Below are 140,178 nucleotides of genomic sequence, written 5' to 3'. Positions count from 1 at the left end.
CTGGATTTGCAGACGGTGCTGTGCCGTCTATATTGGATCTGACAGGAATGGTGCAACACACGGACTCTGGGTCGAACATGTATGGGCGAATCAATTCCGGTTGCCATTTTACAACATTGGACGTTTTCAAAGCAATTTCCCCCACGTGCACCGGCGACGAGTGAGTTGACTCATTACTCATTATAATATGCAAAACTGTTATCCACTCACAGCAGTGGGCGTTTACATTTACGCCCATAAAAACCGTACGTTTTTTCAGCAAAACTAGGGTAGAAAATAGCCTATTACTTATTAATTTTGATGTTTTTTAATGTAAAAACCAAGCGAACGTCGTAAGTTGACCGCAGACAACAATATAATAAAATTTAAAAAGCCAGTTCATGGCCCCTTTAAGTATATTGTCAGGAGACTGGGCTGCTCTTACCATAACCTTTAGTGAAATCATGGAACAGTGGCGTGATTTCTCGGTCTCCAAATTCATCTGCATGATTAACAAGAGCTTGCTTCACTGTTTTGTAGCCGGCTAGCACAACCACTTTTTTTGGACCAAAGTAGACTGTGAAAACTGGTCCGAACTGCTTTGCCATCTGTTGAAAGAGATGTTACATTTAAAAGGAGAAATAAATCTGTTCCAAACATTATTTGACTTTATTCTGTGGAACAAGAGAAGATATGTTGGTTACACTTTAGAATACGGTTCCTTCGTTAATGAATAACTACACAAGAACTAATGAGTAACACAATATTAACAATCTAGTAACTATTATTAACTAACAAGAAACTCTGATTAACGAACTAGTAAGTAATAGCCAACGCATTCTCATCCTTTAACGTCATATAGAGCGCTATATGACAAAACGGCGCTATACTACGCTAAAGGCACCCGTTATCGTTAATATAACACGTGCTGTGAGGGCTAAGTTTAGGTGTGGGGTAGGGTGTACGTGTCATATTCACGCTAAAGGATTTATAACGTCTTGGGTTCGCGTGTTATATTAACGATAACGGGTGCCATGTGCGTAGTATAGCGCCGTTTTGTCATATAGCGCTCTATATGACGTTAAAGGATGAGAACGGGCTGGTAATAGCACACAGACGGAAGTGGTAGTTCACTATTAAGTAATCAATAACTACAATTTTTTAATACTTCCCAGAGAATTACTGAAAAAGTTTATTAATAATCTAGTAACTACTATTAACTAAAAGAAACTCTTATTAACGAATTAGAAAGTAATAGCTCACAGATGAAAGTGTTACTAGATACTTCTGTGGGAATTACTAATTATTTGGATCCGTATTATAAAGTGAAGATCATTGGAACTAACTAGTAATGACTCAAGTGTTACTACATGATCTAGTCATGATTTGTGCAAATGTTTGAGATTTTTTGGTGAACTTTAGTAACTTTTAGAAAATGTCTTTAGTAACACTTGAGTAATTACTAGTTAGTTCCAATGATCTTCACTTTATAATACGAATCCAAATAATTAGTAATTCCCGCAGAAGTATCTAGTAACACTTTCATCTGTGAGCTATTACTTACTAATTCGTTAATAAGAATTTCTTTTAGTTAATAGTAGTTACTAGATTGTTAATAAACTTTTTAAGTAGTTCTCTGGGAAGTATTAAAAAATAGTAGTTATTGATTACTTAATAGTGAACTACCACTTTCGTCTGTGCGCTATTACTTACTAGTTCGTTAATCAGAGTTTCTTGTTAGTTAATAATAGTTACTAGATTGTTAATATTGTGTTACTCATTAGTTCTTGTGTAGTTATTCATTAACGAAGGAACCGTATTCTAAAGTGTTACCGATATGTTTTGTCCATACAGTGGGAGTTAATAGGCTCATCATAATATGTTTTTTTGTGTTTCACAGAAGAAAAGAAAAGTCATAAGTGTTTAAATTCTTTGCATTGTAATTTAATTATGTTTTCATGAATGTTTGCATTTTTTTTTTACCTTTTCTATTAAGTTAAGCGAAATAAACTAACTAACTAACTATTGATTTTTTACTCTGTGGAAACAACCAGAATTGTTCTCTGTAAAAACTCACCAGGCCAGTTTATCAACACTTCGAGGCTCTCTACTGATTATACATTGGAAACAAAGCTGAAGCAGTTGCCCAATAGGACTGATGTCAATCATACTTACCTCAAATAGGCTCAAGTGTGGTTTGTTGATATCCAACATTGGCAGATTTCCCAAAAGTGGCAACGGTTTTGGCCCCGGAGGTTCATTTTCATCTCTCTGAGACCTGAAGAATAGGAGATAAACAACCAAGAGCAGAAGCAAGCAACATATTAATGTTCCTGTGCTGGAAACCTGAAGAAATGCTTCCATGAAAGCCATTTTCTCAGGGCAATACCCATAAAACCAGTTCAACAGAGATAAAGTAGGAGTGGCTTCTTCTGGTCTTGGAGTGGAGACTGTCAAAAACCAGGAAACAATCCAGTGTTGTTGGTGTAAATCATGCTGTAAATGCACAGTAGATTACAGTTAAAGCAACAGTTATATATTTTTTAAGAATACTATTTTTTTATTATTGAACTAAAAGGTAGTGTCACGGTTTCTATGTGTTTGAGTTCTGTTTTGTAATCTTGTTTTCCCCTATCTTTGTGATTTTGGTTCAGTCCTGTTAGTTTCTCGCTCATGCAGTCTCATTAGTAATTCCTGTCACCTAGTTAATTTTCCCATCAGTCCCCGTTCATTTAAGCCCTGTGTTTCCCCTCAGTGTTTGTGGGTTGATCATTGTTGGTGTATGGTTGTGTGTCCTGATATCCTGGAGTTTTCATTTATTCCTGTTTAAGTTTAGTTTGAAAATAAATCAACTATACTGCAGTTCTGTGTCCTCGTCAACAACCTGACAGGTAGCCTACAGAAAAAAAAAACAAGAATCAATGACAAAGCTTTTGTACATCAAATATGTTGTCATTTATGTGGAATAATTGCTTCAGATTAGGCAAATTGCAAAGATTACAATGGAAGACCAACAAAATTAAGTGTTAACAAATATTAGAATAAAGGGAACACGTCATGAATGAAAACTCAATGCAACCATGAACAACATACACTTTTCTTTAGATATTTTACAACAAAATTTTAACATAAAAATTAACCAACATTACACATGAACCTGCTTCTCAAGGAGTTTCATGCAATGCAAAAGTCAGAAGTGATTATACACATTTCTCATCAGGTGTGTCGAGTTATTCGCATACTTCAATTTTTGAATTTACTCATAACAAGTGAAATCAGTTTTTATTTAAAATGATGTAAAATATATTGTTTCTGTTTGGACTGTCCAGTATCAGGAGTGTCTGATCGCACACAGCTTGTGTGGGGACGGATTCAATGTGATTCCGACTATTCCCTTGAGATCCAGATCATCTCCAGACACTCCAGGAGGAGTTGTGAAGCGGTAGCTCTGAAGGAGGGAAGTGAAGAACAGGAAGAGCTCCATCCTGGCCAAACTCTCTCCCAAACAAACCCTTCGGCCTGAGAGAGAGAAAGAAAGTAAGTAAGAGAGAAAGTAAAAGACTGTTTTTAATTCCAAATCAAATGTTTATTTCTTCAAAACACTGGGTGTTTAGAGTTGATCATATACCTGCAGAAAAGGCCATGAAAGCATCTCTCTTGACAAACTGGCCCTTCTCATCTAGGAAGTGTTCTGGGTAAAAGCTGTTCGGTTTCTCCCATTCGCTCGCATCCTTCAAAACAGACGTCAGCAGAGGAATTACAGTGGTACCCTAGAAAATGGAGAAAAGAAAATGTTCAAGATGCACATGGTCTCGTTTCTATAGGACTAAATATTTATTCTTCTGCCTGACCTTCTTGATGAAGTATCCATTGAAGTGAACATCACAGCTGGTCTTATGAGGGAGATTCATGGGCACTATGTTAGCCAGTCTCTGGGTTTCATGAATCACAGCGTCTGTATACGGTAATTTCTTTCTATCTTCCACCGCTGGCTGACGTCCACCGATCACTCGGTCAATCTCCTCATGAACTCGATCTGCGTTATGGCATATTTTTGTGTTTTACAAATCAAACGCATTCAGCTGATGTGGAAAAAAAAACTTAACAAGTAAAAATCTGCATGGGAACAAACACTTTAAACTACTGTTTTTACCCTGTATATGAGGGTATTTGGCCATGAGCATCAAACCCCAGCGCAGAGTCGTTCCTGTCGTGTCAGTGCCAGCAGCAAACAGATTTCCCACCGTCAAAAGAAGATTCTCCTGGTGAAAGTATGAGTCCTTCTTGCAGGATTGCTGACAAGTACAAATCCACAAAGATTTGTTTATACTTTACTTTGTTTATCCCAGATTCATACTTTCTATAAAATACTAATGAAAAAAAGTTCTTCATTGATTATAATACATTAATAATACATTAAAAAATAAATACATTTGAAGATATTGAAAATCATTCAGGTGTAGTTTAAGAACAAAAGGCGAAAAATAATAAGATATCTCGTGAAAACTTTGAAGAACCGTTAGTTCTCATGTTAATCTTTGAAGAACCGTTGGTTCATGTTAAAGGGTTAGTTCACCCAAAAATGAAAATTAAGTCATTAATTACTCACCCCCATGCTATTCCAACCCCGTAAGACCTTCGTTCATCTTCGGAACACAAATAAAGATATTTTTGATTGAATCTGAGAGCTAGATCAGTCCTACATAGACTGCCTAAGGGACTGGCTCTTGACGGCCCATAAAGTCATTAAAGAAAAGGTTTAAATATTCCATGTGCCTACAGCGGCTCAATTATAAGTTTATCAAGCGACGAGACTACTTTTTGTGCGAAAAAAACATAAATAACGTCTTTATTCCACTATTCCATTACTTCCTTATGGGCGCATGCGCGAGAACTGAGACGCGGACGTTCTCATTCGTCTACTTCTTGTTACCGGCTGCTCCGCTTAGGAGTTTTACCGCCCCCTACCGTATAAGATGATGTGCTGATATAGCTGGAAGTGCAAAACTTTCTGTTTACAAGCAGAGGAAGATGCGCGCTGTACATACGCTTTTCAATTAGCGTATTTTCCGCACTACAAGGTGCACTTAAAAGCCTTTAATCTTCTCAAAAAACGACAGCGTGCCTTATTATCATCTTATACGGTAGGGGGCGGTAAAACTCGTAAGCGGTGAGCAGCCGGTAACAAGAAGTAGACGAATGAGATCGTCCTCGTCTCAGTTCTCGCGCATGCGCCAATAAGAAAGTAATGGAATAGTCGAATAAAGCCGTTATTTATGGTTTTTTTCGCACAAAAAGTAGTCTCGTTGCTTGATAAACTTATAATTGAGCCGCTGTAGGCACATGGATTATTTAAACCTTTTCTTTAATGACTTTATGGGCCGTCAAGAGCCAGTCCCTTAGGCAGTCTATGTAGGACTGATCCAGCTCTCAGATTCAATCAAAAATATCTTTATTTGTGTTCCGAAGATGAACGAAGGTCTTACGGGGTTGGAACAGCATGGGGGTGAGTAATTAATGACTTAATTTTCATTTTTGGGTGAACTAACCCTTTAACTTGGGTCTATTAAAGGGGGTGGGGGGGGGGCGGCTCAGTATCAGTCAATCTCATGTTAATCTTGAGTTTTTTAAAAGTAGAAATGATTTGAACATGAGCACAGTGTTTTTAGACCACCGTGTCATGCGCAAGTTATAACTTACAACATATTTTGTGTTTACTCGTGGTTTATGAGGACATGATTTGGTTTTAAACAAACAGACACCTACAGCGGCCAGCTAAACAAATGTATTTAAAGACATTCTTGAACAAATTCTAAGCAGCGCTGCAGATGATTTCCTGTTGAAGAGTGTTTATGCGCTCTGTCTTGTCTCTCCTGACGTCGACGCGTGCACGCTTTTCGGAGAGAAATACTCATATAAGGAGTTCCTCACGTCATTAGATCCACGATCGAAAAAAAAAATTTTAAAACTAATTAAATTAATTAATTAATTAATTAAAACTAAGTTCAATAATAATAAAAAAGGTTTATAAATAGTTTAAATAGTCTATTGTTTTATAAGCAAGCTGATGATTACTTTTTATTTTCTCCTGTATTTCTATGGAACAAGGTGATTTCAGTACCTCGTCGCTCTGTTTGCGGATGAGAAAGGAGTCGACAAACCCTCTGCGCTCGTGTGGATTCAGAGTCTCCAGCAGTTCAGTGATCAACCTCGTCATTTCTGCTTTATTTTTCAACAGATTTCTTACAATAATCCTTTTATTGTTGAGGAACGGAGCCAACCACGGAAATATATTATAAAGCTGCAAGTACACACAGAGAAAAAAAAATGCATGTATTAATGATTCTAAAAAATAATAAATAAATAAAGTCACCAAAACCATACAGTAAAACATTTCCATACCATCATAGAAGGCGATCCACTAACTCGAACATTTTCATTTGCCCTGTCGACCATTTCCGTGAATCGAGGGTCTGTGTATTCAAATCTGCTGCCGTACACAATAGATGAGATGATGTTTGACACAGCGTAGTTCACAGGCTGTGTTGTGTCGAAGGGTTTCCCTGTGAAGAGAAAACGTCTCGGTTGCATATGGTAACCCATACCCATTTGGTAACATATAATGTTCCCTGAGGGAGGGAATGGAGACATAGGTCAGTCTGGGGTGGATAAGACACATGCCTTTGGTGTGAGAGTCCTAGGGTTTGAATCCACTGTGAGACACCAACGTGTCCCTGAGCAAGACACTTAACCCCTAGTTGCTCCAGAGGCGTGTAACCTCTGACATATATAGCAATTGTAAGTCGCTTTGGATAAAAGCGTCAGCTAAATGAATAAATAGACTGACCAATAGGAATCTCGCAAGAGCGGCAATCTACTTCAAGTGAAACTAAAACAAGCCAATACACAGGGGAATAGCCACCCCGATCACAGACAGGAAAGTGCACCCGTCTGTGTGCGCTCTCTCTCTCTCGCTGGTTACCAGCTCCGAAAACAGCTTTTGTGCACTCCGTATCTTACCAGCACATTACCAGAACAGCTTTTACTTGCTCGGTAAGAGAGAGAGAAAAAGGCTGCAACACCATGGAGAGAAGTCCTCGTAGAAGGCTTGTAGTTTAATTTAAACAGCATCAAAGTGTTGGCTTCGAAGCAAAAAACTGAAGTGCAATCCCAAGCTGCTAACGAGGTCGCACAGCTTATGCAAATGATTACATGCAAATGTGTATTGGATAGCAAGATAACTGTAGTAAGTAGTAACTGACCAATCGGGAACAAACATCTCTCAACGGGTCCTTTAAACTAAGAGCATGACTGCAGATGTCCATAAATGTGTTTTAGCTTGTACCTTCAAACTTATCAAACTCTCCTTTCAGATAGTGAATTTCCTCTATGATTTTCTCTTCACTTCCTCTCTTGCCCATCCCGAAGTCCCGCAGGTTGCTGAGAGCGAAGCGTCGCATCTCTCTCCAGTTCTCTCCATTGGAAAAGAGGATTCCTGATCAACACAGAAAGAACCAACTGTTCACATGTCTAGAAATTAGAAAGTCTGGGAAATTCCCAATTATACATTTTTCTTTCCGAGCATTTGGCTGCACTAAACTTCAATGGCAGTAGAGCAACAATAGGCAGAATATAGCTACAAAGAGGCAATTATCAGGACCAAGAGCAATGATCACGATAAGTCATGCCAACATGGCTGGGAGCATCAGACCAACTGCAACACTGAGCAATTAAAGACTAACACAATTGTTATGGCACAAAAGCCAAAAGAAGATTTTGTTTTGATGATGATTCATGATCATTTAGTGTTTTGATTGTCTGATATTTTCTAGAGAATAATCTGATGTATAACTTGTATTATTCATTATAAACGAAGTTTGATTCTGCTGCAAGGCCCGTAGTCGTTTCAATCAGATTTTAAAAACCTCTATGGTATCATACGGACTTACACAGACATCAAGAATCGGTATATGCATCTCAACAATGGTGACCATTAAAAAACGAGTCATGCTGCAATGCATGCATTGCAGTATGAACCATTTTTTAATGGTCACCTCTAGGGTTGGGTATCGAGAATCGAGTATCGATTGGAATCGGGACTAACTTTTCGTTTTTCCCGGAATCGTTCAAAAATTTCGATTCCTAGTTTCAATATTCACAGTCCGACGAGCGGAAGAAGAAACCGCTGAACAACACCAACGAAGAAGCATCTACCGGAAGTGTTGGCATAACCGCGCGAGTCGAACATGAGTAGCATACGTCGGCGGTCCAAAGTGTGGCTTCACTTTTCTAAAAATAACGAAATCTCGGCAAAATGCAAAATTTGTGACAAAAGGAGTATTTGTGACAGAAGGAGTATTTCCTTCAGAAAGGATTATTTCCTTCCGAAAGGCCGTTGGTTAGCAAGGTTAGCTAAACTTTTTTGACCCTGCCTCTTAAAAGAATCGGAATCGAGAAACGTTAGGAACCGGAATCGAAACAAGGAATCGGAATCGGAATCAGAATCGTTCAAATTCAAACGATACCCAACCCTAGTCGCCTCACCACTGATGAGATTCATATGCTGAATCTTGATATCTGTGTTAGTTTTGCTAATCAATTAAATTTCTGTAAAATCCTCCATACTATCTGATCATAACATTGTTAGTTCTTATGTTGTAGAATCTCTTTTTGAATACAACTAATAATATAATCAGAGATTAGACTCTAAATTAGATCAGTGAATCAAGTCATTAAGTGATGACTGTCATCATCAAACCTTGACCATCATCACCAGCTCATTCTTTTCCTTGACTTTTGTGCCATAACAAATGTTTCATAAACACTCAATTACACCAGCCAAAGAAAAACTTGTACTGAACCATCAAGGGTAGTCCAACTAAAGCAAACGCTGATCTCCATCAACCTTGTATTTCTTGTGTTTCTCTTTCCTTCAGTAATTCTGGTTGTCGTTAACACCAGGTGTCCATCACTAATGAGCAATCACCATTAATTGATGATTAATTAACTTAACTATTCAATTATTATTCATTTATCATTCTGGGATCTAGGAATGTTCTGTAACTCATTCAGTTTGAGTTCTGTTTCAGTCATTCAAGCCACGTCAATTTAAGTATTATTTGAGTGCAGTGAACTCAATTTAATTGAGTAAATATTGCTGTTAGGTTTTAATGCCAAAAAAGGGGATTGCGCTGCCACACGCTGTTAGTAAATCTGACCCTTGGCTAGTAAATTAAGAACTGATTTAAATGCAAACACAGCATTAAGTTATTTTTACCGTGACCATCGGTAATAATCCGGAAAGAAGGTGAAATATCTCGCTCCCCAAACTCATCGGCGAAGTTCACGAGAGCTTCTTTGACGGTCTTATGTCCAGCTAGTACCACAACTTTTTTAGGACCCAAAAACACTTGGAAAACATTCCCGTAGTTTCTGGACAGCTGAAGGACACAGAAAAAAAAATCATCTGTTAAAATGTTGCTATAATTTTTGGAATGTGTCTATTTCAAGTTCTCACCTCACAAAGGGTGTCAAAGGGTCTCTTGAGGTCAAGGGTCAGCAAGTTCCCCAGCAGCGGCAGAGGTTTGGGTCCCGGTGGCTCTTTCCCCTCTTTCTGAGATTTGGAGTCACAGGAAAGTCGATATAAAACCAATAACAAAAGAAAAGCACCCAGTAATGTAACTGTGGTGGAGAGATTCAGCATAGATTCAACAACAACCATGTTTCAAGGCTGCACAAACGTTCTGCTGCATTCAAACCCGTGTGATGCATACAAATGGGAGGAACCTCCCAACCAATGAATCCATGGAGAATTTGTCATTCAAAACAAGGTAGCCATGGGAGTTCCGAGCTGTTATGGTTGCTATAGCAAACAGACACATGATACCCTTCAATGAGTAAATGAACAATACATTCAATTACTAAAGAATGTAGGCTAGGCAACTTTCTTCCACCACATGCATTCTAGAAAACCTGACTCATGTTTCGCGCTGTATGGGGATTTTAAAAAAAAGTGACATGAGTGGAAGGGTGGCACCAGGGCAGTGTGTGTGTGTGTCTGTGGGAGGCACAGCGGCAGAGAGATGCAATAGAGTTGTGAAATTGCAGGAGCGGCTCAAAATGGCTGTTTTTTCAATTAGCGTAGCATATTTTAAACCAATCGGTTGACCGGATTCAACCGGCTAATGAGGCCTGGTGGTCGGTCAAGAAAATTTTTAGTTTTTGCCATTCCTAAAAGAGACAGCAAATAATTTTCAACCTCAATTCTTCTTAGGCTGTGCTCGTGACTAACTTTAAAGGGGCCATCGGATGCCCATTTTTCACAAGTTGGTATGATTCTTTAGGGTCTCCATGTAAAGTTAGTAAGATACTTTGGTTAAAATTCATCAATGGTTGTGTAAAACAACACCCTTTTTTACCTCCTCAAAAACAGCTCTGTTCACAGCGACCCGTTTTGGTGAAGGTCCCTTTAAATAATAATGAGCAACTTCTCACCCCACCCTTCTCTTCCATTGCACGTGCCGACACAAGCATAGATATCTATATAAAGGCTAGATATCTCGTCCACGCTGCTGGCCAGTGGAGGTCGACGTCTGCACCTGGCGGCCATCTTGTCACAGGCAGCTCGCTCACTCGTAACATTGTGTTAATGGTGCATGTACTATTTAAATGACCATAACTTCCTCAATTTTCTACCGAATTTCAAACGGTTTGGTTTGTTATAAACGTCAGAGATGTAGTTATGACACAGCATACATATGAATAATAAGTGTATAAATAAATAATCATCCAGAATGATAGCCACGTTAATGTTTGTAAGAAACCAAACCGTTTGTAAATCCGTCAAGATTTCAATGAGATAAAAGTATTTGTGTTTGTGCTGACCACTCATCTTGCATCAGCTTGCCTGTGACAAGATGGCCGCCGGTGATGACGATAGAAACTCTGCCTTAATACATCTAGCCTTTATATAGATATCTATGTGGTAGACAGTATACAAATGGCTGAGGGGGGAAATATGCTAATATGGGACAGTCCTAAGTGGTCGTGGGCGGAGGAGCATGAGCAATATGATATCATATTGCTCAGAAAATCCAAACTATTTGATTATTGAGAGTGTTTAGACTTTTTTTAGTATAAAAAAGGAGTGAAAAAAAAGAGAATGGATTTATTTCATTGTATGGTGGTTGTGTCCACACACTGCAAAGACACATTTATATGCAAACACCATCTAAAAGTGAATTTGTCCTCCGTTGACCAATTGAAAATAAAAATGTAGTAAAAACTTGTATACTGTATAAAAATATTTTCAAGATTTGTTATCACAACATTTTTCTTTTGTCAAATCAACTTAAATAATTTATTTAGTTGAGATAACTTATTATTTTGAGTTTCTGATGATTAAATCAATCTCCTTCATTGTATTAACTCACTTTTTCTAGTTCAATCAACTTACAATTTTAAGGCAACCAGGTTACTTACTTTTTTAAGGTAAACCAACAATATGTTTTACAGTGTAGCTCTCATTTCTTATTGTTTAATTACTACATGTGCCAAGTTTACTGTGTTAAAAAAATGACAACATGTAGGTCACCTAGTTCTCATAGGGTAAGAGTCAGTGGTAATGTTTGACCAGGAAACAGCCGTCATGCCAAACGGAATTAATGCATAAAAAAAGAGCTGATGCCAATAGATAGATAAACAGTGAGAAACAGATAAACAGATTCTGTGTTCATTCAAAGGTCACTGTTACCACTAGGCTAATCATTATGGGTAACGTGAGACCAGTGAGGGCTGATGCCAGTGGATGGATGAATGGATGGAGTCGACAATCGTTCATGACTTTTCTTAATATTTTCTCTCTTGCAGCTGTCAAAACAATATTTTACACTGTGCACTTGGGTGCACATAGTGTGATTTTCCTGAAACATTCTTTCAAACATCTTTCGAAAGAGTATAAGAACACAAACTACAGCTTTGTCCAGACACAGCCTTAGATAAACGGAATATAAAACATATTAACTCTATCAAGATCTCATTAAACCACTCCACAAACAGCATCACCAGCTTCACTTATTACAAACCAGACTGACATGTGTACAGAAGTTCTTATTGAGAATTAACAGAGATTTAGATGTTGATGTCATTTTGAAAATGTTTCATTTGAGGTCACCATCATGGAGATCAGTGTTTACTTTAGTTGGGCTCTTGACCCTTGCCTATCTTTGAGTTTGTGATTTATTAGCAATGAACATTTCTGCTTTGATTAAGCAGTTCACCTTGTCTGTCTTTATTATAGGCAGATGACTGTTTTTCTGTAATTGATGACATAATGAATTACAACAATATTGAAAAAAATGATTTTTTAAATTATTGCTTCAGGTAGTGAATGTTGAGTTCTGTGAAATTAAATATAAAACGCTAAATTTGTTACAGTTCGGTTGCAATGAATTTAGTATACACTTACAGACATCAACATTTGGTATATGAAACTCAACAATGGTAACAATCTTCATGGCAGCATACAAAACACATGCATGGCTCCTAGGATGTTTTGCGGCATTACTAAATCATGCATTTTTTATTGTCACCATTGTAGAGGTTTGTATGACAAGTACTGAGGTCTAAGGGTGTCATTTTTAACTGTTGAAAAATCTCACACAAATGTCTACAGTTACAAAGCGATTTTTTATCACATCAGTGACTCTAATACCTTAATCTCCAATTAATGTAATGTTCCAAAAGTAAATCACACATTGCAGTGAATACAATTGTTTAACTGCAGTGTTTTGTCTGTTATTTAAATAGGCAAGTTGATCTGCTATATCAATGCAGAAATGTTATCCACGAACACCTAAGGGCTGATAATGCACAATCCTAAACAAGCGTCAACGGTCAAGAGTCCAACCAAAGCAAACACTGATCTCCATAATGGTGACCTCAAACGAAACATTTCAATAAGACATCAACATCTAAACCTCTGTTAATTCTCAATAAGAACTTCTCTAGATGTGTGACAGAAAAAAAGTCAGGTTACTAATAAAGGAAGCTGGTGATGCTGATCTTGATAGTTCATGTATTTTATCTTCAGTTTATCTAAGGCTGGAAAGAGAAAGACATCAACGTTTTGATTATGATTTTATGATTTCTAGGCAAATATATTGAAAAGTCATTCTATGTAGGCCTATGCCCACAAGATGGCGCCCTTCAAGCATTACTGTTAAAGGAGTAGTTCACTTTAAAAAAAAAAAAAAAAACTTTTGCTGATAATTTACTCACCCCCATGTCATCCAAGATGTCCATGTCTTTCTTTCTTCAGTCGAAAAGAAACTAAGGTTTTTGATGAAAACATTCCAGGATTTTCTCCATATAATGGACTTCAATGGGAACCAAATGGTTCAAGGTCCAAAAGACAGTTTCAGAGCAAACTGCAAACTGTTCAAAGGGCTTTAAACGATTCCAGACGATGAATAAGGGTCTTATCAAGCGAAACGATCACTCATTTAAAAAAAAATAATAATAATAATAACAAAGTTAAATGACATGGATATCTTGGATGATATGGGGGTGAGTAAATTATCAGCTTAAGTTTTTTTTTTTCTTTTTAAAGTGAACTACTCCTTTAACTGAACACATTTGATATTGTGTGATTATGCTGTTCATCTTAGCTATAACAAGCTAAACATTGATATTTCATGGTAAAATTGTATTACTTGCAGTAGCTATAGTGAAAATTAAAAGAAAGCTTAAAAGTGAAGCAGAATCAAATAATGCAGCGAACACACATTTGAATGGCTAATGGTGATATGTGCATCTTAATCACAGTACAAAACTATCAAAATAAGTAAGGACTGACAATATATAATTTGCATGTAAGCACAGCTATCCCAGCTAACAAGGGTATATACGTTAACTTTGGCTAACGTTCTGACAAGGAGTTATAGGCCAACAGTATGTCTTTAAGATTTTTCTCAAAACATTCTTTGAACAACTTTCTTCGAATATCCTATCACATTCAAATCACTGAATTTACTGAATGAGCACTGTGCCACTGTTCGTCCGACTGTTTGTACTGTGTTTAACCCCTTAATTGTCACCGTCCCGGTACCTGGACGCCTAACTTTACTTCACTATATTTCTATTAAATCTTAATCTAATTATGACAAATTATATATTGTTGGAAAGGTCTGAGACTTCTAAATAAATATTCTACCCCTGTTTTGCGTTACAAATTATGTAGGAAGAGTAATTGATGAATTTATGACAAGAGTGCACCTTAAAAAATCTGCATCATAACAGGAGGTATGTACTTTGTCACACCCACTTTTGACCTTTGTCACATGCACCCACTTTTAATCATTGAAACTTCTGTTTTTATGCTAAAAGTTCATAATAAAACATAATCTAGTATTTTTCAATAAAAATACAAATATATAATATAATATTATCCTCTAAAAATTATAATATATTATCCTCTAAAATAAAATAGATTTTTTATCGCCTTTTTTATTATATCGCATATTTTAGTAGTTATAATAAATTAGGTATCATTTGAAATCTTATAAACTCAGAATTCATCGTGTGAACACCGTTTTATAGTTGAACATTGCGTTACTATAGAAACCGTACCTATTTTATCAGGCTCCTCCCCTTTTGGGCATCATTATATTTCATAATTTATTATCAAAACCTTTTCTAATCTTGACAAAACACATATTGTCAGAAAGGTCTGAGTCTCAAAGTTCCACATTTTGTGACAAAATTGATATTTGGACAGAAATGTATTAATTTGTTAAGGCAGAATATATACAACTAAATTCAAAGGAATTCAATGGCACCCAGTGGCTATTTTTGGTACTACGCCTAAACAACATCTCATGGGAGCTTCAATTTTTGTGATATCAACTTCAAATTTGGAACATAAATTGGTTAGATTTATGGCTTTGATTTTATAGTAATTTTAGAGTAAAACATATTTTGTAAAATATATATTTTATATAAAATAAAAAATATATATTACAGTATATTTGATTTACTGTGAATTTAAACTTCCATAACCTTTTCATACTTTCATTTTTTAAAGTGTTTTCACTTCAGCAATAATCTGCTGAGTGTTTTCTTTAAAACAAGACCAAACTTGGGTATATATATTCCAAAGCATTCTTGAATTACAACCATTTAAGTGTGAATAGTGCATTTTAACCCCCATTCTCAAAAAGGGGGGGGTGACAGTTAAGGGGTTAATTTTCTCTTTTTTTATTCTAAACTGTTTTAATTATTCTTATTTCTTTTGATTATTGTAATTTCTTCTATGTAAAGCACTTTGAATTACCATTGTGTTTGAAATGTGCTATAAACTTGCCTTGCCTTGACTAAAATGCAACGTAGACAAGCATTTTATGTAAAGCTGCTTTGAAACGACGACATCTATTGTGAAAACTAAGCGCTGTACAAAGAAAAGTGAATTGAATTGAATGAAGTGATTTTTGAGCGTTAGTGATGAAACACTAAAAGAAAGGGGAACAAACATTTAAAGTCATCATTGCTTAGACAGTGCTTCCTTTTAGTTTTTCTATTCATGTTCAGAAAACACTTTTACTGTGTCAGAAGTCGAGATGCAATAACATCAGGTGATGTTGACAGTTAAATAATGTCACTACAAACGGGTTTGATTCACTGATCAGAGTTGTGTTTACTGTTATTTGTCAATCAAATATTCCGAAACATTGTGAGTAAAAAGTTATTAACCGTATTTAGACACAGACATCAACAATCACCATTTGAAACTCAAAAATGGAGACATGCTTCATTGCCAGCACACAAAACACATTCATGGCTCCCAGCATTCATTGCAGCATGAATACGTTTTGCAGCTGGAGTCTTTTACTATTAATATTTGAATATGTTTTCTTTTTCACAATTGCTGAGGTTTGTATGATGAGTGTTGACGCATTTACACAGTTTGTGTTGTGGTTACAAGTGACCTTTCTATCACAATGGCTACATTTCTTGCTTTTATATTCAATAATGTTTTGATTTAATAATCAAATGAAACTAAAATATGTTTAATACACACATGTTGATCTGATTTCAGTGTTTTTTCTTAATTAATGTGCAAATGCTCTCTGGAAACGCTATGGACCTTATCACAGTGACACCATCTTTGACGAGAATGAAAGCGAAGCTGTGAGGCATAGATATGCATCTCTTATGTGGATTGTACTGTTATTAATGTGTTTTTGGATTGTTCTGTTGACAAAACAGAAAAGTGATCTAGAAGTTTTATAGTTGTTGTTTTTTTAACAGCAAAACAATCTATTCTATTCCTCACAACCTCACTTTAATACATACCTGTCATGGCACTGCTCTGAATTAAGTCTATTTGAGGTGCTGAAAGAGAAATAAGTTAACAAAAGTTAAGGGTCAAGAGCCCATTAAAGCAAACACTGATCACCATCACGATGAATTCAAATTAAACACCAACAACAACAAGAAAACATCTAAATCCCACTGTAAAAAAATATTGATGGTTTAACTTAAAAAAGGAAGTAACCTTGTTTCCTTAAAATTTTCAGTTCATTGAACTGGAAAAAGTGAGTTAATACAATGAAGGAGATTAATTTAACCATCAGAAACTCAAAATGATATATTATCTGAACTAAATAAATTATTTAAGTTGATTTGACAAAAGAAAAAATGTTGTGATTACTAGTTCAGGGGCATAGCTATGAGTGATGAATTCGCTATGATTAATAATGTTGTTTAGACTGCAGCGTCAATAGAATTTAAGACTAGATGTGGCCAGTTGTCTTCACAAAGAATTTTTTTTTTTTAATTTAATATTTGCAACGGACACCAGCAACTAATTGCACCTGTTTCCGAATATAGATAAAGAATTAACAAAACACAAACAAAAAATAAATACATTTCTAAATAAAACAATTTATTTATTTAATAAAAATTTACCCACATCAGGCACATAAAAAACAAAGTCTCCAAAAGCCTTGCGATAATAAATAAAGCCAAACAGGTACTTGATGAGAATGCACTACGTATCTTGTATTGTTCCTTAATTTTACCGTACTTAACTTACTGTGTGGAAATATGGGGAAATAACTATAACAACTTAATACAATCACTATTTATTTTACAAAAAAGGGCTATACGTATTATACACAAGGCTGATTATCTTGAACACACAAATCCACTTTTTCTTAAATCTATTATTATTTAAAATACAGGACCTAGTTAAAGTTAATATAGCAAAATTTTGATTTAAAGCATTTCACAACCTTTTACCTGCTAACATACACAAGTTATTTACACAGAGTGAGCAGTCGTATAGTTTGAGGAGTTATGGGAACTTTGTAATACCAGTGGTCAGAACAACTAGGAGAAGTTTTTGTGTGTCTGTATGTGGGGTTAAACTTTGGAATAGTTTGGGGCTTGAACTTAAACAAAGCCAAAATATTCATCAATTTAAAGTACATTATAAACAGAAGGTCTTATCGCAATACATGTCGGCAATGGTTTAATTTTGTGAGTTGTATTCATGTATTTTTGTTAATATTACCCCGTAGGTATTCTGATTACCATTGTTCAGTCCCTCCAGAAAAACGCGATTATGCGATCGCTGAATTCAATGCAAAATCAGCCAAAGTCCGCATATTCATGCGGGGGCCGCATTTTTTCAAATAAGCCGCACTTTCGCCGCATAAATTGCCGATTTCCGTGCAAAATATGCGGGGTTTGCATAATTTCATAATCCTCGCATTTTCGTTGCAAAAAGAGTCACATGTATCTTAGCAGAAAGTTGAAAAATGTTGCGTTTGCTTCACACAAGAGCAGCCATTTCCCCCTGTTTCCATGGGAACGTTATGAAGTGACACAATTACGCGACGCCAGACAGACTCACGGAGGCGATTGACATCTCACAAATCGAACTCGTATAACTGTCTGTCACACGTTCTACCGTCACATCGTTACTTAATAAACATCACAAGATAAAAGAAGTAGCATCAAACAGAAAATACCAGCACACATGGGGTGTTTGAGGCGCACATAGAACACTGCAGAGAGTTCAACAGGGAGCGCGCAGCTCTTAAAGGGGCCACACCTTATTTACACTCGTTACAGTCTGAAATAAAACAAGATGAGAAATTAAATATTCCCAGCACTTTCTATGATGTAGTATGCTTGCTTATCAAAGGAAGTAATAAGAAATGACTCTTACATTAGCCTAGTGAGAACAGGATGTTGGGGGAATCACTTTTTTTCTCTTTTTCATCAAACCGCAATTTTTGCAAATTCCGGCAATTTCATCGCATAAAATTGCATAAATTTACGGTATGATGCTGGCAACCACAGCTGCCAGTAGTTTACCGCGTAATCAATCAATTTTTGCCCGCAACAATCACAAAAAAAACTCAGCGTTTTTCTGGAAGGACTGAATACTATTATGGTAAATGTTATATATAAATAGCAAATTTTTTCACAAATTTTTGGAAATTACCACCACAAAATCAGTCATTTTGATCGCAAAAATCACAAAAAAAAAATCGTGAAATCCTGGAGGGACTGATTGTTGGTACTTTCATAGATGTATCCATGTGTTTATAATCTGTTTTATTTTACCTTGTAGGTAATTGATTACCATTGTTGGTATTATTATAATTGTTACCTGAGATCACAATCATGGTGTGTATTTAGGATATGTTTTGTTTTGTTTTGGTATTGTTTTGCTTTTGATGAGGGAGAAGGGGTTTCCCTTCTTTCCTTTCCCATGTTTTCATATATGTACTTATATCCAAAATTGTTATTGAGTGTTATCAAATAAGTTTGACTTCTATCCACTCCGTTTCGAGCACTAGATTTAGGTTTTGCTAAAGTTGATGTAAATATGATGAATTTAAAGGCTTGTACAGACTAACCAAAATGCTTCGTATTGCCTTGTCATGTGTAACTACATATTGCTCGAAATAAACAAATAAATAAATAAATTTATAAACTTTTATAACCTTAAACGTATTATTGGTTTATGTCAAGTTGTCATGACAAAGACACTGACAGGTTATGATGTATTGGTTTATGTCAAGTTGTCATAACGAAGACATCTCAAACAATGTCATATTTGCATTTAAAATGTCATAATTAAGCGAATGACGGGTCAAGGATCAAGAGCCCAGCTAAAACAAACACCGATCACCATAACGGTGACTTCAAATTAATGTTTAGGTGTTGAACAAAAGAGGTAATTCAAGAGATTCAACAGAAAGAATCAATTAATCTGTTCAGAAACAAAGTTCCAATGACATAAATATATATATTTTTAATTTATATGGCTATTTTCGTCCTTTTTGTCGTTATTTGACAGGACAGTTTAAAGGGTTAGTTCACCCAAAAATGAAAATTCTGTCAGTATTTACTCACCCTCATGTTGTTCCAACCCCGTAAGACCTTCGTTCATCTTCGGAACACAAATTAAGATATTTAAGATATTAAAATCGCTCCTGCATACAGTCCATAGGCTTCTTGAGGGACTGGCTCTTGCTGTCCTCGAAAAGTCATTAAAGACATCGTTAAAATAGTCCAAGTGACTACAGGGGCTCAATCTTAAGTTTATCAAACGACGAGAACACTTTTGTGCGCAAAAAAAACAACAAAAATAACGACTTTATTTCAACTATTCGTTTATTTCTCCATGAGCCTGTAAGTCAGTTAACGTAGTGTGATTGCGTATAGAGCTACGTCACACGTAGGCTCACTATTGGTCGACGCTGGTCATGTGTGTGTGATGCTGTGTGACGTACAATAACAGAAGCTTACGCTATTAAACTAGTAACCTGACTCGCGCAGAGGGAGAAATAAACGAATAGTTGAAATAAAGTCGTTATTTTTGTTGTTGTTTTTTGCGCACAAAAGTGTTCTCGTCGTTTGATAAACTTAAGATTGAGCCCCTGTAGTCACTTGGACTATTTTAACGATGTCTTTAATGACTTTTCGAGGACAGCAAGAGCCAGTCCCTCAAGAAGCCTATGGACTGTATGCAGGAGCGATCTTAATATCTTAAATATCTTAATTTGTGTTCCGAAGATGAACGAAGGTCTTACGGGGTTGGAACAACATGAGGGTGAGTAAATACTGACAGAATTTTCATTTTTGGGTGAACTAACCCTTTAAAGCACAGCGAATCATCTGGGGAAAAAAAACAAACATCGAGAAAGGAACAGAACATGCACATCATGAGTAAAGAGCCTGAAGGGAACCAAAGCTTATTGCCTATTTAAGAATTTGCTTTAGTGCAGTTTCACATCCTGATGCAAGATTTTCTGAAAACCTTAATAGTTTACTTAGGATGACTCTATGTCCTATTTTTCCTGGACATGTCCTCTTTTTGAACCTAAAAATAAATCAACGCATCCAGCCGGGATTTCTAGATTGCACAAAATGTCTGAGATTCGGCTTTTGCTTTCTACAGTTTCTACACTGTAAAAAAATATTGATGGTTTAACTTAAAAAAGTAAGTAACCTGGGTTGCTTTAAAATTTGAACTGGAAAAAGTGAGTTAATACAACGAAGGAGATTAATTTAACCATCAGAAAGTCAAAATAATAAGTTATCTCAACTAAATAAATTATTATAAAGTTGATTTGACAAAAGAAAATATGTTGTGATAACAAATGTGTTTCCTTATGTTTGCATGCACAGTTTTTGTTTCTGAATTCATTCCGATTGATAAATCTGAATGTAGTGTTTACATGAACACTTGAGAATAGATTGATGTGTGTTTTTGGATTTTTTTTAGGTCCAGCCTTCTCGCACGCCACCATTGGTTGGTCGGTCATGTACGTAACATAAACATTGGTCAACCTGCATGTTGAAACAAATAATGAAAGTTCCCTATTTTATGGTTTAAATACAGCTGTTGTCGACTAACGGGATGACTTTTCTCATCTTCTCTCATCAGTGTTCCTGAGCAAGTGAAGAACCTTCCAAAAAAATATTCCAGGTAATTTACATTTTACATGTAATCATTTAGCAGACACTTTTATCCAAATCGACTTACACATGAGGAGAGCAATAGAAGCAATAAAACATGTAGCAATGTTTTTATTTTATTTTTATTCTATTATTTTATATAGTAAGTGTTAAAGGGATACTCCACTTTTTTTGGAAATAGCCTCATTTTACAACTCCCCCACAGTTAAACAGTCGAGTTTTACCGTTTTTGAATCCATTCAGCCGATTTTCTGATATTTAGAAGAATATCAGTAACCAGACAGTTTCTGGTCTCATTGACTGGAAGAAACTGTCTGGTTACTGATATTCTTCTAAATATCAGAAAATCGGCTGAATGCATTTGAAAACTGTGAAACTCAACAATTTCACTCTGGGGGAGTTATAAAATGAGCCTATTTCCAAAAAAAAAAAAAAGGGGGAGAGTATCCCTTTAATGGGTCAAGTGTTGACAAAAGAGATTCGTCTTCAGCTGTTTTTGGCTTGGGTTGAGTTAGGCAGGTCATTCCACCAGCTTGGAACAGTCAAGTTAAAGGTCCATGCTAGTGATATTGTGTCTTTTTGGGATGGCACCAAAAGGTTCACTTGCAGAACGCAAGCCTCTGGATGGCAAGAAGGTATTTTAAAAAAGATTTAAAGGGGTTAAATGTATTATTCTTGTTTTATAAATTCACTGATTAGCTATCTAGTAGAACAGTCCAGGTACACCATGCAGGGTAAAACTTTGTTGTGTAACATTTTTAGTGTGTAAATCTGTACATGTTCCTCTTGCAATAAGAGATTTAGTAAAGAAGTGTAGATTTAGTTTTAAAAAAAACTGTTTTAATTGTCTTTCATCATCTTCACTAGATCATCTGAGGGATTTGACTGAATCAAGATGCTGCTGATCATTGAAGCTCTTCTTCTCATTTTAGCTGCTCTAGGACAGGTAAGCTTGCATTCTAGTATGAAAATTACAGATGTGAATATACAGATGATGTGATCATTATGATTTCTGTTGCTGCAGGATCACAGCGCTGCTGCTGCTGAAGGACAGATATATCCATTGGATATGGCACCGGATTCTGTTGATGATCAATATTTGGCTTGTGGAAAGAAAATGGCATATCTGGTGAGGAATAAATATCTAAAGAAGGAAAGCAATACCTCAACTGAATTTAAAAAGGCATGGCAAGAAGGTAAAGAGAATGCCAGTGCGCCAGAAGATAAATTGACAAAGAATCATTCTATTGCCTTGTATGTGTACACTAACCTTAATTCTAGCATACAGAGCAATTTTGATATGGCTGTTTATAATGGTAAACAAAACTACAGAAACCAGACATTCAAATGGTATTCACTTCATTTTTTGTTAACAGATGCAATAAGGATATTGATTAGAAAACAAAAGCAATGCAAGTCAACATATCGTGGTACAAACGTTGAATTTTATAAGAATGTTACAGGCACGGAGGTTCGCTTCGGCTCATTTGCTTCATCCTCTCTTGATCGTAAAGTAGCGCAGGGTTTTGGAACGAAATCTTGTTTTGAAATCAAAACTTGCAAAGGCGTTAACGTGATCAAATATTCGAAGTATCCTGAACAGAAAGAGGTGCTGATTCCTCCAAACGAGACGTTTAAAGTCACTGCTGTCAAGACTAGAAAAGACCAGAAAAATCTCTGGTGTGAGACAGTGTACAAGTTGGAAAGCTCTGGAAAAAGAAGTGACCTGAATTGTTCAGTGGCTTTCGAGAAATCAGTTCGGCTTAAATGCATATGCTCAAGGGCAAAGGGCTATTGTGCAATGTATGGAATATCACGGTGAAGCTTCTTTGAAACAACAATCTGTATTGTATAGATACATATATAAAAGTCCTATATACATAAAGGTGACAATAATATCCAAGCATTCAGTGTGAGGGCTTTTTCTTGGGCGGAACGAAACTGAAAGGATAACAATTGAGCGAACTCAATCCCACTGATGGAGAAATTTCCATTGGGCAGAAAATTGGCCAGAACAGCATTGCCACCAGTTTTTGTATTCCCTGTTATTTGATCCCATGATCCTGGCATTACCAGCCTTGCTGTACAGCTTGAACGAAAGTAATGGTTCAAAATGTATGTTGAGTGCTTTGAATTTACATCCTTTTGTTTTGGTTCTACACACATTTGTTTGTTCTTCAAAATTAAGTTGATCATACAATTGTGATGTAAATGATTTAAACATCTGTATTGATTTACTTTTTGTCTACTACTGTAATTTGTGTAGCAGTTCCCATTGTTTTTGCTTCGCTTGAATAAAAGCTGTTGTGCTATTCAGATGAAGATTATTCAACAAACCCAATAAATGATCGTTTTTATTATAACTTGGTCTCCTGAATCATGCTCTGTCTGCATCATGGCCAGTTAGTTGGAAAGAGTTAAGCCTGGTTCACACTGTATGGTTTTGGCCAATATTTGGAATCCTAAACGATTCTTTTTATTGGCAAAAATCTCTCAAGTCTTTGATCACTGTTCGCCGAAAGCTGATTAAAGGGAAACTTCACCTCTGGAAAGATGAATATGTGTTTAAAATGGGTCATTTATGTAGAAGAAATGCAAAATTATTTTTGAATTTGGAGCTATCTAGACTGAGAAAAGATGTATGTATTTGTAATGTATTTTTTGGCTTATGTGGATGAAAGACAACAACTCCAAGAATGCACTTGATTCGCTGCCCTTTGCACACCTACTAGTAACAGAGCACAGTAGTTAAACAAAAAGTCTAGGTATCTAAGATAGGGATTTCAAGATCGCCCAAAATGTCCGGGATACAGTCGCTGTGGCGAGCAGGATGAGTGAGGGTCACTGGAGAACGGCGCGATTTTGTACGATCTCGACGGCCGGACATGTCCAGGAAAAAGAGGATGGTAACCCCTACTACTCTGCTTTCTCCTAATAAGTTACTCAGCATTCTCCACAGAACAAGAGCTTGCTAGCTTAGCTTTCAAAAAAGATGGCTGACATAATGTGTACATTCTGTGAAGGAGATCCCACCCTCTGTGGGTGGGTTGAGAACATGCGGGACAGCCCCTACTACTGGCTGTAGTCTTTAGCCTCTGGCCAAAAAATCCTCTGGTGATGCAAAATGATGAACTGTTATTTCCTCTCGACATTTTATCTTTAGTTTTACTCTAGCAGCTGAAACTGTTCATAAAGAGTTTATCTGTTTATCTGAATCTGTTGTTCATTGTCACCATTGTTGAGATTCATTTGCTGATTCTTGATTTCTTTGTATGGCTGAATGATAAAGTATTTCAAAATATTTTAAAATTAGTATGACTGTCACAACACTACTGGAAGTGTTACATTGTTTAAATAAACGGTCTAACCATGTTTAAAGGGTGTTGTGTTGAACATACTTGTTCAAACTAGTCCTAGAGCTTTCAACAGATCAACTCAAATTTGGAAGAGCTGTTCTTCAGACAATAAAATTCAAAAATATCTTTGTGATATTGTCAACCGTTACCATGTGACACAATGAATGAATGATGGTGTAGACACCAAACCAGTTTGGCTTTGTATGGTGTAAAGAAAGTGAGGATAGATGTTTGATGTATGAAAATGGCGATTTCATACAAAAAATTGCAGATGGAATTTAACTCACTTTTTTGTTAACAGAAGTGATACAGATTCAGATGAAAACACAAAATAAATGCTGTTTCACACTTTCACATGGGTTTGCTATCTTGCTGACTTCCAGGCAGAGACTTCTAAGTAATGTTAAGAAATAGCTTGAATGTTTTTTTGTTTTTTTGTTGCAGAATGAATTTATTATTTTGTGTAAACTGAAAAAGAATAATCTAAACATGTTGCTAACAAGGACAAAACAAAGACCATTGTGTTGACTTGACTGAAATCAAGTCAAATGTTGTCCCAACTTTCCAAAATAGAGTCATCTGGACAAACAGTTTTACACTAATATACGCTGCAACGAGATAGCATGGTACCAATATATTTTCTTTATATTAAAGTAATAAATTTACACTTGGTTGACAGAGGGAAATAATTATGACAGTTTTTGAAAAACATATCTGTTTTACAGTGTACTGTAAATGCATCATATCTCACACAGACACACACACACACACACATGGACATGGATGATTTGCAATTTACAAAAGCCAGATTCCTTTTTTCTTATTTGAAGAGTTGTTTTTTTTCTGGCTGTTAGCGACAGACATTTCTCGTCATTTCTCCTGAAAAAAAATAGCGAAACGGTATCTGACAACAAGAATCAACAGCATGCTCAGGTATGGTATGTTTGTGGTTAAAGTCGATACCATGGCCGTTAAAGTTTTATATGGGACAATTGCAAAACACTGATCCAGCAGTTTGTATTGTTTAATGGTATGTGGTCTGTCATCTGTATGTTTACCTGGCTGCAAGACAAGTTTCTTTCAGTGGACAATACATTGACACTGAACTGAAATTAATTGAACTTTCTGCCCATTTTGTGATTTTTTGACTACCACAAATACTAAAAAAATAAGGATTTGTGGACTTTTTACTGTACCGTTTTTTTTAATTGGCCTTTGAATTTAGCATTATTGTGTGGTTAAAAAAATTGTGTTACCTTGCCAAAGCATAGCCCAAGCTCTTTGATCTAATGGTGTTGTTGATCGCTCCAAAATCAAACTTTACATGCAACAGTCAGACAGTAATTGACAGTTCTCTGATCCAGTGGCATATCGTCAGATTGAAACCCTTTACAAACTTTACTAAAGTGCCAAACATGCGCTCATTGGCGCCCTTCCTGCTGATGCGACCGTAACCGCCTAGTTTTCCTATGCCTAAAAACAGCCCTGTTTATAGACAGAGCTGCAAGTCCTTTCTCATCCTTCACTGTCATTGCTTCTCCTTTTATCCTTCCGGACCTTCTCTGTAGGTCTCGAGACCAGTATGGTGCACAGATGACGCTCATTAACACTCGCGCCATGGCCTCGCTCTGTTCCCAAAGCTTTCGGCATCGCACTGCTTGCCGTTATCCCCTAACATTCTTATAACGTTCATAGAATTAAATTTCCCAGTGGGCAATCAATGTGGAAAACTCAACAAACAGTATCACCAGCTTCACTTTCTCTCGTCTACAAAAGTAACAGAGGTTAAGATGTTGATGTTTAATGTTTGACTTGAAATCACCATTATGGCAATCAGTGTGTGCTTTAGTTGGACTCTTGACTCTTAAAGGATTAGTTCACTTTTGAAAAAAAAAAAACTTTTGCTGATAATTTACTCACCCCCATGTCATCCAAGATGTCCATGTCTTTCTTTCTTAAGTTGAAAAGAAATTAAGGTTTTTAATGAAAACGTTCCAGGATTTTTCTACATATAATGGACTTCAGTGGGAACCAGATGGTTCAAGTTCCAAAAGAAACTTTCAGTACAAACTGCAAACTTGTTCAAAGGGCTTTAAACGATTCCAGACGATGAATAGGGGTCTTATCAAGCGAAACGATCAATTGTTTTATAAATAAATAACAAAGTTTAAGTTTTATAAGCTCAAACGTTCGCCTTGCTCTTTTCTGTGGTGCACGTTCGTGACTCTCCTGTTCGAACTCGTTTTACAAAATGAACAAATCTTTTTTCCGAATCAATTCGCTCGTTTCTTTCGCCGAATGAACCAAATGACTCGGAAAAATATTTGTTCATTTTGATGAACGAGTTCGAACAGGAGTGCGTTACAGAACAGAGCAAGGCGAGCGTTTGAGCTTATAAAACTTAAACTTTGTTATTTATTTATAAAACGAGCGATCGTTTCGCTTGATAAGATCCTTATTTATTGTCTGGAATCGTTTAAAGCCCTTTGAACAAGTTTGCAGTTTGTACTTAAAGTTTCTTTTGGAACTTGAACTGTCTGGTTCCCACTGAAGTCCATTATATGGAGAAAAATCCTGGAATGTTTTCATCAAAAACCTTAATTTCTTTTCGACTGAAGAAAGAAAGACATGGACATCTTGGATGACATGGGGGTGAGTAAATTATCAGCAAAAGTTTTTTTTTTTCAAAAGTGAACAACTCCTTTAACTTTTTGACATCAGTTTTTCTTCTGTGACGTTCTGTTATGTTGAAAAAGCCAAGCAAAAATAGAATCAGGAAGCAGTCTGATCTAATCTTATTTTTAATGATTTATTTTTTTATTATTATTATTTTGATTTGTGTCTCTGTAGCAGAAGGTTCTGTAGTATTCAGATAATATCAAGTATTTTGACACCAAATTGTACAGTAAACACTTATTAAACTCACTTAGACATCAATAATCAGTATATGAATCTCAACAATGGTGACATGCTTTATGCTGCAGTGTATTCTGGGAGCCATGGATGAGTTGTGAATCGTGATGCACCTAGAATTTCTCAAAATTTATTTAATCTTTTTTTATACTATAGCTTAAAAAGTAATGATTAATTTATCAGTTTTTCACTTTTAATTAGTTTGTCGAATCTTTGGTTCAAATCATTGGTGTCTCAAGCTTCATAACTTCTGATTGCAGATATATTTACAATTTAGATGTGTCCAAAGGTTTGAGCAGTATCATTCTGTCCATCTACTGACTCATTTACTGCCACCCTTAAACTGGTGGATGTGTTTTTGTTTCCTAAAGGAATCTGGAGTGAAAGATTAACTATTCCATGATCACAATCTGCTCAACACAATATCTCTATTGTTTTCTGCCGGTACCGACACGACAGGCACGACTCTGCGCTGAGGTCTCTATGAATGGAGTGAGTATTTTCCATGATTCTCCCTCATACGACCAGCTGTGATGTTCACTTCCAAGAATACTATTTCAAGAAGGTTGGTCCTGCTTGGTATATAATATATTTTGTTGTTTTTAAGAGCTGTTCACCAATTACTCCGATACCTATTAGCTTGCCATATAAAAGTAATTTTTACTGCTATATGCTTATGGTTTGTTCTCAATTTTGAGGGACCCAGTTGACAGGGAACACTCTCATAACTTTGGCTAGCATTCTGGCAAGGTTCTCTCAAAGTTATGAAGATACAACATTGTTTGTAGAAGGTTTTTTTTAAATATTCCTCGTAATGTTTGGAAAAAACGTTCTTAGAACAACATTCTAAACATCCCCAACATTTAGAATGACAACTGACGAATAAGACTCTGTGTGCTATTTTTCTGAATTTCAAATGGTTGCCTATTCACTTTCTGTTAACAGCTGCAATACGGAATATGAATGTAAACCAAACAGTGTGCTATGATGGAATATATCGAGGTACAAAAGTTAAGGCATTTGATAAGAATGTTCTGAATACAGAGATTCATTTTGGCCAGTTTGCATCTTCCTTCTTTGATCGTAATCCAACAAAGAATTTTGGAAATGTATTTTGTTTTGAAATCTACACTTGTGAAGTATCCTGATGCGAAAGTGCTGATTCCTATGAGATGTTCCCTGCTGAAAAATCACGTATAAACCAGGTCTTGCCATAAGATCAGGTCAAATCACAACCTCGTTTGAGAGTGAGTAGACCAGCTGTCTGTATGCAAGCAGTGTTTTGGGGGCAAGCATTGTTTTTGCTTGCATATTTCTATAAGTAACACATTAAATAACTAAATGAAAAACTTTTAAATGTAAGGTTAAAACATGTGGTTATTAAATTGAATGATTAAAACTTCTTAATTTGTTTTGCCCCCACTTCAGAAACTAGAAAATGTTAATTGTGTTAGTTATGATTACATTCAGTCATCCTCTGGTGAGATCATTGATTTTATTTGCAGAGGATTTCACCGGCTGTCTGGCTGTGAGTCAATTGTTGTGTTTCTGCTCATCTCTTCTCCTTTTTCTGTTCTTGTTGTTCCTCTTATCTTCAGTGATTCTGCTTTTAACAGCAGGTGTCTATTGCTCAATCATCACTTGCAGAGTGAATTTACTTTATTTCACTAACAGCAACATTGCTTTCACTCTTACTTTTACTCTCTAGATTGGGACCATTTATGAAAACTAAGCAGTGTAACCAGCAACATGTTTTTTTATATTTTTTTTTATTTTTATTAAAATTAAAAAATTAAAATTTATTAAAATAAACGTGGAAAATTGTCTTTGTCTTTATTTAACCACAAACACACACTAAGAAACGGGATATGTAACACATACGCACGTTTTGTTGTGGACTTGCATACTAGCACTCAAAAGATAACACATCCCAAGCTAGTCTCAGCATGCAAAACATACTTTACACTGTTGTAAGTACAACCCATCAGGCCAAAAAAGCAGTTGTTTAAAATAAACCACTTTAATGCAGTAATTTGTCTCCCAATACAGGCGTCACGTGCAATTGCTGAAAAAAGCAACTTAAAAAAGGATAAGGGTCAAGAGCCAAACTAAAGCAAACACTGATCACCATAATGGTGACATAATGTTAATTCTCAAAAAATAACTGCTGTAGATGTCTGACAGAAATAAAGAATAAAGTCTGGTTAGTAATAAGTGAAGCTGGTAATTCTGTTTGTGGGGTTGATTAATCCTCCTCTGCAGAGATCTTCAGAGATTTAATGTCTTTTAATTTTCAGTTAATTTCATCTAAGGCTGTGGCTGAAGAAAGTTGTAGTTCTTGTGTTTCTGCTCGTCTCTTTTTCTCTTCTCTTCTTTCCTTCAATGATTCTGCTTGTTAAAAGGCTAAGTAAGGCTGAGATGACTCCATATTTAATATACACAGATTTTGTGGCTCAGATAAGGTCCAGTTCTGGTTTATTTCTTTGCTCTTGGCTGACTGTGGCCCAGATCTGGCAAAAAGAAATGAGCCACCCAAGGGCCGTCATTCATTGCTGCATGTGGGCCAGATAAGCTTTACACATGTGGCAGATCTGGGACATCAAAATGTTGCTATGCGGGTTCTGACCTATAAAAAAAATCATAATCATTCATGTTGGCCATAAGAGAACTGGCCCCCGACTGAGCCTGGTTTCTCTAAGAATTTTTTCTCCATTGTGTCTCCTGACGGAGTTTTAATATGGTGACGCAAAAGTGTGCAAAATTCAATGTAGTATGCACTCCAGGTGGCTAGGTGGCAATGTGAAGCACTGCCACACAACACCACCAAGTCCGCGCACCTGTGTACAACCTTCACTGTCAAGTAGACTTTTGCGTTTTTACCCTTTACACGGGAACGCGGTGGTGGAGCGTTTTTAAGATTTCCACTCTGGAGGGTGGTTTCACTTTTTTGCGTTTGTAAGCCCCCAAAACGCTGTCGCCGTGTAAACGAAAGGCACATCCGATAAAATTTTTTTACGTTTTCACCGCGAGCGTTCTTATGTAAACAGGGCCTAAATCACTGTTTTCTCCAGAGCAACTGTATATACAAAGTACTAAACGAATGACTTTTTTACAACAGAAACTTACTTAATAAGTTCAACTTTGAAGCTATTTTCTTCTAGATTTGCTGTACAGTCAAACGAAACTTTTTGCATTATTGCGTTGAAACCATCTGTATTGAAGAAAGCTGAGAGAAAAACACATTTTCAGAGAGAATTGAAAAGTGGAACTTTTCCAATAATAGTGAGTGCAGCAAGATTGTTCAGTATTCTTTGTTTATTAATTATAGAGTATTAATACTCATATTTTATCGTTTTTTACAGATTACAGATGCACGGGAGTGTCAAGTAAAATGAAAAGGAGAATTCTTGAGATTGCTCTGCAGTATGTTCAATGTTGTCATTGTCCTGCAAGAGGAGGTTGTGATGGAAAACGTGGGAGACTTTACAGATGTATTCATTGTCCGTTTTGGCTTGTTGTCTTCTCTAAACTTGGAGAACAATACAGAGTTAAAATACATATACATTTGAGTTCATTCAGAAGGTCTTCTGTGACATTAGGACCAAGAGCACCAGAAGAGTATAAAATCTGAGGACCAAGTTATTGCAAATGTAAGTAGAATTTCACTGAAAACTTTTGATGGAAATTAATTAATACAGATTTCTAAAATGCAGTTAGTTTTTAAGAGTGGTTTCAGGTCTAAGATTGGCTTGGTCACTACTGATGACCCCCGGGATTCAATTTTAGGCCCCTTACTCTTTAGCATTTATATATTTCAGCTTGGACTGCTCTTAATATCACTTGGGCATTTTTGTCAATTTTATGCAGATAATACTTATATGCACTGGTCATATGAATCATATAATATTTATATGTTTTATATGCACTGCTATAGCCACAACGTGGATGTTTCTTTATCTCACATTGTATTTATGAGATAAAAATAGGGATGACCCCAAAATTTTTGTGTCTTAATGATAAGACAGAGGTTTTGCTTATTGGCTCTCCTCATCAGCTTCATAAAGCTGGCTTTGGAGTTCCAAACTACATGAAAAAATATACCTTTTCTGATCACCTTTTCTCTTTGTTCATTTGACTGTTATAACAGACGTACAATAACTGAACAATTTCTAAAATAAATGACTTAAGGCTCAAGAGCGCAACTAAAGCAAACACTGATCTCCACAATGGTAACCAACTACGATTTCCTCCTTCAGAGATTCTGATGTTATGGTGACTTCAAATGAAACACAGAGTTAAACCTCTGTTAATTCTCAATAAAATCTTCTGTAGAAGTCTGACGGAAATAAAGTCAGTCTGGTTAGTAATAAGTGAAGCTGGTAATGCTGTTTGTGGAGTTGTTTAATCCTCCTCTTGCTGAGATCTTCAGAGATTTAATGTCTTCTTTTCTCTTCAGGTGATTTCATCTAAGACTGTGTCTAAAGTCAGTTGTAGTTGTTCTGCTCGTCTCTTTTTCCATTCTCTTCTTTCCGATTCTGTTTGTTAACAGGCTTATTAAGGTTGAGATGACTCCATGTTTAATATACACCGATTTTGTGGCTCAGATAAAGTCCAGTTCTGCTTTATTTCTTTGCTCTTGGCTGACATGTGGCATTGCTATGGCCTGCTTGTGGCCCAGATCTGGCAAACAGGAGTGGGCCACCAAAGGGCCATCAGTCATTGCTGCATGTGGGCCAGATCTGCATGCCACAAGTGCCAGATGTGGGCCAGATGTGGGCCGGATCTGGGCCGAAACAATGTTGCTATGTGGGCATGGGCCAATAGTACCCACATTTTCAACAAAAGAGCAATTTCTGAAACCTCTGGGTCCCAAGAGGGCGTACTTGGCGGTTGACGACGCTATGCCTAGTCACCCTCAAGCCCACCTTTCATCGCCAGTGAGCAGCAGTGGCTGTGTCCCGCACACACTGTGTCCCTTCACAGGCTGCCGTGTCTTCACGAAAGTCGCGGAGGCGGCCATTGCTCCCATGTGCGAGCGTGGTCTTCGCATTCTCAACTTCCTCAATGACTGGCTTGTTCTCGTCCAGTCGAGAGAGCAGTTGTGCGAACACAGGAACATGGTGCTCATTCACCTCAGCCACCTAGGGCTTCGGGTCAACTGGGAAAAAGAGCAAACTCACCCCTGAGCAGAGGACCTCTTTTCTCGTTATGGAGTTGGACTGGATTAGCATGACAGCTCGCCTCACCGAGGCCCGCGTCCAGTCAGTGTTGAACTGCGTGAGCATGCTCAGACGCAGAACAGCGGCACCACTGAAACTATTTCAGAGGTTCCTGAGGCATATGGACGCCCCAACACTGGCTCCACGATCGATTCCCAAGATAGACGTGACAGAGCAGCTCGTGCCGGGTCCAAATTTCTATACCCTCTTGGGATTTGTCTCTGGTCCTTTCGGCTCTTCAGAGACCACCTTTTGAGTCTTTGCAGTCAGCTGAATTCTGACCTGTAAAACAGTACTCCTGGTTGGACTGGCCTCCATCAAAAGGGTAGGGGATCTGCATGCATTTTCGGTCAACGAATCGTGCCTAGAATTCGGCCCGGCTAACTCTTACTTGATCCCGAGACCCCGACCCGGATACGTGCCCAAGGTTCCTACCACACCACTCCATTCTGGGACCAGGTGGTGAATCTGCAAATGCTTAAAACTAGTTTAAACTGTGTTTAATTTGTATGGATACATTTTAGTAACAAGGTATTATTCATTGTAGAGTTTATTTATAATCATTTCATTTTAAAATATAGATTTTGGGGTTTGCGAGTGCACAACTGCTTATAAGTTATATTAAATGATTTATTTATTGAAAATGTAAAAATGCAGTTTTCTGTGACGGTGTCCCAGCAAGGTGTGCAGGAGTGCGATGGCTATCATGCGTCTCACCCACCCACACACACAAACGCACCAAAACTCACACACATTATGCGCAGAGACAGTCAAATATAAAAGGGCGGTGAGAGATTCACTCGGGGAGCTTTTCAACTTTAAACCCAATTCTTCAGTCCTCTGAAACGGTAAGATGATTTTATTTTTTTGTCACCCATTCATAAGCTGTATAGCTTCTTCAACACTCTAAAATGTAAGATTTATTTTTTTTATTTATTTAAAATAATTGCTCCTGAGGATATCGGTCATAACCTGTATGTTTTTTTTCTGGTATCTTTTTGTTGGAAAATATATTTTATACCCTTTGTATTCACATGCTTTTAACGTATTTAAATATTTGTGAATGACTAAATGGACATTTTAGAACCATTTCATTTATATACATTTTCAACTCTATTGTGTGAGATATGTGACATTATTCGAAAAACTCTTTCTCTCACTAACCCCCGCTGGACAGGAAGATAAAGTTATTACCCCCAGGTCAATAGGGCAAAATCATACGTCCAGAACTTACTTTCAAAAACCGATGACGTATTATATCAAAAATTGGGCAAAACTAACTGTCGCAATGATACATACCCCGGAAACAACCAACTGACAAAATGACATATAATACCCTGGATCAAAGCCAACTGACAAAATGATGTGTGCTCTTCATACTGGTCCTCAACATGTCAAAAAGAATGGCAAAATATCAGTTAAATTTTTGAGTTAATCATTCCGTCGCCATTATGTCTACACCGAAATTAAAGTCTATAGTGATTTTTTTTTTTTTTTTTTTTGAAGGCATACAAATGGTTTTCAACTAACTTTTTTTTTAGATTCAGAAGAAAACGCAAAATAAATGCTGTCAACTTATTGTATTAGTAAACTTGAATTTGAGGAATGTTTTGAACAAAGAGGTTGGCTCAGGTTCTGTTGTATAATTCAAGTTTGTTTGGAACTGTCTATTATCCTGAAATCCGCACTTGTATAGGTGCTGAAAGAGTTTGCTTTCTAGTCTACTTGCCAGGCAGGTTTTCTGAAATCAAGAGATTCCGCGGAATGATCAGAGATCAGATAAGCAAAATGATATGCATTTTATGATGACAGAGATTATTTGTAATATAAAAAAAGCCATGTTGTGCTGTGTGACTGTGAGCAAATAACTTTTCGGATCAAATAAAAAATGATCTGACAGGTAAGTTTTTGGATAAAGTAAAATATCAAAATATCAGTGAACATCACAGGCGTAAGAAATTATTTCGGTAACACTTTACAATATGGGTGCACTAATATGCATTAATTCATACTTAACTAATGCACAGATAATCATGAGTTAATATATAACTCATGAAGAACTAAACCATTAATTAATGATTACTGCATCAGCAACTAATATATGATTAATAGATTAAGTAATATATGAATTACTATTAATTCAATGTATTAATTCCTTAATAACATATTTTATTAACTAATAGTGTAAATTAATGTGTTAATTACCACAATTAGTCAAAGCTATGCACTTCAACTTCCAGTTGTCTGCTTTAATTAATTATTAGCTAATGATTTGCAAAGGTATCATTATGTTATGACTTTACTTGTTGGGGCACATCATTATTGACTAGTCATTTAGTAATTGTAGCAATTTGCACATGAATTTGCACTAACAATGAAGTAATTAATCATGTATTAATGCATATTAGTGTACCTGTCATATTATCTGGAAGTTGAAATACAAGGCTTTGGCTCATTCTGGTAATTAACATATTAATAGTTAAAAAATTTGTTATTAATCTGTTCTTCACTAGATCTACCTGATCATCTGAGGGATTTGACTGAATCAAGATGCTGCTGATTATCAAAGTTCTTCTCATTTTAGCTGCTCTAAGACAGGTAAGCTCGTGTTCGAGTATGGATATTACAGACATGAATACAGATGATGTCATCATTATGATTTCTGTTGCTGCAGGATAACAGCGCTACTGCAGGACAGATATTTCCATTGGATATGGCACCGAATTCAGTTGATGATCAATATGACGGATGTACTGTGAAAATGGCAGAGCTGGTGAACACAACTTATCTAGAGAAGGAAATATCGACCTCAGCTGAATTTAATAAGACTTGGCAAGAAGGTGAAGAGAAAGCCAAGAAAGCAGAGGATAACTTGCAACAGATTCATTCAGTCGCCATTCACGTGTACACTAACAAAGACTCTAGAGCATATAGTAATTTCACAAGTGCCACTCGTACTGAAAAACAGAAATATAAAGAGGGGACATTCAAGTGGTATTCGCTTCACTTTCTGTTGACAGAAGCGTTACAGATTCTGAAAAAAACGCACAAAACATGCTACGTAACTTATCGAGGAACGAATGTTGAATTCGATCTTCAGAGCAAAGAGGTTCGTTTGAGCTCGTTTTCATCCTCATCTCTTGATCCTAAGGTAATACAGGGTTTTGGAAATAAATCTTGTTTTGAAATATACACTTGTGAAGGTGCTAATTTGACAAAATATTCAAAGTATCCTGAGGAGAAAGAGGTGCTGATTCCTCCATATGAGACGTTTAAAGTCACTGCTGTCAAAAACAGAAGAGATCAGCCAGATCTCTGGTGTGAGACTGTGTTTGTGTTGAACAGCACTGGAACAAGAAGTGAACTGAGCTGTGCATTGTTTAACAGTGGAAACCATGCTTCGTTCTTTCATGTTTTACTCATTTTGCAGGTTGTATTTTGTGTTTACCTGCTAACGAATTAACTTGTACAATTTGCATGTTTCTCGTTGTTTCTGAACTTTGTATTTATTTCTATCTCTACATTTTGATACTATGTAATAATGGGAAAAAATAAGCTTTTCTAAATTAATCAAATCTTTTTTTTTTTCTTAAAGTCCCCGTGAAATCAAAATTGAACCTATTTACTTTGTTAGCGCATATTACTAGTCTTGTGGTGAACAATTAATCCGTGCAAGTAAAAATATATTTAAAAAATGTTTTACCTTGGTAATCTTTAATCAAAATCTGAAAAGTTACTTCGGTCTGGAACGGTTTCTTTTTCTGATGACGTAGGTTTCACAGCTTGGGGTGGGGAAACGCTTAACCACTCCCCTCAAACCATTAGTTTGCTATGAGCGAGAGATGGAGAGGAGGAGCGCTAGAGTAAAACCCTGCCCTCTGTTCAATATTCCGTTTCACCTGGAAATACGTCACAGCACTGGAAAAAAATCGTTTGCAACTTCCGGTTCACGGGGACTTTAATTTGTGTAAATCAACTTTGGGTTCAGCAAATTATTTTTAGATTAATTTTGCACATGGTCATTGTATATTTAGTTTGAATGTTTAAAAAAATCTTTGATTCTAATAAATAAAAAACAAGACAAATTAAAATATTGCGTTAAAACACCATTGATTTATATTACTAGTAAAAACAAACTCACAAAAAAAAAACCGTACACACAAAATTATATTACATAAAAAAAATTTAAATTTAAGAGGGGCGTTTGGTTACCCTTTATGAAAAGAAAATATATAAAAAAACGCCGTCGCCATTTAAACGAAAGGCACATCCGATAAAATATTTTTACGTTTTCACCCGCAAGCGTTCTCGTGTAAACAGGGCCTTAAAAACGCAAAAAAGTGAAACCACCCTCCAGAGTGGAAATTTTAGGCTATGTTTACACGGAAACGATACTGAAGAGAAAACGCAAAAGTGGCGTTGCGTCATCACTTTTTATTCTGCGTTTAGACGAGCGTTTTGTGTGGGAAATCCGCGTGCAAATGGTGACGCAATGTAGTATGCACTTCAGGCGGCTAGGAGTGCATACTACAACACCACCAAGTCCACGTGCCTGCGTACAACCTTCAATGTCAAGCAGACTTTTGCGTTTTTACCATTTGCACGGGAACACGGCGGTGGAGCGTTTTTAAGATTTCCACTCTGGAGGGTTGTTTCACTTTTTTGCGTTTTTAAGCCTCAAAAACGCTGTCGCCGTTTAAACGAAAGGTACATCCGATAAAATATTTTTACGTTTTCACCTGAAATCGTTCTCGTGTAAACGGGGCCTTAAAAACGCTCCACCGCCGCGTTCCCGTGTAAACTGTAAAAACGCAAAAGTCTGCTTGACATTGAAGGTTGTACGCAGGCACGTGGACTTGGTGTTGTTGTAGTATGCACTCCTAGCCGCCTGAAGTGCATACTACATCGAATTTCACACACTTTTGCGTCACCATTTGCACGCGGATTTCCCACACAAAACGCTCGTCTAAACGCAGAATAAAACGTGATGACACAACGCCACTTTTGCGCTTTTTCTTCAGAATCGTTTCCGTGTAAACATAGCCTGAAGCAGCGTTAAAGTTAATGAGAAAATTAACTGAATAATTGAGTGAAAATTTTGCAATATTAAAGACACCTGATGTTAACAAAGAATCTCTGAAGAAGAGTCACCATTATGGTGATTAGTGTTTGTTTTAGTTGGCCTCTTGACCATTAAAACATTAACGTTAGATTTTGTTTGGCTAAACAATTAGTTACATATGTATTATGTGTTTGGTTAGGATTAGTGTTGTGCGTGTGTATTACACACGCAATAAAGTATGTATCATATGCATGTAAAAAATTAATTTCTGCATATAAATTGCAAGATAAACATAATGCGTGCTATAGAGATGCTTTTCATAACATATAACATGTTCACATGCGTACTTAAGATCCCCCCTGGGGTTTTTACATAACATTCTCTTGAATTGCCACTTTTTTCCAATATTGAACAGGTGACAATTTACTAATATCATAATGTATGTAATTTTATATTCAGTAAAACACTTCATGATATATAGATGTTTTGTCACAGTGTCTGGTTTGTGTTTCCCTAGTAACCACTAGAGGTCCTCAGTTTTCACGGTGTCTATGCATTCTCACTACAGTTCCCATGAACCTGTCTGTCCCTAATACAATACAATACAGTCCTTGCATATTGTCCACAGACTTCTGTTGTTATTTCGAGCCTGTTTCTAGTGTTTGTTTTTTATGTTTTTAGGATTTTGACCTTTGCCTGTACTAGGTATGGCCAAATGGAGTGTTTCAAAACATTATTGCTTTCTGATACACTTGACTTGAGTCTAAAATTCTTCATTACTTGAAGCTTCACTCAGATAGAAATTGCAGCACCATCTCCTGGTAAAGTAAATGTAATGCAACAAAGCTGACAACCATACAATACAAGTAGGCGTACATGTTAATGCCCCGTTTATTATGTGTTTACCAAGGTGATCAAAGCTGAAACAGTGCAGTGAAACTCGTGTATGTAGGTGAATTTTACAGATACTGATTAATTTCACTTTGATAATAAAACATTCAGCTTTTATGTTTGTGAGTGTGTGTAATTATTTCTTTAGACAAGTAGGCCTACAATTCTAATGGTTTCTATTAAAATTCCAATAGGAACCATTGGCTTTTACCATTTAAACCACTACATGATTCTTTTTTGTAGTGTGATTTGGAAATATTCCATTAGGATTTAATACCCCCACCAATAGAACCCAACACATATTAGTAGAGACCACTAATTCCCATTACAACCAACACAGTTCCCATGAAAACCATTAAATTTAATATAATTTCTGTAATTGTTTCCATGACGATAGAAACCATTACATTACCGCTTCTTTCCTGTGGGAACCAGAACTCTATTGTTAACATGGTGGGACTGATATTTTTCAATGTTGAAAATGATGTGCTTGTGAAACTGGTTGTACTTGTATAAGACGGTTTTTGAAGTTTTTGGCTTTCTCCATATCAGTCACTACATATGTAAAAATATTTGTATGCAGAAATGACAAAGAACTAACCTTATTCGGGGAAATGAGTTTAAAGTGTTCCCAAACTTGGGGATGACTTCTCTCGCTGGCTCCATCACAGCAAGGAACTGAGGCAACATAAGACAAAGATCTGACAAAGACAGCAAACAAGAGGAGACTTAAATGGGGAACAAATCAAGAGGGAACAGGTGGAAGAACTCAAACACTAATCAGGTAACAAGGGGGAGGAATCAAACAATAACTAGAGCACATGGCCCAACATTACAAAGACACCCATGTGCAATACAAGACAGGAAAGACACGTGACACCTCATTGGTTCTTGCAGATGTTCAAATAACACATGATAATGAACCTCATTGGTTCTTGTAGAAGCTCAAACGTGTTGCATAACACGTGAATAAACCTCATTGGTTCTTGCGAAAGCTCAAATGTGCTGTGTAACACATGAGAATGAACCTCATTGGTTCTTGAAGAAGCTCAAACATGCTGTGCAACCAACCCGATCTCATGTCAATTTGTACGAATTTTACGAGGTGGCTAATTCGGAACAATTCGTACGACCTTACTTGTACGAATTAGTACGATTTTTGCTAAATCGTATGAATTCATACGAATGACCTACCCCTGCCCCTACCCAGACAGCAAACTGACATTGAATCAACGTGGAAACGACGTCTCTCATGACATTGAAACAACGTTGATTTTGCTCATCGAATTAACGCTGAACCAACGTCAGACGCGGCATTCTTCAAAGCTAAATGAAAATCGAAAATTGGTTTGCTTTCATAACGTTGAAACAACGCGTTGATTTCAAGTTGATTTTCCGTTAGTTTTGAAAGAATGACGCGCCTGAAGTTGGTTCAACGTTAATTCGATGAGCAAAACAACGTTGTTTCGATGTCATATTTCCACGTTGATTCAATGTCAGTTTGCTATCTGGGTAAACCTTCGTACGAGTGAGGTCAAACGAATTTTTACGATTTAGCCACATTTTAATAACTCGTACAAATTTGTACGAATTGGTCGTGAGATGTCGTTGACGTAACACGTGAGAATGAACCTCATTGGTTCTTGCTGAAGCCCAAACGTGCTGCGTAACATGAGAATAAACCTCATTGCTTCTAAACTGAACACACATCAGTAAACTGTATCCAGTGTAGACAGAGTCAGTGATTATAATGTGTTTATTTGCTTTTGACGCGACACACATCCAGTGTAACGTCAGCCGTAGAGCGTTTAACTCCAGTGGGCGGGGCCTGCGATGTGATGCTGTTAAACCAGCCCGTTCTCATCCTTTAACGTCATCTAGAACGCTATATGCAAAAACGGCGCTATACTACGCACATGGCACCCTTTATCGTTAATATAACACGCGAACCCAAGACGTTATAAATCCTTTAGCATGAATATGACACGCACACCCTACCCCACACCTAAACTTAGCCCTCACAGCGCGTGTTATTACGATAACGAGTGCCATGTGCGTAGTATAGCGCCGTTTTGTCATATAGCGTTCTATATGACGTTAAAGGATGCGTTGGTTAAACTATTCGTCAATGTCTTGTTCTGGAGGCAGTCATTTGCAAATTTATTTGTCACAGATCCCGCAGTATCAAAACGAGCCAATGCTTTAATGTTTAATGAGGACTTAATATTTTAAGCTATTAAACTTGCAGATTGTTTTAATGCTCTTTGACCTCTTGTATGTCAAAAGATCAAGGCAAATTGAATTGATCATTTCATAACCCCTTTAAATATGTCCAAAATAGGAGTAAATGTATAAATTCTTTGTAGAACAATTTCCTTTAATACAAAATGTGTTGCCATTTAGTGCACTGCTGAATGCAGTGCCATCAACTATAGACAAAAAACGTACATTTGTTTTACAATGCAAAAGTCATTATTTATTCCTTACAGATAACGCATTAAGAAACACACATCTGCATATTCAAACTGAATCACATAACTTTTTTTCACTTTAACTCTGACAAAGCTTCAACACCGTTCTCACGAAAACCTCATGTCTGTGTCACAGTGCACAGAAAGAAAACCACAAAAGTTTGCTTATTGTCATATCAAAACCTACTGGAGGAGGTGTCATGTCTTCTTCTTAGCATGCAATTATGACTACAACAACTTGAATTAAAATAAAACTGTTTGCTGAAGTTTTGAGCAGTATTAAACAGGGATTCAATTGTTTCTGCTGTGCACATATTGAATCACATTTTTAGTTCCCTGCCCCATTCCTCACACACTGTAAAAAATATTTTCATTATTTGTAATCACAACATTTTTTCTTTTGTCAAATCAACTTAAATCATGTATGTAGTTCATATAACATAATATTTTGAGTTTCTGATGATTAAATCATTGTATTAACTCAATTTTCCATTTCCATGAACTTAAAATTTAAAGGCAAACAGGTTACTTCATTTTTGAAGTTAAACCAACGATATTTTTTTACAGCGCAAAGCATTATGGGAAGTGCATTTTTAAAGCTAAATATAGCCTGATATCAACGCAGTTTACCTTGTTTCTGTTATGAACATTCAATTAATATTCTAAATTATTCACAACCAGGGTGCATGTCATGTGTTTGTCTCCGTAATTGCTGCTGTATTCACTATTCACTGTATTCGGTAGATGTATCTTAAAAAAAAAAAAAAAAAAAAAAAACATTATTTAGCGTTGTTCTTAATATGAATGAACTGAATGATGCACATTTCCATGATGATAATCTGTTGTCAACCCTGCTTTCTGCTGGCACTGACATGACAGGAACTAGTTTGCCCTTGTTAACCACACACACACACCAGACTTTCACAGGTGTTGCATTATGGAGAGTTAAACTATTCACATGAACTGTTGCACAGTTGTTCAGATATTTTTAGCTGTATAAAAAAGCCACCATCTCTTGGTTTAAACAGTTGTCGTCTGTTGGCTGAGGGACTGACTTTTCTGATCTTTTCCTCTCTTCATTGAGCTCCCAGAAAATAGACCACAGGTAATTTTAGGTGACATTTTGGCATTGGAGTAACGGATTTAGTGAAACGCTTTTGTCTTTCATCGTCTGTTCTTCACTAGATCTACTAGATCATCTGAGGGATTTGACTGAATCAAGATGCTGCTGATCATTGAAGCTCTTCTTCTCATTTTAGCTGCTCTAGGACAGGTAAGCTTGTGTTCTAGTCTGAATATTACAGATGTGAATATACTGATCATTATGACTTCTGTTGCGGCAGGATAACAGCGCTGCTGCAGGACAGATATTTCCATTGGATATGGCACCGAATTCAGTTGATGATCAATATGTCGGTTGTAGAGATAAAATGGCGAATCTGGTGAAGACAAAATATCTGGAGGACGAAAGGTCTGACTCTGAATCCGAATTTACAATAGCTTGGAAAGATGCTGAAAAGAAATACAAGCCACCAGGGGATAACTTGACAAAGAATCACTCAATTGCTATTTATGTGTACACAAGCTCCATTTTAAAGCTATATAAGCATTTCAATGACGCTGTTCGTGATGACAAGAAAAAGTACAAAAACAAAACATTCGAATGGTATTCACTTCACTTTTTGTTAACAGACGCGATACAGATTCTGAAGAAAACACAAAAAGGATGCTATTCAACTTATCGTGGTACAAATGTTGAATTTAACAAGAAAGTTCTGGGCAAAGAGGTTCGTTTCGGCTCGTTTTCTTCTTCCTCTTTGAGTCGTGACAGAACACGGTTTTTTGGAAATGTATCTTGTTTTGTAATCAAAACTTGTGAAGGTGCTGCTCTGACAAAATATTCTAAGCTTCGTCATGAGAAAGAGGTGCTGATTCCTCCTTATGAGAAGTTTAAAGTCACTGCTGTCAAGACAAGAAGAGTTCAGAAAGATCTCTGGTGTGAAACTGTGTTCACTTTGAAAAGCACCGGGACAAGAAGTGGCCTGAACTGTGCAGTGGCATTTAATAAACCATAAAAAAGTACTAATATTCTAAATGTCATAATCATTTGTTAAAAAAAAAAAAAAAAACAAGTATTCATTACTTCAATGAGCTCAATATCATCATCATCTTTCTTTAATTATTACATTGTTTAAATTAATACATATTTAACTAAGTGTGATTTTGTATATTTTCATTTCTGAATCACATAACTTAGAGAGTTACCTAAAAGTTCACTCAAAATTCCAATGTGGACTCATGCATTTTCTGTAAAGCTGCTCTGAAATGACGTGCGTTGTGAAAAAAGCACGATACAAATAAATGTGAATTGAATTGAATTACTAATCATACTGAAAGTTCTGAACAAAGGGCTTTACCATGTACATCAGCTCCAAGATCGCTATTGTTTAGTTCATTAATACTTTGTCAGAAAACACAATGAACATAATTTCAACTAAATGAAATAAAGTTATTTTTAAGTTGCCTCAAAGAGATTTAATGTGTCTCTGATTCATTTCTCCATTTATAAGTGCATCTTTTTGCATCACATTACTAATATATTTGTAATGCTTTTTATATAACTGTCAGCAATAACATATTAACTGAAAGACTTTCTATGTGCAATGCAGCTTGCAGCAATATTTTCAATAATTTAATACACTAAAAAGTTTTTGCTTCTTGTTGAATTTAATTGGTTTCAACTAATTTTGAATTTTTTGTTTATTATTTAAATTTAAGTTTTTTTTTTTGTTTGTTTTTTTTTTACTTTAGTGATGTTGGAGTTTTTGTGGTTATTTTGATGTGTTTGTCATTACTAACACCATGTCCATGACGCTTTATGAAATGAGCAATAGCTGCTAAAACCGGTGAAATTATGAGTCTCCTCTTAAGTCTTCATCCCTTTACATTCAGTCAAAAACTTAATTTCAGTTCAAAATCATTTATTTCAACAAAATATAATTTGTTGAAATGGAATTATTACTGTATATTCAATGGGTGAAAATTTAATTAATTTAAATGAATTAAAAAATAAGCTTGTGAAATATATGCAAGACAATGACACATCTTAAGCAGAGAAAAACTCGGCGTTTGTCTTGCATGAAACCACAGGTCTTCACAAGGGTGGAATTATCAGAAGGCTTCATGCTTCATGATTATTTTCTCTCTATAGTGCATGAAACCACAGGCCACAAGTGACAATCAGGTGATCTAAACCATTTAGATGACAGATGCATCACACACACACACGTTAGTTGTTGTTGTCTGCTTGTCAATGACTTTTCTGATCTCCTCTTGTAGTTGCTCCTGAAAAACAATGAAAAGAAACAGACAGAACCTGTTAAAAAGAGACAGTGTTTTCAGGTGAGTTTAGGGTTAAAGGGATACTCCACCGTTTTTTTCCCTTCACTAAGACGAGTTAATATACCTCTCTCATCTTAGTGCGAGCACTTAATCGCTTTGGGGCGTAAGACACTTCGATAGCACTTAACTTAGCCCAGTTCATTCAATAGGATCCAAGCAGAGAAGCGACCAAACACCTCCACGTTTTCCCAGTTACACGAGTGGTGTAACTCGACCAAGAATGGTGACATTAAATAAAACATTGCACTTTTCTAATTCTAAGTATGTAAAGTGGATAACTACAATGTAATGCAACTTACTGCCGGTCTGCTACAACCGCATCCGGTAACACTTGAGAATACGGTTCCTTCGTTAATGAATAACTACACAAGAACTAATGAGTAACACAATATTAACAATCTAGTAACTATTATTAACTAACAAGAAACTCTGATTAACGAACTAGTAAGTAATAGCGCACAGATGAAAGTGGTAGTTCACTATTAAGTAATCAATGACTACTATTTTTTTAATACTTGCCAGAGAATTACTGAAAAAGTTTATTAACAATCTAGTCACTACTATTAACTAAAAGAAATTCGTATTAACGAATTAGTAAGTAATAGCTCACAGATGAAAGTGTTACTAGATACTTCTGCGGGAATTACTAATTATTTGGATCCGTATTATAAAGTGAAGATCATTGGAACTAACTAGTAATTACTCAAGTGTTACTACATGATCTAGTCATGATTTGTGCAAACGTTTGAGATTTTTGGTGAACTTTAGTATACTTTTAGAAAATGTCTTTAGTAACACTTGAGTAATTACTAGTTAGTTCCAATGATCTTCACTTTATAATACGGATCCGAATAATTAGTAATTCCCACAGAAGTATCTAGTATCTAGTATAGTGTAACTGATGTATAGATTAATATCCCAGATAGCAAACTGACATTGAATCAACGTGGAAATATGACATCGAAACAACGTTGATCTGACATTGTTTTGCTCATCGAATTAACGTTGAACCAACGTCAGACGCGTCATTCTTTCAAAACTAACATAAAATCAACTTGAAATCGACGCGTTGTTTCAACGTTATGAAAGCAAACCAATTTTCGATTTTCATTTAGCTTTGAAGAATGCCGCGTCTGACGTTGGTTCAACGTTAATTCGATGAGCAAAATCAACGTTGTTTCAATGTCACGAGAGACGTCGTTTCCACGTTGATTCAATGTCAGTTTGCTGTCTGGGATCTTGCCTTCATGTTCTTCTAGATCTTTTTTTATTTAGTTTAGTTTAGTTTTCAGATCATTGTTCTTTTCTCATTTGTATTGTGATGACATTGAACATATTGTTAACACATGTTGTATGGAACTGATGAACATGTTTTTCTTAATTTGCGGATGTTTTTTTTTGTATTTGCATGCGTTTTTACATCTGCACACGTTTTTTTGTATTTGCATGCGTCTTCATCAGGTTGCAGCGCGGTGAGCTCTCTCGGCCACCGTACAATGGGGTCTCGCGAAGTTTAACGCCAAAAGCGGCTCTATTTTCAAAATAAACTTGCATTCTATACTACTTAAAACAATATTCAAGGCTGCATCAAAAGGTAGCTTCGCGTCTGCTGCCATGTTGAATCCAAAGAAATAAACAAACTGCTTCGGTGTGTCGCATAGATGTCGTCATCGTCTTGCTGCTCCCTCCCCGTTCTGTGATTGGTTCCCTAAATGAGGCCAAAATCTAGACCATGGTATCCATGCTGCCTTTCAGCGGGAAGGCAGACTATCTGATGTTGCGATCCTTCTTAAATCTTTAAATCTTTTGCCGCGACACACATCCAGTGTAACGTCAGCCGTTAAATGTCTGAACGCCAGTGAGCGTCCTGTGCAGAGCAGTCTCATCCCAAGACGTCATACAACTGACGCTTTACACGTCAACATCCGTCGTTTTAGGGTACCCTTTAACGTCGGTTAGATGACGTTATCGAATCCTAACCCTACCCCGTCACGTAACCGACGTTATCGGTAAAGCGTCAGTTGGATGACGCCCCAGGATCGTCATCTAACCGACGTTTAAGGCGGATGTTGACGTTTGGTCAGTTATATGACGTCTTGGGATGAGACTGTGTTATCCTGTGATGTGATGCTGTTAAACTATTCGTCGATGCCTTGCTCTGGAGGCAGTCATTTGCAAATGTATTTGCCCGTGTGACGTCACAGATCCCGCAATATTATAATGAGCCGTTTTTGGGAGCTTGATTAAATACATGCTTTGATGTTTAATGAGGAGGATGTTTTAAGTTATGGAACTTGCAGGATGTTTTAATGGTAATATATATCTGAAGTGTATAACTGCTTGCAGCAACTACAGAGATAGATGTTGCATCTCCTGTTGTGAATTAATCAGAACGATAGTTGTGAATTTTCATAATAGTGCTGAATAATAACAGAAACAGGGTAAACTGTTTTGATTTTATTTTAATTCAAGTTGTCAGTCGCCATGATTGCATGCTAATGTAATATTTGATTGTGGGTGTTTTCGGGGCTTTAATATAAAGATATCTCGGACACAGACGAGCTCTTTTCTCACTTTTTATTAACTCTCTTTTTACTTCCGCTCTCCTCTCTCTGTACCCCCGTCATAATAAAAGTCCCTCCAACAACATCCACTTTAACACAATATACTGATGAATTAACAGTGAAATATTCAAATGAAACATCAGGATTAATCTTTTTTAATATAATGTGCTACATTTAAGTCTTACACTAAGAAGAAAAGACACAGCACCAGCAGTAGGTTTTCATTGTGTGATGATAACCAAACTTTTGTGGTTTTGTTTCTCTGTGGTAATGACACTTAAAATGGGGTTTTCATGAGAGTGGTGTCAGAGTTAAAGTGAAAAAAGTTATGTGATTCAGTTTAAATATGCAGATGTGTGTTTCTTAATGCGTTATCTGTAAGGAATGAATACTGACTTTAAACTACAGCAATATCAAACAACAATTTAAACGTTTTGACCTGGATGAATATTCAGAAGTGCTCTTAAAGGTATGTAGCAACAAATGTTGTATTAATAGCAGTTAAAGAATTCTTCTACATGGAATTTATCCATCTTTCTCAAATCCAATCCCTCTTTCTCTTTTTGCCATGGCGAGGGATTAAAGTAAAGCAGGAATCTGCAGAAAAACATGCACATTTCAATGATGATAATCTGTTGTCAACCCTGCTTTCTGCTGACTCTGACATGACAGGAACGAGTTTCCCTTGTTAACCACACTCACACACCAGACTTTCACAGGTGTTGCATTATGGAGAGTTAAACTATTCACATGAACTGTTGCACAGTTGATATGTTCAAGCAATCTCCTTCATCATATTAACTCACTTTTTCCAGTTCAATCAACTTAAAATTTGAAGGCAACCCAGGTTACTTATCTTTTTTAAGTTAAACCAACAATATTTTTTTTTTACAGTCGACTAGGGATTTGACTGAATCAAGATGCTACTGATCATTGAAGCTTCATATGAGTTGATTAATGAGTTAACAAATATGTTGTTGTTTTTTACACTGTAAAAAAATATTGATGGTTTAACTTAAAAAAGTAAGTAACCTGGTTGCCTTAAAATTTTACGTTGATTGAACTGGAAAAAGTGAGTTAATACAATGAAGGAGATTAATTTAACCATCAGAAACTCAATCTGAACTAAATAAATTATTTAAGTTGATTTGACAAAAGAAAAAATGTTGTGACTACTACACTGTAAAAAAATATTGTTGGTTTCACTTAAAAAAAGTAAGTAGCCTGGGTTGCCTTAAAATTTTAAGTTGATTGAACTGGAAAGAGTGAGTTAATGCAATGAAGGAGATTAATTTAACCATCAGAAACTCAAAATAATAAGTTATCTCAACTAAATAAATTATTATAAAGTTGATTTGACAAAAGAAAATATGTTGTGATAACAAATCTTGAAAATATTTTTTACAGTGTAGACTTAGTTATATTTGAAAGTGGGAAGGTATGTTTCAATTAACAATTTCATAAAAATTCACCAGAAGATCAGGGTAAAAAAAAAAAAAGGCAATCATCTTGGACAGACAGGAACTCAAAGAGTTTGACCAATGTGAAACTCCTACTCTTCACAACCCACACACATTTTCGGTATTATAAAAAAGGCACCTTCCTCATCTCTTAGTCTGAAGAGTCATTGTCTTCTGGCTGAGAGCGAAAGGCTTTTCTAATCTTCACTTGACGCTGCTCTTGAAAAAAATAACAAAAAGCTAATTCAGAATCAGACACAAAAGTACTTTCAGGTAAGTCTGTAGTTCCATCAGTGTAATAATAATCACAGGTTTAAGTGATTGTTTCAAAATCTGCTGTCAACAAAACAAACGTTAATAGTAATTTAAACCTGTATTGTGTAAGAAGTTGGGGTTAATTGTGCCTAATCTATATTCTTGTACATTGTATTTCCAGTCATATATTTATTTATTGAGATGCTATTGTGTTTCTGGTTGTCTTTCATCATCTGTTCTTCACTAGATCTACCTGATCATCTGAGGGATTTGACTGAATCAAGATGCTGCTGATCATTGAAGCTCTTCTTCTCATTTTAGCTGCTCTAGGACAGGTACGCTCGTGTTCTAGTATTAATATTACAGACATGAATACTGATGATGTGATCATTATGATTCACGTTTCTGCAGGATAGCAGCGCTACTGCAGGACAGATATTTCCATTGGATATGGCACCGGATTCAGTTGATGATCAATATGCCGGTTGTAGAGATAAAATGGCGAATCTGGTGAAGACAAAACTTCTAAATAATGAACTCAAAAATTCACCTGGTTTTAAAACGGCTTGGGGAAAAGGGGTAGAGTTTCCCAAGAGCAAAAATAATAATTTGACAAAGAATCATGAAATTGCCATTTTTGTGTACAGTGATAGTCTTGTATACGAGCACTTCAATCGTGACACTCGTCGTGATAAAAACCAGTACAAACACGGCAACTACAAATGGTATTCACTTTACTTTCTATTGACAGAAGCGATACGGATTCTGACGAAAACACAAAATCAATGCATGTTAACATATCGTCGTACAAATGTTGAATTTACCAAGAATGTTCTGAACAAAGAGGTTCGATTCGGCTCATTTGCTTCCTCCTCTTTGAGTCGTGACATAACACGTTTTGGAAATGTATCTTGTTTTGAAATCAACACTTGTGAAGGTGCTGATCTGACAAAATATTCTAAGCTTCCTCGTGAGAAAGAGGTGCTGATTCCTCCATATGAGAAGTTTAAAGTCACTGCGGTCAAGACAAGAAGAGATCAGCAAGATCTCTGGTGTGAGACTGTGTTCACTTTGAAAAGCACCGGCACAAGAAGTGACCTGAACTGTGCTCTATTCAAGAAGCCATCCAAGACCAAAACAAAGTCTTATGTGCTGAACAACGTGCTTTGAATGTACATGACATGATTATGTACATCATCTACAACATTTGTTTTAGTTCAATGATTATTTTGGTCTGAAAACAAAATTTGTTTAATTTCAACAAAATGAAATAAAGTTATTTTTAAGAGACCCAATTCAGTGGCGTCAAGGTGATTTTGTGTCTCTAAATCATTTCTTCATCAGTACATCATATCACTGAATATTTGTAGTGCTTTACTTCATATAACTGTCAGCAATAGCTTATTGACTGAGCGAGTTTCTAATTGGAATGTAGCAATATTTCAATATTCAATATTTTCAATAAGACTGAAGCAACAGGACCATGCCTTAGTCCTTATTTGATTATTTTTAATTCAATTTAATTCAACCACAGTATACGATCACTCCCCAACCTTCAAAATGGAGATCTGGCTAAATGAGGGCAATATCAGTATCAGTTATATCGATACCGCTCAGCTTACTGGACGAGGACCACCACCAAATCATACAAATTCGACGAATGATTAAAAAGTGGCTAATTTCTAACAATACATACGACCTCACTCGTACGAATTTTTGCTAAATCGTACATATTTTACAAATTGGCCAATTCGTATGAATTCGTACGAATGACCTACCCCTTACCCCGCCCCTAAACCTACCCATCACATGGGTTTAGACAAATCGTACGAATTCATACGAGTGAGGTCGTACAAATTAGTACGAATTAGACACTTTTTAATCATTCGTCGAATTCGTACGAATTGGTCGTGAGATAGCGTAGGATAGCATTGAGCTGCAATTGTTTCTTATGAACTCTGCAAGACCATCGGCAGTGCTTGATGAAACAGAATGGTCAATGGTGTTTACTAGGGCTGGGTAATAAATATCGATTTCTCTATATTAATCGATTCTCATTTTTACGAACCGATATCGATTCTTAAATATCAAAAATCGATTAGTCATCCTGTTTCATTTGAATGAATGGGACATTGTATCGCGGCTGCGCGCATCCAAAGAAATCGCAATAATCTTTGTCCTTTGTTACTATTGATATGAAACAAAGTCTCAAATTTCAAATTACGTCCATTTTCTTTAGAAATTCAAAAACATAAATGACGTTTTGGCGCTGTGGCGTGAGATCGCTCTGGCGCAGCCGCGCAGCTCAAGAGAAGCAGCAGCACTGACTGATCTTACTTTCGGGTTGATAATACCAGTCACAGCGCGAAATAAACATGAATGAGCATCTGAAAGTGTGTTAAAAGATAGAGTACAGCGTATCCAAATCCGTATCATGCCACATTGATTCGCTCAATCAGAGTTTCAACCGTGGAAAGACGTCAGTTAAACAGCTTGTAATCAATGTCATGTATCGTCATATTTACCTCAGAAAACCCACATAAACTCGTCATCTAGAAAAAATAACTCTAGAGAGGAGCATTTTGCTAAATATATACACCATTACATATGCATAATAAAGCTTGCGAATCGAAATCGAATCGAATTGTGAAATTTGTCTCAATACCCAGCCCTAGTGTTTACGTCCCATAAAACGGGCACTGGCTCTGCCTCCGGATCTGGAAAAACAATTCATTGTTGCAGCTCAGGTCCGTCCATTAATCATAAAAAATATGACTTTTGATTTTAATAATGTAATGATAAATGTTGAAATGAACTAAGATTAAAACATTTTATTAAAATATCAAATGTACATACTTTTGTTTTGTTTTCTTATATGTATGTTTCTCAGAAATGCACCTAAAGGGTTCATGTACAGATTAATGACAATTACCTCAGTCGTTAAAGAGAAAAAAATCGTTAATAAAACAGAGAATTAAAACAATCTCAGGTGAAGTGCAAGTTATATGATGATGAGTTTATACAGGTGAGTGTGTTAGAAGAGGTGAAATCTTGACTTAATTGAGATGATTTAAACTTAACTTTAATTGTAGGACATTCTTCCTTCTCAGACTTCACACTGCATATTTCGATTAATTTAATAGTTTTCAAAGATGTATAATGTGTATTTCTTAGTTATGATGGATAATAGAATTAAAGAGGACAATTATTAGAAGAAAACCAAACTGTAAATTGAGATCAGTAAATCAGAACTCAGTGCTTTCAAACATCTGAGGTTTATTCTGCGTTTCTCTCAATCATCTTTACATCCATTTGAGAGAGAAAGAAAGAAAGAAAGAAAGGAAGAAAGAAAGAAAACAGAGTGAAAATGATGTGAAAACAAAAACTAAACTGCTTCATTCAAAACTGCAGGTATTTACTAAGGTAAAGATGCCAGTCCAGCGCACACATGTCACATGTTTAAGGCGTTTCCATCATCAGCTACTTGCTCCTGTGGTTTATTATGCAGCAGTTTATAATCTAGATACTTCAAGATGCCAACAAACCTTCACGATACCCTGAAATACACATGTAGAAAGTGCCGAGAAGAGTGTTTGCGTGTATTATGATAGATAATCATCAGTCTGTCCGGATGTAGTGAGAGTTCTCTCAATCTTTGTCTGATCCGCAACATGATTATTAATCGTGTACATTTCATTTAGAAAATTCGATTAGAATTTGAATACATCCGTATGCATTTTTACAATATGTGACCCTGGACCACAAAACCAGTCATAAGACAAGGGTCAATATTTGGCCAAGATAGCTACAACTATTTGAAAGTCTACAAAAAAAAAAATTGTTAACATTGAGGAAATCGCCTTTAAAGGGATAGTTCACTTTGAAATGAATTGTTGGTTTGTTTTAGCTTACCTCAAGGGCATCCAAGATGTAGTCTTTGCTTCCACAGTACTTTTTAGGTCAAACTGTTCTTTGGTCACCACCTCAAAGAAGTCCAAATTAAACATGATTAAATGACTGGTAACAAGAGGTAAAAACAATATAAATAATGTTCGTTTTCTCACACAAACCGCTCGTTTCGTGTCTTAGGCCATCAACGTGTACTTACATTTACGAGTCATTAAATCACGTTTAATCTGGACTTCTCTGTGCATGCTCTTTGAGGTGGTGACCATAGACCTCCATTATATGACTGTCAGACAAGAACGGTTTGACCTAAAAACATAAATACTGCGGAAACAAAGACACCTACATCTTGGATGCCCTTGAGGTAAGCTAAAACACACCAAAAATTAATTTCAAAGTGAACTATCCCTTTAAAGTTGTCCATTCATGTTCACAATTGTGCTGCATTCACTCGCAAAATACATTTTTATATATACGTATATTCACAGTAGGAAATTTACAACATATCTTCATGGAACATCATTACTTAAAGGGACAATGTGTAAGATTGAGGACATATTATGAATACAATTCTTTTAGATTTTAGATAATAAAATACTTAAACTACACATTGTCCCATTAATATCGTAATGATTTTAGGCATAGAAGAAAAATCTATCATTTTGACCCATACAATGTATTATTGGCTTTTACCGACTTATGACTGGTTTTGTGATGCAGCTGGTCCTCATGTAGTGTGTGTCTCTCAGAACTCGTCGTCTGAGCTGAGCAGAAGTGTTTTCTCGTTACTGCAGCTGTCGGAGCGTCTCACTGGTTCTCCTCGGCTCTGCTGTGTGTACTGCTGATACGCCGGAGAGAAGTTATGGATGGCGTCCTGCAACATGTCTCCTGGGTTCATGGTCTCCTTCAGACTGCTGGAGATGCTCATGGGAGCACAGCGACCTGACACACAGAGAAACAAATCAGATAACACTTGATCATGCTACTCGTCTGCAGTATATAATACACTCCTGCACTGTTATGAACAAACGTTCTTACAGTGACATTAATATAATGTTTCTTCAAAACATTCACAAAAAAACATCATTTATATGATTTTTTTCCCCTGATATATTTTATTTAACATATTTTAAATGTATCTACTTGTTTCGTAATGTCCGGAGAACATTTAAAAGTAACTTTCTAATAATGTTTGAAGAATGACGGAATGGAACGTTCCATGTTCTAGACTGTTCTATTGTGAAGAATGGCAGAAGCTTTGCTTGTGTTCCTTGTTTTAAGTCACTTTGGATAAAAGCATCTGGTAAATTAATAGATGTGAATGTAAACTGTGTATCCCACAATGCAAAGCCCTTGAGTTTAGTTCCAAGTGCGGAGCATGAAAAGTCAATTATGTCAGCTACAACATTTACTAATTTCACTCATTATTTGGTCAAATATATATATATATATATATATATATATATATGAAGAGTTCAGATGCAAAAGCCTCTAAATGCAATTTTCTTCTTTAATGATGATTTATGTCAAGCTTGTATATTTAAGTTCAGTGATTTCACTAAAATGGCAATGATAATTACCTATTAATTGTTATTTAAGTGAAATTACTGAACTTAAATATACAAGTTTGACAAAAATCATCATTAAAGAAGAAAATTTCAAATGGCATTTAGAGGCTTTTGCATCTGAACTCTTCATATATATATTTTTTTTTATACAGAATGTGAACTTTGAGTCTAAAAAAGATGCTATGTAAAACCACATATTACAAATTTTTTGGTAAGTTTATTGTAAAATTGAACATGTTTTACTACTTTTAGACTCTTACACTATTGAACATTTAATCTGCAAATGAACAAATGAGTTCATCAGTATTTAACATTCTCGGCAGTGCAAAGATGAACAACATGAGATCACACATCACAAAATGTATGAAAAAAAAAAATTAATGAAACTGCTTAAATGAAACGAAAGTTTTCCTCTATAGACATACAGCACACCTATTAAAAGTGAATTATGAATGAAATGAACTAAATAAAAACACACAGAAGCTAAAGTACACATTAAACTTACCATACTGGCCATAGACAGGAACACAACCTGAGAGAGACACAACACAGATGAGGAAGAAGAGGAAACAAACACAGGAGTGAAGGATGATAGAGATCAGTTCAGAAACATAGAGGTATTTCAGCTTTACAAATGTGCTAAATCTTAATGCCATGGTGAAATAAATCATGTTTTATCTGAGAGAATGTAACTCAAATGTATCAGAATCAAATCGAGTCTAAACTAACCATGAAAACTACATCAAATGTGTCTCTACAAATGTGTGTTTCTGATCATATAAATGTGGTTAGAGTGATCATATCACACAACGTTCATTCACTCCTGTATTTAACACTCTACTCAGTGATTGGCTGTTCATTGATAGGCTGTTCAGTGATTGAATGTTCAGTGATTGGCTACTCATTGATTGGCTGCTCATTGGTTGGGTGTTCAGTGATTGGCTGCTCAATGATTGGCTGCTCAGTGATTGGTTGCTCAGAGATTGGCTACTCAGTGATTGGCTGCTTAGTGATTGGCTGCTCAGTGCTGTGGGGTTTGTTACCCTGTATATCGAGTCTCTTGTCCATGTAGACCTTGTACGTGAACGCGTGTCTGAGCGCCAGAGCGGCGAAAAACATCTCGATGCAGATGATGAAGTTCTGGTAACCGGCGGCAACAGTGCCCTCCCCCACTGTGACATCAGGAGAGTTGATGCGAGGAATGGCGCCGCACTTCTCCAGAATCGCCAACAGCATCCCTACATCACACAAAATCATACACTTTCATATAACAAATATTGTTTTTGAATCTTTCATTTTGTTTTAACATCCTTTTTCTTTTTAAAATGTATAAATAGTTGATTGTAAAAAATAATGCATGTCAAAAACAACTGTATATTTTGTTTTAATTTGAGATATTTATATTAGAATTATATTCAATAATATTTACAAATATTTAGTTAAATATCATATAGCAATAACAGCAGCATCCCTAATTCACACAAGGAGAAAATATTCTTTAATTATCTATTAAAAAATACTATTGCTGGATTAACATGTTCTTTAAAATGTGCATCGTTTCCTTATTTTAAAATGGTATATTTTTATTAAGTTGCGTACAAATTGATTGTAAAAAATATTTACAAAACGTGCAATTTTTTACACAACATTTTGTCTTAACATTTAAATTTAAGAGATTATTATTGTGCTTTATTATACATTCAGTGCTTCGTAATGATGGGACTGAAAATGTACAGTAGATACACTGTAAATTTTTTTTTTCCAGATTTGTTATCATAACATTTTTTCTTTTGTCAAATCAACTTAAATTATTTATTTAGTTGAGATAACTTATTATTTTGAGTTTCTGATGATTAAATTAATCTCCATTGTATTAACTCACTTTTTCCAGTTCAATCAACTTAAAATTTTAAGGAAACCAGGTTACTTACTTTTTTAAGTTAAACCAACAATATTTTTTTACAGTGTAGTTTTAAATCATTTTTCTAAAGTAATAGATGAAAAGTGAATTCAGAGAATTCAGCAGAGAATTCATCCGGATTGACTGAGGAAATCATCAAAAGATCCTGACAAAATTGCAGAATCTTTAAACTTTTCTCCAACGTTGAAGATTTATATTAAAAAATAAAACAACAACACTTGAACTCTTGTTCCCTTTGAAAAACTACACTCAATGCTATGTGAACGCTTGTGTGTTTGACCAGCTGTGAATACACAATACCGTTCAAAAGTTTGTGGTCAATACGATTTTTGATACTGTGATGATGATGATGATGATGAAGACTCACTCACCCTGCCAGAAGGAGAGGAAGACGACGGATTTGACCATGAGGAACTTCAGCATGGGGCCGTACGGCTCCAGAAGCTCTCGAGTGGCGAAGTAGAAGAGGAACAGAGCGTAGAGAGAGAGACTGACCGACACGTTGTAGACGATCGTCACGTACAAGTAACCGCTGGCCGCGCTGGACACAGACAGAGGATTTAATACAACACTCATTCATGTGTGTGTGTGTGTGTGTGTGTGTGTGATGACTGAGCTGAAGCACACACTTGAAGTCTCCATCTCTGTATTTCCCGAAGGCCTGCAGGATCACTGTGAACACGGCCATCAGCGGCTTCACCACACAGAACTGCAGCGTCGCCTGAAACACACACACACACACACACACAAGTGTTCAAAACACACTGACTTCTGTCATGTCATCTTCTCAACTTGCCATTTGAAAATATTCCTTTTCTTAAGGTCATAAAGGTAAAAGGCCTGATTAAAATCAGGCTTTTGTACACATGTAAATAAATCAAAAAATAAATAACTTTTTTTGGGGGTTGTTCGGCCCAAATGGACCCGAAGAATTTAAATAAATTTTTAAAAATCACAGCTTCTTCGGAATGGTCCAAAATTTGGTGACTTTGTTGGTATTTGCTATTTGAACACCCCAAAAAATTGGGGACAGGATGTGAATAGTCTAAGTGGTTGTAAGAAAAATAGTCACACTTGGGGTGTTGGGGTCCAAATGGACCCGCATGAAAAAATGAATGGGAAATAAAAAATGAATGGCAAAAATGTGAAAATACTGAGTTTTTTTTGTGCGTACAATCTCCAAATCAGCCACGATCTTGAAAAAAAGCACACAACAGTGAAGGGGTGAATCTATAAAACATCAAGAGTGCAAAACAGACACATCCAGACACACACACACTTTTATACACAAACACCAAAAATTCAGATTATACATGTGTTTTGCCTTTTTAAAATGCTCAGTTTTTCCACCAGATGACATCCATCTCATTTCAAAAATTGCTTTTATGAGGCCTAGGCTTGACTCTAAAATGAAATGCAGCTTTAAAAAAAATATATATATATTTTTTTATATATATATATATTTTCTATTATGTTCAATGGGGGGGAAATTTGTCATAATTATTGCATAAGTACTAATTATAATTTTTTTTATTTTTGAAATTTTCTCAAAACACCAAAAAAGAAAAGAAAAAATATTATAAAAAAAACGAGTAAAAAAAAAATCATGATTTTTTTTTTTTTTTTTTTAAATATGAATCCCGCCCTTTGGGTCCATTTGGACCCGAACACCCCGAGTGTGACTCTGAAAAGAACAACCCCAAAGGGTTTGAAAATTAATTTTTAATAATTTGATGCCAAATCAAGGTCAGTTTGTCAAGAAATCCATAAAATGGGAAATGCTTCATGAAACCTCAGGTAATTTCTAGGGCTGTGCAAAAATTAATTGCGATTAATCGTATCCAAAATAAAAGTCTGTGTTTACATAATATATTTGTGTGTGCTGTATATAATTATTTGATATATATAAATACACACACATGCATGTATATATTTAAGAAAATGTGTTATTCATATATCAAATATTTATATTTATAGAATATAGATTATGTATTTATAAATATATACAGAATTTAAGCACAAATAATTCTTAAATATATACATGCATGCATAGGTATTTATATATGCAAAATAATTATATACAGCACACACAAATATATTATGTAAACACAGACTTTTATTTTGGATGCGATTAATCGCTATTAACTTTTGCACAGCCCTAGTAATTTCATGATATTTAATAGCCTATTTCGAAAATCGTCGCTCTCGTTATTATGGAAAATGCTTGAAAACTTGAAAATGGGTTTATGTGCCCAAATATTCTTTTTCATTTGTACATTTATTAGCATATGCATATTTAGAGTGAAATTAAATTAAATATAAAGATTTTTTTTTTCAGATTTTCAAAACAGATTTCTAAACGTGGCACAAGTATTTAAAAGAGAGATTTTGAAAATAACTTGATGCGAATAAAGATTTTATCATACAAGAGATGCTGATTAATCCAGCGAGAAAACATGAGGTCAGAATCTCTAGTTTATTAAATGCTACATTTTTAGTCCATTCAGAATCGTGAGAGATTCATGATCTCTATATTTAAAACAAAAACCCGTTTTCATTTTCTTCAGAATTGTGCAGCTCTATTATTTATGATTGACAAACAATGTGTGTGTGTGTGTGTGTGTGTGTGTGTGTGTGTGTGTGTGTGATACCTGTTTGCAGAAGCGCAGGAAGCCGATAGAGTAAGTCCTGCCCCATAGACAACAAGTGCCATAAACACAGCTGGACCTGAACACACACACACACACACACACACACACTAGAGAAACCGCTGATTTATCATCTGACAGACACACACACACATAGAGAGAATGGCTGAACTCACTGGATGGGTTTTCCTCTGATCTCGGCCATGATGGCGCTCTCGCCGCCCAAATACTCATAACACAAACTCAAGAAGTTATAGATCACGAACGCTGCAGAAAACACACACACACACACAGAATCAGCACAGAAAACAGAGAGCGGACTGAGACTGTGCTCTGATTGGCCAAAGATCCCTAAAGTCTCGATCACAAAACTCAATATAAACTCATATATTTGTCATCGAAGCTGCTCAAAGCTAGTTATTAACCAAAGCATAACTGAGCAATGAAAGACAAATCAAGTGTGCTGTAGGTGTGTGTGCTGAGCATATAGACATGATCTCAACACTTATCAGCTCAATATCACACACACATCCTGATAACGCTGAAGCTGTTTATAGAAATAGACCTGAAATTATCATATATATCCATACTTACTACTGTTAGTACTAGGACTGTGCAACGATTAATTGTGATTAATCACATCCAAAATAAAAGTTTGTGTTTACATAATATATGTGTGTGTGTAATTATTTTGTATATAAAAATTCACGCACATGCATGTATATATTTAAGAAAAATGTGTTAATAATATATAAATATTAATATATATATATATATATATTAATGTAAATTATGTCTAAACATATATACAGTATACATGCAAATATTTCTTAACAAAATAATTACGTAGTATTGCAGTATTAGTATTATAATTAAAATACGTAAGAAAACCCTGAATGATGGCTTGAAAAATACAATTTTTAAAATTATTTTATGCTTAAAAAATTAAGCCTTTTTAAAGATATAAGCATTTCAATTAATAGTAAAAATCCATCAATACTTGTGTAAAATTATTCCTTTAGTATTTAATAAAAATATGTAAGATTATTCAATTATTCAATCAAAATTTGTAAGGAGTATTCAACCATTTAATTATGCAAGTATCATCCAATTAAATATGTAAGGATTATTCAATCATTTAATTATGTAAGGATAATTAAATTAAAATATGTAAGATTATTAAATTATGTAAGGATTATTAAATTAAAATATATAAGGTTATTCAATTAAAATTTGTAAGGAGTATTCAACCATTTAATTATGTAAGTATCATCCAATTAAAATATGTAAGGATTATTCAATTATTTAATTATGTAAGGATTATTTAATTAAAATATGTAAGATTATTCAATTATGTAAGGATTATTAAATTAAAATATGTAAGGTTTTTCAATTATTCAATTATGTAAGAATTATTAAATTAAAATATGTAAGGTTATTCAATTATTACATGAAGTAAGGATTATCAAATTAAAATATGTAAGGATTATTCATTTATTGAATTATGTAAGGATCATTCAATAAAATATGCAAGGATTATTCAATTATTCAATTAAATGATGTAAGGACTATTAAATTAAAATATGTAAGGATTTTTCAATTATTCAATTATGTAAGAATCATTCAAGTAAAATATGTAAGGTTATTCAATTATTCAAGTAAGGATTATACCATTTTTCATTTTAAATTTGTAAGCATTATTCAATTAAAATATGTAATGATGATTATTCAATCAAAATATGTAATGATTATTCAATTTGATGCATTTTATACTATCATTTTAAATCTTGAAAAAATGCTTAATGTTTTGAGTGTATAGCGCTTTATAAAATACAGCAGCTTAGCAGCTTAATAATAAGTGTTAATGTTGCAAATCTCATCAATTATGCAACATATAGCAACAAATAGCATTTCATCTGTAAAGCAGCCGTACAGAAGATAACAGTGTCATATTCAGCTCGAGTCTCGCTCTCTTCTCTTCAGAGTAGCCGTTTAAAGGCCTCACACACACACACACACCTTCGTAGCAGTCCCGGACGGTGTCGAAGTACACGTAGTACTCCTCGTTGGTGAAGAACAGCAGACTGAGCCACGAGTCGAAGGCGTAGATCGGCACGATGAAGAGGATGCGCACGATGTGCCGCTGCTCGTTAGGAGTGTTATAGTAACGCAGGTGCATGTAGATCTGAGACACACACACATTATGACATTTATTATACATTTATTATCAGATTTTCATTCTTTATTAAGTGTATCACATAGGGATGCTACATCAATGAACACATTTAAACTGAGCAGAAATACAGATAGAAGAGTTTCATATGCGAGTTAAACACGTGTGACTGAATGATAAACGCCTGTTTGTGTGTGTGTGTGTGTGTGTGTCGGGGGGGGGGGGGGGGGGTTAAGTGGAGCAGGGGATACTTTTAATCACACACACACAGTGTGCGTTCTGAATCTGCAGTTGCTATGCAACCACCTCTACTCTCTGATGTCATGCCACCTGTTGCCAGAGCAACTGCTCCTCCTCCTCCTCCTCCTCATCATCATCCTCGTTTATGTCAGGAGTTTCCAACATTATGTTCCAACCTTGTATACACCAGATGTAATGTTAACGTTACAGTAAATAGATCATCAGTTACACAACATTAATAATCTATCCTAGTTATAACACGTGTTGCATATTAATTAAAAGAGAAGAATTAAGCAATACACATGAAATATTGCACTGTAAAAAAAAATATTGTTGGTTTCACTTAAAAAAGTAAGTAACCTGGTTGCCTTAAAATGTTAAGTTGATTGAACTGGAAAAGGTGAGTTAATACAATGAAGGAGATTAATTTAACCATCAGAAACTCAAAATAATAAGTTATCTCAACTAAATAAATTATTATAAAGTTGATTGGACAAAAGAAAATATGTTGTGGAAATATCTTGAAAATATTTTTTTCAGTGTGGTTTTATTTTTATATTAGTATTACTCAATATATAATACAAAGAAAAATATGTAATATTTATATAGTGATTGTAATAACATATACACATTATAGGTATAAATGTGCTGTATCAACATATTATTGTAAGAATGTATTTATATTTGATATAAAGAACATGTATTTCTCTATTATATATATATATATATATATATATATATATATAAATTAAATGACATACTTGAATTTCTATGATTAATATACTCTCTCTCTCTCTCTCTCTGTGCAGTAATGATGTGCAGGATAGTGTGTGTGTGTGTGTGTGTGTGTGTGACCTGTTGGCAGGTGAGCATCAGCGCCGTCCAGGTGAAGATCCCAGATATGGTCTGAGCGGTGGCGGTCATGAGGAAGATGGGCGTCTCCACGGCGACCACTGGGGTTTCCCACGACTGGTTGTGACCCTCAGGGGCCACCGTAACCACCCCGGGCCCTGGCGCCATGACAACCAGAGAGCCGTTTGATAGAGACACGCCCCTCCTCCACAGCTGAGCCATCTGCAGACAAGAGCCAATAAGAACACGGCAAACACCAAGGGGTGGAGTCAGTGCTAATAGACCTTATTCAGAGCAGCGCCATGACAGGTATGAAAGTGAGGCTGTGAGGGATAGACTTACCGTGTCTCCAATGGCATCCGCTGTAAAAAGCTGAATAAAGCTGCTAGATTACTCACAATTTTCCACAACTTACATTGTCGGGAGTTTTTTGTCAAGTGAAATTTCTTGGAAAGATGTTTTTCCAGTGTTTCATGAGCAGAACAGTCCGAAAACACATTAAATAACAGTACAGCCCATTGAAGAGATGCATGTCTATCCCTCACAGCCTCGCTTTCATTCTCACTAAAAAAACAAAGATGGTGCTGCTGTGAATAAGGCGTATAACAACAAATGACCACAAAGCAACCCAATCATGGACAGAACAGAGGTTCACACGACAGCTTCACACGACAGCATACTGGGACTCTAAAACACTCTCCTAAAGCAATATAGATCTTTCACTTGGAACCATAATGATATTCTTTGATTTAATAATAAACTTGAGATGATCTTCCTGTAGTGATGATAAAGCATCAATGACATCATCTGAACACTGTGTGTGTGTCTTCCAGGAAGTAGTGTCAGTGTTGCCATGTCAACCGGGTCGGGAGACAGCAGCAGCACACAACGGACCGAAACACTGATCGCATCTGAGCTCATGTTTCTTCTCCTACAGAAAACATCATGAGATTCATCCATTATTAGCACAAACTAACAATAAGCTTTATGAAAAGATGTGAATCAAACTCTTTCAGTGTAGGCAACATTATCTAATCGTTTTTTGTTTTTTTTTAACTGATTGTAATTTATTTGGAATAGTTACTTTATTAATAAGAGTTATGCTACTGGAAATAAATTAAATAGCATCCGAAATTACATAAATCAAAACAATAAAAAAGGCATTAGTAATAGCTTACTGCAGTGCTTCGCTGAATGATCTATACCATGATACGTCCAAAAACGTGGCAATGTCAAAGATTATTTTTGTAATATAAATCTTTACGCATAAAAAAAAAATGTCAGGTTGACATCAACAGATCTTATGATCTTATCATGTATAAAGGAGCAGGCCTTCTTCAGTTTGAGCCAAAAAACCTGTTCGTTAAAGCACATTAGTTCAGCTCATTGCTGTGTTCAAGAAGATCTCATCACTGATACACAGATGATTAACTTATATCAGAGATCAGCGACTTTACAATTGAGTAATTTTTTCCTTTTTATTGACAGAAACGAGATCGAGCGCTACTGATGTTCGCGATCCGTCTGATGATGATGATGCGCGAGCGCTGCGTCGCGTGCGGATGTTTCTACGATGTGATTTCATTTCATTAAAGATCTCCTGGAGTAAAAAAAACAATCACACTCACGTTATTCAGTGTATTCCGCTCATCTGCTGCTCTCAGGTCGTGAAACCCCGCATGATGTTGTTCCGCGATGCGCTCCGTCCGTCCACTGACCCTCGCTCGCTCCCCGTGACGTCATCGAAACCGCAGCACCGGTTCATAATGCCATTCATTAATAAGTCATTAAATATTGCGGAATAGATAATCAGCTCCTGCAGACATGAATACACAGTACCAGTTTCTATACACTGGTATAGAGTGCTGAAACAATTAACATCACGTTAGTAGGCCTAGACTAAATAAACTGTGCCAAATTGTACTTTTTGTATGTATTTTTTAAACGCACAAGTTTTACCAGAGAGAGAGAGAGAGAAGAGTAAAGTAGCCTAAAAAACATCAGCATCCCATTTTAAACAGTCGCATCACAGGACAACTGAATACAGATTTCATGAACCTTAAAAATCAGTGCAAAACGAACTAGTTTCTACTGGTTTCAACAATACTTTAGCAAAATATTCGCGTTTAAAAAGTTTTTAAAAAAAATCTCTTTCGGTTGTTGGTTTATATAGGCTAGCCTCCACCCTTAAAACGAAAATGAATAAAAATATTTTTTGGGGTGGATTGATGTCGGCGAACCAACATGCCATGGTTAGTGCTGCAAAACCAGGGTTAATTTGTTTACCATGGTTTAACTACAATAACCATGTTTTTTGGCACTATTTTTAAGCCATGGTTAATTTTACTATGGGCAAGCTCTAAACTGCTCAATGTGGCTTTTAAGACTTAACTAGCCTACATATTAACATTATGAATTTCTGTAAAGTTGTTTTTGAAACAGACACACTAAGACTAATGAAACCCATATGGACAAGTTAACAGCTGGGAGATTAATCTGTTATTCGTCCAAATATTTCAGTTTAATTTAGCTCACTGTATGCACTGAAATAAAGTAAACTTTACTGCTACTGCTCTGTACAGCTTACCTGTTATCATCAAGTAAAATCTACTTACTATTGAACTTAACATTCATGAAGTAATTACGTAAATAATACTTAATTATATTTAAGTCTTTTTTTATTTCACAAAGATAGAATTAAGTCAAATCTACTTAACCAAGTTAATTAAATGCAACAAAATGAACTTTTTACTCAAATTATAACATTGAATCAAACCATGCTTTTAGAGTGATTGTTTTCTTTGGTAAATAATACAATAGATATCATGTAGAATCCAAATCTGTATAATAGAGGTAATGCAGCACTTACCCCAACACAATACACAATGATGGTAACATTCGATAGATCGCTTTTGAGTATGAATGTCAGTTTGAGTAGAAAATTAACTCCAAATGTCATAAAACAGCAAGATACAAAACCTATTATCAAAAGCAATGATACAACAGTGTAAAAACAGCTGGAAAACAAAAAACAACCGTTTTCGTTATTCATGGCCCAATGCATGATGGGAACATCAGTATCAGAAAAGTTAATAAGGTTTTAGTTAGTTCTATATCGTCGACATTTACGCTTTAATTTCTACAAGGCTAAGCTCAACTTAATTGAGTTGAGTACTAATATAGAATTTACTTTGTTTTTTTACTGTAAAACCCAACAAGTTAAGCCAACTTATTTTATTTGAGGAAAGCGATTGCATTAATTCAATAGATGCGAGTACTCTGAACTCATTTTAACCGAGTCCACTAAAACAATATTTATTAATACACAATAAAATTTTACAGTGCATTTAATATTGTATATAGATGGAACCTCACTTAATTAATTCTAGAATTTAAAACTTTTCACGTAGAAATTACACTTGGTTTTTTTTTTCTGTAGCACTCAATAATTTTTTTATCAGTGTGGAAAGATATGAATGCATCTAATCTACTGTGATTGTAAAAAACTTTACCATATGATTTTTTTTAACGTTAACACACAAAACAAAACAATTAACAATACTATTAATCTTTATTAATGTTATAATCTCAACATTTGCTATAGGTCAGAAGTTGTATCTGTTAATATAAGTTAACGTAGTGTGAACTTGACGTAACAAACTAAAATCAACAAAGATTAAAAAAAAAAAAAAGCAGGTAAAAATATCTTGCGAATTAGTACCCCATTGTAAACTAAGCGAGTGTTACCCAGTTTTTTTTTAAGAGTAACTGGAAATACATTTATAACTCGTTAATGTCCATAACACACTGACAAGTTTACAGCTGAGCGACAAAATAAGAGTCCAGAAGCCACAAAAACACAATTTTTATAACAGCTGCATGTCACTTTTATTTAAATAAACTCTTCACTTTGTCTTCCTCTGTAAAATCTCAAAAAATGAAACACTGAAAGGAGTGTTAAAGTCTTAATTTAAAACAAAAACAACAATACAGACACATATAAACACATGTCTCTCAGCTGTTTGTAAACTCTGGACAGGCGGATAAGTTTGGCAGAAACGCCGTCACACGTTTGTGTCTTAAAAATGCTTGTAGAATCATTATTATTGCAGTTCAGCCAATACAAAAGGCTACATGAGTACGCTTAAAAAACAACCAAAGAAACGCCAATCGCAGAAACCCGCTAATGCCAACGTTTGTAAAACACAACCAGCAGTGTATAGTGCACAGTTAACAATGTACAGCCGCACACCAACTCACAAACACAGACGGAAACAGTAAAGTGCACACATACACGCGTTATAGACGTCGTCAGTCCGTCCGTCCGACACACTTGAAAGTCTCTGAAGATAACTGGTATATGCCATAGCAAAAAACAGCGTACGAATCGTATAAATGTAACAGCAAACCTGACGAACAGATAAAGAAGGGAACAGTGGAAGGTCAGTACGAGTACAGATGCGTTTAAGTTGCACAAAATTCACAGGAACGACCGCCGCGATGGATAGAAGAGAAGCGGGATCTGCGCGAACCTCGCGAAACATCGCAACATTTCACGCGGGATCAGAAAATTAATCCTATTTTTAGGACAGCGGAAAAACGTTTTTCATCGTGATGAGAGTTTCGCGTTACTATCGTTCATTTCTAATAAAATTGCATTATTTAAACTGTAAAGTGTTTATGCATACTAAAAATCGAATTGCATTGTGATACAGTCGTGAGAATGTAACGAGGATTGTAACGAATGAAAACGTGCGAGTAAATGACGATCGAGAAAACGCGTACGCTTTTTTCCACCACAGAATAAAAACTAAAAAGTTAATCGCGACTTCTCACAATTCGGACTTTTTTTTGCGAGAACAAAGTCAGAATTGTGTTAAAAGTTACTTGCTAAAAAACGAATCGACTTTTTCCTCGCTATTGCGAATTTTTAACCGCCAGTTGACTTTTTTGCTAGTTCATTTATCGCAGTTCTGAGAAAGATGGTGGGATAGAAAGTCAAAATGACCTTGTTTTATTTCACCATGTGAAAATTGCACCAAAAAAACAAACCAATTTTTGTTGTAAATTGCTCCTAAAAATTAAGTTGTTTTCTTTATGCTAAATTTAGATTCTGCATCTCCCGGCAAATACTCTCACGCACGAACAAAACATCATGCTCGGGCAAATGATAGTTTTGCAAATATTAAAAATGTCTTCCCAAATTCTCATTGAAATTATTTAAAGTGACTATGCATCATGATACCAGTGTTTTTTTTACTCTAATATAGTAAATATTACCGTCACTATTAAACATAACCGACAACGTTTTGCATTACAATAATGAGAATGTGAGAGTAAATGTGCTCAATCATCACGAGAACGACATCACTATTTGTAAACTGGTCTTCCTTTGATTTTGACCTGATTCTGGAGTGAAATGTGGGCTGTTATGGGCGAGTTTCACGCATCTACCCGCTTCAGATGCTCTCGCGCTCGGACGAACTTAAAAAATCCACTGTCGAAGCGTTAAAACTGTCTTGCGTGTGCCAGCGCAACATCAAATTTACATCGGCTGTTCAAGTTGAGCAGTGTGTGAGAAAGAAGGCCTTTAGAAACAGTCCCTGCATTCAAATACATGATAGCTTAACTCTGGCAATGACGAGAAAGTCTGTAAGCAAATCCCACTGCGCTCGCACTGCACCTGTGTGTGTGTGTGTGTGTTTAACATCTCACTGGATATGAAAGCCAGTCAACACGTCCAGTGTGTGTGGAAATGCAGCTCTCTGGATGCGAGTGTGTGTGTGTTTGTCTTAAAGCTGCGGCGTGTGAAATCAGCTTCACCAGAAACAACTGCAAAAACAATGACGACATGCAGAAGCCGTGCGTTAGATGACTTGTTTTTCACTCAGTAAATCAAAATATACCTCGAGAATATGTTTTCATATAGATATGTGATTGATGCATACATACGTTTTGTTGCGATGTGACATCATTCAGCCAGTATTTTCTCCATCACGGTGGTATTTGTCTACGCTGCCTTTAATTTATTTATATTAAACCTATTAATTAATTATGCATTTATATAAAAAATTGAAAACTATTGCTGTATTTACTAAATATAACAGCAAAAAAAAAAAAAAAAGGATTTGGGAATAATTACGATGTAGACCCGCGAATTAAATGAATTATTAAATGTCAAAATTCTTGGTTCAGGTTTCAAAAAAATGTTGTCACGAGGTTCATCCCTTGTCTTCGCCAAAACTACACAGAAAGATTCTAATAAAGCATTGGGCTTCCACATGTTTGGTAACGATCATTATTTTTGCAGTTTGATGCCGTTACGACACACTTTAAACTCCACGTACCAGTTTCTCGATAACTGTCAATCACAAACTGTCAGTCCCGCCTCCAAGCAGGTTGCCAGGCAACAACCCAGCCGAGCCGTCCTCTAACTGAGGAGCGCCCCATAGGCTCCCGCCATGGTAACTGGGAGCCACACCCCCCCAGACCCCTTTCCCCACCCCCTCCCCGGTGCTGTTGCTCCATTGGCTGAGGAGGGCGAGTCCTGGCGTCTCGGAGCTGGTGGACACGTCGAGCCCCTGCCAGTCTCCGCCCGCGGGCCGCTCGCCATCTCGCGGGGAGGAGTCAGACGAGCCCTCCGCTGGCCCTGCCCCCCCCACGCTCTGGGAATGTGTGAAGTAACGCATGACTTCCTCCTCGCTCATGAACTCCGCCACGATGGTGGTGTTTCCCAGAACGCACCTGAACATGAAGACAAAATCAGTCACTTCATGTAGGAAATTACATCTCAACAGTGAATTGATTAAAAAAATGCAGACTTATTTAACTGTTGCGAGAGTGTGTGAGTGTGACTGTGTGAGTGAGAGTGGTGTGTGTGTGAATGGGTGAGTGAGTAAGTAAGTAAGTGAGTGTGTGTGTGTGAAAGAGAGTGTCTCACATATGCAGTGCACTCTGGGCTTTGGCGGCCTCATGAGGGCTGCTGTAGCGGATCAGAGCGCTGCCCTGTGTCAGGCCGAGGTGAAAGGTCAGCAGGGGGCCGTGCTGCAGACAGATGGTCCTCAGCGTCGAGCCGTCGATCTGCACAAACGTGAACGCACCTCAACCTGATGTTTGACTGCCAACACACTCACAAATGCAGTCAACATCCAGTAAAACATCTTCAAACTGATTCGCATGAAGCGCCAACTGATTCAGAGACACACTGTCGCTAAAAAAGTTTGGGGTCAGTGAGATAAATTTAATGTTTGTGAAAGAAGCCTCTTCTGCTCACCAAGGCTGCATTTATTTATTGATCAAAAATACAGGAAAAAAACAGTGAAATAGTATTACTATGTAAAATGTCTGTTTTCTATGTGACTAAATAGAAAAAAATTGATTTACTCCTGTGATCAAGGCTGAATTTTCAGCATCATTACCCAGAAATCATCATATTAGAGTGATTTCTGAATGATCATGTGACACTGAAGATAGTAATGATGCTCCAAATAAAGCTTTGATCACAGAAATAAATTACAGTTTAACCAAGCACAACCTTCTGGTGTCTCTCCTGAATCAAAGATGGAACTGCAATTCATCGACTGGCCACTAGAGGCCGGCTGCAGAAGAGAGTCAATCCCATAGACCCCCTTGTTAAAATGCCCAACTTTACGGCAGAACAAAATGTGTTTGCAGCCTGGTGCAAAAAGCGATTTTGATCTATATCGCTAATTTTGCCCTTCATGACAACTGTGAGGGGAGTGAATTTTTTAATAACTCATCTGTTTAAATGACATTAAGCCTTAAAGTTCTGCATAATTAAGGGCGTGGCCACTAGAGTGACGGGTGGATTGATAGCGTCACGTCCCCTCAGTTAATCCGCCTCTTTGCCCATTTTTGGCCGGCTCCGCCCACTTTGGGCTTTAAAAACGCTTTTCAGAAACACTACAATGACGTCACGTACACTACGTCTAAATTTTGTTTACAGTCTATGAGTTTAACATATTATTTCACATAGAAAACAGCTGTTTGACATTGCGATAACATTTCCCAGTTTCCGCTGTATTTTTGACCGAATAAACTCCGCTGTACCTGTGGCGTGAGGTTCCTCAGTAACAGCCATGATTTTCCCGCCGATGCTCCTCCGTCGCTCCACTCTGAAGAACACGATACATGAACAGGTTGAGCTTCCCGCGGGTCCGTTGCTCGCGTATGATCATTGTGTGTGTCTGCAGTACCTGGTTTAAAGGGCGAGTCAGGGCCGCCGGCTCCGCCTCCCCAGGCCCGGGGCATCCGAGGCCCCTCCCCCGACCACGCCTGCTTCTGACTGCTGAGGCCCGGAGGGGGGCGGGGCAGGTGAGAAGCGCTCCGATTGGTCCGCCACGATTTGCTGTGTCCAATGGGCTCCGGCGGCCAACTGGACTTCAGCTCGGAGTATTTAGCTGGAAACGTTATTGAAATATTACCAGCGGTCTTTGCAATTCAAAAGGATTAAAGTCCCCCTGTAATTTCTTCCCTTAAAGGTGCAGTATGTAAGAATGACTAGTGGTCGAAAGTGGTACTGCAGTCGAATTCAAAATATCGGAAATCGCCGTTTCTCCCGACGAAGTTTTATTCGCTGACTTTAACTAGATCGCTACACGAAGAATGACATAGTGACGAAACGCGTGTGTCTGTTCAGGGCCACCGAAGAAACGTGTTGATGTAAGCGGACCCGCGGTGTGTGTGTAGACGGAAATGGCTCATTCTAAGGTAATAAAAACATAACAGTTCATTGTAAGGTCTTTATACACCACTGAAAACATAGTTATGTATACGATATTGCATTTCTTACAACAGATCCTCCTAAATATTACACAATGCACTTTTAAAACTCATCTTTGGTCACCAAAATCGTTTTTTCCTTGTCTTAAAATAGCATGACTGTAACTCCACACCCTTGCCTCATTTAGTGAATATGCAAATGTAGAGCCCTATAAAATCCGTTTTTTTTTTCTCCCAAATTCCGTTTTATTTTTTCCCAAATTCCGTTTTTTCCGTTTTAATTTTTGCAAATTCCGTTTTTTCCGTTTTAATTTTTGGGAATTCAGTTTTTTTTTTACCCTTTACTGTTATTTTAGTTGTAAAAAGAGCTTTTAATGTTGCTTTTAATGTTACTGATTAAAATGTACACAAATAAAATAGGCATTTTTCTCTTAAAATGACAAATACTGCATGATGCAACATAGGTACTTCAAGTAACAAAATATGGTTATGAGCTTTAAACGGTCCTGTAAAAATAAATTATATTAGTTTATATAAGTTAAAATAAAAGTCACACTCTAGCTGCGTCGTAATGTGCTTACTATCCATCCTAAATAATATGCGACATTACTGTCAATACTATTTCGGGCATAGTATGCACATTGGGACGCAGCTTCTGTCTCTCGCACGCACTGTCGAGCGCTCTCTCGGACATGCTTGGTCTCTCTCGCGTGCTCTTTCGGACACACTCGGTCTCTCGCGCGCGTACTGTCGAGCGCTCTCTCGGACAAACCGGTGTCTCTCGCGCGCACTGTTGAGCGTGCTGTCTCGTCTCTCGTCACTTTTTCGCCGACGAAAGCAGAGCCGTGGAGAGCCGCTTCGCCATGCTTTCAGTGGAAACGCGGCTATTGTTTTGATGCCGTCATGAGCTGAAATGACGGGAGGGGTTGTGTCGCCCAGATTTGCTTCCCCGTCTCTCTGCATTTTCCCCAGACATACGTTCTTCTCCCACACAAAAAACGAATTTCATTTCAAATATGTAAAATTCCGCGAAATTCCACGTTAACACTAGGTTCCGCGTTAATTGGCCAATTCCACGATTCCGTGATCGCTGAAATTATAGGGCCCTACAAATGAGTCCCGCCTCCACTCACTCACTCAGCTCAGAGATCCACTCGCTGACGAGCATACGTGGATCTGATTGGTGTGACGTCAGAAACACCAGCGATTTCAAACCGTATTTTTGATTTACTGCGGTTTTCAGGAGAAAATACTCAGCAACAGTGTTGGCTCGTGAATTTACACATGGTTTGTCTTAAAGAATATTAAAAACGACACATAAGACATATAAACAATTAAAAAAAAACTTGATGTTCACCACAGGGTGACTTTAATACACAGTTGTGATGGTTTTGGGGTGTTACCTGTCCCGTGTGCAGCGAGGGGCGTTTCCGAGGCACTGTATGGCCAGGCACCGGGTGAAGGCATACAGGTGTTCAGAGAGTTTGACCCTGGAAAACACAGTCACACTTATTCAGGGACAGCCAATCACATTTATAAGGCCTCGACATGATCAATGACTAACATAGATATTAAAAGGTCTTTTAGTGTATTTGTTCAAACATACACTTTCAGCTTGTGTCTCTTTGCGGTGAAATCTGCACTGATTTTTATCATCAAGTAAACATTAGAATAACTTGTATTTATAACTTTTAACTGGACTGAAGCAACTTTGTTTATAGAAAACTTCATTTATAGAAAACTTTTGTTTTATAGAAAAATAACGAGTCTAAATTATGATCAGGTTCAATATAGTTCAATCATTATTAAATTACACTCCATTATGTTTTAAAGTTCCTCTGTGGTGAAAATCAAGCTTTTAATCTTGTTTATATGGTGTTTTTAATATGCGTTAAGTCAAACCATGTGTAAATTCATAAGTCGACAGCATTGCTGAGTATTTTTCACCGTAGTGAACCAAAGAAAGTCTCAAAAACACCGTTTGAACTGATCAGATCAGCGTGTGATCGTGAACGAGTGGATCTCTGAGATGAGTGAGTGAGTGGAGGCGGGGCTCATTTGCATATTCAAAGCACCGCGGATACCAAATGAGGCAAGGGTGTCAAGTTACATTCAAGGGCCAGTTGTTCAAAGGAAAGCTGATCGGATTTTGGTTATCGGATTGGATCAAATCTTGAAAATGGGTTGTTCAAAAGGGAAAGAAGGAATCTGAAATCAGATTAGATCAGGGGATCCAATCCTAGTTTTAATCTGGATCAAACCTTCAGTTTGTGTTGTTCAAAACTTGTCAGTGGGATTTGGATACATTTGATCCAAAAAAGCAGGATTATCCTGATCCCAACAGTGGGTAGGATTTCAAGGTGGATTTCAGGAAGAAAATGTAGTAAAACTTTAAAATTGGTCAAAAAATAGATTTGTATCATTTGTGTATATTTGTGTATAAGGTGGATTTGTGTATACTTTTATTTATATTTTGCACTTGACTTGTGTAACAGTGATAAAGTAGACATAGGCTAACCATTTAGCTATTCAGTATAGTAAAGTAAAAATAAAATAAAAAATTATCTTGTCCCCATTTGTGTTTTGTCTCAAAATAAGAAACATTTACAGTGAGCACGTGTTGGCTCTTCTACATGTTCTTTACATAGCTGGTAGCCCACATTGTGATATGTTGTCCCATTTAGAGCACTGGTAATCTGGATTTGGTAATCTTGAAAACTGTGCATCTGGATCAGGGTGATCCAGTCCCAATGTTGCTTTGAAAAACCGGCATAAAAGTAAGATGGATTGCCTGATCCTGGATAGGAAAAAATGGGATTTCCCAATCCGGATCATTTTGATCCAGAATAAATGTTTTGAACAACTGGCCCCAAGATATTTTAAGGCACAAAGAAACTTTTTCCAAGTACAAAAACCTTTAAATATGTCATTTTGGTGATCAAAGACGAGTTATAATGGATATGATTATCGACTATAGGGGGACGGATTTATATATGAAGAGTTCAGATGCAAAAGCCTCTAAGTGCCATTTGAAATTTTCTTCTAGAATGATCATTTTTATCAAGCTTGTATATTTAAGTTCCGTGATTTCACTTAAATGGCAATGATAATTACCTATTAATTGTTATTTAAGTGAAATTACTGAACTTAAATATACAAGCTTGACAAAAATCATCATTAAAGAAGAAAATTTCAAATGGCACTTAGAGGCTTTTGCATCTGAACTCTTCATATCCTCTTACTAAGACATTATTGGCAGATATTGATATTTATAATATCTGCATTTTATGTAATCATCTGCTATACTGTTATAAAGAGCTCATTGATTTATATAATAAGCATCAGATTTCCCATCCTTTTGTCCATATAAATATCAGCATCTGAAGCAAATTGCATATTTTTGCTCAGTTTGGGACTCTGAATATATGAAACGTATTTCATGTTAGGCTTTACAGGGTACATTATATATAAAAAATAATACTATTTATTAAACTTGAATACGAGATGAATATGAATACGACACTGATATAAAATGCGCGTCTTGAGATGAGTCGGGTTAAGGTAAACCCTCTCTGACTCCGCACCTGTGTTGTCTTGCAGTAGATGATGTTCGGTGTCGGCGAGCACGGCGGATCCCATCATTCCCGCAGGGGTCATGTAGGGGTCAGGTTCGGGCTCAGGGCTCTGGACACCCTTCCACGGGACGCCCGGTTGAAACTCTGAGACAGACCAGATAAACACATGTGATCTTCAGGGTGTTTAACATCAAAATTAAGGCTTTTCAAGCACCTGTGGCAACCCTTTCATATATTATATGGCATCAAGTGATGAGGAAGTAATTACACAGACAATAAACGGTTTATTAAGATGTCTTTGCTACATCAACCCAATTAGACATTTGTGACTGAATGACTCTTATGGGCTGCTGCTTTATGATGGTATTTTTACAATTTTATAGTGGTAAAGGCCATTGAATCTGATCCTGTTTAATTGATGATCGATAAGTTTTACATTGATTAATCGTTGACATTCCAAATATATATAAAACAGATGATATATTTTAAATTGTAATAATATTTCACTGTTTTTCCTGTATCATATAAATTGAGCATTGGTGATCAGAAGAGACTTCTTTTATTAAAAAAACTTAATCTAGTTAACCTAAATAAACTAAAAATAATCCGTTTTTAACAGTAGTGTAGAAATGCCTATAAATCAGATGGTGAACAAAGTCAAGACAGCCGAAGTGATTTCACTGATATCAGAGCAGGGGAGTCAGTAATAAAGAGAGTTACCTGGAGGCCAGGTGGGGTTTGCTGGAGGCGTGTCCATTTTCCCAGCGGTGATTCTGTGCCAGCCGCCGCCCAACACGTCAAACTGAGGGAACGAGCCCTTCACCGGCCCTGAACACACACACACACACATTCATTAACACACACATACAGTCTACACACAGTTAACACACATTCCCAGGGACCCGTGACGTTTTAATGCTTCAAAAACTACAGTTAAAACTAACAAATCCATTAATCACTTAAAAAGTCAAATGAAATTGTAATAATTCAAACTGTTAACTAATATTGAGTAATATTCCTTAAAAAATAATTTTCTATTAAACTGTATTACTGTTTATTATTACCAGGGTATTAGCACTTCAAATTAAAAAAAAAACTTTTTCTAATACCATTTTTTCAGTAATAATGATTAATAATTTTTAACAGTAATAATGATAATAATAATTCTTATTTAGGGATAAAAATGGTAATGTAAAAATAATAATATAGTAAATAAGTCTAATTATAATTAGACAGATATAACTGTGAAAATATTTACTACTATTGTAATTTTTTTGCATTTTTAACTCTTTAAAAAGTGTATTTATGAAAAGGACGGTTATTTTTAACATTAAGGAATTTGAGACATTTGAAACATTTTTAAGGATCTGCAAACACCCTCTTCACTCTGAGAAGTGCATTGTACTGTACAGCAGTAAAACTTCTGTCATCATTTCTTTATTCTCTGCATGTGTGTATGTAGTGTTGTACCGTTGTGTAGTGTTTGCTCTGGCGGGGAGGGCGTCAAGCTGTTCCCATCCATCATCCACTTAAATCGAGACTGAGTCCCACCTCCATCCTTCAATCCAGCAGGAGAACTCATCATAGAGTCCAGATCAGATCCGCTCGCAAAACCTGACACAGGCAGATGAAAATGTACTTACGAAATTTCTTAAACTCATTCTTCTCTTGCGGGTCAAAACGACCCAAAGCCGTAAAATTACATTTAATATTTATTTTTGTCCAGAAAGCTTATTTTATTTCATTTTGTTCATATTTTTCATTTTTGAATGAAGTTGATTTTTTGTTGTTGTTTTTATTTTATTTACCTTTAAATTACTCGATTAAATCAGTAAATAAATATCAATTTAGAAGCACATTCCTCACATTCTTTCAACTTGAATTCAAAATAACTCACAATATATCTTAAATTTGGTGTCTTTGCCGACCTCTCGAGGGGAAAAAAATTGGATAACATGATGTTTCATGACTCTTGCCACTAGATGTCCTTATCCACCTCACTCTGCTCTAAACAATGCGCGCTGCCATGACGACGACTCCGGTTCGAATCTGGTCTATGTGTTTCAGATTGTGTCATCCTCACAGCTAAACTAAATCGAGGAAAAAAAAAACACTCATCAAATGTGATCTGATTTTTCAGGTTTTTTTTTATTTTTTATTAAATCACAGATTAAAACAAAATGAACTTTTTCTTTTTTTCATAACTTCCAAAGGATAGCTGATGCGTGACTGCACGATCTCCCTAATCCAGCAATACATGAACATCTGCTGCAGAATAACCCAAGCATTAGCCCTTTGACTCCTGTCTACCTCTGCTTTCAAAGATGCACAGTCTATATATTTCTCAGGCCTGTGAGGCAAGTAGGCTACATTATACGCTGAGTTTCGGTTCATTTATGAGACCAGAGTCCAGTTTGCTTCTTATTTATTAAAACCAGGCAATTGGTTGATGAAACATTGATTGAAATTATGATACAATTAATAAAAACGAAATTCACTTTATAGAAAGGCTTTGTGGTTTCTCTTTAAGATCTTTGTGAAGTCGCTTTCAGGGCGGTCCTGTCCGTAATGGAGAACTGTCACGTCTGTATTCCGTAACATTGTTTTTTGCTAATAAATGCGAAGACGAAAAATAAAATAAAAATAATATTTTATGTTCTGTGGAGGCCGACCCTTCTTCATCCGGTTAGTAGGCTATTACTTTTGTTTTGCGTGGTGTAATTCATAGAATTACTAAAAAATATATATATTTTGCCACCTAAAAGTTAAGAGATTTGTTGTGTTATATGTACTTCGCTCATATTAAATATAAAACGCATGTGTAGACTGATATTTTTCTAATTTCTAGCATTCTATGTAAACAAATACTAAGTAAAAAAAAACATTTAGTCAGTTGAACCCGCTATGAATCATGGGAAATAGAACGGGCGCAGAAAAAGGTGGATAGCTCTACTGTATATGGAGCAAATGAGCTGTTCTGCTGGGTCCTAAAATCATTTTCTCTTCAGTATGCATTCAGATACACATGTAAACATTATAAAAGAGTTTTGTTTTTTTCTATGTGTAGTAAAGCATTCCTCACATTCAATTAATACATTTAAAAAGGGTTCAAATTGAGCCGTGAGGGAAGGATTTGTTCCTGTCTTTAATTTCAACCACAAAAATCCTCGAACCCATTAAATAAATTTGTTTGTGTATTCGTGGCTCAAGTGTGACAATAGTCATGTGGTATTTGACACCTCTGATGAACACTAAATTTAAAAAACAAATTCCAGGTCAAATTGAAACCCTTACATATTCTCATTTAAAGCAGGGCATTCCCATAAAACACAAAACTTTACAGTTAAAGCGGTCAGATTGGTCACCTGTGAACGCTGCTGGAGCTTTGCTGTGCAGCTCAGATCCTCCCATGGCTGAATGCATCGGCACATCAGGCTGCTTGTGAGCGTTCATGCCCAAGTGATGGAGGTGTGTGTCTTGGTGTTTGGGGACATGTCCTCCCATGGGAGACGGCGAGAGTTTGGGCCCGCCGACCCCCTGCTGCTGCTGTAGGATAGCCATGATCCGTGCCAGCTATGAAGAAAACACACCTTAGCGAAAAAGACTTAGCATGAAAACAATGTGTAGTTCTGTCTCTGCGAAATCTATATTCTTAATGAGCATTTTTTTTTTTTGTCTTGCATTCCAGTTCAGATATCTAAAAATCCTTAAAACAAAATACATGTTTTATAATATTAAGATCAGTCATTACTCTGTATCTGCTAAATATTGTCTGGATAATCTAGTAAACCTGAGTTGCTTCAGTCCAGTGAGTGAATATAAAAGCTATTCTTACATTTACGTATTAAAAATCAGTGAAGCTTTCACAGCAATGAACACAAACCACGAGCTGAAGGTGGACGTTTGTCGCATTACACTAAAAGGCTTTTACTTGCTAAGTCTGAACTATCAGTCAAATAACAGAGGGCATGCAGTAGATTGTGAGCAATGGGTTTTTCAGCAAAGTTTTGTCACAAACATGATCCAGCAGGCTTTATAGGATTTATTCAGCAGAGGGCGCTGTGCAGTTCTATGGATAATTCAGCAGGGGGCGCTGTGCTAATATCTGGCGCTGTACCTGCTGCGGGTCGTGCTGTTGTCTTACAGGAGGAGGGAACTTCCTCTGATTCAGAAACTGCTGCTGCTGTTGCTGTTGTTGTTGTTGTTGTTGCAGAATGAGCTGACAGGCCTGGGACAAGGAACGCATATAAAACGTTAAAATAACGCTTATTAAACATATGTTATTTTGCAGGGCCAAAATGTGATGCATACCAGCTGGAACTGCTGCATGTGTGGATGAATGCCACCGAGCATGGCGATTTGCTGGGGGGAGAGTTGTGGGGGGAATATCCCGCCACCAGGGGGCGCCATTGGCTTCAGCATCGGCCCAGGAACCTGCCGAAACATAGAGGAGCCGAGAGCTAATAATAAACGTCCATTTATCGCAGTGCTAAAACCAAAAACACAAACTGACCTGAGGTGGCAGGAACTGGGGAGGCACTTGTGCTCGTATCCCGGGGGAAGGGTTCAAGGGGTGCACACCACCCTGATGCATCCCTCTCATTGGAGGAATCCCCCCACTGCCATACATATTATGACCCCCGACCTTCAAAACAACAGCAAAGAGGAGATAAAGATTAGGGCTTTAGAAGTTTTTTTCAAGTCTGTGAAAATCTACCCATGGACCCACTGTACCCTTGAGAAAGGGTCTTAGGCCTTGTCCCAGATGGTATCCTAAACAAAAGTAACTAAAAAGTAATTAAACTGCATCCAAAATTGCATACTTCCCTACTGTACAGTAGATTAAAAACATTTCGCATTAATCCACAGTACTCGTAAAAGAGTAGGTAAGAAGTACTCAGATGCCTAATACGTCTGGCGAGATTCTGAATCCCATGAGGCCACTGCCATTATGAATGGCAGTGAAGCAACACAACTGATGCAACTGATAGGTCATATGACAATGTAGTACATCCAGACTAAACACATTCAAACAATATAGAACATACTTTTTTACAGATTACATATTCAAAATAGGCATCTACTCAAGTATGCAATTTCAGATGCAGCCTTTGTCCAAATAAAAAAATTGCAGATACATCATAGCAAGTTATGACATTTTGTTTAAAGATTAGGTATGCATGGATCAATCATTCACGATATGTGGACTAAAATAAATAAATAAATAAGTAAATAAAAGACCAGTGGCATACAATAAAAAAAATGAATGGGGTCAAATTTGAGATCAAAACCTCAGGTTGCTCGAGGGTAGGGTTGGGTATCGAGAATCGAGTATCGATTGGAACCGGGACTAACTTTTCGTTTTTCCCGGAATCGTTCAAAAGTTAAAATTTCGATTCCTAGTCTCGATATTCACAGTCCGCCGAGCGGAAGAAGAAACCGCTGAACAACACCAACGAAGAAGCGTCTACCGGAAGTGTTGGCATAACCGCGCGAGTCGAACATGAGTAGCTTACGTCGGCGGTCCAAAGTGTGGCTTCACTTTTCTAAAAATTAACGAAATCTCTGCAAAATGCTAAATTTGTGACAAGTATTTGTGACAGAAGGAGTATTTCCTTCAGAAAGACCGTTGGTTAGCAAGGTTAGCTAAACTTTTTTGACCCTGCCTCTTAAAAGAATCGAAATCGAGAATCGTTAGGAACCGGAATCGAAACAAGGAATCGGAATCGGAATCAGAATCGTTCAAATTCAAACGATACCCAACCCTACTCGAGGGTCACTTAGGACTGGAACAAGTTCAGTTGCTCTTTCTTCTCAAGAGGGGAGTTTATGCATATATAGGTCATGCAGTTAAATACAACTTTCTTTCTCCTTCAGTGAAGTTGGCACTGGAAGTGTCTCGGTACCTTGTCCAGGTAAGGTCCGGTCTCCCCACATGGCATCTCTTTGGAAGTCTGTGAGCGGAAAGCTCCCCCAGTCCTGCCGCCTCTCCGCATCTCGCCGTCATTCATTCCTCTCCTGTCATGTCTATCGTGACCCATACTGGAGTCTTCATCCTGACAAACAATCAGCATATTTATACAGCTCTGCAGCATCACACAAGAGCAAATCAACACAGAGGCAAGGACTAGCTTACCGAAACGCCCATGTTTGAGAACTGCCGAGTAACAGGAGATGCCCATGAATCCCCACTGTTACCTTTAAGGGGGCTCTGGGGTACAAACCAAAGGCGAGAGGGTTGGGGATGTTAAGGTTTATGCTTCTTAGGAGTCAAATGTTTTCCTTTAATGTCTTGGTAAAGGTCAAAAGATCTGGCTATGAAGAGCTTAAACATACCTTAGTGTTGAGTCTCCTGGCCCCCTGGCCCTGCCCCCAGCCGCCAGAGTTGTATGTGTTGCTTTGGGATCCGCGATTTCCCCAAACACCAACACCACCACCACCATCCTCTTCCTCCCAGCTGGAGTGACGGGATGTATTTGAGCTTTCATCACCCCAGCCCTCTTGCATAGACTTTGAACCTGAGGAGAATATATATGAAAATTAGCAAAAATCACACAGTGGAAGTGTTCCACCTTGTTCTCGTTAATGCAACAAATAATCAAGAACATTATACTTTTTCCTCTAAGTTTTCATAAAACAGCTAAAAATAATTCTCCTTACTCTACCCGATTCATTTTATTCCAATATTGAAACTAGATAAGAAATATTCGAGTCAAAAATTGTTTGTGCAAATGTCACATATATAACACATGGCAAAATTTTAAAAGTAGCCCAATTCAACGGGAAAACTGCAGGATTGGCATGATGTAATGGCAATTGTACTTGAATAGGCTTTTACCAGGCTTAGCAGAATGGGAATGGGAGTTTCCCCATCCACCTCCTTTCCCTGGTTCACTTGATTCCCCCCAGCCACTTGGTGCATCAAACGATTTCCCCCAAGAAGCCGTGGCACTGTCCACAGATGGCTCGGTAGGACCACCGCTGCGTGCCCAGTTTGCAGGAGCTAGAAAGTGTAAATGTTTCAATGAAAGGGATGTTTCTGGTTCATAATGGTTTGATCGACTCTGCTATCAACTCTCTGATAAGAACTGCTTCCTTCTTACCAGAGTTCTTCGATGCAGTTCCAGGCGGCCTTCCAGATGACTGCTGTTGGGCCGGTGAGCTGTTCTTATCCCACAGATTGACGTTCTTGATGCTGTAGCGTGGATCGCCCCATGCAGACGTGCCATCATCGATCTCATTCTTCCGGTTGATGGACTGAGGCGAGGGTTCATCCCATCCACTCGGCTCTACAACTGAAGGCATCTGAGGGATCGGCCCACTGCTCCACCCGGATCCTTTGCTCTGGTCGTCCGGCTCTCCTGGACGACCTCTGTCCTGCAAGGCCTTTGGATATCCCGGCATTTGCTGCTGGGTTTGCGATTGCTGCTGTGGTTGTTGATTTTGGGTTTTAAGTGCTGTTTGTTTGTTTGGTATCGGTGATGGAAGAAGCTTCTCACCCCATCCCTGGTGCTGCTTGACACTGCTGCCCCCGTTTCCGCCCCAGCCTCCACTCCGCTGTCCCGACTCTTCCAGGTTGTCCTCATCCTGATTCTTGCTGTCACTTCCTCTCTCTTCCTTCCAGCCTCCACCCTCGGGCAATGGCGTCCACTCACTTCCACCACCCTGTTTCCACTCCTTTCCTTCCCTCCTGCCTGTATCTTCAACCTCCTGGTCTTCTCCCCAACCACTCCCTTTACGACCAATCCCAACACTTGTTTCTCCATGCCTGGTCCACCCTTGAGGTCGACCCACCTGCTTCTGCATTTTGGAGCTGGAAAGATCACCTGCATTCCTCCGGCCCTCTTTACCTCGGTCTGTGTGGACGTCAGCATCCCAACCAACATTCCCACTGTCACCCTCGAATTCCCAGGCAACGTTCTGCTTGATTTGGGTCTTACCCCATCCCGTGTTGCACAGCACTTTAGGATCCAGGTTAGTGTGATTGATCATGCTCTGCACGGCTTCTGGATGAAGGGCCTGAAATCCGGAGGGACTTTGAACCAGATTGCGGGCTTGCTTCCCATCTTCAGCCGATTCTCCCTCTGACCCATTCCAGCCATCTCCTGCCTTCTGATTGTCGTCTCTTGATCCCACACTGTTTGCAAGCATGGAAGAGTCCTGTAAACTATCCGTTCTTACCTCAGAGATCTCTCTCGCATCCTCTTTTGATGCTCCAACTGCTAAGTTTGAGGTCCATCCTGTAGCTGCCTGTTTGTTTGAACCTCCTGTGTCTCCATCCCACTTTCCCTGAGAGATGTCAGTGCCATCACCTGAACTTCCACCTACTGCATCACTGCTCTTCCTAACAGGGTCTTGTCCTGTATCCCACAAATCCGCACAGGAGACTCTAGCATCTCCACCATTATTTGGTCCAGCCCAATCCCCAGTAATGGGCTCTTTGTTCTTGTAGAGTGTCTGGTAAAGCGCATTGGCTGGACTCAAGGGTGCAGGAGAAGATTCCTCAGAGGCAGTGTGAGTTAGGGGTTCTCGACTTGAAAATGCTCTATCGGGGTCATCAGGGTTGTAGTTTTGAGTGCTCTCCTGGTCTCCAGAAGGTGATGACACCTTGGAATTGAAATGTTGATTGACTCCTTTAATGGACTCTTTATTCTCGGACTGTGAGGATGAACCTCCTGCCACACTGGCTTCTGCATATTCAGAGAGTTGAGAAGAACTGTTCATTCCCAGGGCGGCAGACGCATCCATCTCTAACCTGGCAGACTGCAGGGTCTGATCACTATTCCAATGGTCTTCCGGTCTTGGCCATTTCTCTACGTCAGAATTATCCTTGTCCATTCCCTGAGCAGAGGGTTGACCTTCTGAGCCAAGCCCCCATGTGTAATTTGCATAAGTGGGAGTGGCAGAGGCGTCAGACGATGAATGCAGAGAAACTGAATCTTCCGTATGATCTGAAAGAGGAAAAACAAACATCAGAACACACACAAAAAAAATCAATCATTAATAAATGAAACTCTACGTATAAACATACATACAATACAAAAGTTTGAGGTCACCATGATATTGTTAAAGAAATTTATACTTTGAGTCAGTAAATAATAATAATTAAATAATTCAAAATAAATTTGTTATACAAATAAATGCTGATTCAAATTTTTTTTACTTTATTGTATTTTCAATACTTCATTACTGACAAAAATATTTTCAACATTGATAATAATCAGAAATGTTTCTTGTGCAGCAAATCAGCATATTAGTATGATTTCTGAAGGATCATGTGACACTGAAGACAGGAGTAATTCATTGACCCCCGTACTCTAATCTATCCCGCCAGTTTCATAATGACCTAATATATTGAAACTTATCATAATAAAAGATATTTAAAACTTTTGAACGGCATTGTGTATAATTAAATGTTTTAAATGTTATATTCTAAGGAATTTAATCTCTGTTTTCGAGTAGGTTTGATTTAACACTCTAACCTTGGTTTTAGTTAAAACTGCAGTCCGTAGTTTTTCCTATTTGTCACCATCTCTGTTTGAAATCTGTAATTGCAGTCATTTGCGGAATTATCAACTTTACGCCTCGACACTAGCCTGGGAAAACCCAGACAACTTCCGGCAAATTTAGATTTGCTCTGAAAGTTAGTCTTGCAAAGAGCTCATTCAAACCCATTTCCAGTCCGCAGAAATCGCGGCACCCATCAGAAACGTTGGGGCGGGCTTTACACAACGATGACAGCGCTGGGATTTTGAAGCGGAATTTGTAGCCTTCATTACAAAGATGGACGCCGCCGTCGAACATCACTCGGTCGAATCAGCTATTGCGTCTGTTTTTCAGCGATTTGAACGTTTCCTTTTTGTTAAAAACCAAGCAAAGAACAACACTCGGAGATGTTCCTCTCCGCCGGCCGCCGCTCTGCAAACGTCATCTCCTTCATCGCTCTGATTGGTTTTAGGTCTACCCACGACGTCCGTTGGTGACGCCCCTCTGGAAATGATTTGTCTATGATGCTTTTCCAGACCATATCTCAGTTACAACTGAGAATGGTCTAGTTTTAACCAGACTACCTCGACACGGCACAGCGCGCATGAATCCAATGTTTGAGCAGAAAGTGCGGCTGAACATGTCAAGCTTACCGTTTTGAATCGAGCTAAGGCAAGCAGAGAGTTTTGAACACTGGGTGGTTATGAACTTAAATTAATATTTAAAACTTTATTTTAGTCATTTAAACAGACTTATATAGCATTAAAGTAATGGCAAGATGAAAACATTTTTGCATAAATCTTGTAAATGTGAAGTTGATTCATTGTCATGATATATTCGGCCAGCAAAAAATCAGTCCTAAATCCAAACAATTAAAAATAAAATAAAAATCACTAATGCAGGCAGATTTACATGCATGCAGTACTTCCACCTACATAAGTCTTTCTCAGCTCTATTGAATACATTTGACCATATTAAAGCCCGTTCTGTGTCTACGGTCTCAATATTTTAAACTGGACCCACCTGAGGCGTCAGCGTGCTCCTGCAGGGGAAGCCGTGGCGTGTTGTCCGCTTCGTTCGCGCCCCCCCGCAGCATGCAGGACAGTGGCGGCTGACCCCTCTTCAGTAGCACCTTTGGCTCCGGCGTGTTGCGGAAGCGCGGGGGCACCTCACGGGGCATGGGGTGCTGGGACACCGCCGGGGGGGGCTGTCCGTCGGCCACAGTGGCCCGTTTTGCATCGTTCCCTCCCTCAAGGGGGCCCGACCAACCCCCGACAACAGGACAGGGGGAGGGTGTTTCGGCGGGACCGGGTCGCGATGAAGCACAGGTGAGAGTGCTGAGAGATGCCGAAGATGGAGAGGAGCCTGTTTCTGAGCGGTTAAGAAGAAGAAATTAAGCGCATTGCAGAGCATAGAAGGGCTGTCAAAATAAATGAAAAGATTAGTTCGAATTTCTTTCCTAAATATTAGCAAAATTCTAATTGTATTCCACTTCTAAAGATAATCCTTAGAGGTCTATCATACACTCTACGCAATGGGTAAACCATAACAGCAGGTGCGACAAGTGTATTTTGCTAGTTTCAGCCCAACGCGGTTATCATTTTCTCGTCCTGTGCCACGTTGTTTAAATAGCAAATGCATTTCTGTTCACCCATTGCCTGCTGGTCTGAAAACGAGGTGTGTGTTCAGACACATTGTTGGTGTGTTGCTATTTTGAAGAACTGAAAGACTAAGCTGTTTTAAATTTAAATATTATTCCACAATATTGCTGTTTTGTTTTTTTTTAAATAAATGCAGTCTTGGTGAGCAGACAAGGCTTATTTCAAAAACATTAATTTCACTGACCTCAAACTTTTGAATGCTCATGTATGTGACTGCTTCAGATTTGTGAATAGAAGATGTGTATTTCCCATTTAAACGTATTATTACTTATTACTTATTATTAAGCTTATTATCATTTCCCATTAACTTATTGTCAGGCTAGTATTATTATCAAATAAATATTAGGACCTACACTTCATTTGACATCCCTAATTTTAATAACGACATCACCACATTGACATCAACACTGTCTGAGGATTGAAGAGGACTCAATGAAAATGTTTTTAAAACCAACTCAGTGTTTCCCCTAGGATTTTTTTATGAGGGGAGGGGGGGGGGGTAGCAATCAAACAGCATGTTTAATTAATTGAAATCATATATTATGAAATTGAAGAATATATATATATATATATATATATATGAAGAGTTCCGACGCAAAAGCCTCTAAATGCCATTTGAAAGTTTCTTCTTTAATGATGATTTTTGAACTTGTATATTTAAGTTCAGTAATTTCACAATTAATAGGTAATTATCATTGCCATTTAAGTGAAATCACTGAACTTAAATATACAAGCTTGATAAAAATTATCATTCTAGAATAAAATTTCAAATGGCACTTAGAGGCTTTTGCATCTGAACTCTTCATATATATATATATATATATATATAATTCCGCACTAATTCTGTGTTTTTGCTGGTAATAAAATGAAGAATGCTTTCTATTTATTCCTCGAAAATATACAGTAAATGTCCTTTTCGTCAGCATTTTAGGGGGAAATGGTATGGGAAACACTGCGACTACAAAACCCCATCCCAAATCAAAACTAAATTGCAAGGCGATCCATTCACAAACTGTCAAGAGTGCTTGTTATAAAAGACACGTATCATTGTGATAGTTGTTAAGATGACAATGGTTATCAGTCAACATTGTTTGTTTCCATAGGACATAAACAAAACATTTAAAGAGATTAATAAAGAAACAAATTATTATTATTAATAATAATGATGACAATTATTACAAAGATTACAGAGGCATATGATAGTCTTTAGGTCTGCATTGTGCTATTACAAATTTATTAAATGTATAATTTAGGTTCCAATAGAATAGTAAAGTTGTGGACACTGAATTTTTAGGATGGTCATTATATCCGGCCCATCCTGTTTTTCTGTATTGGTCAGATTACTGAAAGTCTTAATGGTTATTTCCAACCCAACCTGTTTTCTCTCTATTGTAAGTTAAATGAAACTCTTGGGGACTCTTCTGAGCCTTTGTCTCAGAGTCCTGGCATTCCTGTTCTTGAATAAGTTATCACTCTCAGTTTCTATACACGCTTCCTAAAACTGTATTTGAGTTTGATCAATGCATATATTGTAATGTAAAAGTTCCCTTAATCAGACCATTCTTGAGATGACTACAGCGACGCAATTAGGGCTGTCAACCGATTAATCACGATTAATCGCATCCAAAATGAACGTTTGTGTTTACATAATATATGTGGGTGCACTGTGTAGAATTATTTAATATATATATAAATACACACACACATACATGTATATTTAAGAAAGAAATATTGTTTATATATAAAGTATTTATGTTTATATATAATATAAATTATATATAAATCTATACGGAATAATTAACTAGGGTTTGCATCGTAAAGGTCCTTGCACAGAGAGTCCGAAATTTTCACACGTTAAAAAATAAATACGTTCACGTTTACACACCGCCTCCGAAACCTTCGTTTGGGATCAGGTTCGATTTTTTGTGTTTTACGCATCCATAGCAAGCATTTCAAGAGGTGATTTGACAGTTCAGAGCCACCAGATGACCGATACAAAGAAACACATATGAACAACTCAGGCTCAGTGTGTAAGGACTTAACTCTTGTGCAACAAAGTTTGCAAATTGGTTGCGATATCCACAGTCTCGCCTTTCATGCGACATGACATTTTTCATCAAATGCAAATTATAAAACTTTCGTCATCGCAAAATGATAGTAAGATTCTCATTCCCTGCGATAAATAATGAAATGAGTGATAATCCTGTGTCGCTGACGATATGATTATGATTTGCGGTGTGGATTCTGTATTTAGTGTGTGAGTGTGTCCAATACCAACCTTTTGAGCCGTCTTCAGTGTCCTGTAACAAAAAACAAAGTGTTCATCAGATGTTTGTGTATTAATATATATAGCAAGATTGTGTTTTCCAGAGTTGGTCTTACACACACCTCCGATTGACTGCGGTCTCCTGTCTTATGGTGACTGTCTTCCATGAACTGCTTCTCCCTTCCTGTTCCTGTGAACCGACACACACACACACACACGCGCGGGTTGATTGTGCAGCACTTTTATTTAACGGTGGTTTCCGTGCCTGTTTTATACCTAGAGATGTAGCAGTAAAGATTTTATTCTATTCTGATTTTGTGATAATTACAAACTTTCTTACATAACATTAATTGTATACCCAGATAACAGGGAACGGTCACACAACTTGGCTAATGTTCAGTTACATTAATAGAACATGTGTTCAATGCTATCTGGTTTTTAATAAGCGTCAGCACAAAACATTATTTATGTTTATTTTTTTCCTTAAACATTTCTTTTAAATGTTAACCTAGTTGTTTCAGAACGTCTACAGAACACTCGAAAAGTAACATTCCAAAAATACATGCAGAATAACAAAAGGGAATGTTCGCTTAACGTTCGTATAACACAAAGAACGCTTGGAAACATTTAATTGGGACATTTTAAAAGTTCTGAGAACGTTAAAAATAGCGTATTTTTTATAACTTAATTGAAACGTTAGCGAAATAGTTTTGTTAGCAGGCAATATCAAAGTAACGTTAACGTTACACTGATATCAGTCATGGTACTAAAAGATGATCATACAATGATATTATTTATTTAATGTACTTTAAGGACCAATGTGCTACTTGAAATTAACTATGATCACTCGGAATGCTTGGTGTTTTTTTGCTATAAAGATGTTTTATTCATCTTCCTGCATAAACTTACCAAGCTAACGTGCTAATTATGGCGCATTTGGACACAAACATTCAACCGCAAACAAATCGCTTACGAGCACGTAAAGCGGGTATAATAGTGTTGCCTGTATCATTTCGTGTCACATAAATTGATATACGGCTCCTATACATTTAATTATTCAGTGGATTTCGATGAAAACATAACAACTAAGATACTTCAGGTTACGGTGGCAAAATAGCAAAGATAGCCTTCAAACATAAGTCTAATAGATTATGTGACATTTATGCATATGCATGTTGATGCTAACTTGAAATATGTTGTGTATGTTTGTACATGTTTGGGTTTGTTTTGCTCACCTCAGTTAGTCCGGCCTGCAGCTGCGCACTAGACGCCGCGCCGATTAACATCCGGGTATTGGTTCGCATCTGAAGAGGCGACTACGCGTGCGCATACACAGAGAGAGAGAGAGAGAGAGAGAGAGAGAGAGAGAGAGAGAGAGAGAGAGAGAGAGAGAGAGAGAGAGAGAGAGAGAGAGAGAGAGAGAGAGAGAGAGAGAGAGCTTGTAAAGGCGCTGTGAGGGCGGCAGAGGACGCTTTGTGACATTACAGCAATTCTTATATCTTATAAAAAAGCACACAATGCATTCTTCTGTCTTTGTTGTTTTTATTATTGTATTATTTTGTTTTATTGCCTAATTCCCAAGTATGCACTAAATGTCTGTATTTTCTTTGAGGTCTGCACTGATTCTGTCACGTGACGAGACAAGTTCTTTTGTTCCTTTCTTTAACCTTTTTGTTATTTATTTATTTCTACATTTTTTAACTTAAAGATCACAGGGGATACATGTATCACACACACAATAGGATAATAAACTCAAGGTATAGCAAGGCAGTAAATGAATTCATAAAAGACTCAAAGCAATAGAAATTATAAACATAAAATAAATTAATAACAAATGTAAATAAATGACATGGGGGGGGGGGGGTATTCATTTTCAGGAAATCAGAAAATAATTTATGTTGAATTATAATGAAAAATATACGTTTTTTCCCCTTTACCCGCTGTGTCAAAATCGATTAAATGCGCGTGCGCGTGACGTCATCGTCAGCCGGTCACGCGCACTGTGTGGCAAAAGAGTGAACACATACTGTACACTGATTTTTTTTAGATAAGAGACAAAACATGTTTCAGACGTTAGTTTTTATTATTTAATAATACATTATTTGTGAACTGACACACAATAAGGTTATATCAGCCATGTATGAATAGGTTCCTTTACTGAACACCATGCCATGTACCTAAAACAAAAAATAATAATAATAATAATAATAAAGTTCAAATAGGCCTACTGTTAAAATTTTAAAGGTTACTGCTGCATGTTTCTGAAAAGAAGAAACAAATCAGAATTTGATGTTTTTTTGATCGATTTGAAGTTATTGAACTCTAAACACAGAACGAATTCTAGGCCTATATATATATATTTTTAAGATCTGAATCCATATGGCCGGAGACAGTTATATCTTTATTCATTTTGTCGAAAACCAAACAGTGTAGAAAGTGGATGGATTGAAAGTGAATTGCAGCGACATCTTCATATGTTCCGTTTTAAAGATGCTGTAGGTGGAGTAATACGATAATAAAATGACTTACAGCTGGGAGATTAATCAATGAAGAAACGATCTGAACGTTTAAAGAGCTATCGCCAGGCTAGAATGACATTGATTTGAGCAGTAAATAATGGTAGATCAGTGCAGAAGTTCTGCGGGGTTTTAAAAGCAATTCGCACTTGACGTCTGGAATTCGATGATCGCGCGTCATGGCTGTGAAGGAGATCTGTGTTTGGGCAGGGCTCTTTTTGGGTCTTTTTCTTGTTGCTGTTGATGGAAATACAGAACCGTAAGCAGCCTACACTGTTTAGAAACTTTATTTTTTCTGCTCTGCAGTGATTTGTTAAAAATGGTGAAGAAAGCAAGTGTGACCGCCAGATGTCGCTAATGCGCTTTTAGCGAAAGCCTTGGTTCCCATTACTATCAACACGTAAGATACGTGTAGCTAACAAATTTGTGTTTGTGTGAGAAAATTACTTTGAGGGACTGAGTTTTAATCTCCTAAATGCAAATTTTGTCAGTGTTTTGGAACACCCCAGCTTATTTATAACATTATAAATAAATAAATGTTGTGCTATTTCTTACTTGTTTGTGTCTTATTAAACATTATTTATTAAAATACAATACCTCAAAATCCTCTGTTCCCGACTATGTTTCCACAGGTTATTCCTGGTGACGTTCCCTGAAGTGATCGAGTCTGGCTCTGACGCCAAATTGTGTGCAATTCTTCTGAAACCCAACGATAGTTTGACAATGACCATTTCTCTGCTCGATGACAAAAACAGGACGACTCATCTTGTGGAGCAGCGATCTGCTTCTGCAGAGATTTACCGCTGCTTTAGTTTCCAGGTCTGTTGTCATGCTACACATGAACCGTTTGTCTAGTTTGATGCAGATTAACATGTTTCTTGACAGGCTCCTCGAGTAGATGGAGTATCCGTGCAGAAGATAAAGGTGGAAGTTCATGGGAGATGTTTCAAACTGGTTGAAGAGAGGAAAGTCATGTTCAGAAGTTACCTGCCTTTGACCTTCATCCAAACAGACAAACCCATCTACAATCCAGGACAAACAGGTGAGCTGTGAATGTCCCTGGGATGACTATTAGAAGTAGAGACAGTCTTTTGCATTACTAGTTCATTTTCAAATTCTTAATAGTGTAATGGATGTGAGCATTTATTGACTTCATTATTTTTGCAGTGAATTTTAGAGTTGTTACTATGGATGCCACATTTGTGCCTCTTGATCAAATGGTAAGGACTTACCTCTTTACACATTGAGAAATCTTGCAGCAGACATATTGAAAAGTTCAGTCCATTATAATTGCATGAGTTTAGTTTTGTTTTTTTTAATGGTACTTTTCTATTTATTAGGGCTGTTGATTCAATCCATTATTTAATCCGTTAAAATTAACACACCTGCCACAGACCTATATTGTTCATCTTATACAGTTGATTGGTGATGAACATGAAGCGGGGCAACACCTCAACCTTCAAGAATGCATCTAAAGTTTAAGATATCTGGGCAAAAATGTTCCTACATACAAGATTGTCTCCTATATATGATGGTTAATCAATTTCACACAAGGGCTGTTTTTGTCCCCAATTGCATGTGTAAAAGTGAGCTGATTTTACATCTGAACACTTAAGTATATCAAAGATAATGTTCTACACTATATTGCCAAAAGTATTGGCACACCTCATCAAATCATTGTTTCAATCACTTGCATGGCCACAGTTGTATATAATCAAGCACAGACATCTGTGAAAGAATGAGTCACTCTAAGGAGCTCGGTTAATTCAAGCGTGGTACCGTGATCTATTCATTTAGCTGACTCTTATCCAAAGCGACTTACAACTGCTTTATGTCAGAGGTTGCATACCTCTGGAGCAACTAGGGGTTAAGTGTTTTGCTCAGGGACACATTGGTGCCTCACAGTGGATTCAAACCCAGGTCTCTCACACCAAAGGCAAGTATCTTATCCATTGCGCCATCACCACCCCACCATTGGGATAAGTCTATTTGGGATATTTCCTCACTACTTAATATTCCATGGTCAACTGTTAGTGGTATTATGGATGGAAGCAATTGTCAACTCCACATTAAACCCTATGGATTAAGATTGGGATGACATTACAGTACATGTGCATTTATTTATTTTTCTAAAGCTACTTTTTGCAATATCTAGTTGATGCCGTTTGCATTTAACATGGACTTGAAAAACAGTCTTTTGGGGTGATTTCTCAGGCGATTAGTTTTAATTAACCACATTGTGTAATTGGATGAATGAATACACCTTATTCACGGCAGCGCCATCTTTGATTTTTAATGAGAATGAAAGCGAGGCTGTGAGGGATAGATATGCATCTCTTTAATGGGCTGTACTGTTATTTATTGTTTTTTCGGATTGTTCTGCTTATGAAACGCATATCTTTCCAAGAATTTTCAGTTGACAAAACTCAAAACTCCCGACAATGTAAGCTGTGGAAAATTGTAAGTAATCTAGGAGCTTTATTCAGCTTTTTACTGCGGATGCCTATTGGAAACACGGTAAGTCTATCCCTCACAGCCTCACTTTCATACCTGCCATCATGGCGCTGCTCTGAATAAGGTCTATAGCTTGACAGCCGTAGTACTGTCTAATATTCCTGTATTTGTGTCTTGCAGTATAGTCTTGTGGTGGTGGAGGTGAGTACTTGCTCCAGTGCAAAGTCGTGTATGATTCTGCTTTATTTCTGGATGTTCTTTGAATTTAACATTAGGTTTGCCATTTATTTTGTATGACCTACTGTTTTATTAGGACAATAACAATAACCGGATTGGTCAGTGGACAAACGTTTCCTCAACGGATTGGATATTGCAGCTTTCTCACGAGTTAAACCCAGAGGCTCAGATGGGGAAGTACACGCTAAAGGCTTTTATTGGGGATCGAACAATCTCCCATGTTTTTGAGGTGAAAAAATACGGTAAGTCGTTATGTTCGAGTGCAAAAGCACAACTGTAGATCTAATTTAAAGCTTTTCTTTTTGGTTTAGTTTTACCAAAGTTTGATGTGACCTTAAAAACACCACAGATGTACAGCGTTGGAGATGAGGGACTTAAAGTCGAAGTTTGTGGCAAGTGTGTGTGACGCTTTTGTTTTCTTGACGTCTGAATTTCTTGTCCTGTGGTTGGCCACTTGATCTCCTTCCTTACAACATTTCCCAGATACGCATTTGGCCAACCTGTGCCTGGTCAAGCATTGGTGGAAGTATGCCGTGAGCCGTTTCCATTTGTCGTGGTTCCCGAGGTGACCCGTCTGTGCCTGAATCAAACAGAGCAGGTCTCTGACCGCAATAGTGCAGGTATTTTCTTCTGCATGTGGTTGACTTCAGCATGACCATCTGTGTTCTGCTACCAGATGAATGACACCGGCTGTGCCTCCCTTACCGTCAAGACATCAGAGCTTTTCAACACAAGCTTTGAGAATAATCTACAAGACGCATTTCTTGTTAACGTGAACGTCACTGAGGAGGGAACTGGTGAGCTATTGGCTGATCTGACTCAATGGCACACTTTTGGATGAAGTTGATGTTTATTTGGTGTGCTCATGTTTATGGTTTTTCAGACTTGCTAATCTCAAAATCTGCAACAGTGTCCATTACGTTTAAAGTTGGTGAAGTCACGTTTGTGGAAATCCCAGATTTCTTTGAGCCTGGGTCAAAGATTAACGGAAAGGCAAGTAAAAGTTAATTCGTTATGGAAGCCTTCACTTTGGTTATGTTCCCTAAACTTTCTTTCCCAACAGATATCTGTGATTCAATTCAATGGGACTCCATTGGTGAGCAAAGTGGTTTATCTCCTGGATGGTTCCAGCTGGCCCAGCAAACTGCTGTTGAATCTGACCACAAACCAGGACGGACTGGCCACGTTCTCACTCAACACTACTAGTCTTCCTAAAGCTGCTCTTACTCTAGTGGTATGACTTGATTTTGTTATCGTTGATTTAAAATGAAAGCTTGTCACCGTACAGTAATTCCATTCATTGTTCCCCAGGCAAGTGTGACTCTAGAAGTAGTTTATGGTTACAAATCACCATACTTCACTACAGGTACAAGGGTTGTTCTTGTTCTTCAACCTGCTACTCCCTACAGTCCAATGTTTAGTGAACTGACTATAGTGAAGCTCAAGCAGCCGCTCAAATGTGGTGCTGAGTTTCCAGTGACGGTCACGTATTCTTTTGTTGGAGAAACTGGCGACTACAGCACTGATATCATCTATATGGTGAGTGGGCAGTGGTTTCGTCATCTTTGCTGTTTTCATTGCTGTGCTGGTCTGTTTGTCTGCCATCTTTTATGTAACATTTCTGTGTTCTCAGGTCATGTCCAAAGGAGTGATCATCTTCCATGGATTTCAAAGGGTTAAAGCGAGAGCTTTTGATATGGTCACAAATGGTACGATTTCATTCAGACTGTTTGTCTGTGTCGACATGTCTCCAGCAGTGCAGATTCTGGTCTTCTGCATTCTGCCAAGTGAGAATGTAGTTGCTGCTAGTGCGTCCTTTGAGACGGAAATGTGTTTCCAAAACAAGGTATGATGTGCACTGGCATCTTTTATCTTCAAGTATGGCTTTGGAATGGTGGCATGTCCTACAGCGTGTTTGTTCTTGCTCCAGGTGTCTCTAAAGTTCTCTCCTGCTACGGCCGTTCCTGCTGAGGAAAATATTTTGACGGTCTCTGCTGAAGCAGGATCTCTGTGTGGCATCAGTGCTGTAGACCAGAGCATCCGGATCTTGGAGCCAGGAAGACGTCTGAGTGCTGAAATGGTATCCATAGGCCACTGATCAGTTTTTTTTTTTTTTTTTTTTTTGAAATTTGGTGCTCTTCACGTGACTGCAAAAAAACTCACTTCTGACCATGAAATGAATCTACTATATTTGTTTTTATTTTAATTAATATTTTATGGTATTAAATTGAATAAATGCAGCATAAACTTGAATTAAATCTAAACTTAAACTGTTGTACATCTTGAATGCTTTTGAGCAAACACGTTTTATTCTAAAACTCCAAGAAAATAAAAGCCACAAATCTAACGTAGTCATGTTCTAAATTGAGCTTTATATCAAATTAGGTTTCAGTTAAATCTGGTTTGGCCACAGTACCAAAAGTAACCCCCCCCAAAAAAAAATGTTTTCAGGTATTCAACTTGTTCCTGGTTCAATCATTCTCAGATCATTATCCATATGAAGTTGAGGATGAACAGGAGTGTCTGAACGTTCGGCCCCGTCGAGATGTTCCTCCAGCCCATGCCTACAGAATCTTCAAGGTAGACAATAGTTTGTAATCATGTCAGTTAAGTGTACTTATGTGCATGTTCTTAACCTGGTTATGCTCAAGCTGAAAAATGTACATGATCATGTTTACTTTATTTTTTTAATATGTAATACACCATTAAAATGTGTATTTAAAATAAATATAATACAGCAAAAAATATACACTGCTCACAGCTCTACAGTAATTTAAAAGTGATTGCAGTACCAGTTTTGGCCACAATCTTCCAGCTTTAATTTGTTTACAGGTCTTTGTTTTATTGAAAATGTGTAGTCACCATTATGTTGATCGGTGTGTCCTTTAGTTGGACCGTTTGATTCTTGGCAGTCCTTTTAAACGGACTCGAGTCCCCCACCTATGTTAAGCATAAACCAATTGACACCCTGATTTCGCCTGGCATGTAAACACATTAACATATATCACAAACTCTGATTCTTTCTTTATCCAAGATATGATAATGTGTTGTCTCTTGCAGCCAAAGTAATGGTGTTGATGTTTTGAAGTCATTACCTAGAGATAGATATAAACTGATTAATGGTCTTTTAAAATCCTTAGTTGAGTTACCAGTGTATTAACGTGGATGTGAACCTGCTTAATTGCGAATGTGACTTATTTTGACCTGTTGCTCTGACAGAGTGTGGGGTTGAAGATTGCATCAAATCTGCCTGTCCGAGATCCTCAGTGCCTGAAGTACAGAAACCTGAACTACTATCGCAACTTCCGTGATGGTATGTCTGTTAGGTTCTTGATCTAGAAATTGGAAATGACTTGGTAAAACAAGGGAAAAAGCAGGCACTAATTTGCACACTCATTACACTATGCTAATGAACATGTTAAAGCGGCAATGGAGGCAAAAAAGATCTCAGCGTTTTACTTTAACCAGAATGAATCAAGGCATGTGATATGTATAACAATTGTGAAGTGCTGTATGCATGACAAACTAATACAGCCTTTGCTCGGCCTGAACTTGACTTCACATGTGTTCGGTAAATAACAGAAACTGTGACTGTTTAGGCTATTAAGGAAATGTAATTTTCAGATTTTATTTGAAACCCTATTGCAGTTACCACATTGCACTTAAATCTGAGTAATTGTAGCGTAACGATCGGGTACGGATATCTAAATCAGGGTAAAACATTGGTTCAGGTTGGTGGCGTGTGGATTTATTTTTAATGGAAGTCTTGGCTTTTGCAATCCTAGCTTGTCTTTTGTTTCAGTGATTTTTATTTTGATCCATCTGCAGCTTTTCAAGAACCTGAATTGCCTCCTGATACAACAGTAGAAAGTGCTGGACGTGACACTTCCTTTTTTGACGTGACCGTCCGGACTTACTTTCCAGAAACCTGGATCTGGCAGCTTGCTCAAGTGGGGTTAGTGAAGCATCTTGTTCCTTTGAGCTACTTGACTAGTTTTTACTTCTCCTGTTCCTCTTTTTTTTTTTTTCTATTCTACTGTCTTTCAGAGACACTGGATCCACACAACTTCCCCTCACTGTTCCTGACACCATCACCACATGGGAGACTGAGGCGTTCTGCCTGTCCTCTAAAGGTTTTGGTCTGGCTCCTCCTGCTCTGCTGACGGTCTTCCAGCCCTTCTTCCTGGAGCTCTCCCTGCCGTACTCCATCGTCCGTGGAGAGTCTTTTGATCTGAAGGCCACGGTCTTCAACTATCAATCCAAGTGCATCATGGTCTGTCATGGTTTATTTTTATTTATATAATGGATCTGAATAGATAAGGTCCCGTGTCTTCGCTCCATGTGCACTCTTTTGTTGGCAGGTTAAAGTAACTCCAGCTTCATCCATGGACTTCATACTTAAACCATATCCTGATCCATATTCATCCTGTCTTTGTGCCAATGGGAGAAAGACCTTCAAATGGGTTCTCTCAGCTTCTGTTCTCGGTTAGTCTGTCTCTGTCATGGCCTAATGGTGAGAGTCAGACTGGTAACCCAATGGTTGTGGGTTCTATTCTCAATACCAGCAGGAAACAAATGAGGTGCCCTTGAGCAAGGCACCTAACCCCCAATCGCTTCCCCGAGAGCTACAGCAAAATTGCTGCCCTCTGCTCTGGGTGTATCTTTGGTTTGCAGTTTGTTCACTATTCACTACTCCTAGTGTATACACTAACTTGGGTTAAATCCAAAGGACAGATTCAATCCCACATGTGAAGGGCAAATATGATAAACCAAATTTTGTTTGAGGTGTTGCTCATTTATTGTCCGTCACTGCAGGAGCCGTCAATGTGACTGTCCGTGCTTCAGCTGAACCATCCCGGACTCTATGTGGCACTGAGGTCGTGACTGTGCCGACGAGAGGACGCATTGACGTAGTCACTCGAAGTCTGCTTGTCCTGGTAATTGTTAATTTGCCTTCTGGAGTTTGTTCATGGAGCTCACACTGCTTTACTGATGTGGTGTTTTGTTGCTTTAATAGCCTGAAGGAGTTGAAAGGACAAACACCCAGAGTTGGTTACTGTGTCCAAAGGGTTTGTTTGCACTCAATTCCCAAACGCATTCTCCCTGTACAGCCAAACATCAGCCTTGCTCTCAATGCTATCCATTCTGTTCCGTCTGCAGGAAACGTTCTTTCTGAAGACGTGACTCTGACATTTCCAACAAACGTGGTTCAAGGATCTGACAGATGCTCAGTTTCAGTCTTTGGTAAAGCATCTCATTGTGTAGAAACTGACAGGTAATGTTTAGCAGAATAACTGTTTCTGATGTGGGTTTTATGCTTGACCTCTTGTAGGGGACATAATGGGTCGTGCACTGAAGAATCTAGATGGGTTATTACAGATGCCAACTGGCTCTGGAGAACAGAATATGATCATGCTTGCTCCCAATATTTACATCCTGCTGTATTTGGAAGTCACGGGCCAACTCACTGCAGCCATCCGAGAGACGGCCACAGGCTTCCTTCAGAGCAGTATGGACCTTTTTCATTTCACTTTTGGTGTGATTGGTCTTAACATTTGCCAAATACATTTAGAAAAGTAGAGGAAAAAAGGAAACCAGCCAGTAACGCGAAAGTAATGTAGTGCATTACTTTTCATAAAAAGTAACCAACCAAATGATTTACTTTTGGGATTAATGCAATCTTGCAATGCATTACCTTAAGTAACTTTCCCCATTTTGGTGTTGGAGCCAAAATGAATCTAATGACTTTCAGTCCTGTGCTGACTGTCAAGACTCCCTAATAATGTGTCTTTTGACTTGAATAGGATACCAAGGACAGCTAAACTACAGACACACTGACGGATCATACAGCACATTTGGTTATGATGCATCCAATACATGGTGAGTTTCACATTGTTCTAATCTTGTGTAACCTTTGTGTCCACAGTGGTTTAAGTTGTTTTTAACATTATCCATGGCCAGGTTGACCGCCTTTGTCATGAGGACTTTTGGTCTACCGACGCGCTTTGTCTTCATTGATCCGAATGTCCTTCAGAGTGCAAAGGACTGGATAATTAGCCAGCAGGTTTCAGACGGCTGTTTCACGCAACAGGGCACTCTGTACCACAATGAAATGAAGGTATAAGTGTTATCAAATTAACTGTAACCCATAGACTGTGTTTAATCCATTTAATCTGTGTGTTTTTAGGGTGGAGTTGGTGATGGTGTGACCATGACTGCCTACATTGTTGCATCGCTGCTTGAACTAGGTGTCCCTGCCACGGTAAAACAGATCTAGTAGTTCTATGAGCTCCTTGCATATGACCTTCCTGTTCAGGCTTTTGTGGCTTTTTTTTTTTTTTTTTTAGGATCCTGTAGTTACCAACGGTCTGTCATGCTTGAGGCCGGTCATTGGGAACCTGGGAAACACTTATGCCACAGCTCTGCTGACCTACACCTTCAGTCTGGCTGGAGAGACCACCACTCGATCACAGCTTCTAACTGCCTTAGACAGCCTCGCTATTTCTGAAGGTAAGATTTACCAGCTGCTTGTTTGAGATGTTCATCAGTGTCTTTAGCATCAACTTTCTCTCCATCTTTATCTAAGGTACTAAGCTCCATTGGTCTCAGACGACATCTGGTGATACTCTGGCGGTGGAGATCAGCTCTTACGTGCTGCTAGCGGTTCTCGCTGTTCAACCCCTCACAACGGCTGATCTGAGCTATGCTAACCGCATTGTCAACTGGCTCGTGACCCAGCAGAATCCCTATGGAGGCTTCTCCTCCACCCAGGTGCCTATGACTACTAAACAGGAGTGCAATAATTTGAGGAGTTTTTAATCTGGTGCTTGTTTTTAGGACACAGTGGTGGCTCTTCAGGCCCTGTCTGTGTACGCTGCTCAAGTGTTCAGCTTGAACGGCACCAGCTCTGTTACCGTACAGTCCTCAGAAGTAGGAGGAGACTCTCACAGCTTCAATGTGAACCGGGACAACAGGCTGCTGTATCAGGAGAAGCGGCTGAAGAACGTTCCTGGCAAATATAGTGTTAAAGTGTCAGGATCCACTTGTGTGTCTGTGCAGGTCTGTATCTTCACCCTATGATTCTGTTGTGTGCATCCAAATCTAACTGTACTTGGTTGATCTGCGTTCAAACTGTAGGTTGCATGTTTCTACAACATCCCAACACCCGTTAAAGCCCCCAAAACGTTGACCATCGAAACTCGGGTGACTCGAGACTGCCAACCGCTTGGAGCCAATCTCATGTTGGACTTCACGGTGAAGTAAGAACAGCTTTGGCTTGGCTTCCTTCTGTAATAGTCTTAAACTTGAGCGAGTTGGTGGACCGTGTTAATCATGCTGAGTAAACTTCTTTATTCCCCCATTACCTCATTCAGATACGATGGTGAAAAAGCAAGCTCTAACATGGTTCTAGTGGACATTAAGCTCCTGTCAGGCTTTACGGCAGATACGTCACTGGTTCGTATGTTTAAGGTGATTTAGAAAGTCCCAAGATGTAATTGTGTTTCTAAATGGTCTCGTCCCCTCAGCTCGGTTCTTCACCCCAATCGTTTGCCCCGTTAGTGGAGCGGGTCGATGCCGAAGATGATCATGTCCAAGTATATCTGAAAGAGGTGAGACTGTACACTTGGTATATTACTAGCTGCCATTTTCTCATACGCTGCTGTTCATCCTTTGTCTCGCAGGTTCCCAAAGGCGTCCCCATGAGTTACACTCTGCAGCTGAATCAGGTTCTTGCAGTGGACAATCTCAAGCCAGCAGTCATAAAGGTTTATGACTACTATCAGACAAGTATGCTTTCATCCTAATCATGCTTTGCTCTGAACTGGATTATTTAAACTGTAAACTCAGCCATTTTCTGTTCCTCTTTCAGGTGATTCGTTTGAGACTACCTACACGTCTCCCTGTCCATGATCTGGTTCAGTACTGGTTTTAGGATACGTGACTTAAATAAAACCACTTTTATACAATCAGTCCTTTAGTTGCTTTTTGTTTTTTTCCGGTGGCTTCAAATCCTTTAGAACAGGCACTGTCTGAATGAGCCATGTTGTGTGTGGGTGACCATTGACATGTGCTTTGCTTGTAGGTGACCCTTCATTAATCACTTAGCAGATTTAAGAAACTTTACTTTTCCAACCAGGGTAATAAGTTATTTTTGTGTGCATCTATGTAGGTCTTAAGTTATAGACTAATATCAAGTGTAGCCAGTCTGTTTACGATTTAATTAAAAAAAAAAAAAAAGTGTTGGAAACATCCAGGGCTGACAGTAAAGTTTGTGATGCGATTTAATACTCCAACCAATGTCTCCCGAACTGTATTTCGGGAATCGGTTTAGCAGTGAAGACTTTGAGGGTTTCTTCACTGAGAAAATTGAGAGCATCAGAAATATTGTAAATGTCCAACTTCTGATGGTATTGATTCAGCCTCAGTTTTCACCCCTCAAGAACTATTGCTGTGCTTTACTGTAATAGGACAGGAAGAGCTGAAACTGATTACATGCTAAACTGGAATATTTACTAGATCTAATACCCACCAACTACTAAAATAGTTATTACCTGTAGCAGAAGAGCCTCTTTTTTAATATCTTTATCTCCCAGTCATGTCCCAAGACTACAAGCTGGCAGTTATACGCACCTCATTAAGAAACCACTATTAGATCCAAATGAATAAGCAAATTACAGACCCATTCCATGTATTCCTAAAATACTAAAGTCATGTCTGCTAAATGGTGCCCTTTTTTGTAGTTTGTATGAATTTAATTCTGGATTCAGGCTTCATCATTGCACAGAAAGTTACTCTGATGACTTTTACAGTAATTGCTCATTAAAATACATATGACTGACTTCTAGTTTCTGACCAAGGCTGGATCTCAATACCAGTTGATCTTAGTGTTAAGTTCACCTCTATAAAACATAACATGCTCTTAAGCCTAGTTCACACTACATTATTTTAAAAAGTCGGGCTGAACTGTGCGGTTCACACTACATGACTTGCTCTCTGTGAAATCAGGATTGTTCAAGATGTTGAGCTGTTTACACCACAAGACACAACGTGATTGATCCGCAACAGAAGGGAACGCACTACCTGAGTTGAGAACAACTGACACCCAACGATTTTATCTTGTCTACAAGCCACGTTTTGTCACGAAAAATAACGAACCAAAAATGACGCCAAACAGCACATGCGTCAATACCCAGCGAAGAAGACTTTGTGCGATGATTTGCTCTGAGAAAAAAAAAAGAATAAATAAGATTTACCCGGTGACCTCAACCCATGCCTTTCTCTGATTGGCTGTAGCTAATGACATCACTCAGGTTGAGTCGTGCGACAGCTCTAGATATCTAGCATGCTAGATATTTTTCTGGGCTCGGCGACGCGTCTTTGATGCGTTGTTGGTTCTTTCATACTAACAGATTGGCGAGCGTTCATCGCCCGCGATTCACCAGCGCTAACACCCTGACCTGTCGGTGAGCTCAACGATTTGCAAATCGGGCTTAAAGGGTTAGTTCACCCAAAAATGAAAATTAAGTCATTAATTACTCACCCCCATGCTGTACCAACCCCGTAAGACCTTCGTTCGTCTTCGGAACACAAATGAAGATATTTTTAATTAAATTTGAGAGCTGTATAACTACCACATTGGCTCCTAAGGGACTGCCTCTTGACGGCCCAGAAAGTCAATGAAGAAAATGTTTAAATATCCCAAATGACTACCGTGGCTCAACTATATGTTTATCAAGCGACGCGAATACTTTTTGTGCGAAAAAACAAACAAAAATAACGAGTTTATTCGACTATTTCTTTTCTTCCTTGTAGGCCAGAAACGAGATTTCCTTAGATTTCCACGACGCATGCGCGAGAACGAGTTTATTCGACTATTTCTTTTCTTCCTTGTAGGCCAGAGATGAGATTTCCTTAGATTTCCACGACGCATGCGCGAGAATTGCGATCTGAAGTAGTGTAAGCAGATAGCAATTCTCGCGCATGCGTCGTGGAAATCTAAGGAAATCTCGTTTCTGGCCTACAAGGAAGAAAAGAAATAGTCGAATAAACTCGTTATTTTTGTTTGTTTTTTCGCACAAAAAGTATTCTCGTCGCTTGATAAACATATAGTTGAGCCACGGTAGTCACTTGGGATATTTAAACATTTTCTTCATCGACTTTCTGGGCCGTCAAGAGGCAGTCCCTTAGGCAGCCAATGTGGTAGTTATACAGCTCTCAAATTTAATCAAAAATATCTTCATTTGTGTTCCGAAGACGAACGAAGGTCTTACGGGGTTGGTACAGCATGGGGGTGAGTAATTAATGACTTAATTTTCATTTTTGGGTGAACTAACCCTTTAAAATCATGTAGTAAAATCACCAATCCGACACAATTTATTCATCTTTAACAAATAATCCAACAATAAAGAGCCCAACTCTCACAGTAAATGTATGTGAGCCATCCCCTGAAAACTGCAATGATCATTGCACAAGTTATGCTAAAACACAGATAGAAACTGGCCTCTGTTTACATCAGCAAAGACCAACTGGAGCCTCGACAAGTTGCATCAGGACAGAGACATGCAAATATCAAACTTAGTCTCATCATTTGATACATGAAGTGTCCTTACCCCTTTTAAAGTGTTAGAACTAAAAACTGATGGTTTACTCAAGGCTGTTTATCTGCAGAATTTCAAACAATGCCAGAACTTAGTTTTTCTGTGTTCTGCTTTAGCTCTCGTTCCTTTGCTAAACTGTATGTGTGTGTGTGTCTTGTGGTGCGTTCTATTATAGCCAACGAACCGACTCGGACCTCGGATATGATGTCACGTCCACACTTCGAGCATTCCATTATGTTTTGCGCGTCCGAATCGGAGAAAAAAATGGACGCTACACACAATCTATATAGAACACATACATTTTAACAACTATAAGCGGTTCCCTCTGCCTAGGCCCGGATCACGCGGCCATCGCAGTTTTGTTGGGAGGAAGCGTCTACTGTGAAGAACTGTCCACTTCAGCGCTGAAGCTATCACTCAGCCATCTGTTGGACTGCACAAAAAGAAGCGCCGTGCTCAGAGACTGCTGGAACCCGGACCAGCTCCCTCGAGTGTCTCTCTCGCCTTGTTGGAGAGTGGAAAGAGGAGTACTAATAATTCTCTCAGAATGTCTGTTGTCTACTAAGGTCCAACTGAACCAAACCAGTAATGCAATTGCAATCATGTCACATTGTGATTGCAAAATTTCATGGTGGACTAGACCCAAACAGTATAAGCAGAGACTATTTATATAGAGACATGGCACTTCCTCAATCCTTAATACAAATGTATAGGGAAAACCCATAACACCAAAGATGGCGGTTGTATGCAAATGCCCCGCTCCTCCCACTGGACAGCCAGTCGTCTGCTTTTAATGGTCAAGCCGGAAAACATTTAAATACGTAACTGTTTGAAAAGGCGGCAGATTAGATTTGCAGTGTATGTGTGTATTGTGTAAATATCAGACATCCCAAGTCTCCCAGAAGTTCCGAGTGTCTCCCGCAGATTGATAGAGGCTCGCTTATGCCCGCAAATTAGGTCAAATCTCCCGGAATCTAGAGCGAGCGAGCAAGAGCGCGCATTTCAAACTGTGCAGCGCGCGCGAGAGAAACCTTGCGCATGCGCAGTAAAAGTTTAACCTGTGGGAAAATAGCGTTTTAAACCTTATTTTAGTGCAAAGTCATCAAACTTTTTCAGCGATTTTTATTCTATTTTACTGTTTCTATACATGCAGTTTTTATGTCTCTGTGACCAGTGAAAGTGCAGTTCTGACTCTCTGCCCATTCATTTAGATAGGAGCCTGGTCTTGTTAAGTCCGAAATAGCTGCCCGGAGGCGTTGCCAACATGGCGGCCGAGTGGCATGACTTGCCTGAAAGGACTTTGGTTTAAGTGATATAGAACCCAAATAATCAGTTGCAAATATGCCTATATCTCTCTTTTTTCCATAATATAGAATATTATTTATTAAATCATAAAGTGAAGTGTTATTTTTTTTTTTCATATCATCAGGAAACATTCCCAAACTCCAGGTCACCGAAAATCTCAGACACTGATTATTTCAGGACACCGTAGGCTGGCTACCTTCCTCTCATGTAAAAGTACACGACTGTCTGTCTCCTTCGGTAGGCAATCCGTTATACAATCCACCTCTCATATCTTTGGGATTTAGTTTCGTATTTGGCATAAGATTTTATTGGACAGAGTAAGCTTGTGTTTCAGAGTTGGCATCCCTGTGATTAATTACCGGGGCTCCGCCCTAATAATGTCCAGATACCTGTTCTGAATTACTAAGAGAGTTTAAATAGCACTGGCATCAGTACAGCTGATTTAGAGGTAAGCTGTAGAACAGTGTGGATCTTAACAGAAGTGGTGCAGGGTTTGTGAAAGAGACTCTTGATTTCTGTCTAGTCTTGAATGATTGCTCTTCATGGCTGTGAGGGAGATTTGTGTTTGGAGAGGGCTCATTTTAGCCCTTTTCCTCTTTGCTGTTGATGGACAGAAAAGGCCGTAAGTACCATGGGCTTTGAAGCGAACAGAAGTGCCCTAGTGTTTATGCTTATGCAGGTTTTTTTTAGATGGCTTAATAACTCCTCAAAGATAAAACTGTTGGATAAGTTAATTTATCATGTTGTACCCCTCCCCCCACCCCACCCCCAAACTGCTGTTCATTACATGTGAAACTCACTGCAGAGTCAAATGATGACAAGCTCCTCTCTGGAGCTCCAAGGGGGTGGGGTTATAGAGTTGTGGCTGGGTTTAATGTGTGGTTGGATATCATTTCTCCAGCCATTAGGTCCAAATTATGTTTGTTCCTGGTTGGAGCTCTAGTGAGGATGAGCAAATGTAAACTCCACCCATTTTTCTTTGCAGTGATCAGCTTTTCGTTCATTACCACATTTTAGTTGAGTCAGTTTTATTTATCAGTTTATAACTTTTCCAGTGTAAGTTTCTTCGTCCTCATTGTTTGTATTTGTGAACAAAATGGCTATCTTCTGTTCTTATTTTTGACCATGGAAGCCCAGTCTTACCAATTCTGTGGTTTACAGGTTGTTCTTTTCTTTTCAGCAGGTTAAGGTTTGTCATTCCCTGATTCTTCTTAATCTCTGAACCTAAACTTGCATACACAGGTTATTCATGGTGACGTTCCCTGCAGTGATTGAATCTGGATGTGACGCCAAATTGTGTGCAAGTCTTCTGAAACCCCAAGAGAGTCTCACAATGACCGTTTCCCTGCTTGATGATGAACATGGGATGACTCAACTTGTGTGGCAGGTTTCTTCAAAGCCATTTCACCGCTGCTTTAGTTTCCAGGTCTGTCATTAGATGCAAGTTGCAATGTAGTATTTTTTTATTTTGACTGGTTTGTTGGATGACTGAGCTTTTCTACAGGCTCCTCAAGTAGATGCAGAGTCTGTTCAGACGGTGAAGGTAGAAGTTCAAGGGAAGGTCTTTAGAGCAACTGCAGAAAGGAAAGTCATGTTCAGACGTTACTTACCTTTGACCTTCATTCAAACAGACAAACCCATCTACAACCCAGGACAAACAGGTGAGCTGTGAATGGTCCTTTGTTTAATATTAAGTGTAGAATGTTTATTACAAGTTCTGATCGTGTTCAGATGCATTATGCAATAAATGAGTTTGTTTGTTTTTTGCAGTTAATTTCAGAGTTGTTTCTATGGATGCCAAATTTGTGCCCGTTGATCAGATGGTGAGGCCTGGCCATGAACATTGCAAAAATCGGCAATAAATTTGCAGAGTGTTGTACTTTGCAGCATAAATGTTTGCTTAATTGCCTAATATTCCTGTCTTTGTTTTACAGTACGATGTGGTGGTGGAGGTGAGAATTGTTGGCTCCTGTGCAAGTCTTTGAATGGAGCTGATGCAGATCTTTGTACTTTTTGCTTGTTTGCACTTTTTCCTGAGCTGTTCATTTTTTTTTTAAAATAGGACAATCAGAAGAACCGGATTAGTCAGTGGACAAACATTTCCTCAACGGAGTGGATATTGCAGCTTTCTCACGAGTTAAACCCAGAGGCTCAGATAGGGAAGTACATGCTAAAGGCTATCATTGGTGAAAGAATAATATCCCATGTTTTTGAGGTGAAAAAATATGGTAAGTCATTATATATGAAATGTGCAGTAGTTCAATGACAAGACTGGGGTCTTCTCTAAAGCATTTTTTTTTCTGGTTTAGTTTTACCAAAGTTTGACGTGACTGTAAACACACCACAGATGTGCAGCGTTGGAGATGAGGGACTGAAAGTTGAGGCTTGTGCCAAGTGAGTGATCCTTTTATTTTCTTGCTGCCACATTTCTTGTCTTGTGGTTGGTCATTTGATCTTGTTCCTTGTGACCTTTCCCAGATACACATATGGCCAACCTGTACCTGGTCAAGTCTTGGTGGAAGTATGTCGTGAGCCGTTTCCATTCGTCGTGGCTCCTGAGTTGACCCGTTGGTGTCTGAATCAAACCGCAGAGGTGTGTGTGACCCCTGTCTTAGAGTGGATGGTTTTTCTTCTGCTTGTGCCTGACTTTAATGCGACTCTTTGTTCTGCTACCAGATGAATGCCACTGGCTGTGCCTCCCTTACCGTCGATACCTCAATGTTTTTCAACACCAAATTTGAAAATAAAATGCAAGATACTTTTCTTGTAAATGTGAACATCACTGAAGAGGGAACAGGTGAACTATTGGCTGACCTAACCAACAGCACATGTATGGAGAAAGTTGATTTGTTGTTTGTTTCTCTTTCCCCAGATATAGTGATGTCAAAATCTGCTACAGTGTCCATTACTTTTGAAGTCGGCAAGGTTGCGTTTGTGGACATCCCCGAACATTTTGAACCTGGATCAGTCATTAATGGAAAGGCAAGTAAAAGTTAACTTGTTGCAGAAGCCTTCACATTGGTTCCCTTTCCTAACCTTGATCATTCCCAACAGATCTCCGTGTCTCGTTTTGATGGTACTCCAATTGCAAACAAAGTTGTTTATCTCCTGGATGGGAACAGCTGGCCCAATAAACAGCTGATGGATCTGACCACAAACCAGAAAGGACTGGCCACGTTCTCTCTCAACACTGCCAGTCTTCCTGAAGCTGCTCTTAATCTTCTGGTATGATTTGACATTTGTGTCTTGAGAGATTAAGTCTACATTTCTCAAAAAAACCCGCTTCTATTTGTTCCCCAGGCAAGTGTGACTCCAGCAGTTGTTTATAGTTACAAATCACCATACTTCACTTCAGATTCAAGGGTTGTTCAGCTTCTCCAGCCTGATTCCTCCAGTAACCCATCTAGTGAACTGACTATAGTGAAGCTCGAGCAGCCGCTCAAATGTGGTGCTACGTTTCCAGTGACCGTGGAGTATTCTTTTGTTGGAGAGGCTGGTGGCTACAGCACTGACATCATCTATATGGTGAGTGGACATCTGCTTTTGTTCTCAATTCCACCGGCCTGTTTAAGCACTAATGCAACTGTTTGTACCTTGTCAGGTCTTGTCCAGAGGAGTGATCGTCCTCCATGGATTTCGTACAGTCACAGCGAGGGCTTCTAATACGGTCATGAGCGGCTCAGTGTCGTTCCAGCTGTCTGTCAGTGTCGATATGGCTCCAGAAGTGCAGATTCTGGCCTTCTGCGTTCTGCCCAGTGAGAATGTGGTTGCTGCTAGTGCCTCATTTGACACTGAAATGTGTTTCCCAAACCAGGTATGATGTCCACTAGTGTCTTTTGGCTTCAAGTGGGGAATGGCAATGTCCTACAGCGTGTTGGTCTTTTGTTCCAGGTGTCTCTACAGTTCTCTCCTGCTACGGCCGTTCCCGCAGAGAAAAATGTTTTGACGGTCTCTGCTCAAGCAGGATCTCTGTGTGGCATCAGTGCTGTAGATCAGAGCATCCGGATCATGGAGCCAGGAAGACGTCTGAGTGCAAAAATGGTATCCATGTGCAGTTGATTAAAAATCTTGTTGGTCTTGACATTCATGTTCAATTTTAGAGTTTGAGTAATGCTGGAGCAATGGCCTCTATGCATGGTGGTATTTCCAGTGAAGGTCTAAGGATACCCAATAACTTCCGCCGATCGTAGAGTCCAATACAATGAGAATTTATGTTGATTTTTATACTCCATGGTTATACTAAAACGTTAGTCACAAAAACAAACAAAACAGACACCCCTCGTTTTGTTTTTGCTTCTTTTTAAAATTTTATTAAATAAATATAACTATGTATAAAAATTACAACTAAACGTATGAAAGTTTCATTACAAAGACGGGAGGACCGTACACTTTGAAGACTCTGCCATAATCCTGTCTTCCTCCGCTTTAATCTCCCCAACCGGAAACTGAAGAGCATCCTTGCGTCAAATGCGGAACCCATGCGTGCATATAGCCTATTGGACAAACCTATGCTATTATGTGACTGATACAATTTGTGTACATTTAATGCCTAATTATAAATGATGACCATAATGTCAAACAATGCATTTGAAAAATTTTCCAGACTCATGTGCCAAACTTTTTTTTTTTTTTTTTTTTTCATGGTCCCAGGTATTTGACTTTCTCCCAGTGCGATCATTATCAGGTTACCCAAACAGCATTCTGGAAGAGCCAGAGTGTCTAGGTTTTGGACCCAGACCACCTTTTGAACCCATTCTAGCTCTTCATAGAGATCGCCGGGGTCTTCGTATGAATCTTCCTGACATTTTTCCTACAAATCAAGCCTACACAACCTTCAAGGTAGAAAACCATTCATGACCATATAGTCACTGAATGCTGAGTCACTGACATGAAATCTGTTTTCCGTTTTGACCCGTCACTCTGACAGAATATGGGACTGAAGATGGCAACAAATCTCGATGTGCAACCCCCTCCGTGCCCGGAGTATCCCAGATTCCCTGAAGGTAGGTCTATGCAGAGGCCGTTCTTTCAGTAAAAGCAAATTGTGGTTTTGGATGTAAATCTTAATTTTTAGAAGTGGAACAAGAGGGGCAGTTATGAACCCTGTTTATTTTGCAGACAATGACTGTTCTGAGTGAGTGGGTGTTATTTGTATGTTCCAGAGATGAATTTTCATGGTCTTCCTGTGGTCATGGAAATGGCTGAATTTGCTTCAGCTGAAGTGGCTCCGGCTGAAATGCCTCCTTTAAAAACCAGAAAGTGGTGGGATTGACACTTCCTCCTTTGAAGTGACCATCAGGACATACTTTCCAGAAACATGGCTCTGGCAGCTTGCTCAAGTGGGGTTGGTGAACCATGTATTCCTTCTAAAGCTATTTGCCCATGGATTTTACTTCGTTTCCCTTTATTGCTCATCTGCTGTCCTTCAGAGACACTGGATCCACACGAGTTCCCCTCACTGTTCCTGACACAATCACCACATGGGAGACTGAGGCGTTCTGCCTGTCCTCTAAAGGTTTTGGTCTGGCTCCTCCTGCTCTGCTGACGGTCTTCCAGCCCTTCTTCCTGGAGCTCTCCCTGCCGTACTCCATCGTCCGTGGAGAGTCTTTTGAGCTGAAGGCCACGGTCTTCAGCTATCTGTCCAAGTGCATCATGGTCTGCCATGTTTTTTTCTTGTAATGGGTCTGTATGAAGGTCTTTGCTTCATGTGCTGTTTTGTTGGCAGGTTAAAGTAACTCCAGCTTCATCCACGGCCTTCACTCTTAAACCATATACTGATCCGTATTCATCCTGTCTTTGTGCCAATGGTAGAAAGACCTTTAAATGGTTTCTCTCAGCTTCTGTTCTCGGTCAGTTTTGCATCCTCTCTCTAAGTTAAGTGTATATTAGGTGTTGCTTACTTCCTGTCTGTCACTGCAGGAGCCGTCAATGTGACTGTCAATGCTTCAGCTGAACCATCACAGACTCGATGTGGCACTGAAGTCGTGACTGTACCAACGAGAGGACGCATTGATGTTGTCACTCAAAGTCTACTTGTCCTGGTAAGTGTTAACCAGCCTTCTGGGGTTTGATCATGGAGCTCATATTTTACTGATGTTTTACTTTTTTGTTTTATTGCTTTTATAGCCTGAAGGAGTTGAACGGACAAACACCCAGAGTTTTCTACTGTGTCCAAAGGGTTTGTTTGCACTCAATGATTCCCAAACACGTTCTCTCTGTACAGCCAAACATTAGCCTAGAGTTGGCTCTGTACATGCTTGAGAGCTATCATTAGAAAGCATGGCATTTTTCACTGATATGCTGATACCGAGCCGTGTTTTTCTTCGCTCCCTTAAAAAATTGACCAATTCACAAAATGAACAGACTACATAATATAAAAAAACTGGACTCATAATTTCCTACTACTATCTTAATCTCTTATTTAAAAACCACACTTCTAGTATCTCTAAAACCGTGCTCTTCTAAAAGCTACACTAAAAACACATCTCTTTAACCTAGCATTCACATGGCACCTTGTCAACTTCTGTAATTCAATGTCAGGCTTGCTGCATAGATTAGGTGAGCCAGAACTGGGAACACTTTCTATAAGACCTGATGTACTCATTTCGTAAGATTGGTCAATTGTAATGAAGAGACTCCTCTCTAAATGTAAACACTCTTACCTATAAGATGATGCCGCGCACTTTTTTTTTAATTCACGTTTTAGAATTTAAAATGGGTACCAAGGTGCATTTTTCATTGTGCAAAGTTTGCACTCTTGAGCTGCAAAACTCTGTCCTGCAAATGAATGGCCAGAATGCATCAAGTTCAAGTGCATCAAACGCTTTCATCCAAGCGGCCCCTAATTTATTAACTAATGATCTTTGCAATGGAAGTGAATCATGCTGAACCATGGTTTTGGCTTTACAGCAGCTCTAGAATACTTTCATTTCCTATCACTGTAAATCTGCTTTGAAACAACCTGTGTTAAAAGTTCTATATAATGAAGTTGAGTTGACTAGAGCTCAATACTGATCCATTCTTTTCGATCTGCAGGAAACATTCTTTCTGAAGACGTTACTCTGACGTTTCCAAAAAACGTTGTTCAAGGATCTGTCAGATGCTCAGTTTCGGTCCTTGGTAAAATGTGTCGTTCAGTAGAAGCTGCTGGGTAATATTAGCACTATGTTTTTCTGATGTGGGTTTTATGTTTGACCTCTTGTAGGGGACATAATGGGTCGTGCACTGAAGAATCTAGATAAGTTATTACAGATGCCGTATGGCTGTGGAGAACAGAACATGATCGTTCTTGCTCCCAACATTTACATCCTGCTGTACCTTGAAGTAACGGGACAACTCACCGCACCCATCCGAGAGACTGCCACAGGCTTCCTTAAAAGTGGTATGGAAAATCTACTTTATATGTGGGAGACTAAATTCCAAGAAAGTTTAGTTCTTCTCTTCCCTTTGGAGTGCCAGACAGTTTAACTTCCTGACCAATTTACATGTGGATTTTGACTTACTAGGGTACCAAAGACAACTGAACTACAGACACAACGATGGTTCATACAGCACCTTTGGTAATGATGAATCAAATACATGGTGAGTTTCACACTGTTCTTTTGTGTATAATCCATGGCACCAATTTTTTTTTCTAAGTTCAGTTTGTGACCTCTTTTCCTTGGCCAGGTTGACCGCCTTTGTCATGAGGTCTTTTGGTCTAGCGAGGCAGTTTATCTTCATTGATCCACATGTCCTGCAGAGTGCAAAGGATTGGTTGATCAGCAAACAGGGTTCAGACGGTTGTTTCATTCAGCAGGGAACTCTGTACCATAGTGAAATGAAGGTGCACCACATGTTTGCGAAACTATGCTAATAACCAATTTACATGGTGCGTGACTCTACTTAATGATTTGTTTTTGTATGGTTTTAGGGTGGAGTTGGTGATGGTGTGACCATGACTGCCTACATTGTTGCATCACTGCTTGAACTAGGTGTCCCCACCATGGTAAAAACATCTGCTGTAGTTCTCAGTTCCTTAAGCATCCAGTTGACCTTCCTGTTCAGGCTGTTTAATGTTTGATTGGGTATTTCAGGATCCTGTAATTACCAACGGTCTGTCATGCTTGAGGCCTGTCGTTGGGAACCTGGTAAACACTTATGTAACGGCTCTCCTCGCCTACACCTTCAGTCTGGCTGGAGAGACCACCACTCGATCACAGCTTCTAACTTCCCTGGACAACCTTGCCATTTCTAATGGTGAGATATACCAGCCTCTTGTTCATCAGGGTCATTGGCTTTAACTCCCCTCTCCATCTTTATCTAAGGTACTAAACTCCATTGGTCTCAGACGACATCTGGAGATACTCTGGCGGTGGAGATCAGCTCTTACGTGCTGCTAGCGGTTCTCGCTGTTCAGCCTCTCACAACGGCTGATCTGGGCTATGCTAACCGCATTGTCAACTGGCTCGTGACCCAGCAGAATCCCTATGGAGGCTTCTCCTCCACCCAGGTGCCTATGACGACTAAACATGAGTGCAATAATTTGAGGAGATTTTTAATCTGGTGCTTGTTTTTAGGACACAGTGGTGGCTCTTCATGCCCTGTCTGTGTACGCTGCTCAAGTGTTCAGCTTGGACGGCTCCAGCTCTGTTACCGTACAGTCTTCAGGAGGAGACTCTTACAGCTTCAAAGTGAATCGGGACAACAGGCTGCTGTATCAGGAGAAGCGGCTGAAGAACGTTCCTGGCAAATATACTGTTAAAGTGTCTGGATCCACTTGTGTGTCTGTGCAGGTCTGTATCTTCACCCTATGATTCTGTTGTGCATGTCCAAATCTTACTGTGCTTTGTTTGCTATGCACTTATGCTGTAGGTTGCGTGTTTCTACAACATCCCAACACCCGTTAAAGCTGCCAAAACGTTGAGTGTCAAAGCAAATGTGAATGGAGACTGCCAACAACTTGGAGCCAATCTCATGTTAAACTTTACAGTGAAGTAAGAACGGCTCTGAATTTGTGTCCTGAAATCGGCTAATGTTTGATTAACAAAGGGAAGCTGTGTTCTTGATCCTGTTGACTAAACCACTTTTTTTTTTTCCCTCACCACCCTCATTTAGATACGATGGTGTAAAAGCAAGCACTAACATGGTTGTGGTTGATATTAAGCTCCTGTCGGGGTTCACGGCAGATAAGTCACTGGTTCGTATGTGTTAAAGATTTAGAAAGTCCTAAGATGCTTGATGCTCCATCAGTTGTAATTGTCAAACAATGGTCTCTTCCCCTCAGCTTGAACTATTTGACCCGATAATTGAGCGAGTTGATATTGAAGATGATCATGTCCTAGTGTATCTGAAAGAGGTGAGACTTTACACTTGGGTATATTACTAGCTGCCATCTTCTCGAGAGCTGTGTGCATCTCTGCTGTTCATCCTTTTTCTCGCAGGTTCCCAAAGGCGTCCCCATGAGTTACACTCTGCAGCTGAATCAGGTTCTTAAAGTGAACAATCTCAAGCCAGCGGTCATACATGTGTATGACTACTATCAGACAAGTATGCTTTCTTCCTAATCATTAATTTCTCTGGATAAACTCAGTAAATATGATCAAAGTCATTCTGTTCCCCTTCAGGTGATTCGTTTGAGACCACCTACAAGTCCCCCTGTCCATGATCTGATTTAGTACTGGCGTTAGGACTTATGACTTAAATAAATCCAATTTTATACAATCAGTCTTGTTGCCTGTTTTGTCATGTTCATGGGTTAATATTCATCCTTTGATTACAAATCCTTGTAACATGATGGAAATAGTTCAATAAAAAAATTAAATACTGCTGTATTTTTCTTGCAAGCATCCATTTATCAAGGACCGTTGCAGATGTAAATAACCTACAACCATGGCAATTTTACTTGTAAATGAAGGCATTCTGTTAGGCAGTAGACTAAGATCCAATGTAGACCGTTTTAGTATAAAAAAGAAGGCATTAACTTTAATTAGCTTAACCTTAATTCATCTTGTTAGTTAAACAAGTCAGGAATCACTAACTAGTGTGTTTTTGTATTTTATTTATTTTTATACAGACTACACATGCTTTTTACTTTAATTTCTGTACCTGAAAATTGTGATGTTTCACTAGTATTTAAGACTTTGGACCACTACCACAATGTTAGTCAAGCTTTAAGTTGTGGATTGTGTGGAAGCTAATAATTGGGTGACAAATCTTGCATTTAATACAGAAATCATAAACGAGGGCAATAACAATTAATAACTGTCTTCATTACAACTAACATTAAAAGATGATGTTTAAACTTGCTCTGCTCTTACATGGATAAGTAATTACAGTTACTTCTGATGTAATTGAGGTAAATACTGTGTATAGATCAATCCGAACTCACAGCGATTCGTATGCATTTTATGAGGTGTGTAAATATTACGACAACACTCGTACAAATTCGTATGAATTATTGTAAAATATGTATGAAAAAAGTGTGAAATGTCATGAGATCAGACATAAAACAATAGTGGGTTTAACATCAAAATGTATTGTCTGATGCTAAAAAGTAATGTAACCTTCTCCACCTTGGTCAGTCTAAGAATAATTCATGCAATTTTATAGTATTTATTTGAAAGAATTAAAACAGATTCATGTCTATCCTTGTATGATTCAGCTGGTTGAGATTGATATGAGATTTTGAAAGTAATTAGTAATTAAAAGTAATTAGCCTACATACTTTTTAGAGAGTAATTACTACAGTAATCTAATTACACTGTTGAAGAGGTAATTAGTAACTAATAATTAATTACTTTTTTAGAGTAACTTACCCAACACTGCATACTTCACACACCAAATGAGCAACATCTTTTATACATTCAAGGAGTTACTTGTCATTTGCTTAAATGAACAACTGTACAACCTGAACAAATGAACAACTTAAAAATGAACAGTTGAAGTCAAATCAATGTTGTAAAGTGTGAATCTGACAGCTGATTCATTTATGTTACTCTTTTTTGTTACATATCCTATCAATATTTATACAGAACAAACATGACTGGACCAAAGAGGATAAAAACATTTTGCAGACTGGTAAGTGTCTGATCAAATTTTGGGACCCAATAGTCTGCATGTAGCAGATGCCATCCCCAGAAAAGCAGTAGGGGAGAGTGGGGGAAAATGCCCCCCAAGGGGCATAGTTTCTCTTTATCATAATTACTACAGTAACATATTTCTGTTTGTCAAAGTCTTTATTTTACACTTTAATGCAGTATAACTAGGCGGTAAAATCAAAATATTTTTAACAAAACATGAAAAAATTACTTTAATTTGCAATGATCCAAAGGTGACGTGACCCAATGATAAAACACAGTGTCTTTTAATGAATTTATGGAATATATTTCACTATTAATATACTAATTTATGTTTAATATTTATTCAGGGTTTTCTGTTTTTCTTGATGATAGTGATGAACAAATACTACATCAATTATCAACCCATAGGCCTAGTGTAGAAATCAAAATTCAAATGTAGAAATTTTGTACATTTCTGAAATAAATATTAATAGGTATATATTATATTGTTGCATTACTTGCCTTTTACTTTTAGAGATTAAAAACTGTTCATTTTGCTGTTGATCTATGAAGAAACTGGTTGGTAAGAAAGGGGGCGCCACCGCTGTGGCAAAACGCCCCCTTTGTACAAAAATATTTTGAAACTTGAGCAATTTTAATATTTGGTAAAAACTCCTGCCAAAGACACTCAAAACTGGGATGGCAATTCTAGTCACATTTATGTTTTGTTTTACAGTAATGTCACATTTTCCTTAAGGGGGGTGTTTTCCCCCACTCTACCCTAACGCTCTTGCAGGTAATTGTCGGGAAAAGCCAATGGGTCGGACCTGTCCCGAAACACTCTTTCACGTCTGAAAGGTCTTCTCAATATAAGTGCTTCATCATCTATGATGTCATCCAAAAATAGGCATGCCATTGTAAAGGACGAAACATGTGTTTAGAGCTACTTACATTGCCTGACTTGATTGACAAAACTTTTGCTTCTTTATCAGCCATTTCTCTAATTCCCTCATCACATTTAGCCTATTAAAGACCTATCTGTCAAACTTAGAACAACAGCAGTCTTCAAAAACACAATTGAACAGTAACAATGCCCATATGGATAATAATTATTATAGTTAATAATGGTAGGCTACCATCAAAATGTTACAATAATAATAGTAGGGGACTGAATGCCAATATGTATCTGAGGAATTTTAATGCAGGCTGATAAAAAATTGCGCTGAACACATAGATGACAAAACGGAATAACTGACAAAACACATTGGATTCTGATCGGCGTGACCACTGACTGAACAGATAAGGCACCAGGATTGACTAAGCCTGGCTGTTAGCCTGGTCTGGAGCAGGCTAGCTGCACAGAATAAATCGCCATGGTAACTTATGTGCTACTGCTTTCGTGAAACCGAGTCCCGGCTTAATTCAGCCAGGATATCTGGAAAATCCCGGCTTAATCCGCTATCTTGGTTTTGTGAAACAGCCCTCAAAAGCAGAATTTAGAAATCCAGGATAAGAGATAAAGCTGGGCTTGACCTAGTGTGATCAGTGCATCCTGGCTTTATCAGTTTCACAAAGGCCAAACCAGGCTCAGGAGGAGCCTGGATAAATTTATTTCCATTTATCCTGAAATAAATATTAATAGGTATATATATTATGTTGTTGCATTACTTGTCTTTTACTTTTAGAGATTAAAAACTATGTTCATTTTGCTGTTGATCTATGAAGGAAACTGGTTGGTAAGAAAGGGGGCATTTTACCCCACCTTGGGGGGTGTTTTACCCCACCGCTGGGTCAAAACGCCCCCTTTGTACAAAAATATTTTCAGTCAAAAAACAAATTAATTATGAAGGTTGAGCAATTTTAATATTTGGTAAAAACTCCTGCCAAAGACACTCAAAACTGGGATGGCAATTCTAGTCACATTTATGTTTTGTTTTACAGTAATGTCACATTTTCCTTAAGGGGGGCATTTTCCTCCACTTCTACCCTAACGCTCTTGCAGGTAATTGTCGGGAAAAGCCAATGTGTCAGACCTGTCCCGAAACACTCTTTCATGTCTGAAAGGCCTTCTCAATATAAGTGCTTCATCAGATGTCATCCAAAAATGGGCATGCCATTGTAAAGGACGAAACATGTGTTTAGAGCTACTTATATTGCCTGACTTGATTGACAAAACTTTTGCTTCTTTATCAGCCATTTCTCTAATTCCCTCATCACATTTAGCCTATTAAAGACCTATCTGTCTTCAAAAACACAATTGAATAGTAACAATGCCTATATGGATAATTATTATTATAGTTAATAATGGTAGGCTACCATCATAATGTTACAATAATAATAGTAGGCTATACTTGACTGAATGCCAATATGTATCTGAGGTATTTTAATGCAGACTGATAAAATTGTGCTGAACTTATAGATGACAAAACGGAATAACTGACAAAACACATTGGATTCTGATCGGCGTGACCACTGACTGAACAGATAAGGCACGAGGATTGACTAAGCCTGGCTGTTAGCCTGGTCTGGAGCAGGCTAGCTGCACAGAATAAAACGCCATGGTAACTTATGTGCTACTGCTTTTGTGAAACCGAGTCCCAGCTTAATTCAGCCAGGATATCTGGAAAATCCCGGCTTAATCCACTATCTTGGTTTTGTGAAACAGCCCTCTGGTCACCGAAAATCTCAGACACTGATTATTTCAGGACACCGTAGGCTGGCTACCTTCCTCTCATGTAAAAGTACACGACTGTCTGTCTCCTTCGGTAGGCAATCCGTTATACAATCCACCTCACATATCTTTGGGATTTAGTTTCGTATTTGGCATGAGATTTTATTGGACAGAGTAAGCTTGTGTTTCAGAGTTGGCATCCCTGTGATTAATTACCGGGGCTCCGCCCTAATAATGTCCAGATACCTGTTCTGAATTACTAAGAGTGTTTAAATAGCACTGGCATCAGTGCAGCTGATTTAGAGGTAAGCTGTAGAACAGTGTGGATCTTAACGGAAGTGGTGCAGGGTTTGTGAAAGAGACTCTTCATTTCTGTCTAGTCTTGGATGATTGCTCTTCATGGCTGTGAGGGAGATTTGTGTTTGGAGAGGGCTCATTTTAGCCCTTTTCCTCTTTGCTGTTGATGGACAGAAAAGGCCGTAAGTACCATGGGCTTTGAAGCGAACAGAAGTGCCCTAGTGTTTATGCTTATGCAGGTTTTTTTTTAGATGGCTAAATAACTCCTCAAAGATAAAACTGTTGGATAAGTTATCACGTTGTACTCTTGCCCATCTAGGAGATGTAACTCCACCCATTTTTCTTTGCAGTGATCAGCTTCTTGTTCATTACCACGTTTTAGTTGAGTCAGTTTTATTTGCCAGTTTATTAATTTTCCAGTGTAAGTTTCTTCGTCCTCATTGTTTGTATTTGTGAACAAAATGGCTGTCTTCTGTTCTTATTTTTGACCATGGAAGCCCAGTGTTACCAATTCTGTGGTTTACAGGTTGTTCTTTTCTTTTCAGCAGGTTAAGGTTTGTCATTCCCTGATGCTTCTTAATCTCTGAACCTAAACTTGCATACACAGGTTATTCATGGTGACGTTCCCTGCAGTGATTGAATCTGGATCTGACGCCAAATTGTGTGCAAGTCTTCTGAAACCCCAAGAGAGTCTCACAATGACCGTTTCCCTGCTTGATGATGAAAGCGGGATGACTCAACTTGTGCGGCAGGTTTCTTCAAAGCCATTTCACCGCTGCTTTAGTTTCCAGGTCTGTCATTAGATGCAAGTTGCAATGTATTTTTTATTTTTTATTTTGACTGGTTTGTTGGATGACTGAGCTTTTCTACAGGCTCCTCAAGTAGATGCAGAGTCTGTTCAGACGGTGAAGGTAGAAGTTCAAGGGAAGGTCTTTAGAGCGACTGCAGAAAGGAAAGTCATGTTCAGACGTTACTTACCTTTGACCTTCATCCAAACAGACAAACCCATCTACAACCCAGGACAAACGGGTGAGCTGTGAACGGTCCTTTGTTTAATATTAAGTGTAGAATGTTCATTACAAGTTCTGATCGTGTTCAGATGCATTATGCAATAAATGAGTTTGTTTGTTTTTTGCAGTTAATTTCAGAGTTGTTTCTATGGATGCCAAATTTGTGCCCGTTGATCAGATGGTGAGGCCTGGCCATGAACATTGCAAAAATCGGCAATAAATTTGCAGAGTGTTGTACTTTGCAGCATAAATGTTTGCTTAAGTGCCTAATATTCCTGTCTTTGTTTTACAGTACGATGTGGTGGTGGAGGTGAGAATTGTTGGCTCCTGTGCAAGTCTTTGAATGGAGCTGATGCAGATCTTTGTACTTTTGCTTTTTTGCACCTTTTCCTGAGCTGTTCATTTTTTTTTAAAAAAAGGACAATCAGAAGAACCGGATTAGTCAGTGGACAAACATTTCCTCAACAGAGTGGATATTGCAGCTTTCACACGAGTTGAACCCAGAGGCTCAGACAGGGAAGTACACGCTAAAGGCTCTTATTGGTGAAAGAACAATCTCCCATGTTTTTGAGGTGAAAAAATATGGTAAGTCATTATATATATGAAGTGCAGTATTTCAATGACAGGACTGAGGTCTTATCTAAAGCATTTTTTCTGATTTAGTTTTACCAAAGTTTGACGTGACCGTAAACACACCACAGATGTACAGCGTTGGAGATGAGGGACTGAATGTTGAGGCTTGTGCCAAGTGAGTGATCCTTTTATTTTCTTGCTGCCACATTTCTTGTCTTGTGGTTGGTCATTTGATCTTGTTCCTTGTACCTTTCCCAGATACACATATGGCCAACCTGTACCTGGTCAAGTCTTGGTGGAAGTATGTCGTGAGCCGTTTCCATACGTCGTGGCTCCTGAGTTGACCCGTTGGTGTCTGAATCAAACCGCAGAGGTGTGTGACTCCTGCCTTACATTGGATGGTTTTTCTTTTGCTTGTGCCTGACTTTAATGCGACTCTTTGTTCTTTTAACAGATGAATGCCACAGGCTGTGCCTCCCTTACCGTCGATACATCAGTGTTTTTCAACACCAAATTTGAAAATAAAATGCAAGACACTTTTCTTGTAAATGTGAATATCACTGAAGAGGGAACAGGTGAGCTATTGGCTGACCTAACCAACAGCACACGTATGGAGAAAGTTGATTTGTTAATTTGGTGTTTCTCTTTCCCCAGATATAGTGATGTCAAAATCTGCTACAGTGTCCATTACTTTTGAAGTCGGCAAGGTTGAGTTTGTGGACATCCCTGACCATTTTGAACCTGGATCAGTGATTAATGGAAAGGCAAGTAAAAGTTAACTTGTTGCAGAAGCCTTCACATTGGTTCCCTTTCCTAACCTTGGTCATTCCCAACAGATCTCAGTGTCTCGTTTCGATGGTACTCCAATTGCAAACAAAGTGGTTTATCTCCTGGATAGGAACAGCTGGCCCAATAAACAGCTGATGGATCTGACCACAAACCAGAAAGGACTGGCCACATTCTCTCTCAACACTGCCAATCTTCCTAAAGCTGCCCTCAATCTTCTGGTATGATTTGCTATTTGTGTCTTGTGAGATTAAGTCTACATTTCTCAAGAAACCGATTCTGTTTGTTCCCCAGGCAAGTGTGACTCCAGCAGTTGTTTATAGTTACAAATCACCATACTTCACAACAGATTCAAGGGTTGTTCAGCTTCTCCAACCGGATTCTTTCAGTAACCCATCTAGTGAACTGACTATAGTGACGCTCGAGCAGCCGCTCAAATGTGGTGCTACGTTTCCAGTGACCGTGAAGTATTCTTTTGTTGGAGAGGCTGGTGGCTACAGCACTGACATCATCTATATGGTGAGTGGCCCTCTCCTTTTGTTCTCAATTCCTCTGGCCTGTTTAAGCAACCGTTTGTACTTTGTCAGGTCTTGTCCAGAGGAGTGATCGTCCTCCATGGATTTCGGACAGTCACAGCGAGGGCTTCTAATACAGTCATGAGCGGCTCAGTGTCGTTCCAGCTGTCTGTCAGTGTCGATATGGCTCCAGTAGTGCAGATTCTGGTTTACTGCGTTCTGCCCAGTGAGAATGTGGTTGTTGGCAGTGCGTCATTTGACACTGAAATGTGTCTCCCAAACCAGGTATGATGTGCACTAGCATCTTTTGGCTTCAAGTGGGGAATCGTGACGTGTCCTACAGCGTGTTGATCTTTGTTCCAGGTGTCCCTAAAGTTCTCTCCTGCTACGGCTGTTCCTGCAGAGAAAAATGTTCTGACGGTCTCTGCTGAAGCAGGATCTCTGTGTGGCATCAGTGCTGTAGATCAGAGCATCCGGATCATGGAGCCAGGAAGACGTCTGAGTGCAAAAATGGTATCCATGAGCAGTTGATTTAAATTTCTTGTTGGTCTTGACAGTCATGTTAAATTTTAGAGTTTGAGTAATTGGACAAACCTATGCTATTATGTGACTGATACAATTTGTGTGCATTTAATGCCTAATTATAAATGTTGATCATGACATGTCAAACAATGGTTTTTGAACAATTTTCCAGAATCATGTGCCAAAAACACTTTTTCATGGTCCCAGGTGTTCGACTTTCTCCCAGTGCGATCGTTATCAGGTTACCCAAACAGCATTCTGGAAGAGCCAGAGTGTCTAGGTTTTGGACCCAGCCCACCTTTTGAACCCATTCTAGCTCTTCGTAGAGATCGCCGGGGTCTTTGGATAAATCCTCCCTACATTTCTCCTACGAATCAAGCTTACACAACCTTCAAGGTAGAAAACCATTTATGACCATGTAGTCACTGAATGCGTAGTCACTGACATGAAATCTGTCTTCTGTTTTGACCCGTCACTCTGACAGAGCCTGGGAATTAAGGTAGCAACAAATCTTGACGTGCAAGCCCCTCCGTGCCCGGAGTATCCCAGATTCCCAGAAGGTATGTCTATGCAGAGGCCATTCTTTCAGTAAAGCAAATTGTGGTTTTGGATGGATTTTAATGTTAATTTGTAAAATGGAACAAGAGCGGAAGTTATGAACCCTGTTTATTCTGCAGACAATGACAGTTCTGAGTGAGTGGGTGTAATATCACTTATATATTTCAGAGATGAGATTTCATGGTCTTCCTGTGGACCTGGAAATGGCTGAAATGGCTGCAATGCCTGCAGCTGAAGTGGCTCCGGCTGAAATGGCTACTTTAAAAGCAGAAAGTGGTGGAATTGACACTTCCTCCATTGAAGTGACCATCAGGACATACTTTCCAGAAACATGGCTCTGGCAGCTTGCTCAAGTGGGGTTGGTGAACCATGTATTCCTTCTAAAGCTATTTGCCCATGGGTTTTACTTTGTTTCCATTTATTTCTCATCTGCTGTCCTTCAGAGACACTGGATCCACACGAGTTCCTCTCACTGTTCCTGACACAATCACTACATGGGAGACTGAGGCGTTCTGCCTGTCCTCTAAAGGTTTTGGTCTGGCTCCTCCTGCTCTGCTGACGGTCTTCCAGCCCTTCTTCCTGGAGCTCTCCCTGCCGTACTCCATTGTCCGTGGAGAGTCTTTTGAGCTGAAGGCCACGGTCTTCAGCTATCTGTCCAAGTGCATCATGGTCTGCCATGTTTTTTCTTATAATGGATCTGTATGAAGGTCTTTGTTTGTATCTTTGCTTCATGTGCTGTTTTGTTGGCAGGTTAAAGTAACTCCAGCTTCATCCACGGCCTTCACTCTTAAACCATATACTGATCCGTATTCATCCTGTCTTTGTGCCAATGGGAGAAAGACCTTTAAATGGGCTCTATCAGCTTCTGTTCTCGGTCAGTTTTTCATCCTCTCTCTAAGTTAAGTGTATATTAGGTGTTGCTTACTTCCTGTCTGTCACTGCAGGAGCCATCAATGTGACTGTCAGTGCTTCAGCTGAACCATCACAGACTCGATGTGGCACTGAAATCGTGACTGTACCAACGAGAGGACGCATTGATGTTGTCACTCGAAGTCTACTTGTCCTGGTAAGTGTTAACCAGCCTTCTTGGGTTTGATCATTGAGCTCATATTTTACTGATGTTTTGTTTTATTGCTTTTATAGCCTGAAGGAGTTGAACGGACAAACACCCAGAGTTTTCTACTGTGTCCAAAGGGTTTGTTTGCCCTCAATGATTCCCAAACACATTCTCTCTGTACAGCCAAACATTAGCCTAGAGTTCACTCTGTACATGCTTGAGAGCTATCATTAGAAAGCATGGCATTTTTCACTGATCTGCTGATACCGAGCCGTGTTTTTCTTCGTTGCTTATAAAACTGACAGATTCACAAATTGAACAGACTGCATAATATAAAAAAAACTGGATGACTCATAATTTCCTACTACTATCTGAATCTCTTATTTAAAAGCTACACTTCTAGGGTCTCTAAAACCGTGCTCTTCCATCTCAATAGTTCCAAATTACGGCATGTAGTAACTGTTCTGAAATTCTCATTGAGGGCATATGCATTCATGACCTCAAGGCTAGATTATTGTAATGCTCTATATGGGTGATTTCCTTGCACGCAAAATGGACCAGCTGTAGTTTTATTTCTTACTGAATCAGGAAATGAGACCATTTTTAGCTGGTTTTGTCAATACTGCATTGGCTTCCTACTGTATTAAACAGTTTAAACGTCAATTTAAAAAATTGCCGATTACTTGAAAAGCACTAAACGGTTTAACTCCCCAGTACTTGAGCGAGCTCTTAACACATTTATAGTCCTTCACGTCTATTGCGATCTCAAATTCTCTCCAGTTGATAATGCCTAGAACATTAAAATCTTCTGCTGGTGGCAGCTTTTTTAATATTTGGCACCTAAACATTGGAACTTCTTACCATTGTCCAGGAAGCAGACGCTCTGTCACTTCAAAGCTAGACTAAAAACACATTTCTTTAACCTAGCATTCACATGGCACCTTGTCAACTTCTGTAATTCAATGTCAGGCCGGCTGCATAGATTAGGTGAGCCAGAACTGGGAACACTTTCTATAAGACCTGATGTACTCATTTCATAAGATTGGTCAAATGTAATGATGAGACTCCTCTCTAAATGTAAACACTCTTACCGTGCACTTTTTATTTTTTTTTTTATTCACGTTTTAGAACTTTGAAATGGGTTCCAAGATTTTTCATCGTGCAAAGTTTGCACTCTTCAAAGCTGCAAAACTCTGTCCTGCAAATGAATGGCCAGAATGCATCAAGTTCTGTTTTCAGTTCAAACTCTTTCATCCAAGCGGCCCCTAATTTATTAACTAATGATCTTTGCAATGGAAGTGAATCATGCTGAACCATAATTTTAACATGGTTTTGGCTTTACAGCAGCTCTAGAATACTTTCATTTCCTATCACTGTAAATCTGCTTTGAAACTACCTGTGTTAAAAGTTCTATATAATGAAGTTGAGTTGACTAGAGCTCAATACTGATCCATTCTTTTCGGTCTGCAGGAAACATTCTTTCTGAAGACATTACTCTGACGTTTCCAAAAAACGTTGTTCAAGGATCTGTCAGATGCTCAGTTTCGGTCCTTGGTAAAATGTGTCATTCAGTAGAAGCTGCTGGGTAATATTAGCACTATGTTTTTCTGATGTGGGTTTTATGTTTGACCTCTTGTAGGGGACATAATGGGTCGTGCACTGAAGAATCTGGATCGGTTATTACAGATGCCGTATGGCTGTGGAGAACAGAACATGATCGTTCTTGCTCCCAACATTTACATCCTACTGTACCTTGAAGTAACGGGACAACTAACCGCAGCCATCCGAGAGACTGCCACAGGCTTCCTTAAAAGTGGTATGGAAAATCTACTTTATATGTGGGAGACTAAATTCCAAGAAAGTTTAGTTCTTCTCTTCCCTTTGGAGTGCCAGACAGTTTAACTTCCTGACCAATTTACATGTGGATTTTGACTTACTAGGGTACCAAAGACAACTGAACTACAGACACAACGATGGTTCATACAGCACCTTTGGTAATGATCAATCAAATACATGGTGAGTTTCACACTGTTCTTTTGTGTATAATCCGTGGCACCAATTTTTTTTCTAAGTTCAGTTTGTGACCTCTTTTCCTTGGCCAGGTTGACCGCCTTTGTCATGAGGTCTTTTGGTCTAGCGAGGCAGTTTATCTTCATTGATCCACATGTCCTGCAGAGTGCAAAGGATTGGTTGATCAGCAAACAGGGTTCAGACGGTTGTTTCATTCAGCAGGGAACTCTGTACCATAGTGAAATGAAGGTGCACCACATGTTTGTGAAACTATACTAATAGCCAATTGACATGGGGCGTGACCTTTCTTAATGATTTGTGTTTGTATGGTTTTAGGGTGGAGTTGGTGATGGTGTGACCATGACTGCCTACATTGTTGCATCACTGCTTGAACTAGGTGTCCCCACCATGGTAAAAACATCTGCTGTAGTTCTGAGTTCCTTAAGCATCCAGATGACCTTCCTGTTCAGGCTGTTTAATGTTTGATTGGGTATTTCAGGATCCTGTAATTACCAACGGTCTGTCATGCTTGAGGCCTGTCGTTGGGAACCTGGTAAACACTTATGTAACGGCTCTGCTCGCCTACACCTTCAGTCTGGCTGGAGAGACCACCACTCGATCACAGCTTCTAACTTCCTTGGACAACCTTGCCATTTCTAATGGTGAGATATACCAGCCTCTTGTTGTTCATAAGGGTCATTGGCTTTAACTCCCCTCTCCATCTTTATCTAAGGCACTAAGCTCCATTGGTCTCAGACGACATCTGGAGATACTCTGGCGGTGGAGATCAGCTCTTATGTCCTGCTAGCGGTTCTCGCTGTTCAGCCTCTCACAACGGCTGATCTGGGCTCTGCTAACCGCATTGTCAACTGGCTCGTGACCCAGCAGAATCCCTATGGAGGCTTCTCCTCCACCCAGGTGCCTATGAATACTAAATGGAGCGCAATAATTTGAGGAGTTTTTTAATCTGGTGCTTGTTTTTAGGACACAGTGGTGGCTCTTCATGCCCTGTCTGTGTACGCTGCTCAAGTGTTCAGCTTGGACGGCTCCAGCTCTGTTACCGTACAGTCTTCAGGAGGAGACTCTTACAGCTTCAAAGTGAATCGGGACAACAGGCTGCTGTATCAAGAGAAGCGGCTGAAGAACGTTCCTGGCAAATATAGTGTTAAAGTGTCAGGATCCACTTGTGTGTCTGTGCAGGTCTGTATCTTCACCCTATGATTCTGTTGTGCATGTCCAAATCTTACTGTGCTTTGTTTGCTATGCACTTATGCTGTAGGTTGCATGTTTCTACAACATCCCAACACCCGTTAAAGCTGCCAAAACGTTGAGTGTCAAAGCAAATGTGAATGGAGACTGCCAACATCTTGGAGCCAAGCTCATGTTAAACTTTACAGTGAAGTAAGAACGGCTCTGAATTTGTGTCCTCAAACCAGCTAATGTTTGATTAACAAAGGGAAGCTGTGTTCTTGATCCTGTTGACTAAACCGCTTTTTTTTTTTTTTTTCCTCACCACCCTCATTTAGATACGATGGTGTAAAAGCAAGCACAAACATGGTTGTGGTTGATATTAAGCTCCTGTCGGGCTTCACGGCAGATAAATCACTGGTTCGTATGTGTTTAAGATTTAGAAAGTCCTAAGATGCTTGATGCTCCATCAGTTGTAATTGTCTGTAAACATTGGTCTTCCTCCTCAGCTTGAACTATTTGACCCGATAATTGAGCGAGTTGATGTAGAAGATGATCATGTCCTAGTGTATCTGAAAGAGGTGAGACTTTACACTTGGGTATATTACTAGCTGCCATCTTCTCGAGAGCTGTGTGCATCTCTGCTGTTCATCCTTTTTCTCGCAGGTTCCCAAAGGCGTCCCCATGAGTTACACTCTGCAGCTGAATCAGGTTCTTAAAGTGCACAATCTCAAGCCAGCGGTCATACATGTGTATGACTACTATCAGACAAGTATGCTTTCTTCCTAATCATTAAGTTCTCTGGCTAAACTCAGTAAATATGATCCAAGTCATTCTGTTCCCCTTCAGGTGATTCGTTTGAGACTACCTACACGTCCCCCTGTCCATGATCTGATTCAGTACTGGCGTTAGGACTGATGACTTAAATAAAACCAATTTTATACAATCAGTTCTTGTTGCCTGTCTTGTTCATGAGTTAATATTCATCCTTTGATTACAAATCCTTGTAACATGATGGAAATAAAAAAATAAAATACTGCTGTATTTTGCTTGCAAGCATCTGTTTATCAAGGACTGTTGCAGATGTAAATGACCTACAACCATGGCAATTTTACTTCTAAATGAAGGCATTCTGTTACGCAGTAGACTATGAGCCAATGTAGACAGTTTTACTATAGAAAAGAAAGCATTAGCTTAACCTTAATTCATCTTGTTCATTAACCAAAAGTCAGGAATCACATTACAAGATGATGTTTAAACTCACTCTTGTCTGTTTTTATGGTCTTGGTTCTTAATGCCAAACATGTGCTTAGATGAGCTAATCTAGGGAAAATAAAAATTAAATGTATTAATTTTTACATTAAATGTAAAAATTAAGTTATATATATATATATGCATATCCTCAGTCTGTTATGCTTGTGAATATGAAATATATGGGCCGTTACTAAAATAAAATGTATGTGAAATTGAAGCAATTCAATTGGAGGTAACTAACACTTCATACACACATGAGAATGCTAGCTTAGCTATGGTTATTACATGATATTTTGCTTATGTTCGGACTGAAAATAAAACTGTTTGAATATTGTGGGCTACACTGAAAAAGTGTATTGTTGATTTTCACTTGTTCCAAGAAAGAAACCATGTTAAACATGTTTTTTTTTTTTTTTTTTTAATTGAGATGTTTTCACTTCTTTCCAAGTAGCGAAGTTGCATTTAAATTTGTCATGTTTTTGACATTTTTAAATCTCACATAGCAAGCAACCATCAAATCAATGTTAATGGGTCAACATAAGTAATTTCATTTTACAAAGTCATAATTTTTTGAATGACATTTGGTTGTGTGTGTGTATGACCTAACATGTGCTAATGACTCATTTAGTTCTCCACAAAAAAATTAAAGCACATGGCACATAAATAAATGTATTGGCTAAAGGAGATGTCTTATAATAATAATAAAATGTATTTTCGAATAGAAATAATTTGACATTTATAAATGACGAGACACCAAATAGGGTATTTATCTGCACTGATGACGGCAGCGATGATGAAGTATCGGCAGCGATGATGAAGTATCGGCAACGAGTTGGTTTAGCACTTTATCCTCAGGCAATGGAAAAGTCTAGCCATGCCAGACCTACATCAAGATGTTAGGTTTGGGAACTCATCATTTACAGGGGGCTCAATCCGAGGGGCGGGATAAACGGTTGTCTTTCAAATTCTCTCTAACTGAATATGTCCGAGCTTGCTCTGACCGTCGCAACTCTGTCATCATTATGTTAAGCCCACCCGCCGACTCTATACAAGATGTGATTGGCCCGTCCTGAGTTGGGTTTGTACAGCTAAAACGTCTAATGAGAGTTGCTAGACCACACTGGCAGTGAAATGATTTTTGCTGCCACTAGAATGTGTCTAGATTTCTAGGCTAGGAAAAGTCTTGAGGGTGGAGCAATTCAAAAGGATTAAATAATTTCTTTATTTCCAAGGATAGCTACCTGAGATGAACTATCTCATTTTCGAGGGCGTCCCTACAGTACAAATAAACCAACATCATAATAGAAAATCATATTTAAAAGAAATAAAACACAGGACTGTAACAAACATTTAGATATATTCACATTCATATACATATATATACACAGTACTGTGCAGAAGTCTTAGGTCGTTTTCTGTGATAAAAACGAGGTTTTCGTGTAAACGAGAGGGCAAAACGCAGAGAAATATCTGTGTTTTCCCATCGTGAAAACGGGGCCTGAATCAATACCAGATAGAACTCCTAATTAGCAGACTAAATTAATTCCAGGTGATGGTTAATCAATTAAATTAACTAAACGAATGTGTTCTCTGACAATTGAGAGTTTAAATATCCCTTGCCTTCAGTGCAGATGATTGAGAGAAGCAGCCACTATAAACAGTGGTAGAATATCACAAGAGAAGTCCGCTGAAAAAACACTTTTGATTTGGGTTTGGTCTTGGATGATTTTTCCTCATGGCTGTGAGGGAGACTAGTTTTTGGAAAGGGTTCATTTTAGCCCTTTTTCTCTTTGCTGTTGATGGACAGAAACCAGGGCCGTAAGTACTGTTACGTGGGGATTAACTAGGGTGACCAACTGTCCTGTTTTCCCAGGACATGTCTAATTTTCATATAACAATATAACAGTTTTCTATCCATAAAGAGGAGGCATAACCTACTTTAAATGTATTGAAATTAATAAGGTATCTTTGAGTAAACTTCAAGTATCATTTGAGTAGGCCCATCTGTTTGCCAGGCCGAGTGTCCTGGTTTTTGGTAATCAAAATATGGTCACCCTAGATTAACTCAACTTTATAGATGGTGACAATAAGCTTTGTGGACTTATTGAAGCATTGCAAAAGAGCACTACTCTTCATTTGATACTATCCAGTGATAAAATGGATGTCTTGTGGTTTCTGAAACTATACCCTTTATGTTTTTCCACAGGTTATTCATGGTGACGTTCCCTGCACTGATTGAGTCTGGCTCTGATGCCAAATTATGCATTACTGTTCTGAAACCCCAAGAGAATCTCACAATTACAGTGTCTCTGATTGATGAGAAAAACAAGACAACTCAACTCATGCAGCGGGCTTCGTCAACGTCGTTTCACCGCTGTTTCAGCTTCCAGGTCTGTCATGACATTTGTGCATTTGTTTATTTTGTTGGTCTAGTTTGGTATCTCCACATGAATTTCTGAGTTTCTCCACAGGCTCCTCGAGTAGATGGAGATTTGGTGCAGAAGCTAAAGGTAGATGTTCAAGGGAAGGTGTTCAGAGCGTCTGAAGAGAGGAAAGTCATGTTCAGACGTTACTTGCCTTTGACCTTCATCCAAACAGACAAACCCATCTACAATCCAGGACAAACTGGTGAGCTGTGAATGTCCCTTTGTTTAGAGGTGTAGAAAGTCCAAGACGCTACAAGTTTTGATCATCTTCAAGTCCAAGACGCTACAAGTTTTGATCATCTTCAAGTGCATTGATGTAGTTTATTGGTGTCTTTGCAGTGAACTTCAGAGTTGTCACTATGGATACCAGATTTGTGCCTTTTGATCAGATGGTAGGCTCAGATGTTTCAGCATATTGAGTTTTCTAGCCATAAAAAAACTGCAAATTTAATGCAGATTATTTTATGTGCACTATTTTGCACATTTTCAGGCATCAGTGTTTTTTACTTTAAAAAGTTTTTTGTTTAATATTCCTGTCTTTGTCTTTCAGTACAATCTAGTGGTGGTGGAGGTGAGAATTTGAATGGAGCCAATGCAGCTTTTTATATTTTCCTTTATTTGTGTTTTTTTTCCTCTGAGCTGATTGTTTTTTTTAGGACAATAATAATAACCGGATTGGTCAGTGGACCAACATTTCCTCAGTGGGTTGGATATTGCAGCTTTCTCATGAGTTAAACCCAGAGGCTCGGATGGGCATGTACACACTGAAGGCTTTTATTGGTGAACGAACAATCTCCCATGTTTTTGAGGTGAAAAAATATGGTAAGTCTTTGTGTATAAATTGTGAAGCAGTTCAATGACAGATCTGAGGTCTTGATCCAAGTCATTTGGTTTCTGGTTAAGTTTTGCCCAAGTTTGATGTGACCGTAAACACACCACAGACGTACAGTGTTGGAGATGAGGGACTGAAAGTTGAGGCTTGTGCCAAGTAAGTTAAGCTTTATTTTCTTGTCATTTGGTTGGTCCGTTCTTTATCTTGTTGCTTATGATGTTTCTCAGATACACATATGGCCAACCTGTGCTTGGTCAAGCATTGGTGGAAGTGTGCCGTGAGCCGTATCCATATGTTGGGGTTCCTGATTTGACCCGTCGTTGCCTGAATAAAACTGCGAAGGTTTGGCTCTTGTCTTAAAGTGGAAGGTTTTTCTTTTGCTTGTGCTTGACTTCTTGACTTAAATGTGATTTTTCTCCTTTGTTCTGCTACCAGATGAATGACACTGGCTGTGCATCCCTTACCATTGATGCATCCGTGTTTTTCAACACTAAATTTGAAACTAATATGCAAGATACCTTTCTTGTAAATGTGAACGTCACTGAGGTGGGAACAGGTGAGCTATTGGCAATTTAAGCCGAACCCATGGAAATTTAAAGTTTTTATTTTACTTATTGTATCCCTCCAACACTCTCCACCCCACCCCCCAGATGTAGTGATGTCAAAATCTGCAACAGTGTCCATTACGTTTGAAGTTGGCAAAGTCATGTTAGTGGACCTCCCAGATTACTTTGAAGCAGGATCAATGATTAATGGAAAGGCAAGTAAATGTATTTTCCTTGTTGCAGAAGCCTTCACATTTCTTAACCTTGATCATTCCCAACAGATATCGGTGTCTCGTTTCAATGGTACTCCAATTGCAAACAAAGTGGTTTATCTCCTGGATGGCAACAGCTGGCCCAATAAACTGCTGCAGAATCTGACCACAAACCAGAAAGGACTGGCCACATTCTCACTCAACACTGCCAATCTTCCTAAAGCTGCTCTTAATCTTGTGGTATGATTTGCTCTGTTTTGTGAAATGTGGACTTCTCCCAATCTCTTGCATGAAACTAATTCCTTTCATTCCCCAGGCAAGTGTGACTCCAGAGGTTGTTTATGGTTACAAATCGCCATACTTCACTACAGATTCAAGGGTTATTCAGCTTCTCCAATCTGCTTCTCCTGACAACCCATCATTTAGTGAACTGAAAATAGTGAAGCTCCAACAGCCGCTCAAATGTGGTGCTGTTGTTCCAGTGACTGTAAAGTATTCTTTTGTTGGAGAGGCTGGTGACTACAGCACTGACATCGTCTATATGGTGATTGAACTTAAATTTATTTTTAATTTCCCCATTGTCAGTTTGTTCAACTTTATGCACTCATTTATCTTAGGTCATGTCCAGAGGAGTGAATGTTCTCCATGGATTTCAGACAGTCACAGCGACAGCTTCTACAGTCATGAGCGGCTCGGTGTCGTTCCAACTGTCTGTCAGTGTCGATATGGCTCCAGTAGTGCAGATTCTGGTCTACTGCATTCTGCCAAGTGAGAATGTGGTTGTTGGTAGTGCATCATTTGACACAGAAACGTGTTTCCAAAACCAGGTATGATGTCACCATTCCTCACAAATAAAAAAACCCAGTGCACATGTCCTACAAGGTGTTTGTTCTTGTTCCAGGTGTCTCTACAGTTCTCTCCTGCTAAGGCTGTTCCTGCTGAGGAGAATGTTTTGACTGTTTCTGCTCGAGCAGGATCTCTGTGTGGCATCAGTGCTGTAGATCAGAGCATCCGGATCATGGAACCAGGAAGACGTCTGAGTGCTGAAATGGTACCCTGTGCCTAAATAAGATTTCTTTTGTAGCAAATTTGCTTACAAAAAATATTACTTCTGAATATTTGGATTAGTTAATATAATTAACTTGATGTGCTAATTTAATATTTGGAAATTGATCCCTTTGTCCCATGAACACGTTAATATCTTGCCCATATGAATAACTGTCCTTGTGCAATTTGAGGCTCCAGTTGATCTTTGTTTTAAGAGACTGAACCAGTGGGAGTCAGAATCTTTGAATGAGAGAAGGCCACAGCCTGGCACAAGTTTTGGGGTCCTTAACCTCTGGTTTGGCATCTTCACGCTTTGAAATAGGAACTTCATAGTCCCTTTCTGAGAAATCCTGATGTGAAGATATCACCCTCTTTGTTCCCTTTGGAGGGAATTCATTACGATCCTTTGTTCTAGGCAGGCTATTGAACACATGATTTGATTGTGACTCATTTATATAAGAATCATGATTTCTGAAACACCTTAAGCAAAATTTAAGTTAACAAATGGGGGATGAAGATTATGGAATCTAAAGGGTATATTTCTCCTCTGATAAGCCTTATGACCCAGAGGAAATTTGCAGTCCTATAACCGTTAGCTTCATTTGGGATGTTAGTTTTGGAGGATGTGTTGGACCTTTGGGCAAGAGTTTGCTGGATTATTCATTTAATATAATGAATTGGTCCAGATGGTACACCTTTTTAGAACTTAACAAGTGGCTTTCTAATCAGATGTGCCACTAAAATAATTACTCTTTCTTCATGTTCTCAGGTGTTCAACTTGCTCCCAATTCGATCACTATCTGTATATCCATATGAAGTTGAGGATGAACAGGAGTGCCTAAATGTTCGACCCCGTCGAGCCGTTCCTACAGACCAAGCCTACGAAACCTTCAAGGTATAAAACTGTCCATTGTCCTGTTTACTCAAATCACCTTAATCTTCAAATGTTTTTCTCTTGCTCTGACAGAGCATGGGGATGAAAGTTGCCACAAATTTGCCTATCAGAGTCCCTCAGTGTGTGCTGTACAGAGGCCTGAATTATTATCGTAACTTCCATTATGGTATGTCTGTTTCTTGCTCTCAAATTGCCACTTGACTTGATGGATCCCTTAGGTTTATTTTAGTTGGTAGCTTCTGTGAGGTGAAACTGCAAACCATTTGGAAAAACTTTAATCTTTTGCATTGTAAACGGCACATTTAATAAGATGACTATACACCATGTAAAGTCACAACTAATCAACATTTCTTTCTACAACTGGCCTAACATGAACACTTGACACTGTATGAACCCTGGTTATTCTGCAGACACTAGGACCGTTTGTAGTAAAATTGCTGGTTTCTTTCAGTAGAGCATTATCGTCAACCTATGGCTATGGCTGGAATGGCTCCAGAAGTAGCAAGTGTTGGAGGTGACACTTCCTCTTCTGATGTAACCGTCAGGACTTACTTTCCAGAAACCTGGATTTGGCAGCTTGCTCAAGTGGGGTTCGTAAAACCTTTGTTCCATCAAACTACTTTGCCACATATTTTGCTTCTCCTGTCCCCTTCATTTATAGTTGTCCTTTTCTTCAGCGCAACTGGATCCACACGAGTTCCCCTCACTGTTCCTGACACCATCACCACATGGGAGACGGAGGCGTTCTGCCTGTCCTCAAAAGGTTTTGGTCTGGCTCCTCCTGCTCTGCTGACAGTCTTCCAGCCCTTCTTCCTGGAGCTCTCCCTGCCGTACTCAATCATCCGTGGAGAGTCTTTTGATCTGAAGGCCACTATCTTCAGCTATCAGTCCAATTGCATCATGGTCTGTCATGGTTTCTTTATATACTGTAATGGCTCTGTATAGAAGGTCATGTATCTTTGCTCTATGTGCTCTGTTTTCATTGACAGGTTAAAGTAACTCCAGCTTCATCCATGAACTTCACTCTTAAACCGTATTCTGATCCATATTCATCCTGTATTTGTGCCAATGGGAGAAAGACCTTCAAATGGGCTCTCTCTGTGTCTGTTCTCGGTCAGTTTGAACAGTCTGTTACCAAATTTAAAGTTTTATTTTTTCTCACTTTCTGTCTGTCGCTGCAGGTGCCGTCAATGTGACTGTCAATGCTTCAGCTGAACCATCCCAGACTCGATGTGGCACTGAGGTCGTGACTGTGCCGACAAGAGGACGCATTGATGTAGTCACTCGAAGTCTGCTTGTCCTGGTAAGGGTTACCAGCCTTCTGGAGTCTAGTCATGAAGCCCATGCTGCTTTACTGATGTGGTGTTTCATTTACAGCCTGAAGGAGTTGAAAGGACAAACACCCAGAGCTGGTTACTGTGTCCAAAGGGTTTGTTCGCACTTAATGATTCCCCAATACCTTCCTGTATAGCCAAACATTAGCACTCAATGCTGATCCATTCTGTTTGGTCTGCAGGAAAAGTTCTTTCTGAAGATGTGACTCTGACGTTTCCAACAAATGTGGTTCAGGGATCAGCCAGATGCTCAGTTTCAGTTCTTGGTAAAACATTTTATGGACCAAAAACTGCCACAAATGTTTGGCAGAATACTTGTTCTGATTTGGGATTTTATGATTTACATCCTTGTAGGGGACATAATGGGTCGTGCACTGAAGAATCTAGATGGGTTATTGCAGATGCCATCTGGCTGTGGAGAACAGAATATGATCATTCTTGCTCCAAATATTTACGTCCTGCTGTACCTGGAAGTCACGGGCCAACTCACCACAGCCATCCGAGCAACTGCCATTGGCTACCTTCAGAATGGTATGGGCAAGGAGATCCGTTTAAAAAATAAGTGTTGAATACTAAAATTTGATGACTTGGTCTGACTCCATTCGAAGCCGTTAAGACTCCGTTATACACTTCATACCCCTCATTTTATTTTTGAACAGGATACCAAGGACAACTAAACTACAGGCACAGTGATGGTTCATACAGCACATTTGGTTATGATGCATCCAATACATGGTGAGTTTCATGCTGTTACTCTAGATGTGTAACCTTTTGTCAAATGGTTTGTTAAACTGAATTCCTTCAACCAGGTTAACCGCCTTTGTCATGAGGTCTTTTGGTCTAGCGAAGCGTTTCATCTTCATTGATCCGAATGTCCTTCAGAGTGCAAAGGATTGGCTAATAAGCCAGCAGGGTTCAAACGGTTGTCTCGTGCAACAGGGAACTTTGTACCACAATGACATGAAGGTACATGTGTTGTCAAATATACCTTAACCATAAACCAGTCAAGATTATTTTTAATCTATGTGCTGGTGTTTTAGGGTGGAGTTGGTGATAACGTGACCATGACTGCCTACGTTGTTGCATCGCTGCTTGAACTAGGAGTTCCTGCCACAGTAAAAATCTCTCCAGTAGTTTTATGAGCTCCTTGCAAATGGTCTTCTGGCTGTTGTCTGATATCTGCTTTGCTTTTCAGGATCCTGTCATTACCAACGCTCTGGCATGCTTGAGGCCCGTTGTTGGGAACCTGGGAAACACTTACGCCACAGCTCTGCTGACCTACACCTTCAGTCTGGCTGGAGAGACCACCACTCGATCACAGCTTCTAACAACCTTGAACAACCTTGCCATTTCTGAAGGTAAGATTTATCAGCCTCTTGTTTGTTGAAGTTCTTCGTCATCAACTTTCTCTCATCCTAAGGCACGAAGATCCATTGGTCTCAGACGACATCTGGTGATACTCTGGCGGTGGAGATCAGCTCTTACGTCCTGCTAGCGGTTCTCGCTGTTCAACCCCTCACAACGGCTGATCTGGGCTATGCTAACCGCATTGTCAATTGGCTCGTGACCCAGCAGAATCCCTATGGAGGCTTCTCGTCCACCCAGGTGCCTCTGACTACCAAACGTGGGCAATAAATTATGAGAAGTTTTTAATCTTGTGCTTGTTTTTAGGACACAGTGGTGGCTCTTCAAGCTCTGTCAGTGTACGCTGCTCAAGTGTTCAGCTTGGACGGCACCAGCACTGTAACCATACAGTCCTCAGTAGTAGGAGGAGACTCTTATAGCTTCAATGTGAACCGGGACAACAGGCTGCTGTATCAGGAGAAGCAGCTGAAGAACGTTCCTGGAAAATATAGTGTTAAAGCATCAGGATCCACTTGTTTGTCTGTGCAGGTATGAGTCTTAACCCCCTCTATTTCTGTTTCTTTTGTGCGCATCAATCTGATTAGACTTGTCTGCCTTGCGCTCATACTGTAGGTTGCGTGTTTCTACAACATCCCGACCCCCGTTAAAGACTCCAAGACACTGACTGTTGAAGCAAAGGTGACTGGAGACTGCCGACCTCTTGGTGCCAATCTTATGTTGAACTTCACGGTGAAGTAAGAACCGTTTTGGCTTTGTGTCCTGAAATCAGCTCTTGTTTGACTTCTTGAAGGATCCAGCATTGATTCTTTTGACCTAAATTTCTTTATTCCACATCACGTCATTCAGATACAACGGTGTAAAAGCAAGCACTAACATGGTTCTAGTTGACATTAAGCTCCTGTCGGGCTTCACAGCAGATACATCACCGGTTCGTATGTTTAAGATTTAGTAAGTCCTAAGATGCTTGAAGCTCCTTCTGCTGTAACTGTTTGTGAATGATCTCTTTTTACCAGCTGGGATCTCCACCCCAGTCGTTTGCCCCGCTAGTGGAACGGGTTGATGCTGAAGATGATCGTGTCCTAGTGTATCTGAAAGAAGTAAGACCGTACACTTGGTATATTCACTAGCTGCCATTTTTCTCATTCATCCATTCTGTCTCGCAGGTTCCCAAAGGCGTCCCCATGAGTTACACTCTGCAGCTGAAACAGGTTTTTGCAGTGAAGAATATCAAGCCAGCAGTCATCAATGTTTACGACTACTATCAGACAAGTACTCTTTCATCCCAATCATTAACTGATCTGGCTGAATTCACTATTGAACATGATCTGATTAATTGCATGTTCCTTTTTCAGGTGATTCGTTTGAGACGACCTACACGTCTCCTTGTCAGTGACTTTGTCTCCTTGTCCGTGACGTTATTCAGTACTGGCTGTAAGATGTGTGACTTAATAAAACTGCTTTATACACTCAGTTCCTTTGTTCCTCATCTGTGAAGATTTGAAGCAGGTTTATCTTCAGTGTTGATGAATTTTTGTCCTGTATCTTCAAATCCTTTCTTGGGCAGTGGCTTGTTGAAAGTTGGACCTTACACTGCAACTTTTTATTTTTAAACCGTGCCATGGTTGGAATATTTGTTTAATCAACTATTATGAAGGCATTTAGTTAGACAAATATCCAATGTAGTAACAAACCAAAAAGCAAATGGACAAAACCAGAATAGTTCAGTCATTCAATGCTTCTCTCAGTGCTGTTGAATTGTGACCATATTAGTAGTTGCTGTGGAGTACATGATGCCAATACTAGACTGATTAGCACAATAGAATGTACTGATTGTGCTAATCAGTGTTGGTCAAGTTACTTGGAAATAGTAATTAGTTACTGATTACTTTTCCAAGAAAGTAATCTAGTTACTTTACTGTTTACTTATTTTCAAAAGTAATTAGTTACTTTATGAAGTTACTTTTCAAAAACATGATGCATTACCTGAATATGCTAAAGCAATGGACCTTTCAGCCTAATTCTTTTCTTTCTGCATATTCCAACTCCATCTAAAATGTAATCAAATGAAATTCTCCTTTTTAAACTTGTTTGATCAATTTTTCAATATTTGAATTTTATGCACATTGCATCAAGCAAATTTAATTAAATGCTTAACACTTCAAAGAGACATGAATCCGAGATTAATTTTTAACTCCATTGTTTTTCATCACCATCTTGTTTATCATCCACTACTACTCTTCCAGTCAAATGCATTATACACTTTCATGTACACTTTTCTTTTCTTCTCTCGAGATGCGTTGCTTTTTAGAAGTCAGCAAAGAGAGAGATCTTTCTTTTTCACTTTTACTTATTGTATTTATTGATTAAACTTTTTACTCATTTTATCAATTTTATTGTCCTTTTTTCTTACTGATTCTGTTTGAATCAAGAATACTTTTATTTCTGGAAGCCATGAAGCATTGTTTGCTTATTGCACTTTTGACTTTTCATGTTTTAAATGTCTAACAAGCTTTTAAATGCCCAATTAATATTTATATTTCATCCACACATGACTGACATGGAATTTCTGTCTGTCTACATTATCAAAAGTTTCACCCTTGATATCCAGTATCATACATTTCACAGAAGTTGTTCTATTCGATTTGATGTTTCATTCACACCATGAGGCTTCAAGTCAGAATAATTACTATGAACTTTAAAGAACACAGTTTTTACCAAATTAGTACTGCCTCCATCTCACCACATGGTTTAACTAGCAGAAAGAGAGAAACTGGAATAAAGAGAAGTGGAATGTAATCCCTGTTGTTATTTTTGTGTGATTATGTTGATATCTACAGATGTTTTGTCGTTATGAACATGATTTGGCATGTCTTATTCATTTACATTTTTATAATACCATGAACCAGAACAATACAATGAGATATAATCATTCAAATAATAATAATAAAATATAGCTGCGAGCAGCGATGGCGGGCCCAAGCCGGTGGCACCGCAACCCCGGCTCCTTTAGTTACCCAAAGGCACCGGGGTGGCGGTGCCGAAGGCTTTGGCCCTTTCATGATTAAATGTTAAAACGGCTTGCCATAGTCTGTCATTTTGACTAGTCACAATTATGTTACAGATATCTTAAATGATAATACAAACTATCCAAAATGTAATTACGACTAGACAGAAAGACATTGTTGATATCTACAATGTTAATTTGCGGATAGGCAAACTTAGCTTTTAAATGTTAAAAGGGCTTGCCATACACGGACGTAGGCTCAGAGAGAGTCTCACCATATTCAAACCAAAATATCTGACTTCCTCTTGGTCTGAGCTAATG

At 38.3% G+C, this 140,178-nt stretch overlaps 12 protein-coding genes across 17 annotated transcripts in view; 8 read left to right on the top strand and 4 right to left on the bottom strand.

Annotated features, from left to right (window-relative positions):
* Positions 1 to 2,432, bottom strand: part of LOC120490183 (cytochrome P450 2K1) — a 10,055-nt gene extending 7,623 nt beyond the window's left edge. Inside the window, exons 1-2 of the mRNA XM_039687608.2 lie at positions 2,155 to 2,432; positions 425 to 587 (exon numbers count right to left, since the gene is read on the bottom strand). Of these exons, the coding sequence (XP_039543542.1) occupies positions 425 to 587; positions 2,155 to 2,352 (361 nt within the window). The 5' untranslated portion in view covers positions 2,353 to 2,432. The remainder of the gene's footprint in view (positions 1 to 424; positions 588 to 2,154) is intronic.
* A 480-nt stretch (positions 2,433 to 2,912) lies between these two features.
* On the bottom strand, positions 2,913 to 9,736 carry LOC120490179 (cytochrome P450 2K1-like). The gene is made up of 9 exons (XM_039687603.2): positions 9,497 to 9,736; positions 9,257 to 9,419; positions 7,325 to 7,474; positions 6,382 to 6,542; positions 6,101 to 6,280; positions 4,133 to 4,274; positions 3,831 to 4,015; positions 3,608 to 3,749; positions 2,913 to 3,498 (listed from the first exon to the last, which is right to left on the bottom strand). Exons 1-9 carry the CDS (start codon positions 9,698 to 9,700, stop codon positions 3,311 to 3,313), a joined length of 1,515 nt encoding a protein of 504 aa, XP_039543537.2. The 5' UTR covers positions 9,701 to 9,736; the 3' UTR covers positions 2,913 to 3,310.
* Positions 9,737 to 20,893: 11,157 nt separating this feature from the next.
* Positions 20,894 to 23,339, top strand: LOC120490195 (GPI-linked NAD(P)(+)--arginine ADP-ribosyltransferase 1). The gene is made up of 3 exons (XM_039687625.2): positions 20,894 to 20,986; positions 21,844 to 21,922; positions 22,001 to 23,339. The coding sequence occupies exons 2-3, from the start codon at positions 21,872 to 21,874 to the stop codon at positions 22,796 to 22,798; spliced, it is 849 nt and encodes a 282-aa protein (XP_039543559.2). The 5' UTR covers positions 20,894 to 20,986; positions 21,844 to 21,871; the 3' UTR covers positions 22,799 to 23,339.
* Positions 23,340 to 27,670: 4,331 nt separating this feature from the next.
* On the top strand, positions 27,671 to 38,532 carry LOC120490196 (ecto-ADP-ribosyltransferase 4). Of its 3 annotated transcripts, none has more exons than XM_039687628.2 (4): positions 27,671 to 27,737; positions 30,608 to 30,895; positions 34,978 to 35,062; positions 35,139 to 38,532. In XM_039687628.2, exons 3-4 carry the CDS (start codon positions 35,015 to 35,017, stop codon positions 35,925 to 35,927), a joined length of 837 nt encoding a protein of 278 aa, XP_039543562.2. In that variant the 5' UTR covers positions 27,671 to 27,737; positions 30,608 to 30,895; positions 34,978 to 35,014; the 3' UTR covers positions 35,928 to 38,532. The 3 variants fall into 3 exon arrangements, with proteins under 3 accessions (XP_039543562.2, XP_039543561.2, XP_039543560.2); XM_039687627.2 differs by having other exon boundaries at positions 27,677 to 27,810; XM_039687626.2 differs by lacking the exons at positions 27,671 to 27,737; positions 30,608 to 30,895 and adding an exon at positions 30,909 to 33,312.
* A 3,301-nt stretch (positions 38,533 to 41,833) lies between these two features.
* LOC120490200 (NAD(P)(+)--arginine ADP-ribosyltransferase 2) lies at positions 41,834 to 43,409 on the top strand. Its single transcript, XM_039687635.2, has 3 exons — positions 41,834 to 41,993; positions 42,074 to 42,161; positions 42,232 to 43,409. Exons 2-3 carry the CDS (start codon positions 42,111 to 42,113, stop codon positions 42,961 to 42,963), a joined length of 783 nt encoding a protein of 260 aa, XP_039543569.2. The 5' UTR covers positions 41,834 to 41,993; positions 42,074 to 42,110; the 3' UTR covers positions 42,964 to 43,409.
* A 5,074-nt stretch (positions 43,410 to 48,483) lies between these two features.
* LOC120490198 (NAD(P)(+)--arginine ADP-ribosyltransferase 2) lies at positions 48,484 to 49,850 on the top strand. Its single transcript, XM_039687629.2, has 3 exons — positions 48,484 to 48,587; positions 48,817 to 48,904; positions 48,981 to 49,850. The coding sequence occupies exons 2-3, from the start codon at positions 48,854 to 48,856 to the stop codon at positions 49,737 to 49,739; spliced, it is 810 nt and encodes a 269-aa protein (XP_039543563.1). The 5' UTR covers positions 48,484 to 48,587; positions 48,817 to 48,853; the 3' UTR covers positions 49,740 to 49,850.
* A 1,975-nt stretch (positions 49,851 to 51,825) lies between these two features.
* tmem184bb.1 (transmembrane protein 184Bb, duplicate 1) lies at positions 51,826 to 63,696 on the bottom strand. The gene is made up of 10 exons (XM_039687613.2): positions 63,506 to 63,696; positions 61,881 to 62,099; positions 60,632 to 60,797; positions 58,789 to 58,879; positions 58,616 to 58,691; positions 56,594 to 56,685; positions 56,336 to 56,505; positions 55,087 to 55,281; positions 54,549 to 54,575; positions 51,826 to 53,417 (listed from the first exon to the last, which is right to left on the bottom strand). The coding sequence occupies exons 2-10, from the start codon at positions 62,097 to 62,099 to the stop codon at positions 53,221 to 53,223; spliced, it is 1,233 nt and encodes a 410-aa protein (XP_039543547.2). The 5' UTR covers positions 63,506 to 63,696; the 3' UTR covers positions 51,826 to 53,220.
* A 2,041-nt stretch (positions 63,697 to 65,737) lies between these two features.
* tnrc6bb.1 (trinucleotide repeat containing adaptor 6Bb.1) lies at positions 65,738 to 88,950 on the bottom strand. 2 transcript variants are annotated; one of them, XM_039687590.2, is made up of 21 exons: positions 88,843 to 88,950; positions 87,730 to 87,797; positions 87,620 to 87,641; positions 84,704 to 85,051; positions 81,298 to 83,145; positions 81,033 to 81,197; positions 80,531 to 80,712; positions 80,331 to 80,405; positions 80,101 to 80,250; positions 78,708 to 78,839; positions 78,506 to 78,628; positions 78,312 to 78,422; positions 77,560 to 77,767; positions 75,665 to 75,808; positions 74,915 to 75,022; positions 74,204 to 74,338; positions 72,023 to 72,109; positions 70,094 to 70,297; positions 69,948 to 70,012; positions 68,818 to 68,957; positions 65,738 to 68,621 (listed from the first exon to the last, which is right to left on the bottom strand). In XM_039687590.2, the coding sequence occupies exons 2-21, from the start codon at positions 87,772 to 87,774 to the stop codon at positions 68,246 to 68,248; spliced, it is 4,668 nt and encodes a 1,555-aa protein (XP_039543524.2). In that variant the 5' UTR covers positions 87,775 to 87,797; positions 88,843 to 88,950; the 3' UTR covers positions 65,738 to 68,245. The 2 variants fall into 2 exon arrangements, with proteins under 2 accessions (XP_039543524.2, XP_039543525.2); XM_039687591.2 differs by lacking the exon at positions 72,023 to 72,109.
* A 1,231-nt stretch (positions 88,951 to 90,181) lies between these two features.
* LOC120490172 (alpha-2-macroglobulin-like protein 1) lies at positions 90,182 to 100,784 on the top strand. The gene is made up of 34 exons (XM_039687594.2): positions 90,182 to 90,382; positions 90,756 to 90,942; positions 91,009 to 91,165; positions 91,291 to 91,343; positions 92,758 to 92,778; positions 92,891 to 93,056; positions 93,126 to 93,210; positions 93,298 to 93,412; positions 93,491 to 93,611; positions 93,698 to 93,807; positions 93,878 to 94,048; positions 94,126 to 94,353; positions 94,448 to 94,660; positions 94,745 to 94,894; positions 95,266 to 95,394; positions 96,034 to 96,127; positions 96,643 to 96,769; positions 96,862 to 97,087; positions 97,176 to 97,299; positions 97,630 to 97,751; positions 97,832 to 97,883; positions 97,975 to 98,058; positions 98,147 to 98,323; positions 98,619 to 98,694; positions 98,776 to 98,932; positions 99,002 to 99,076; positions 99,162 to 99,324; positions 99,401 to 99,585; positions 99,652 to 99,873; positions 99,952 to 100,073; positions 100,188 to 100,269; positions 100,341 to 100,424; positions 100,497 to 100,602; positions 100,685 to 100,784. The coding sequence occupies exons 1-34, from the start codon at positions 90,303 to 90,305 to the stop codon at positions 100,723 to 100,725; spliced, it is 4,305 nt and encodes a 1,434-aa protein (XP_039543528.2). The 5' UTR covers positions 90,182 to 90,302; the 3' UTR covers positions 100,726 to 100,784.
* A 4,366-nt stretch (positions 100,785 to 105,150) lies between these two features.
* Positions 105,151 to 114,422, top strand: LOC120489101 (alpha-2-macroglobulin-like). 2 transcript variants are annotated; one of them, XM_089128172.1, is made up of 23 exons: positions 105,151 to 105,339; positions 105,960 to 106,143; positions 106,222 to 106,378; positions 106,488 to 106,540; positions 106,652 to 106,669; positions 106,780 to 106,945; positions 107,027 to 107,111; positions 107,196 to 107,310; positions 107,394 to 107,514; positions 107,590 to 107,699; positions 107,772 to 107,942; positions 108,018 to 108,242; positions 108,319 to 108,531; positions 108,609 to 108,758; positions 109,368 to 109,556; positions 109,645 to 109,720; positions 109,880 to 110,061; positions 110,147 to 110,372; positions 110,443 to 110,566; positions 110,637 to 110,758; positions 110,844 to 110,895; positions 111,753 to 111,836; positions 111,922 to 112,009. In XM_089128172.1, the coding sequence occupies exons 1-17, from the start codon at positions 105,260 to 105,262 to the stop codon at positions 109,987 to 109,989; spliced, it is 2,223 nt and encodes a 740-aa protein (XP_088984298.1). In that variant the 5' UTR covers positions 105,151 to 105,259; the 3' UTR covers positions 109,990 to 110,061; positions 110,147 to 110,372; positions 110,443 to 110,566; positions 110,637 to 110,758; positions 110,844 to 110,895; positions 111,753 to 111,836; positions 111,922 to 112,009. The 2 variants fall into 2 exon arrangements, with proteins under 2 accessions (XP_088984298.1, XP_088984299.1); XM_089128173.1 differs by lacking the exons at positions 105,151 to 105,339; positions 105,960 to 106,143; positions 106,222 to 106,378; ... (9 more) ...; positions 108,319 to 108,531; positions 108,609 to 108,758 and adding exons at positions 112,223 to 112,298; positions 112,386 to 112,542; positions 112,630 to 112,704; ... (6 more) ...; positions 114,140 to 114,245; positions 114,323 to 114,422 and having other exon boundaries at positions 109,514 to 109,556; positions 111,922 to 112,098.
* A 4,308-nt stretch (positions 114,423 to 118,730) lies between these two features.
* On the top strand, positions 118,731 to 127,946 carry LOC120489100 (pregnancy zone protein-like). The gene is made up of 34 exons (XM_089128162.1): positions 118,731 to 118,906; positions 119,332 to 119,515; positions 119,597 to 119,753; positions 119,863 to 119,915; positions 120,027 to 120,044; positions 120,154 to 120,319; positions 120,398 to 120,482; positions 120,566 to 120,680; positions 120,762 to 120,882; positions 120,962 to 121,071; positions 121,144 to 121,314; positions 121,388 to 121,612; positions 121,681 to 121,893; positions 121,972 to 122,121; positions 122,338 to 122,526; positions 122,615 to 122,690; positions 122,857 to 123,046; positions 123,132 to 123,357; positions 123,439 to 123,562; positions 123,633 to 123,754; positions 123,832 to 123,883; positions 125,216 to 125,299; positions 125,385 to 125,561; positions 125,686 to 125,761; positions 125,848 to 126,004; positions 126,092 to 126,166; positions 126,255 to 126,417; positions 126,489 to 126,673; positions 126,740 to 126,955; positions 127,035 to 127,156; positions 127,282 to 127,363; positions 127,453 to 127,524; positions 127,610 to 127,715; positions 127,793 to 127,946. Exons 1-34 carry the CDS (start codon positions 118,827 to 118,829, stop codon positions 127,831 to 127,833), a joined length of 4,383 nt encoding a protein of 1,460 aa, XP_088984288.1. The 5' UTR covers positions 118,731 to 118,826; the 3' UTR covers positions 127,834 to 127,946.
* Positions 127,947 to 129,823: 1,877 nt separating this feature from the next.
* LOC120490205 (alpha-2-macroglobulin-like) lies at positions 129,824 to 138,323 on the top strand. Of its 2 annotated transcripts, none has more exons than XM_089128163.1 (34): positions 129,824 to 130,015; positions 130,404 to 130,587; positions 130,669 to 130,825; positions 130,963 to 131,015; positions 131,174 to 131,194; positions 131,280 to 131,445; positions 131,527 to 131,611; positions 131,683 to 131,797; positions 131,891 to 132,011; positions 132,106 to 132,215; positions 132,282 to 132,452; positions 132,529 to 132,756; positions 132,830 to 133,039; positions 133,114 to 133,263; positions 134,029 to 134,154; positions 134,227 to 134,320; positions 134,609 to 134,744; positions 134,832 to 135,057; positions 135,144 to 135,267; positions 135,336 to 135,457; positions 135,532 to 135,583; positions 135,671 to 135,754; positions 135,843 to 136,019; positions 136,148 to 136,223; positions 136,298 to 136,454; positions 136,529 to 136,603; positions 136,684 to 136,846; positions 136,909 to 137,093; positions 137,160 to 137,381; positions 137,466 to 137,587; positions 137,700 to 137,781; positions 137,867 to 137,950; positions 138,017 to 138,122; positions 138,206 to 138,323. In XM_089128163.1, the coding sequence occupies exons 1-34, from the start codon at positions 129,933 to 129,935 to the stop codon at positions 138,244 to 138,246; spliced, it is 4,308 nt and encodes a 1,435-aa protein (XP_088984289.1). In that variant the 5' UTR covers positions 129,824 to 129,932; the 3' UTR covers positions 138,247 to 138,323. The 2 variants fall into 2 exon arrangements, with proteins under 2 accessions (XP_088984289.1, XP_039543581.2); XM_039687647.2 differs by having other exon boundaries at positions 134,606 to 134,744.
* The last annotated feature ends 1,855 nt before the right edge of the window (positions 138,324 to 140,178 follow it).

Source organism: Pimephales promelas, chromosome 3 (genome assembly GCF_988280905.1).
Source record: "Pimephales promelas chromosome 3, fPimPro1.hap1.1, whole genome shotgun sequence".
Taxonomy (NCBI): domain Eukaryota; kingdom Metazoa; phylum Chordata; class Actinopteri; order Cypriniformes; family Leuciscidae; genus Pimephales; species Pimephales promelas.
This window is presented reverse-complemented; position numbering and strand designations above follow the sequence as displayed.

Bases quoted from the DNA above. Each gene is read 5' to 3' on its own strand.
- LOC120490179 (XM_039687603.2), bottom strand. From the start codon at position 9,700: ATGGTTGTTGTTGAATCTATGCTGAATCTCTCCACCACAGTTACATTA. The intron at 6,543-7,324 runs GTACAAGCTAAA...TTCTCTTCACAG, and splicing joins AGAGTTTGATAAGTTTGAAG to GGAAACCCTTCGACACAACA. The intron at 3,750-3,830 runs GTCAGGCAGAAG...TCCATTTTCTAG, and splicing joins ATGGATACTTCATCAAGAAG to GGTACCACTGTAATTCCTCT.
- LOC120490195 (XM_039687625.2), top strand. From the start codon at position 21,872: ATGCTGCTGATCATTGAAGCTCTTCTTCTCATTTTAGCTGCTCTAGGA. The intron at 21,923-22,000 runs GTAAGCTTGCAT...CTGTTGCTGCAG, and splicing joins TTTTAGCTGCTCTAGGACAG to GATCACAGCGCTGCTGCTGC.
- LOC120490196 (XM_039687628.2), top strand. From the start codon at position 35,015: ATGCTGCTGATTATCAAAGTTCTTCTCATTTTAGCTGCTCTAAGACAG. The intron at 35,063-35,138 runs GTAAGCTCGTGT...CTGTTGCTGCAG, and splicing joins TTTTAGCTGCTCTAAGACAG to GATAACAGCGCTACTGCAGG.
- LOC120490200 (XM_039687635.2), top strand. From the start codon at position 42,111: ATGCTGCTGATCATTGAAGCTCTTCTTCTCATTTTAGCTGCTCTAGGA. The intron at 42,162-42,231 runs GTAAGCTTGTGT...CTGTTGCGGCAG, and splicing joins TTTTAGCTGCTCTAGGACAG to GATAACAGCGCTGCTGCAGG.
- LOC120490198 (XM_039687629.2), top strand. From the start codon at position 48,854: ATGCTGCTGATCATTGAAGCTCTTCTTCTCATTTTAGCTGCTCTAGGA. The intron at 48,905-48,980 runs GTACGCTCGTGT...ACGTTTCTGCAG, and splicing joins TTTTAGCTGCTCTAGGACAG to GATAGCAGCGCTACTGCAGG.
- tmem184bb.1 (XM_039687613.2), bottom strand. From the start codon at position 62,099: ATGGCTCAGCTGTGGAGGAGGGGCGTGTCTCTATCAAACGGCTCTCTG. The intron at 55,282-56,335 runs GTGAGTGAGTCT...TGTGTGATGTAG, and splicing joins CTTCCTCTCCTTCTGGCAGG to GGATGCTGTTGGCGATTCTG. The intron at 53,418-54,548 runs GTAAGTTTAATG...TCTGTGTGTCAG, and splicing joins TCCTGTCTATGGCCAGTATG to GTCGCTGTGCTCCCATGAGC.
- tnrc6bb.1 (XM_039687590.2), bottom strand. From the start codon at position 87,774: ATGGAAGACAGTCACCATAAGACAGGAGACCGCAGTCAATCGGAG. The intron at 80,713-81,032 runs GTAAAAGCCTAT...TATTCTCCTCAG, and splicing joins TTCCCATTCTGCTAAGCCTG to GTTCAAAGTCTATGCAAGAG. The intron at 70,298-72,022 runs GTAACACCCCAA...TAACGTTTCCAG, and splicing joins CCTCGCTGCACACGGGACAG to CTAAATACTCCGAGCTGAAG.
- LOC120490172 (XM_039687594.2), top strand. From the start codon at position 90,303: ATGGCTGTGAAGGAGATCTGTGTTTGGGCAGGGCTCTTTTTGGGTCTT. The intron at 94,661-94,744 runs GTATGATGTGCA...TTCTTGCTCCAG, and splicing joins AAATGTGTTTCCAAAACAAG to GTGTCTCTAAAGTTCTCTCC. The intron at 99,586-99,651 runs GTGCCTATGACT...GCTTGTTTTTAG, and splicing joins GAGGCTTCTCCTCCACCCAG to GACACAGTGGTGGCTCTTCA.
- LOC120489101 (XM_089128172.1), top strand. From the start codon at position 105,260: ATGGCTGTGAGGGAGATTTGTGTTTGGAGAGGGCTCATTTTAGCCCTT. The intron at 105,340-105,959 runs GTAAGTACCATG...TTGCATACACAG, and splicing joins GTTGATGGACAGAAAAGGCC to GTTATTCATGGTGACGTTCC. The intron at 106,144-106,221 runs GTCTGTCATTAG...GCTTTTCTACAG, and splicing joins ACCGCTGCTTTAGTTTCCAG to GCTCCTCAAGTAGATGCAGA.
- LOC120489100 (XM_089128162.1), top strand. From the start codon at position 118,827: ATGGCTGTGAGGGAGATTTGTGTTTGGAGAGGGCTCATTTTAGCCCTT. The intron at 119,754-119,862 runs GTGAGCTGTGAA...TGTTTTTTGCAG, and splicing joins CTACAACCCAGGACAAACGG to TTAATTTCAGAGTTGTTTCT. The intron at 127,716-127,792 runs GTATGCTTTCTT...GTTCCCCTTCAG, and splicing joins GTATGACTACTATCAGACAA to GTGATTCGTTTGAGACTACC.
- LOC120490205 (XM_039687647.2), top strand. From the start codon at position 129,933: ATGGCTGTGAGGGAGACTAGTTTTTGGAAAGGGTTCATTTTAGCCCTT. The intron at 131,016-131,173 runs GTAGGCTCAGAT...TTTGTCTTTCAG, and splicing joins TTGTGCCTTTTGATCAGATG to TACAATCTAGTGGTGGTGGA. The intron at 137,382-137,465 runs GTATGAGTCTTA...CTCATACTGTAG, and splicing joins CCACTTGTTTGTCTGTGCAG to GTTGCGTGTTTCTACAACAT.